A 144,179-nucleotide genomic window follows, 5' to 3' on the forward strand; every position below is an offset into this window, starting at 1 on the left:
ACCTGTGAAAAAGAAAGATACAAACTGTTTTTAAATGACCAATATAAGTGTATTAAACCATAGTTGTCAATGACAATTCTTGTATCCAATGACACTGCACAATATTGAATTACTTTTATACGACTATTACTAGAGAATTGCAAAACTAAATTGATATGACAATGATATATTGAAGTTACGAGAATATAGGAGGCAACCATGATATACTAGTAGCCTAACTGACATCACAACCAGAGTATACTTACTCGCTGCTTGGATTACGAGGGCAAACTGTTGCGCGAAGTTCATGCATAAGCACCATCAAAATCCTCAACACGGACCGTGTGAGGCAGGCTGCCGTGAAGTCTGGCAGCTAGGTAACGCATTGCAGCCGTGCTTGCCTTGCGATATGTAGGACAAGCATCCAGAGTTTTCTCAGCAGCAGCAGTTCTCCTCCTCGGTTGGCATTAGCGCACACCGATTGCAGGTACACCAGATGGAAACACCGTCCATGCGACTAGGCCCAGGCTCTATATCTGTTGAATCGTCCTCCCAACTGTCGTCCAAAGCCCCATTGTTTCCGCATCTTTCTCTTTCCAGTAATTCCTCCTCCGAATACTCAGGCTCGTACTGGTAGGGCATTATTGTTGCCATTGCGTGGTAAACAAACGAAAATAATTTATAGCAATGGTACTGGTATCTGTTCACACGGGCTACAAGCAACAAGGGTAGCTGACCAGAGCACAGAAACGAGTCACAGAATACTCAAAGAAATACAGTGAGAGGAATGGAATAGAAAATCTGCTGTTGTGTGTTGTGAAACGGTCTGTTTATACTTATTGAGGAAAGAGGCGTCCTGCATTTCCATGGCGACACATCATTAGCTGAAGCGCAGAGAATGTTGACACGAGACGTGCTTTGGCGTTGTGAAATGGGCGGTACGCATCTAGTGTTGTCAGGCTCAGGGCCGGGGGATATGATTTAGTGCCGAAAAGGCAGTTCACCCAGGGCGATGTAGCAAGTGATAAGATTATCACAAGATGGCCGCGCCCGCTGCCTGATTTCGCTTGTGTTCAAAAGACGAAAACTCCAGTAAGGTACATAGGAAATGTTTGTACAATCGATCAACGTATGGTTAAAAACACATGGCCGAACCATAGGGACAATAATATTTCTGACCGCACCGTTCCTTTAATGCGTGCTATGCTACTGTTTTTCATTTTGGTAATACTATTTACAGGTGGTGTGGTGCAGGTGTGCCTGAATCGGTTTCAACTAATCGATATTACCACCAACTCTTATTTGGAGAATACATTTTTTCTGTATTATGTGCCATGTTCATTCAGCGTTCATAGTCATAATTGTGCTTTTAAATGACTGCATACAGTATTTCCTATATACCACATGGGGTAAATATTTCACATAGTACATACCTATAATAAGGTGGTGGGGAATAATAGGTTTTATTCGAACTACTGCCAATTGTTACCATTACTTCGATTACTTGTAATGACCAATTAGTGAGAAGATGTTCTTTCTCTGAATTGCCACGCTACTTGTCAATGTGCCAGAGTAGGGGCTCATTGCCTTCCTATCAGCACTGACCCATTCACACGGCTCCCTCTCACTGTATTCGTAGACTCTAAGCACTATAAAGGAATCATTAGGGAAACCTATTGTAGCAAACAACTGTTTTTTCAGGGCAACCCTTACATTTATGGCCCTGGTGCTAGAAGAACAATCTCTATTGGCCAAAAAGAAAAAAAGAGACAGGAAGATTGAAAGGCCCAAAGATAATTAACATTTAAATACAAATCAAAGCATGTCTGGTATAATGAAACATCGGTGTTTGCCAAACCAAACAGTATCCAGACAGGGCAGAAGTAAGTAACCCTGCCTGCAGCGTCGCTTCATTGCCCTCCCTTCTCCAGCGAACACATTTGGGTCACCAAGTCTAAGCCTTGGTGGTGTTTGTTTCCAAAGACTGCACATGGAAGGAAAAGCGTGCCAGCCTTCACCAAGGCTAAAAGAATTCCACAATTAGCGTCCAACAGAGAAGATTGTGTGTGCCAGTAGTCAAGGGCCAGGAAAGCTTTACAGTTCAGGATGCGACTCCACCTAAAATGCCTGTTTTATCACATTAAGAGCAGTAATCCATCAGAAGAGTCCAATGGTTTTTCACAGAACATGCCAGCAGCCATCTTTTCTGGAACCTTCCGCTGCGGTAAAGCCACAATGGTGAACCGACCAGCTTAACATTTGGTTGACATCGTAACTCGGAGTTTGTCACGTCAACTTTTCATATGCTCTTAAATATCCATACCGTTACCTACATACATTTGTATTCTTTTAAAATGAAATGATTCTTTAAAAACATGACTTTTCGTTCTTTGTTGTTTGAATTGTTTGAATTGGCAACCTTATAATACATGCTACACCATGAATTGTGAGTGGAATCCTTGTGCTGTGCCTGCTACTGAAAAATGAAAAGTGAACAAGGGTGAGCGAAAGAAGCCATTTTTACTTCTGGCTATTAGTTTTGGCTATTAGGTGGCGCTAAGCAGAAACTATTGCATTGGAGTACAGCTAGGGAGGAATGGCATATGAGGAGGGATACAAAACTTGTAGGTGTTGTTTGGGTATTTACTCACCCTTTGACTGCCCAGGCCCATGTTAATCCCTATGGCCATTCCCACCCACATCCTGCCCATCCCCTCCCAAAACAAATCCTCCTGAGTTCTCTTTCAGCAAGTCTTACCATCAAATGTTGTGCTCAAAGTGCCCTTCAGTGTTTTTTCAAAGCAGTCCTCTGAGAATCAATTACTTAATTGGAGCTGTAAACGTGCTACTCGTGTAATAAAAAGGCCTTCACCAGGCGTGCCTTCAGCCAATCGATTTATAAGCACTCTGCGTGTCCTTCACTGAAGACTTATTAAAAACAAGCATTGGTAAAGCCTATCGTTTTGGTATGTGCATAATTATTTGGCATTTGCAGGCCCTGCTATTATATGCCCAGTTACTGGCACCATTTTGCAGCTATTGCCATTGATGGCCAGTTAATACCACTACAGCAGTGTGTTAAGATATCAGGAATACCTGGTGGAGCTTGACATCCCTCCGGTACGCCCTGAGGGTGGTTGCATTACTCGGAGTGTGGAACCTGCGGTACCTTGAATGGGGTCCAGAATTGGTGTTTATACTATCCCAGCACTTAGGCCTGTTCACCTCCACGCTCTTCACCCAAGATATTATTAAGACGGACATTCCATCCCATTTGGTCTGCAGTGATTCAGTACAATAGTATTTATCTTTGTAGTTTACTCAACATGGAAGGTTCTATGTTCAAATTCATGAGGGTGTGGAATGCTTTTAAGTATTAGTGGCTATGAAAATCATTCATGCTTGTTTGTCCCCAGAGAACTTCTAGAGCAGTTGTGAACATGGTAATCTTACTTCAGAAATCACTTTCAATCACTACTTTCTCTGACTCCCCCACTTCTGTCCATTCTTTCTCCCCAAACCCTTATTTTCTCCACAATCACCATATATTTATAATGTGTCTTAAATGCTTAGGTTATGTAGGGGAGGAGTGGTCCAAAAGACCCCCCCCTTGCCTACATCTCCACCCCGGGTGAGGGCCATGGCTCATCGGGCATTCCCTCCTACCACCAGTGCCCAGGTGATGGATGGCTCACCTGCTGAAGACATTGCCCGCACGTATTAAATCTAGCTAGGCCTCAGAAACCATTTTCTGTCCGCTAAAGATGGTGTGAGCCCAGCGCGCTGCAGCGCGGCCCCCACCTTCAGAGAGTTCCAGTCCTCCCTGTCTCCGCAGCACCATGGTAGATCCGCTGCAAGCATGTTCCCACGAACAAGACGGGCATGATCTAGCGTAATACATTAACATTGTAACAGTTCACCTTCCGCAGTGTATCGCTGCTCCCACAATGACCCGGTCAGCAAGGCCTGGGCGATGGGAAAATCTGTAGAATGGTCATCTGCTGAAAGCAGACAGGTACCCAAATATGAATGTAAGAAACCACTTTTAACACATGTATCCTCTCCATACAACCACTCTTACTAAAGAAATCTGTGAAATAGTGTAATTATCGTACATGACACCAGCCGTGAAGGACCCACACCCCTGCAGGGGTGTACAAATGTTAAAAGCATTTCCGGGGGATTATTCTTCATAAGTACCACTGAAAGCCCCACGCCCCGCGGTCCCGTACCACAACTGAACTGATGCTGCTAGAGTACACAAGAAAACGAATGTAACCATACCCATGACACATGTGAAGAGTGTGCGAGAATGCACTCGTCACACGTGTATGTCTAGGCCCCTCATGTGCCATCTCCGCCACGCACAGTGGCGGGTTACTTTCTATGTACTCCACGAACCCTAAAACTACCTCACTCACTGCAACTGTATATGCATATAACTAAATACTGTAGTTGTTAAGACATAGTGTATGAATAAGGTGCTCAGACTGGGTATAGTCGAAACACATCCAGGAAAGTTTAAATGCATGTTTCAAAATGATTTGAATAAGTATTATAGAGTGTTCAAATGTTTGTGATGTTTTTACCTAAAATTGGCAACACACGAGGGAGATACCTTTGTGAACTGCATGCAAGGCCGTTCCCCCTCCCACCCTGCGAAGGCTGCCAAGACATGAGAGCAGAGGCCCGCGCTGCGCTACTCCGCCTCCCCCAACCAGACTGGAGCCGCTTCAAAGATTCGTAGCCCCCTCTGCAGCACCCAAGGCCACGGCCCGCCACCTGCACTATTTTACAGCACAGCAGTAAACCTCTGCCTGAACACACACTTCTAACGGCGCCCCCTCGTAAACCCCACAGCCCACCGGATCATCTTAGACTTATGGCCCTGTGCAATCAGGACACCCAACATTTTGACAACACACAGCGGAACATCCATAACAACTTCTAACAAGGCAGAAAGACCTGCACCGCCCGTCCCAGGCCCTGAAGCTTAGCCCCTCGACCTATAGCCCCGGTCAACAGGACACTGGTAACCATGTCCTGACGTATTACCTCCAGACCCCTCACAAGGTACATTCCTCCTGTGTTGCATTAACCTGTAGTATAACCTATTGGAAGATTTACTAAAGAAGATAATATTGCAATGACTGAATGACTGCGGTGTGCATGGCCCAGGGCAAATAAGTCAGGAAAGGACATTCATCTCTGACACTGGCCACGATGGCACAACAACACCGCCCGGATGAACCCAGCCAACCTGACCAGTGACGTCTTCCAGCCAAAGCCAACCACATCGCAGCAGCACCTATAGTTAGTCGTCGCCACCCAATCCCATTGAACTTGTGCCCCCTATAGTGTGTAGGTTCTTATGACGTTTTTTGTAAATATATACGCCTGTCTTTGCTATTGTCAGACAGAGCGCTCTTGGAGTTTTGCAGAGTTCTTTGCATGCCCTATTCTGATTGATAAACTCCCATTTAATCTCACCCGCACTCTGTCTTGGCTTGATTCCCAATTTGGGAGAGTCCTTTATTGTCTCTCATTGCAGGGAGGATCGTGCTGGGTGGGGACGCTTGCCTTCAGTGGTGACCCCGAAAGCGTGATCATTATTATTATTGTTTTTTCCCGACCTAACATTACCGTCCCCTTTTGGCACGAGAATCTCCGGTCGAAAAGGGATACGCAGGGTGAGCCGGCTCCGGGAGGCTGCCCGCCAACGGCGACCGGTACACTAAGAAGTGCGCACTCAATAGAGAGACGGTACGGGATCCCGGTTGAAAAATCCCCTTTGAGTACCGCTCGCCGGAGCCGGGGCTGACTGTTGAGCTGACGGCAACACTGCCTGGACGGACCCAGTTTCGGAGACTATCGGTTCAAGACGGGCACGTGAGTACTGAGTGCGAGCGATTGTAAAGGGAGTGGGGGAAGAGGTGTAGGACAGGGAACGAAGAGGGGGTACGCAGATCTACTAAGGATCATCTTAAATTTTCCTTGCTTTTTCTTTGCATATGGCCATTAGGATTAAGAGGTGAATAACAGATAAAAGTGACGGGAACCTAGCTCCGAAAGGGGGTGGAAGGCGCCGCCGCATAGTGCTATCTTGACTAGTACTGGGAATATATGAAGAAGTGGAATATAAGATAAAAGTGTTCAGCAAAAGGGGGCACTGAGAATATATTAGTGACCGCTATTACTTCTTTCTTTTCTTTTCTTTAGGGGTAGGGGGAGAATAAAAAGGGAGATTAGCACAAACTTAGGGAGAAAGTAAGAGAAAAAGAGTCCTACTAGAAGGGGGGAGAGCAGGCTAATATATATATATATATATATACGCATCCATATATCCAAATACGACGGCCAGGGACAGCCGGCTAGAGAGGAAAGGGAGGGCAGCTTGAATGGTGAATTGAGTGGTACCAAGAGGTGTGTGCACCTCATATGTGTCAGAAGACAATTTGATGTTGTGAATGTGTAAAACGGTTATAAATGTATAATAGTTAAATGGTCATGGTAAGTGTGACCGGATAAAACTTTTTTGAAGACAACGTTGATACAGTGAAGTGAGTGGGTACCTTTTGATTTCCGGGTTGATATTGTCAAAATAAATGATGGGTTGCTCTTGTATGTGCCCCCAAAGAGAACAGAGTAGACACTGTGTACAGCCAGTTTTGTATTGTACAGTCAGGGGGGGAGAACCCAAAGGAGCCCAATATTGAATGTGAAGTAGAATACGAAAAATAATATTGATACTACATTTACATTATAGTTGCAAACACACAGAGACACACAAGCACTAGGAGGGCACAGAGATGGGGGCTGAAACACCCTTATCACATATTTGTAAGAATCTCCCAGGGTACGCAGAGCGGATTAAGAAATATCACGACCAATGGATAACCGAGTTGAAGGGAGAGGGGTTACCCCAGATATGGCCCGAGGGAGGGTCATTTGATAAAAGTGTTCTGGATATGGTGGCCACATGCATTTATTTGAAGTACAAGGGGAAGCAGTTGCAAAATAGGAGGCAAATATTAGATCTTTGGAGGTTATTTGAAGAGATACCACCGCCTAAAACACCAGCATTAAATCCTGATCTCCCGTCCACCACAGACAATCCACTAATGATTCAGAAAGATGTCAAAGAATTGTCAAGTGTAGCGCCACCAGTAGAGGTAATAAGTTTGTACCCGATATTAAACAAGCCTGTACCCGCAGAAGGATACAGTGACCCCACATATGTGCCTCCCCCGACAACTACCACACCCCACCGGCCCACGGCACCCCCACCATATGAAAGTACGAGAGAGCGAGGCCAGGCGAGTACACAAAGGGTGGACATAGAGAAACTCACAGATGATTTACAGTCAAGACTCTCAATAGCAAAAGATGAGCTCTCGAGGATAAAAGACATGTGTGGACAAACAGCAATTAATGCGGCTAGATCAGGGCGCACGTCTAGAGCGCCAAGTGAGAATAGAAAACCTGAAGAGGGGTGGAAAAAAGGTGAGATACTGTTCAGAATTGAAGAAGAACCGACACGAATAATTGAAATAGGGACACGAGAGGGAGATACTGACAATGAAGAAAGGCCTATGAGGGACAGAGAGGAATTACTATGTGACATAAGGGACGAGTTAGAAGAAAGTGACAGGTTGAGCATGGCAATGGGAGGGGGAAGCGAAGGGGGGGATGGTACATGTTCAATGAGAACCCTGGATGATGAGTGGGCGGGGAGATTAAGGAACAGAGTGGGGAAAATGGCATCACTGGGAACATCAGCAGCCAAAACGGGTCCGGATGCAACGACGAAAGGAAGGCTACAGCTCCCGTTGATACACAGGGGAGGAGGGAGGCCTAACTATATCCCATGGGCGCAGATGGATAAAGCCAATTTATTAAAGCTATTGCCCCCGTTATCAGGAGGGGCAAGTAAGTGGATATACGCCTTTGAGAAACACACTGCTGGGGTACCCCTAGCTATAGGAGATGTGAAGAGTTTGCTCGTATCAGCAGTGGGCGATCAGGCTGAAAGAGTATGGGTTAAAGCCGGTTTCCCGGGAGTAACGTTAGACTGTGACCGCCATGATGGGGCCTCCTTTAACACAGTGCGTGCCAGGGTGTGGGATGCCTTACGCGAAACATTCCCAGATACACCAGACTTACAGTCAGTGATGCAGTGTACAATGAATGATGGGGAGGAGGCTATGGATTACATTTTTCGGGTCCAAGAGATGTGGAGAGCTGAAACGGGCACGCCCTGGTATCAATCAACATCTTTATTTTACTTCATTATAAAAAGAGGGCTCCCAAAGGAAGTGCAGAAGGCGCTCGACAAGATAGCAGGTATTGAAGCAAAGGGATGGCCAGAAATTCAGAGCATAATAGTACACCATTGTAAACGAATCAAGGAGAGGGAGAAGGAGGTGGCGCAGAAAAGATTGGCAGACGAGGCGAAGTTAGTACAGACAAAGTTGGTGAAGGTTGCAGCAGCAGTAGCCGCGCTCCCACACAGCAGGGAGGGAGATGATGAGGAGGAGGGGCTGATAGCACTACAAGGAAGGGTGGCAACTAATTGGGCGGGAGCAGGACAGCGGCAGTGGAATGAGCAGGAGCAAGGCGGAGGTCCGCAGTGGCAAGAGTGGACCCCTCGAGGGGGACGAGGTGGGTACAGGGGCCGAAGAGGAGGTGGATCAGGGTACGGGGGAATGGGAGGAAATGGATGGCAAGGTCCTAGAGGTGCGCAAGGAAGTTGCTGGAACTGCGGGAGATGGGGGCATTACTCCAGAGAGTGCAGAAGCAGACCCAACAACGGGTTCCAAGAGGTAGAACAATATGGCCATCCCCACCCGGGAAGCCCATATGGTCTACCAATGGGACAACAGCAACTAAGAAACCCAGGCCAAGGTAATGCTGGCCAGCAACAGGGACCCCAGTATAGAACACAGAACCACCCACAAAACAATGACAGTATGCAATACACGCAAGGTAACCCTTTCGCGACAACAGCAAAAGGGGCCCCCGCACCAGCACCTTACAACGGCATGTCAGTGGTTTCAGGAAGTGTCTTTAATGAGGGGGGGGGGCGATGAGACACCCCGCATAGGACAGCCCACAGAGAACACTTGCGTGTCCAGTTCTATCTACCACCTACAATGCAGCAGAGGAACCATTGGTAGGGGCGCAGATAGGAGACAAGCAGTTCATATTCATGGTTGATTCGGGAGCGGAGAAATCATGTATCAGAGAGGGCCGGTTCCTGTTATCTAACCGGAAGTTAGAGACGCAGGGGTTCTCTGGGGCTGTAATTGAAGTTCCTTACACAGAAGCTTTGGATGTAACAGTGGGGGGTAAAACTGTGAAGGCACCCTTACTGTATTACGAACATTCACCAATAAATTTGTTAGGGAGGGATCTCCTGAGTAAACTTAACATGACCATATCATTTACCGAGAGAGGAATAGTGTGTTCTACACCCGGGATCTGCCCCTTGCGTGCGATGTTGGTAGTGCAAGCCTACACAACCACACAGGAAATACGAGGGCTGCCACAAAATGAGGAAATGTTTATTGAAGGGCTAAAGACTTTGGCCCTCATAATTCCAGAGCTAAGAAGAATGGATTGGAGGGTTCCAGCGGAGTTCCTTTTCCGCCCTATAGTGTGTCCCAACGCAGCACCAGGATCAGTGGTATCATTAGACTTACACGCTGTACAGGTATCAGCGAAAAGGATCGCTGTGATTGGAGTGGACAGGGAAGGGTGTGAGTGGCGTACAGTACTGTGTACAAACACCAACATCGCCCTACGAGAGTTAACAGATGAGGATCTCTTTTCAGACACAGAAGGGGATGGTGAGATAGTAATGGAAATATCAATGCCCTGTGACATTTTGATTCAAGCCAGGGAAACCCCCGTCCAATTGATGGCAGTGGTAGGAGCACCGCCGTCATTTTTTGATGACGACATGAGGCTCGTACCAAACAATTTATGGACAACAGGCCCCCATGATGTGGGGCTGTTACACGGAGTACAACCCGTGGTAATAAAACTAAAGCAAGGAGCAATTTTACCCCGAGTTAAACAGTATCCATTGTCCCGTGAAGCTGAAGAAGGGATAAAAGAAACAATAAATGCACTACTAGCACAAGGGATAATAGTGCCTTCAAACTCCCCATGTAACACATGTATTTATCCAATCAAAAAAGCGAAAGGAGGGTTTTGGAGGATGATACAGGACTTACGCCCCCTCAATGATGTAATTCAGAAGGAGTTCCCTCTAGTCCCGAACCCTGCATCAATACTATGCAGCATCCCGAAAGTGGCATCACATTTCACAGTAGTAGACTTGAAAAACGCATTTTTCTCGATACCTCTGGCTGAAGAGAGTAGATACCTCACAGCATTCACACTGGGGGGTAAGAGATATGAACACTGCAGACTACCACAAGGATACTGTGAGAGCCAGAGTATGTTCAACCGCATATTGCATGAAGACTTGGGAAACCTATCAGTTGAGAGTACGATTATTCAGTACGTAGACGATTTATTAGTGTGTGCACATGACGAAGTAACATGCAGAAAGGATTCAACAACGCTCCTGACCCTGCTGGCAAACAAGGGGTACAAGGTAGACAAGGAGAAGTTACAGTACTGCCTGACAGAGGTCTTATACTTGGGACAGCTCATATCAAAAGATGGAAAAAGAATAATTCCTGACAGGGTAGAAGCAATAAGATCAGTAGGAGAACCCACAACAGTGAAAGACATGCAGACATTTTTGGGGATGTGCAACTACTGCCGAGCATGGATATTAGATTATGCAGCATACACGAGGCCCCTCCTACAAGCACTCAAGGAAGCACAACAGGAGAATAAAAAAATACAATGGTCAGAAGAAATGAGCACATCATTTCAATCATTGAAAGAGCTAATTTCAAGCGCTCCAGTGCTAGCAAACCCTGATTATGGACGCAAATTTTACCTTTTTTCACACTGCAAGGGAACACTCATGACAGCTGTACTGACACAAAAGACGTCCCTAGGACACAAGCCATTGGCTTACTATAGTGGTACTTTGGATGCCGTGATGCAAGGCCATTTCGCGTGCGAGCAATCACTCGCTGCAGCCGCGTTCGCGATTGAGAAAAGTGCCACAATAGTAATGGGTTGCCCTGTGACACTGTTTGTGGAACATTCATTATTTGCAATACTTGAGAGATCAAAAAGTACACTGACCACACAGCGGGCGACAGCCTACGAGATTATATTGTCTAGCGCCAACATCCATATAGTGAGATGCAAGACAGTGAACCCCGCCACATTCATTACAGAAGCGTGCACACTAGAGGACATGCAGAACCACAATTGCGCAACCTACACAGGAGAAAGAGGGGAGGACACAGTGGTGTGTGAGAACGCTCTAAGCGAGGGGGAAGTGTACTTTGTGGATGGGTCTGCATCAATTGACGTGGACACGGGAGAAAAACACGTTGGCATGGCAGTAGTGAGGTTAGAAGACGGTGAGTATGAAACATTAGTACAATACCACCGCCCATCACATTACTCTGCACAGGCAGCAGAACTGATTGCGCTCATAGAAGCACTACATGCAGCAAAGGGTTGTGCAGTGACAATATACACAGACTCAGCTTACATGACGACGACAGTACATGGAGGTCTAGCAAGATGGGGGCGTAGGGGATTTCGACGGGCAGACGGAACACCAGTACAGCATGCAGAATTATTGAAAGAGTTAATTGAGGCCCTACAAAACCCTACTGCAGTAGCAATAGTAAAATGCCAAGCACATACATCCAACACAGACGTTGTGTCTTTGGGGAACACGGCAGTGGACGCTGCAGCCAAGGAGGCTTCCTATTTTCAGAAATATGACGCAGGTGAGTACATGCTTCAGCATAGGAGAAACGAAGAGCCCCCGGAAGGGTACAACATGATGCCCATATCACAAATACTAGAATTGCAGGAAGGAGCTAGTGCAGAGGAATAATTGATGTGGACAAAACGGGGGTGCAGCAAGTCGGGAACCGACCTGCTGTGGCGGCAAAATAACTCAGGGAAAGTGGTAATGCCAATACAGTTACTAGAAATTGCATTTCAACAGCTACACTTCCCTGCACATAATACCAAACAGCACATCGCAGCAGAAATACAGGAAGAATGGTTTGTGCCCTGTCTCCAGGAGCATGTGTCTCGATTAGCAATGGAATGTACAACATGCCAAATATACAATTCAGGAATGACATTATGCACGCTCCGGGGAACAATTCCTAAACCCATTGGTCCATTCAGAGAACTGCATATAGATTACGCAGACATGGGGGAAAGGTGTAATGGCGCACGGTACATGATCGTGGTTGTGTGCCCATTCTCAAGGTGGGTGGAAGCTGGACCATGTGCACGGCCTGATGCCGAAAGCGCCGCCAAGTTCCTAGTGAGGGAAATATTCCCGCGCTCGGGAATTTGTGACGTGATTCGCTCAGACAATGGCACTCATTTTGTAAATGAACTTTTCAAGGAAGTAACTGCATTATTGGGAATAAAACACAAATTGTGCTCGATTTATCATCCTCAAAGTAATGGCGTAGTGGAAAAGATGAACGGACTGCTAAAGAGCAGGCTATCAAAACTCTGCTTTTCATTGAAAAAGAACTGGATCTACTGTCTGCCCCTTGCGCTATTTGAACTGAGAAATCAGCCAAGTAAAGATCACCATTTGTCCCCGCACGAAATAGTGACTGGGAGACGAATGCACACAGCACACTCCCCGCTGCGCGAACACTCAGATGCACACAGAAGCGCCGCGATATTAGGAGAAGAATTCACGGACTATTTGAAAAAACTAACAAGAGCAGCCCGCGTAATATCAAAGCAGCTCTCCCCACCCTTCACTAGAGAGGAGGGAAACATAACAGGGTCTGTCACAGAACCTGAGCAGCAGCTACAGCTAATGCCGGGCGAACTAATTTATGTCAGGAGTTTTGTGCGTCGATGGAATGCACCACGGTTCCACGGCCCATACGAGTTAGTGTTCTGCACGCCCACAGCTGTAAAAGTGAAGGGCTTGCGGTACTGGATACACTTGACAGATGTGCGAAGAGCTTATAATAATGTGCAAGAGGAGGCAGATGAGGAGGCACAGACAACAGCAACCAATTTAACTGAATAAAATATCTGAACAACTACTTGTGTGTGTGTGTGGCAGCAATGAACACGAATGGGAAAGTGGCTGATGAAGTATTGTTGCATTCTCTTGTTTATTTGTTTTTTTTGTTTTGCCCTATTATGTGATTAATGAAATGATCAAATTATGACTTGTTAACACCCTTGTCTGTGAATTCCCCTCCCTACAACCCTACCCGCTTCCATTACCCGTCAACATATAACGGCACTAATGGTGCCAGCAAAACGTTTACATGCATGCACTTAATGCACTTTTGTATCTTAAACAGGAACTACCATGGCATCTAACAGGCAGCCTGCAACGGATAGAATTAGTAGAATGAGAGAAATATTAAATGAGAGATGCAGATATTCGTACGAGTGCGGATTATCTATATGCATTACGATGTTTTTTATGCTAATGTTTGGCTTGGTTACATATTGGTTTATAGCGTTCATCTCTATCGAGATGAACGAGGGGGGAGGGATTAACAGCACTGGGATTAACAGCACTACTGGGACCAATGTAACTACAAGTGTCAATACGAGAGAAGGTGATTTTCTGGTATAGGATGGAACTAAACTTGTATGGGGTTATCACACCACACCATCCAATGCTGTCGTATCAGAAAAGAAAGAGCCACAGGGTGGAGTGCAAAACAACACAGTGTCTCCACCCGGGATACCTAATTACAATGCCCGTAGTTTAAATGACCGAAACCCGTCTGCCATATCATGGTTGTATAACACCCCCACCAGCCAGCCTGCCCCCACCCTAAAAAATGACCTGCAAGATAACGTCAGGGACGAAAGGGAAAAGCTGTTAGCAATACACGAGATATTATATGATGCATGGGCCACGGGGGGCGGGAATGAGAAAGGGGGGTCTATTTTATCCTTCGCCCAGGAAGCTGGGAAGTACATGAGGAACAAGAACAACAGACGAAAGAGGGAAGCAGGGAGGAGGAAGTATGATGAGTACTATGGGTTAGGTCTAGATAAGATGGAAGACCCACGACACCCCACCAAACAAATAAGTGGTATGCAGATATGAGTGCCACAGCTAAACAAACAACAAACGAGAGCTGTTATGTCTGGTCCCTCATCCCTCACGCTTCAGGTACACCCAAAGTATTGTTACCCAAAGAGTTGCCAATTATAGATGCCCAATGTCTCCTTCATCTCACGTTATGCAGAATTAAGAACACCTTCCAGGCACACGAAGTTACTTTTCAAATGCTGCAGAACGAGAAAACGTGCTACCCAAAAACGGCAGGGGTGGTATGTTTGAAAGAACCATTTTTTGTAATACAAGGGACACTTTTTTCTGATAACAAGTGGAAGGATGAAGAAGTAATGTGCAAGGCGGAAGCACTGAGAGGTGTGGCACCAGAGAAATTGCAGTGGATAGAAGAAACATGCACACCAGTATGGAAAGAACACATTTCAAAACTAACTTGGGTAACCGCCATTGAAAAACCTTTCAAACTACAGAGCGAAATAGAGTATGAACTGTGTTTTAAAGGAGAGGGGAAGACCTCCATGGGAACAAACAAGAACTGTAACAAGACCCTCACCATCCCAAATCTGAGAAAAGCGACAGCGGCCCTTATGGACACGTATTGGGTATGCGGTAACCCCGTCGTGGAGTGGCAGCTGCTCAATGGCCACTCTACACTCAGCCCTAATGGTAATACCGGAGAGCCACATCGACAGGAGCAAAAAGACACAGGAACGCCGGCAACAGAGTGCAGCCCAGCCAACTGCGGAGTCGCAAATGTACGTCCTATCTTCCGGAAGCAAGGGAGAAGTGCTCACCCGTAACAGACGTGCATCAAACTACATATCAAAGGAATCATCAGAACTATTGGCCCAGATCCCAGATAAATATCGATTATTCAGCTCAGCAGAAACATTCTTTGCCTCACTGATCTCAAGTGTCCAAGCAAGAGCAAATGCAAAATGGCTCCAGATAACACGCTGGGAACTGATTCAGCCGGCGAACGACACTGAAGAAGGGTTTAACATAATCAAAGTGGAACTAAGAGCTTTACGACTGATGACCATGCAAAACAGGTATGTCCTGGACCTGTTGACGGCGATGGATGGAGGTGTTTGCCAAAAAATCGGAAGTGCCTGCTGCACTTTCGTACCTTCTGAAGACGCAGAAAATGGCTCCCTATCCCATGTGATCGAAGCAGTCCACAACCTAGGAGAAAAAATGAAAATGGAAGGTGGGGCAGAAGACAGTACATGGTTCGATAACATCTTCTCCTGGGTCCACTCATGGCTTGGAAAAACTGTGAAATTTTTGATGCCAGCTGTGGTGTTCCTCCTTTTAATTTTTTGCCTGTGCCAGGTGGGTCTTCGGGTTTGTGCTAACGCAGTACCCAATGGTGCAATGATGATGGTGACAATGGGCAACACCCGTGGGACAATACAAAACATGCAGGAAGTACAGGTCCAAACAGGAACAGATGACACACCAAGATATCAGCTAGTGCCTATCTATCACGACAAAGATATCATAGATAAAGCATGGCACACCACCATTAGAGAGCCCCGTGTATTAGAATGGTACCAGGAGGTGTGGGTAGACTTGGCGGGAGATGACGGATGTATCTACCTGACTTGTACCCCAGATGAATATGCCAGAAGAGGGGAAAGCTTACGGGGGGTGTGCAGAGCATGGATGCCCATAAAAGGCACTCCTGCATGGGACGAGGCAGTGATGGACGAAGCGGAGTGTAGGAGGTTGGAGGAGTTAAAGTATTCGTTACTTAAGTAACGAAAGGGGGGAAATGTAGGGGAGGAGTGGTCCAAAAGACCCCCCCCCTTGCCTACATCTCCACCCCGGGTGAGGGCCATGGCTCATCGGGCGTTCCCTCCTACCACCAGGGCCCAGGTGGTGGATGGCTCACCTGCTGAAGACATTGCCCGCACGTATTAAATCTAGCTAGGCCTCAGAAACCATTTTCTGTCCGCTAAAGATGGTGTGAGCCCAGCGCGCTGCAGCGCGGCCCCCACCTTCAGAGAGTTCCAGTCCTCCCTGTCTCCGCAGCACCATGGTAGATCCGCTGCAAGCATGTTCCCACGAACAAGACGGGCATGATCTAGCGTAATACATTAACATTGTAACAGTTCACCTTCCGCAGTGTATCGCTGCTCCCACAATGACCCGGTCAGAAATGGGGCCTGGGCGATGGGAAAATCTGTAGAATGGTCATCTGCTGAAAGCAGACAGGTACCCAAATATGAATGTAACATGATTAGAAACGGGTGCGAGATTGCGAAAAAGTAAATTCTGCTTAGACTAGAAAAGTAGAAGAGGAAAAGCAAGTACAGATTAGGGAACCGAAAGAGGTAGGTGGACACAGGAAATCAAGTCGGAAAGAAAAAGAACTTTCAGGCAAAATAACTGAAGGCAAGCGTCCCCACCCAGCACGATTTCCCCGCAATGAGAGACAATAAAGGACTCTCCCAAATTGGGAATCAAGCCAAGACAGAGTGCGGGTGAGCGTAAATGGGAGTTTATCAATCAGAATAGGGCATGCAAAGAACTCTGCAACCTCCGAGAGCGCTCTGTCTGACAATAGCAAAGACAGGCGTATATATTTACAAAAAACGTCATAAGAACCTACACACTATAGGGGGCACAAGTTCATGGGGATTGGGTGGCGACGACTAACTATAGGCGCTGCTGTGATGTGGTTGGCTTTGGCTGGAAGACGTCACTGGGCAGCCTCGTGGGTTGGGCTGGGCCTGGCAGGGTGGCGGAGTTCATCCAGGCGGTGTTGTGGGGCCATCGCGGCCAGTGGCAGAGATGAATGTCTTCTCCTGACTTATTAGCCCTAGGCCATGCACACCGCAGTCATTCAGCATTTTCTGGTATTATCTTCTTTAGTAAATCTTACAATAGGTTATACAACAGGTTAATGCAACACAGGAGGAATGCACCTTGTGAGGGGACTGGAGGTAATACGTCAGGGAATGGTTACCAGTGTCCTGTTGACCGGGGCCATAGGTCGAGGGGCTAAGCTTCAGGGCCTGGGACGGGCGGTACATGTCTTTCTGCCTTGTTAGAAGTTGTTATGGATGTTCCGCTGTGTGTTGTCAAAGTGTTGGGTGTCTTGATTGCACAGGGCCATAAGTCTAAGATGGTCCGGTGGGTTGTGAGGTTTACGAGGGGGCGCGTGTGGTCAGGCAGAGGTTTACTGCTGTGCTGTAAATAATGCATGTGGCAGGCGGTGGCCTTGGGTGCTACAGAGGGGGTTACAAATCTTTGAAGCGACTCCAGTCTGGTTGGGGGAGGTAACGCAGCGCGGCGCGGTCTCTGCTCTCATGCCTTGGCAGCCTTCGTAGGGTGGGAGGGGGAATGGCCTTGCACGTATTTCACAAAGGTATCTCCCTCGTGTGTTGCCGTTTTAGGTAAAGACATCACAAACATTTGAACACTCTACAGTACTTATTCAAAACATTTTAAAACATGCATTTCAACTTTGCTGGATGTGTCTCGATTATACCCAGTCTGAACACTGTATTCGTACACTATGTTTTAACAACTACAGTATTTAGTTATGTGCATATACAGTTGCAATAAGTGAGGTAGTAGTCGGGTTGGTGGAGTACATAGGAAATGATTCGCCACTGTACGTGACGGTGGTGGCACATAAGGGGCTTAGACATACACACATGACAAGTGCATTTCTTGCGCATCCTTCACATGAGTTCCACAGTATGGTTACATTTCGTTTTCTCGTGTACTCTAGCAGCATTAGTTCAGTTATGGCGCGAGCCCATGGGGTGTAAGTTTCCCAGTAATACACGTAACAAATAGATTCCTGGTGCGTTCCATTATTATTAGCACCCAACTGCAATGGTGTGGGCTCACCATCGCTTATATCATGGAAGCATGATTTCTTGTAATTCTACATCTTACAGGCTTTTGTACTATAAAGGATTTTGTGGAAGAAAGCATCCTTTGCAAGTAGTCTCAACATTAATATATAAAGATTGTCTGTCATCCAATGACTATTTCACTGTTCTTTTCATTGCTTAGGCCTGCTGGCCGGGTCATGCTGGGAGCGATGATACACTGCGGGAGGTGAACTGTTACAATGTTAGTGTATTACATTAGCTTATGTCCGTCTTATTCGTGGGAACGTGCTCGCAGCGGATCTGCCAGGGTGCTGCGGCAACAAGGACGACTGAAACCCTCCAAGGGTGGGGGCCGCGCTACAGTGCGCTGAGCTCACACCATCTTTATCAGACAAAATGGTTTCTAGGCCTAGCTAAATTTTAATACATGTGGGCAATTAATACGTGCGGGCAATGTCTCCAGTGGGTGAACCCTCCACCACCTGGGCCCGGGTGGCATGAGGGGACGCCCAAGAGAGCCATAGTCCTCACCTGGGGAGAAAGCGTAGGCGAGGGGGGGGGTCTTCTTGGACCAGTCCTCCCCTACATTTCCCCCCTTTCGTTACTTAAAGTAACGAATTCTTCAAATCTTCTATCCTCCTACATTCTGCCTCGTTCATCACCGCCTCATCCCATGCAGGAGTTCCTTTGATGGGCATCCATGCTCTGCACACCCCCCTTAAGCTCTCACCTCTCCGGGCGTATTCATCTGGGGTACACATTAGATATATGCACCCACCATCTCCTTCCAAATCTACCCAAACTTCCTCATACCATTCTAGTATACGGGGCTCTTTGATGGTGGTGTGCCACAACTTATCTACAATCTCTTTATCGTGGTACATAGGCACCAGTTGGTACTTGGGCGAGTTATCTATCCCTGTTTGTACTTGTGCTTCTTGCATCGTTTTTATTGTACCGTGTGAGTTGCCCATTGTCACCATCATCATTGCACCATTTGGTACTGCATTAGCACAAACTCGAAGACCCACCTGGCACAGGCAAAAAAGTAGAAGGAGGAACACAACGGCTGGTATTAAAAATTTCACAGTTGTTCCAAGCCATGAGGGAACCCAGGAGAAGATGTTGTCGAACCATGTACTCGCTTCTGCTCCGCCTTCCATTTTCATTTTTTCTCCTAGGTTGTGGACTGCTTCAATCACATGGGACAGGGAGCCATCCTCTGCGTCTTCAGAAGGTACGAAAGTGCAGCAGGCACTTCCTATTTTTCGGCAAACACCACCGTCCATCGCCGTCAACAGGTCCAGGACATACCTGTTTTGCATGGTCATTAGTCGTAAAGCTCTTAGTTCCACTTTGATAATGTTGAATCCTTCTTCGGTGTCGTTTGCCAGCTGAATCAATTCCCAGCGTGTTATCTGGAGCCATTTTGCGTTTGCCCTTGCTTGGACACTTGAGACGAGTGAGGCAAAAAATGTTTCTGCTGAGCTGAATAATCGATATTTGTCTGGGATCTGAGCCAATAGTTCTGATGATGCCTTTGATATGTAATTTGATGCTCGCCTGTTACGGGTCAGCACTTCTTCCTTGTTTCCAGAAGACAGGACATATATTTGTGTCTCTGCAGTTGGTTGAGCCACACTCTGCATGCGTTCCTGCGTCCCATCGACGTGGCTTTCTGGTATCACCATTAGGGCTGAGTGCAGAGTGGCCATCGAGCAGCTGCCACTCCATGACTGGGGGAGGTGTAGGTATGCCTGCTTGCCGCACACCCAGTACGTGTCCATCAGGGCCGCTGTCCCTTTCCTCAGGTCTGGGATGGTGAGGGTCTTGTTGCAGTTCTTGTTTGTTCCCATGGGGGTTCTCCCTTCTCCTTTAAAGCACAGTTTATAGTCCATTTCGCTCTGCAGTTTGAACGGCTTTTCAATGGCAGTTACCCAAGTTAGTTTTGAAATGTGTTCTCTCCATACTGGTGTACATGTTTCCTCTATCCACTGCAGTTTATCTGGTGCCACACCTCTTAGTGCTTCCGCTTTGCACAGTACTTCTTCATCCTTCCGCTTGTTGTCAGAAAAAAGTGTCCCTTCTATCACAAAAAATGGTTCTTTCAAACATACTACTCCTGCCGTTTTTGGGTAACACGTTTTCTCGTTCTGCAGTATTTGAAAAGTCACTTCGTGTGCCTGGAAGGTGTTCTTAATCCTGCACAGCGTGAGATGAAGGAGACATTGGGCATCCACAATAGGCAACTCTTTGGGTAACAACACTTTGGGTGTACCTGATGCATGGGGGATGAGGGAACAGACATAACAGCTTTCGTTTGTTGTCTGTTTAGCTGTGGCACTCATGTCTGCATACCACTTATTTGTTTGATGGGGGTGTCGTGGGTCTTCCATCTCATCTAGACCTAGCCCATAGTACTCATCGTACTTTCTCCTCCCTGCTTCTCTCTTTCGCCTGTTGTTCTTGTTACTCATGTACTTCCCACCCCCCTGGGCAGTGGACAAACTAGACCCCTCTTTCTCGTTCCCGCCCCCCTTGACCCATTCATCATATAATATTTCGTGCATTTCTAGTAGCTTTTCGTCTTCTTTCCTGACGTTATCTGGCAGGTTGTTTTCTGGGATGGGGGCAAGCTGGCTGGTGGGGGTGTTATACAACCATGATATGGCAGACGGGTTTCGGTCATTGAGACTGTGGGCATTGTAAGTGGATACCCCTGGTGGAGACACTGTGTTGCTCTGTATTCCACCTTGTGGCTTTTCTCTTTGTGGGGTCACAACACTGGATGGTGTGGTATGATACCCCCACACAAGTTTAGTTCCGTCCCATATCAAAAAATCACCTTCCCTGGTATTGACACCTGCAGTTGCATTGGGCCCGGTGGTACTGTTACTTGGTCCAGTAGTGTTGTTACTCCCTCCCCCCTCGTACATCTCGATAGAGATGAACGCTATAAACCAATATGTAACCAGGCCAAACATTATCATAAAAAACAATGTGATGCATACTGATAATCCACACTCATACGAATATCTACATCTCTCATATACTAATTCTCTCATTCTACTAATTCTATCCGTTGCAGGCTGCCCGTTAGATGCCATGGAAGCTCCTGTTTGAGATATAAAAGTGCATTAAGTGCATGCATGTAAACGTTTGCTGGCACCATCTGTGCCAATACATTTGACGGGGAATGGAAGCGGGTGGGGATGCGGGGGAGGGGTATTCACAGACAAGGGTATATACAAGCTATAATATTATTATTTCATTAATTACATACCACTCAACAAGATAAAAAAAGAAATCACACACACTTTTTTTTTTTTTTTTTGGAATATCCTTGTCAGTCATTATTTCATTCAATTCCAGTGCTGATATTATTCCATTCAAGTCCAGTGCTGACACACACACACACAAGTCGATATTTAGACATCCTACTCATTTGCATCGTTTGCTGTTGTCTGTGCCTCCTCATCTATCTCCTCGTGTACATTGCTGTATGCTTTTCGTACGTCGGTCAAGTGCACCCAGTACCGCAAGCCCTTTACCTTCACTGCTGTGGGCGTGCAGAATATTACTTCGTATGGGCCATGGAATCGTGGTGCATTCCACCGACGCACAAAGCTTCTAACATAAATTAAGTCACCTGGCATCAGCTGTAGCTGTTGCTCTGGCTCCGTGACAGATCCTGTTACGTTTCCCTCTTCTCTAGTGAAGGGTGGGGAGAGTTGCTTTGATATTGCGCGCGCTGCCCTTGTTAATTTTCTTAGATAGTCTGTGAACTCATCTCCCAATATTGCGGCGCTTCTGTGAGCATCTGAGTGTTCGCGCAGTGGAGAGTGTGCTGTGTTCATTCGTCTCCCAGTCACGATCTTGTGCGGGGACAAATGGTGGTCTTTGCTTGGCTGATTTCTTAGTTCAAATAGCGCTAGGGGTAGACAGTAAATCCAACTTTTCTTCAATGAGAAGCATAGTTTTGATAACCTGCCCTTCAACAGTCCGTTCATCTTTTCCACTACGCTATTACTTTGGGGATGATAAATCGAACACAATTTATGTTTTATACCCAATAACGTGGTAACTTCCTTGAAAAGTTCATTCACAAAGTGAGAGCCGTTGTCTGAGCGAATCACGTCACAAATTCTCCAGCGCGGGAACACTTCCCTTACTAGGAACTTGGCGGCGCTTTTGGCATCAGCTCGCGCACATGGTCCCGCTTCCACCCACCTTGAAAACGGGCACACAACCACGATCATGTACCGCGCGCCATTACACCTTTCCCCCATGTCTGCATAATCTATATGCAGTTCTCTGAAGGGGCCAATGGGTTTTGGAATTGTTCCCCGGAGTGTGCGTAATGTCATTCCTGAGTTGTATATTTGGCATGTTGTACATTCCATTGCCAATCGAGACACATGCTCCTGGAGACAGGGCACAAACCATTCTTCCTGTATTTCTGCTGCAATGTGCTGTTTAGTGTTATGTGCTGGGAAGTGCAGCTGTTGAAATGCAACTTCTAGTAACTGCAGTGGCATTACCACTTTCCCTGAGTTATTTTGCCGCCATAGTAGGTCTGTTCCTGATTGGCTGCATCCCCGTTTTGTCCACGTCAATTTTTCTTCTGCACTCGCTCCTTGCTGTAATTCTAGTATTTGTGATAAGGACATCATGTTATACCCTTCTGACAGTTCTTCGGTTGTTGTGGTTTTGATCATAAACTCACCTGTGTCGTATTTCTGAAAATAGGAAGCCTCCTTGGCGGCAGCGTCCGCTGCCGCGTTCCCTAAAGACACAACGTCTGAGTTGGATGTATGGGCCTGGCACTTCACTATTGCTACAGCAGTAGGGTTTTGTAGGGCCTCAATTAATTCTTTTAACAATTCTGCATGCTGCACTGGTGTTCCGTCTGCCCGTCTGAATCCCCTACGGCCCCATCTTGCTAGACCTCCATGTACTGTCGTCGTCATGTAAGCTGAGTCTGTGTTTATTGTTACTGCACAGCCCTTTGCTGCGTGTAGTGCTTCTATGAGCGCAATCAGTTCTGCTGCCTGTGCGGAGTAATGCGACGGGAGGCGGTACTGTACTAGTGTTTCAAACTCACCTTCTTCCAATCTCACTACCGCCATGCCAACGTGTTTTTCTCCCGTGTCCATATCAATTGATGCGGATCCATCCACAAAGTACACTTCCCCCTCGCTGAGAGGGTTTTCACACACCACTGTGTCCTCCCCTCCTTCTCCTGTGTGGGTTGCGCAGTCGTGATTTTGCATATCCTCTAATGTGCAGGCTTCTGTAATGAATGTGGCGGGGTTTACTGTTTTACATCTCACTATATGGATGTTGGCGCTGGACAATATAATCTCGTATGCTGTTGCCCGCTGTGTGGTCAGTGTGCTTTTTGATCTTTCAAGTATTGCAAATAATGAGTGTTCCACAAACAATGTCACAGGGCACCCCATTACTATTGTGGCACTTTTCTCAATCGCGAATGCGGCTGCTGCGAGTGATTGTTCGCACGCGAAATGACCCTGCATCACGGCATCCAAAGTACCACTATAGTAAGCCAGGGGCTTGTGTCCTAAGGATGTCTTTTGTGTCAGTACTGCTGTCATAAGTGTTCCTTTGCAATATGAAAATAGGTAAAATTTGCATCCATAATCAGGGTTTGCTAGTACTGGAGCGCTTGAAATTAGCTCTTTCAGTGATTGGAACGATGCGCTCATTTCTTTTGACCATTTTATTTTTACATTCTCCTGTTGTGCTTCTCTGAGTGCTTGTAGGAGGGGCCTGGTGTATGCTGCATAATCTAGTATCCATGCTCGGCAATAATTGCACATCCCCAAAGATTTCTGCATATCTTTCACTGTCGCGGGCTCTCCTACTGACCTTATTGCCTCCACCCTGTCAGGGATTATTCTCTTTCCGTCTTTTGATATGAGCTGTCCCAGGTATAGGACCTCAGTCAGGCAATACTGTAGCTTCTCCCTGTCTACCTTGTACCCTTTGTTGGCTAGTAAAGTCAGGAGCGTTGTTGAATCTTTTCTACATGTTGCTTCGTCTTGTGCACACACCAATAAATCATCCACGTACTGAATAATCGTACTCTCTACTGATAGGTTTCCCAAGTCTTCATGCAATATGCGGTTGAATATGCTCGGGCTCTCACAGTATCCCTGTGGCAGTCTGCAGTGTTCATATCTTTTTCCCCCCAGTGTGAACGCTGTAAGGTATCTACTCTCTTCAGCCAGGGGTATTGAGAAGAATGCGTTTTTCAAGTCCACTACTGTAAAATGTGATGCTGCTTTTGGTATACTGCATAGTATTGATGCCGGGTTCGGGACTAGAGGGAACTCTTTCTGGATTACATCATTGAGGGGGCGTAAGTCCTGTATCATCCTCCAAGATCCCCCTTTCGCTTTTTTGATTGGATAAATACATGTGTTACATGGGGAGTTTGAGGGCACTATTATCCCTTGTATTAGTAGTGCCTTTATCGTTTCTTTTATCCCTTCTTCAGCCTCACGGGACAATGGGTACTGTTTGACTCGGGGTAAGATAGCTCCTTGTTTTAGTTTTATTATCACAGGTTGTACTCCGTGCAACAGCCCTACATCATGGGGGCCTGTTGTCCATAAATTGTTTGGTACTAGCCTCATGTCGTCATCAAAAAATGACGGTGGTGTTCCTACCACTGCCATCAATTGGACGGGGATCTCTCTGGCTTGGATCAAAATGTCACAGGGCATCGCTATTTCCATTACTATCTCACCATCTGCTTCTGTGTCTGAAAAGAGATCCTCATCTGTTACCTCGCGTAGGGCGAGGTTGGCGTTTGTACACAGCACTGTGCGCCACTCACATCCTTCTCTGTCCATTCCAATCACAGCGATCCGTTTCGTTGATACCTGCACAGCGTGCAAATCCAACGACACCACTGATCCTGGTGCTGCGTTTGGACACACTATGGGGCGGAAGAGGAACTCTGCTGGAATCCTCCAATCCATGCTTTTTAGCTCGGGAACTATAAGGGCCAAAGTCTTTAGCCCTTCAACAAACATCTCTTCATTCTGTGGCAGCCCTCGTATTTCCTGTGTGGTTGTGTAGGCTTGCACTACCAACATTGCACGCAAGGGGCATATCCCGGGTGTAGAACACACTATTCCTCCTTCGGTAAATGATATGGTCATGTTAAGTTTACTCATAAGGTCCCTTCCCAGCAAATTTATCGGGGACTGTTCATAATACAGTAAGGGTGCCTTTACAGTCTTGCCCCCTACGGTTACATCTAAAACTTCTGTGTAAGGAACTTCAATTACAGCCCCAGAGAACCCCTGCGTCTCTAACTTCCTGTTAGATAACGGGAACCGGCCCTCCCTGACACATGATTTCTCCGCTCCCGAATCAACCATGAATACAAATTGCCTGTCTCTTATCTGCGCCCCTACCAATGGTTCCTCTGCTGCACTGTGGGTGGTAGATAGAACTGGACACGCAAGTGTTCTCTGTGGGCTGTCCTATGCGGGGTGTCTCATCGCCCCCCCTTCATTGAATACATTACCTGAGACCACTGACATGCCGTTGTAAGGTGCTGGTGTGGGGGCCCCGTTTGCTGCTGTCGCGAAAGGGTTGCCTGGTGTATATTGCATACTGTCGTTGTTTTGCATGTTTTGTGGGTGGTTCTGTGTTCTATATTGGGGTCCCTGTTGCTGGCCGGCATTACCTTGGCTTGGGTTTCTTAGTTGTTGTTGTCCCATTGGGAGGCCATATGGGCTTCCCGGGTGGGGGTGGCCATATTGTTCTACCTCTTGGAACCCGTTATTGGGTCTGCTTCTGCACTCTCTAGAATAGTGCCCCCATTGCCCGCAGTTCCAGCAACTTCCTTGTGCACCTCTAGGGCCCTGCCATCCATTTCCTCCCATTCCCCCATACCCCGTTCCGCCTCCTCTTCGGCCCCTGTACCCACCTCGTCCCCCTCGAGGGGCCACTCTTGCCACTGCGGACCTCCACCTTGCTCTTGCTCATTCCACTGCCGCTGTCCTGCTCCCGCCCAATTAGCTGCCATCCTTCCTTGTATTGCTATCAGCCCCTCCTCCTCATCCTCTCCCTCCCTGCTGTGTGGGAGTGCGGCTACTGCCGCTGCGACCTTCACCAATTTTGTCTGTACTAACTTTGCTTCGTCTGCCAATCTTTTCTGAGCTACCTCCCTCTCCCTTTCCTTTATTCGTTTACAATGGTGTACTATTATGCTCTGAATTTCTGGCCATCCCTTTGCTTCAATACCTGCTATCTTGTCAAGCGCTTTCTGCACTTCCTTTGGGAGCCCTCTTTTTATAATGAAGTAAAATAAAGAAGTCGATTGATACCAAGGCGTGCCCGTTTCCGCTCTCCATATCTCTTTGGACCCGAAAAATGTAATCCATAGCCTCCTCCCCGTCGTTCATTGTACACTGCATCACGGACTGTAAGTCAAGTGTATCTGGAAATGTTTCACGTAAGGCGTCCCACACCCTAGCCCGTACTGTGTTAAAGGAGGCCCCATCATGGCGGTCGCAATCTAACGTTACTCCCGGGAAACCGGCTTTAACCCATACTCTTTCAGCCTGGTCGCCCACCGCTGATACGAGCAGACTTTTCACATCTCCTACAGCTAGGGGTACTCCAGCAGTATGTTTTTCAAAGGCGTATATCCACTTACTTGCCCCTCCTGATAACGGGGGCAATAGCTTTAATAAGTTGGCTTTGTCCATTTGTGCCCATGGGATATAGTTAGGTCTCCCTCCTCCTCTGTGTATCAACGGGAGCTGTAGCTTCCCTTTCTTTATGGCACCCGGACCCGATGTGGGTGCTGATGCTTCTAGTGATGCCATTTTCCCCACTCTGTTCCTTAGTCGTCCCGACCACTCATCGTCCAGTGTTCTCACTGAACATGTGCCATCCCCCCCTTCGCTTCCCTCTCCCATAGCCATGCTCAACCTGTCACTTTCTCCTAACTCGTCCCTTATATCGCATAGTAATTCCTCTCTATCCCCCATAGGCCTTTCATCATTGTCAGGATCTCCCTCACGTGTCTCTATTTCAATTATTCGGGTTGGTTCTTCCTCAATTCTGAACAGTATCTCACCTTTCTTCCACCCCTCTTCGGCTCTTCTTGTCTCGCCTGGCGCTCTAGACGTGCGCCCTGATCTAGTCGCATTAAGTGCTGTTTGTCCGCACATGTCTTTTATTCTTGAGAGCTCATCTTTTGCTATTGAGAGTCTTGACTGTAAATCATCTGTGAGTTTCTCTATGTCCACCCTTTGTGTACTCGCCTGGCCTCGCTCCCTTGTACTTTCATATGGTGGGGGTGCAGTGGGCCGGTGGGGTGTAGTAGTTGTCGGGGGAGGTACATACGTTGGATCACTGTATCCTTCTGCGGGTACAGGTTTTTTTAATATCGGATATAAACTTATTACCTCTACTGGTGGCGCTACACCTGGCACTTCTTTGATATCTTTATGTATCATCAGTGGATTGTCTGTAGTGGATGGGAGATCAGGGTTTGATGCTGGCGCTTTAGGCGGTGGTACCTCTTCAAATAACCGCCAAAGATCTAATATTTCCCTCCTATTCTGCAGCTGCTTCCCTCGGTACTTCAAGAAAATGCACGTCATCACCATATCCAGAACGCTTTTGTCAAATGACCCTCCCTCTGGCCATATCTGGGGTAGCCTCTCTCCCTTCAACTCAGTTACCCATTGGTCGTGATATTTCTTAATCCGCTCCGCGTACCCTGGAAGACTTTTACAAATATGTGATAAGGGTGTTTCAGCCCCCATTTCTGTGTGCCCTCCTAGGGCTTATGTGTCTCTGTGTGTCTGCAACTCCAATGTGAATGTAGTATCAATATTATTTTTCGTATTCTACTTCACATTCAATGTTATGCTCGGTTGGGCTTTCCCTCCCTTGGCTGCACAATACAAAACTGACTGTACACAATTTCTACTTTGTTCTCTTTGGGGGACACACACAAGAGCAACCCATCATTTATTTTGACAATATCAACCCGGAAATGAAAAAGCACCCACTCACGTCACTGTATCAACGTTGCCTTCAAAAAGTTTTATCCGGTCACACTTACCATGACCATTTAACAATTATACATTTATAGCCGTTTTACACATTCGCAACATCAAAGTCGTCCTCTGACACATACGAGGTGCACACACCTCTTGGTAGCATTCAATTCACCATTCGAGCTTCCCTCCCTTTCCTCCCTAGCCGGCTGTCCCTGTCCGTCTCACTTAGATAGATGGATGCGCATATGCATATATTTATATATTTAACCTGCTCTCCCCCCTTCTCGTAGGACCTGTTTCTCTTTTACTTTCTTCCCGGGTTCGTGCTGAACTTGTTTTTTTTTTTGTTTTTTTTATTCTCCCCCTACACTTAAAGAAAAAGAAAAGAAAGAAATAATAGCGAGCACTAATATATTCTCAGTGTCCCCTTTTGCTGAACACTTTTATCTTGTATTTCACTTCGTCATATATTCCCAGTACTAGTCAATATAGCACTATGCGGCGCCGCCTTCCACCCCCTTTCGGAGCTAGGTTCCCGTCACTTCTATCTCTTATTCACCTCGTGATCCTAATGGCCATATGCAAAGAAAAAGAAAAGGAAATTTTATAATAATCTTTAGTATCCCTTCGTACCCCCTTTTCGTTCCATGTCCTACACTTCTCTCCCCGCTCCCTTTACAATCGCTCACACTCAGTACTCACGTGCCCGTCTTGAACCGATAGTCTCCGAAACTGGGTCCGTCCAGGCAGTGTCGCCGTCAGCTCAACAGTCAGCCCCGACTCCGGCGAGCGGTACTCAAAGGGGATTTTTCAACCGGGATCCCGTACCCTTTCTCTATTGAGTGCGCACTTCTTAGTGTACCGGTCGCCGTTGGCGGGCAGCCTCCCGGAGCCGGCTCACCGTGCGTATCCCTTTTCGACCGGAGATTCTCGTGCCAAAAGGGGACGGTTATAATGAGTTTAGGAAGAAATAATATCACGCTATCGGGGTCACCACTGAAGGCAAGCGTCCCCAAACAGCACGATCCTCCCCGCAATGAGAGACAATGAAGGACTCTCCCAAGATGGGAATAAGGCCAAGACAGAGTGCGGGTGAGCGTAAATGGGAGTTTATCAATCAGAATAGGGCATGCAAAGAACTCTGCAACCTCCGAGAGCGCTCTGTCTGACAATAGCAAAGACAGGCGTATATATTTACAAAAAACGTCATAAGAACCTACACACTATAGGGGGCACAAGTTCATGGGGATTGGGTGGCGACGACTAACTATAGGTGCTGCTGTGATGTGGTTGGCTTTGGCTGGAAGACGTCACTGGGCAGCCTCGTGGGTTGGGCTGGGCCTGGCAGGGTGGCGGAGTTCATCCAGGCGGTGTTGTGGGGCCATCGCGGCCAGTGGCAGAGATGAATGTCTTCTCCTGACTTATTAGCCCTAGGCCATGCACACCGCAGTCATTCAGCATTTTTTGGTATTATCTTCTTTAGTAAATCTTACAATAGGTTATACAACAGGTTAATGCAACACAGGAGGAATGCACCTTGTGAGGGGACTGGAGGTAATACGTCAGGGCATGGTTACCAGTGTCCTGTTGACCGGGGCCATAGGTCGAGGGGCTAAGCTTCAGGGCCTGGGACGGGCGGTACATGTCTTTCTGCCTTGTTAGAAGTTGTTATGGATGTTCCGCTGTGTGTTGTCAAAGTGTTGGGTGTCTTGATTGCACAGGGCCATAAGTCTAAGATGGTCCGGTGGGTTGTGAGGTTTACGAGGGGGCGCGTGTGGTCAGGCAGAGGTTTACTGCTGTGCTGTAAATAATGCATGTGGCAGGCGGTGGCCTTGGGTGCTACAGAGGGGGTTACAAATCTTTGAAGCGACTCCAGTCTGGTTGGGGGAGGTAACGCAGCGCAGCGCGGTCTCTGCTCTCATGCCTTGGCAGCCTTCGTAGGGTGGGAGGGGGAATGGCCTTGCACGTATTTCACAAAGGTATCTCCCTCGTGTGTTGCCGTTTTAGGTAAAGACATCACAAACATTTGAACACTCTACAGTACTTATTCAAAACATTTTAAAACATGCATTTCAACTTTGCTGGATGTGTCTCGATTATACCCAGTCTGAACACTGTATTCGTACACTATGTTTTAACAACTACAGTATTTAGTTATGTGCATATACAGTTGCAATAAGTGAGGTAGTAGTCGGGTTGGTGGAGTACATAGGAAATGATTCGCCACTGTACGTGACGGTGGTGGCACATAAGGGGCTTAGACATACACACATGACAAGTGCATTTCTTGCGCATCCTTCACATGAGTTCCACAGTATGGTTACATTTTGTTTTCTCGTGTACTCTAGCAGCATTAGTTCAGTTATGGCGCGAGCCCATGGGGTGTAAGTTTCCCAGTAATACACGTAACAAATAGATTCCTGGTGCGTTCCATTATTATTAGCACCCAACTGCAATGGTGTGGGCTCACCATCGCTTATATCATGGAAGCATGATTTCTTGTAATTCTACATCTTACAGGCTTTTGTACTATAAAGGATTTTGTGGAAGAAAGCATCCTTTGCAAGTAGTCTCAACATTAATATATAAAGATTGTCTGTCATCCAATGACTATTTCACTGTTCTTTTCATTGCTTAGGCCTGCTGGCCGGGTCATGCTGGGAGCGATGATACACTGCGGGAGGTGAACTGTTACAATGTTAGTGTATTACATTAGCTTATGTCCGTCTTATTCGTGGGAACGTGCTCGCAGCGGATCTGCCAGGGTGCTGCGGCAACAAGGACGACTGAAACCCTCCAAGGGTGGGGGCCGCGCTACAGTGCGCTGAGCTCACACCATCTTTATCAGACAAAATGGTTTCTAGGCCTAGCTAAATTTTAATACATGTGGGCAATTAATACGTGCGGGCAATGTCTCCAGTGGGTGAACCCTCCACCACCTGGGCCCGGGTGGCATGAGGGGACGCCCAAGAGAGCCATAGTCCTCACCTGGGGAGAAAGCGTAGGCGAGGGGGGGGGTCTTCTTGGACCAGTCCTCCCCTACAATGTCGGAGCGAGGAAAGGTGTTTTTAGTTTGTTCTATTAGGTGGTGCTTTAGTTCCACCCATAAACTGAAAATACTGCGATAGTGTGCAGATAGGTAGAAATGGCATATGAGGAAGGACACAAAGATTGTAGGTGTAGTTTGGCTATTTGCCCGCCCATTGACAGTCCATGGCCCTGCTAATACCTATGGACATTTCGACCCAGTTCCTGCCCCGCAACGCCCAAAACACCTCCTCATGGGAACTCTTAGAACTAGCTTTAGTCAAGCCTTACCATCAAACTTTACATGCCAGTTTTTTTCCAAAGCAGTCTTCTGAGAGTTAATTACATAAGTGGAGTTGTAAACATGCTACTCTTGTGATCAAAATGTCTTAACGAGGTCGAACTACAGCCACTCTATTTATAAGCACTATGTATGTTCTCCACTGAAGTCCTGTTAAAAACAAGCATTGCCAAAGCTGACAATTTGGGCTTGTGTATACGTATTAGGCATTTGCCAGGCACTGCTATTTGATGCATGCTATTATCAATCTCTAATTAATACCATTACGGCAGTGCCTGGCAAGTGTCTTTCCCCGAGCTTACACAAAGGTTGGCTTTGGCGATGCTTCCTCTGTGTTTTATGGTGTGTTCATTTGTTTTGTTGGAGGAACAAAAAATAGTGGGACTTTTTTAGACTTTCATGGTCACTGACACAATTCGGCACGGATAAGAATTCCAATGCTAGAAAAGCAGATATGAGACTGCAAAATATCAGAGTGAGGAGTGCAGACAGAACATATGCAGAAAACCATTTCTTATCTACCCTTAATGCAGAGTGGCTAAATCTGCGGGGTAGCAGGTCACAAGCACATTTTTGTAAACCACATCAACTGATAAACTGTGGCGAGTTGACAGAGTGCGATTATGAGTCAGGGGGTGACTGGATAGGGGGTGTAAAATCCAGAGTAAGACCTAGGAGGTGTCCTGGCACAACAAGGAAAATACTTTTCAAGATGGGGATGAAAAATCCCTGACTCAGCCAACAAATATTAAAAAGACAAAGGGACAGCTAATAAAACATGAACAATAGCTTTGTATCCATCGTCACTGGCCAGGCCTTGACCACCAGATGAGTAAAGCACACAACCAAACCAAACAATGTCTAGTGTATCAGTAGCAGACCAATGGGCATTTGCAGAGAAAATAATCAAGGCAGTGCAAGAAAGGACCCATAGTCAATGAACTATTCCATCAACTGTTTAAAAGCAGCACAACTGCTGTCCAAGTCAATGGAAAAAAAAGAAACAAAGTTCAACTTCCTTACTCCAACATTTAAAGACACAGACGCGGAGACATGCTGTAGTATAGGGAATGCAAGCCACGGAATGTAGCTGATGAGCCTGGAACCTTACGGTACCTGAAAGTTCCAGGGGTGACGGTTTGGGACACAGGATGGGAGATGTAACTGAGAAGGATGCATTTACATTTGATCCTACCTCCCTTCTATCTGAACCCTGTAACACAATAATTCTTACTTCCATTTATACTTAACTGACTCCAGAGTGCTCTCTGCTTACCTGTGATTACTACAAGAACTCAAATACTATACTACACATGCAACACCAGAATCTGGAAATGCCATTTTCACTTGGGAAGACAAAATCCTCTGCACAAGCAGGGAGTAACTCACATGAAGCTGCAAACCACAGCATCCCTGGTCCATCAAGCTAAACCAAAGTTATGCCTGCCGAAACGATTGTGTTCATTTAGGAAGACTGCCATGCTACCTCCGAAAAACTATTGTTTGGTTAAAATGTGACACCTCAAAGCATAAAACAGTCATGTTTTACACAAATAACCTTAAACATTGGAAACATGCTAAAACCTGTTCGCTTTCAAGCAGACCTAGTCAAACCCCAACCTGTACAGTCCATTGCCCACATACGGTCTAAAGAGCCCATCACCCATGCTGTCGTGCACAAAGGCAGACAGATCACAACATCAATGAGTCTGGTCAAAACACAGCATTGTTAGCCAGTTCGCAAGTGCTAGAGCTTCTTGCCAGAGTCAAATCCAATATTGTAAACAATGTATTGAGAAATGTTTCCACGCTGCATAAAATCCATCCAGTTAAATGCTTCAGGTCATTTAATTTGATACATCATGAAAACAGACTACACAATGATTGAAACGGCTATACACCACGCAGAGGTAAAATGCAAATACATGCGTATTACGGATGTTGATGGGAAAAATAATTACAATTTGACATAATGTACTTTTGAAAAGTGTGTTCGTTTGAAAACCTAGGCCTCAAGTCCGTCAAGAAATAGAAACCATGTTGAATGGTGAACATTCAATTAGAATCAAGCTGAAAAGCTTTGCAAATGGTAATGAATGTACTCGCACGTTTTAAAATGATGAACCAGATCAATTATTTATCGGAATGCTTTCACTGCCATTACAGCATACTGATAAAGGCTGTTTTCAATATTACCTCAGTCAAGAACATGTTCTATATTTACTTGCACTCATTGTTTGCAGCTCCCAAGTTATCTCACATAGACTTAAATTTGACCTTGGGTGTCTGGGATGGCCTGGCTGCAGATAATCTGGTACTGCACTAATTGGATAAGACCTTCATGGGGACCTCATGGTAATATTCCACTTACCTTATAGAAGCTAATAGACTGATAAAGGTTTAAAGAGGGGTCATTTTAATGGGGCAAAGGATCACTTATTGGAATTAAATGGGGATATGCATATCTGAGATCTTCTTGTCTGTGGTTTTTGCAGTGCTGCTATTAAAGATTTGATGAACTTACTACACCTAAAATCGAGTCTAGTGATTGATTTCCACTTACGGTACGATGTTCCTTCATCACCCATTTATTTTTCGCTGCACATTTTGCCAAAAAGGTTTTGCCAAAAAAAAACATCGAAGAAAATGGGGACAGGGAACATAAGGGGTAGGGTGCGGTGGTGTATAGGGAATAAATAACAGGGAGGGGGTTTGCAGGGACCCCGCAATGTTACCCAATCCTATTATGTTCTTCTTGTGTTGTTTTTTCTTTTCTTGTTTTAATTACAAAACAAATAAATGTGTTTTTTTTTTTAATAAAAAAGGCACTCACAAGCACTGGGACAAGTATGATGGGTCCCTTTATATTCTTCACTTTCTTTAAGGTATTCACAATTACGGAGACAAGTATGATTAGTACCCTGAGGCTCTTCCTGCCGTGTTCCCCTCCCAAGTCTCCCACTGCTCCCGTTACCTGTATTCTGATGGATTAGCATCAGCGGTTCTTCCCATTGGGTCGGCTGCCTCTGGTCTCTTCTACGTGCCTAGCGTGCCTTATATCTTCCAGCACCAGTGCTCAGATCCGCAGAGCCTTCACACTTGTGGTCTTAGCATTCTTGGAGCAGCAACTGGTCCACCTCTTCAGGGTCACACTACCGCCTCGATTCTCACTCTTAGGCATACACAATTTGGCTCTCTGTCCTCTCTGTGCTTTCTCTGCCTCGTGGTTACTGGTGTTCTCTTGGCCGAGGATTTGCCATGGCTCACTGGTCTCTCGCTCTTGCCAACTTTGAAACTCCCGGGTTCCACCAACAACATACGTTGGTCCTTCTTTTTTTAAGTGGAAGTACTGGTCCCTCCCCAGCGTAGAATCATAGTCCTTTGTCTCTTTCTCATGATTGCTCTTCTTCACCTGCTCAATCTTCTTAATCCCAGTATGGTTTGCTGCCAACCAATGGCTAATCTTTATTTCTGGCATCCTCTTCATCTTCTCAGTATGTCTGTTTGTCTGATGGTAAATTGGAGTGACATTTCAATAACAAACATTGACTTGTGGAGGATGTTTCTCCTGAAGCCTTGATGGTTTCAATGGTTCTTCCTTCAGTGATTTATGGAGCTCCTTGATGGAACAGGAGTCCTTGTCCCAGAGAGATGAGTCTCTCCCTGTGAGGTCTCATTGACCGGCACCCCTATGCGGAATGTTGCATAGCGGACTAACCTCCCTGGTCTCACAGGGAAGGCTCCCATCTGGGGAGAAGTGACGAGATCCTGTGAATCGCCACACTACACAAAGTGTATTTCTGCAACCAGTGCCTGGCACCACTTTGAATACTATCAGGGTCACTATATTAGTCAATGTCCAGAAACTCTTCAAACTCCTCTGGGGTATATTTCGGCAACATAAATGTATAGGTTCTATCCAGCACCTATATATTTTGTATTAGGGCCTGCATCAAATTTGATCTGTTATTATTGCAAATGGTAATCCAAAAGAGAGGGGCATTAGTGTTGTGCAGTTGCCAATGTAGTTGTTCCCTAATTGCAAGCAAAATAACTTACTTTGAGGTTTAAGAGTATACAGTCAGAATCCTACTCAAAAACAGATTTCTTCCTTTTTCATGAGGTCGAGGTCTGAGAAGCCCTACAGGCACCATTGCATGGGCCTCTACAATGGATTTTGCCTTGTATATTTCAAAAAGAGTGCTTCCGTTTTACCCCACAATTGATGCTTATCTATGCTCCCATTTGACTGGAAAATATGTGTCTGTTATTTAAGAATGGGGTCACACTGCATATGTTTTATGTCAAAGCAGAGGCCCATATATTTAAATGACCTAACTCTTTCAGACCCATGGATTTCCTGAGATGCCATCTTTGACATACCAGTAAGATCTTTTTGAGTTTGCTATTGGTGCCCTTGAATCTATATAATCCATATATTTAGTAATTAAAAGCTATTGGCCCCTGGCAAAACTTGCCATGAACATGCCCATGTCATCATTTACATATACAAGACTAGGTATTTGCCTACTGTGTGCATAAAGGAGAATCCAGGGCAAGGTCTAGGCTATGAAAATAGGCATAAAAGTGAAAGCTGCTAAAGAACAAAGCCCTGTCGCACCCCAATGTTTACACAGAATGGTGATCTTGTCTCCATATTATAGCCATTGCTCACACTTGTGTTGGTTCCTTGGTGAACATTATCAGCCAGTCTATGATTCATGGTTAAATCTATGCCCACCTAGCCCGAGTGCAAAGGAGCCTCCCAGTGCCCTTTTCTCAATTTAAGACGAGTCATCTTCTGCTCTGCCTCTAAACACACCTGGGAGATTCACAACGTCATTACTGTTGTGTACTACGCCTGATTCTCTTACAATTCCTCCAACAACATGTATAGAAAGAGCTACTTACATCAAATCATGCAATCATCCACAAAGACAGGGAGGTCAGCTGGGGATGGGTGGGAGAGGGCAGGGGTAGCAGTGATCTATCTTGTAGGGAATGCCAATGCCGGAAGTTGTAGGAATGCTCTGCACATAATGTGAACAGATCATTGACTGATGACTGGTGAATCTGAAATCATCCTTCATCCATGTTCTCTATTCAGCAGCCAAGAATGCTACACCACCTTTCTGAAAGATATAATTGACCTGAGTTTATTCTTTCAAACCTTGAAAAATACAATGAGTGTATACAACCTTTTACTTAATAGGCAGAGTAGCAAGGAAGCATTAAACGTAATTGCTATCCCTGGAATTCTGGAATCGGCCCAACTGTAACTGCCTCTCTTTAGCCTTTACACAACACATTGAAGCCTCCAACATAAAGATTAAGAGCAAAATCTGGAAAGTCCATTCTGTAATTATACTCACCAACTTGTCAATTTGCCTCGCCACATGCCCTCATGCAAATACATCATCTAGACTAATCCCCTTTAGACTCATGATGAAAGAAATCAATTTCACCTTCTAGGAAAAATATACAATGCACTATGGACCAAATCACTTACAGACCTTAACACAGAGGAGTATAAATGAATAAACATCGACATCTGGCATCATGAATGTTTTAATAGTGGTGTTATCCCATAAATATTGTATAATGTAAATAAGAAGTCTGAGGAAAATCAGCGGTAACCAAGAAGGCTGATGGCAAGCTTGGAATCATCCAAGGGCACATCGATAATGACCAGACCATGGAAAGATGATCCCATCGATACTCTACTGGAAAGATTGAAAGCAAACAAATCCACCATTCCCATGAATGGACTAACAACGGTTGTTTGTAAAACTGTAACATTCATAACTAGTTTACTTCCATCTTGGACATTATTTCTCCATATAAGCCTTGTAATAACTCACAGAAGTAGAAACTGGCTAAATAGTTGACTCAGGAGGATATCTCAGGTGCAACCCACTCACCTTGCAAGCAAAATGATACAGAGAAATACAGGTTCCATCCCGGGTCCGCGCTTAGAAACCTCTGGGTATTAATTGTGTTATAAATAACCAATTATAATTATAACAATTATAATAACCCCAAATTAAAATTCACGAAAAAGTAAAATAGTTCAAACTGTAGAAAATCGGTGGGAAAAACAAACTACAAACAAACAATGTGCCTGTCATCAACTACCAGACCTTTACAAGGAAGAAGTAATAAAAGTCATTAATGCACAGTACTCCCAACACATTGAATGCGCACAACATAGTCAAAAGGAAATGTTAAATATCATCCAAGAATTAAAAATCCTGACAGCATGCAATACATCCCCTACTCCAGCTCAAGAACTCTGAAATTTGCTACACATTTCAACAAAACGATCCTTCATGTCCAAAAACACTCAAATAATAAAGGATGTAATAGGCATACATCACCAACAACACTGCACTGACGCTTTCCTCCACCTCCTCTCTAACCTCATTCAAGCTTTCCTCTGCAGAGGACATACCAGTCAATACCAGAACTGTCCCAATCTCTCAGAAATCTGCATACATCAGACATCTGCTCAAAAGGCCTGCAGCTCACCCAAAAGAAGTAGTTTACTTCCATCCAGTCGCTAGTACTTCTTCCATCTAGAAGGAACTGGAAATCGCTGTACACGGTCAATTCCGGAACATAGTTAAAACAACCATCCTCCTGGATGAAGTACAGCATGGCTTTAGACATGGAATTAATGGGGTACCTGGTTAGAACTGTGAACATTGACCTGCACCAGATCCTGACGGGATTGTGAATGTTGGCCTGAGTCGCTTCTGGATGAGGTGCAGATGTTGGCATGTTCCACACTTGGAGCTGTGAACATTGGCCTGAGTCGCATCTGGATAGAAATGCAAATGTAAATATTAACATGCCCCACACGTGTATCACTGTCTACCCTTCCTCTCTGTTCCCCATGCTGTTGCTATATATCCATATCCCCCCCTGTCGTTGTAACCCAAACCCCCTGTAGCTATGTGTCCGTGTGCTGCTCTGTTCCCTGCCATCCTGTTCACATGCCTTGTCTCGGGCGCTTTAAAGATAACCATCATATCACATCTCTACGCTTATTTTCTAATATACACCATCATTCAACTAGAACACAGCTATACCCCAGATTAATTCGGCCTAGCTGTTCACATACGAATACGACCCCATGAACACCTCACCACCTTAATAAAACACAGCTAGCCGAGCACATTCTGGCCTAGTTGCTAACATATGCGTCCTTCAGGCCTAACGCAGCCAAAGCCCAGTCTGGGTGTCCACCCACCAGACTGCACACATCCAACTGATCTCTCCAGCACCACACCTAACGCTAGGATGCAGCTACCACCCGGCAATTACATCAGCTGCACACATATCTGGTGCTCCCACGCACCCTACAACACTATCTCTCTCTACTGACAAGAACTACGGTTCCCGATGGTGTTCAACCTACCAGCGCTTTGAGGTCATACCAATGATATATAGAGTGCCATATAAATGCCAAGTAACATAACATAACATAACATAACATAAGACAATCCATGGGTAGAGAATCAGCTGGGACAGATTTAAAAACAATGCAAATGAAAATTATGAGAGTGCCCTCAACCTTCTTGATATCACAGCTGCATTTGACACCATCAGGTCACAACATCCTTCTAAAAAGGCAAGATGGCATTGGGATTAATGGAACAGCTCTCTGCTGGTTCACCTCCTTCCTCACAGGCAGCACTGAAACAACAATCATGTCCGCCTACAAATACCAACCTTGCAGACAAACTTGTGTGTACCCAAGGATGAGGACTGTCACCTCTTCTATTCAACTTCTACATGACACCTTTATTGAACCTAATCAGCCGATCAGGCATCACCTGCAATAACTACATGGATGACACACAAGCAATCAGCCAACAAATACTCCAGATATTAAAACAGCCCTTGCAAACCTGGGTGTATGGATGACAGCTAACAGATTAAAATTGAAACTGCTGAAACAGAATTGACTTCTAAGACCACCTCAATCACTTGACCTGGTAAGATAGGCTCATGCCCAGTACTGTACACGAGAGTACGGAATCTCAGAACCCAATGGAAAATACTGTCACACTTAAACCACAGGTCAGGGCCATCATCAGAAGAGCTGCCTTTCCAATCACTGAACTCTCTGCAGTATAAAACCTTACTTACATTTCACCCACAGAACCCTGGCTGTGGTATCGTTAGTACTATCTAGGCTAAACACTAACAGCCACCATCTCGAACTCCCAGGCAACCTGATGAAGAAACTATAAAGAGCGCAAAATGCAGGGGCCAGTCTACTCATCAGGATGAAGAGTTAAGAACATATCACGTTATCAGTTATCATTACATATTCTCCATTGGCTGAAGGAAGGATTCATTTCAAAACCCTGTGCATCACCCATTTGCCATCACCCATTTGCTCTTACCATGGAAGGGGCCTGCTATACTTCAGTAGAAACTCCAGTGCTACACTCTTTCTCGAACACTAAGGTCCAGCAATGCTACACGTGTCCAAGTGCATAACATCAATAAGAAATGACATGGAGGATCCTCATTATCTCTACTGGGCACACAACTCTGGAACTACCCTACCTAAGCATCTCTACCCAGAAGTGAACCACCTGATGTTCAAGAAAAAGCTCACCACAGGGCTCACCAACAAACAACCTGTCCAGCATGGCTCGCACACACCCAATATTGTGACAGAAATCATCTTTTACCCTCTTCTAGTGAAAAACAATCTCATCAAAAGTCTCACTCCTTAACTCAATATGAATAGGTGCTACGTGGGATAAATATTACCTCAATAAACTATTCCCTCTAACCTTTAAATCGAAATCCTACCTGGAATTCTGATTCTTATACATCAAGCGATGAAACCAGTCTAGTCTATCATTCATGGGATACACTGTTGGTCTATTGATTCCATGGTGCATGACATGGGGCGCCGCCTCAATATCACAATATCACAAAGAAATCTACAGGAAGTACCAATCCCTTAACCCTACCCTGTCCTCCCACCTCTTAACGAGCACCTCAATATTAAAGTTTTGCAAACGTACACATCGATCTCTCCTATCAAACGACCCTCCAGATCTCGTTTACTTAGCAGACTCCAACCCATTCCATCTTCTATCTACAACCACTTCCATCCAGGTTCCACAACCATGGGGGCTGCCCTTATGGATAACTTGAACCCATATATATATATATATAGTATAAAAACTTTGTTAAAGGGACGTTTTGGTTAAGTTGCAAGTATAAAGACTATGAAACTCAGTGAAAAAACGTTAACGGTACGTTATGGTTACAAGTATGGTTACAACTAAACACCAAACCCCCCCAGAAATTCACGGTAGTTACGGTAAGCTAAGAGTGGTAATGATGAAGCTCCAGCCACATATAAGTTAAGATATTAGCTTTATTAAATATAAGACCCTATGCGGGTCAGCGTGTCTATCCAGCCAAGAGTTCATTAGAAAATCCAACTGTCAAAAGGACGCATGCGATGACATTCCAAAATAGAATGTTGAAATGCCATTGCATGCACAGCTGAAACTACATATGCTTCCTCTTATATAGAGCAGGTGACGACTAGAGAGGAAGAATGGAAGAACAATAAGCATGAAACATTAGCATGTCAACAACATTAATAGATAGATGCCATGACACGTCTATATGTAGGAGAGAAAATGATATATCAAGTTACATAGTTATCAAATTTCACCAGTCTCCTTCTCAACCGACATGTGATACCCTGGTCCAACCCTACCATAAAGCTACCTTGTCCCCTTCCTGGGAATCCTTAAGAATCTTATCTGAAACATTTACATGTGGCGAATAATTAATCTCATCAGAGGACTTCACATCGTTGCTCTTGGCATCATCACCTCTATACCATTCATCATCAGTCTCACTGTGAACATCCCTGTATCCATCAGCTGCAACACCCTCCTCCACAATATGATGGTGCACAATTGCAACACAGTCTTTACTCCATCTTCTCCGATCACTAGTCACATGTCTTTTTCCAACTCTCACCACTTCAATGGAGTCAAAGAAGCGGGAGCACCCTTTTGACACACTGAAAAGATTTTTTTACTCTCACCATATCTCCCACATACACCCTGTTACCTCCCTTGAGCATTTTCGTGTTTGTCCATTGTTTGTCCATCACCAACCAATGAGGGAAAAGATCTGAACACATTTTCCTGCAGCTCATCTTTTTGAAAGGTGATACCCCTGTCAATACATGTGGTGTGTCTCTGTAATCCCTCATCGTTTCCCGAACACATTTTCTCCAATCAAGAACATTGGCAAATGCCAACTGAATAGTCTCCTTAAGGATACCATTAATTTGTTCAACAGTCCATTGGCCCTAGGATTGTATAAGGCAGTGCAGTGATTCTGGATGCCACTACTTTCCAAGAATTCCTGCATTTGCCGTGATACCAACTGAAGCCCATTGTCGGATATTACAACTTTGGGATATCCTTCCCTAGCGAACAGCCTTTCCATAAAATCAATAACACACCTGGTACAGATGCTTTCAACAAACTCAACCTTTAACCACCTTGACACATAGTCAACCATCACAATGCAAAATCTGTTCTCCTGTCCCAACATGCTCATGGGTCCCATGAAGTCGATATCCACCTTCTCCCATGCATGTTCAGGGACATCCACATTCCCAAACTCCATCTTCTGTGTTTTCAAAGATGTATCGCTTACCCCACAAAGAAGGCAAGCAGCCCCCTCCTCATCAACCATATTGTCCAAACCAGGACACCACAATTTCACCCTCAACCTAATCTTCGTCAAGCTTTTACCCAGATGCCCTTTGTGTGCTCGCTTAACCAATTCTCTCTGGAGCGCTGTAGGGGGAACCAATCTTTACCCTCTAACTAGACCCCATGTAGAGCTGCTTAATTTGTCGCTGAACTTATGGAAAGGTTAGCTGACCTTTCTCCCCTTGATGCTGCCCACACTCAATTAGGGACATGTCCTCCTTTGAGTCCCTTTCACTGACAATACACTCCAACCACGTCTCTTTTGAAAATACACTATCCACCGTGTGTATCACCTGTGCAATCCATTCATCACTTACCTCCTCTACTTCCCCTGAACATGCTTTAGGAGACCAGTAACAGGATTGTAACATCCTGGGATGAATTTAACAACAAAATTAAAACCTTGTAAGAGTAGCTAAACCTGAGTCTCTAGTGGTAAACAAATGTGCCAACAGCTTGTAATCACTTTCAATGACACACGGAATTCTCAAACATATGATTTTAAATAATTTGAAGCCCAGTAGCATGCCAAACTCTCCCACTTTGTCTCTGTGAGGGCACGGGATGCGAATGCTATTGGTACCTCTGTGCCCTTCCTGTACTGACTCAAAACTGCCCCTAGACCGTGGTTACACGCATCCACAGTAATGGCCGTCTCAGCCAAGGAATCAAACCTATGTAATGTAGGCGCATTCACCACCTACTTCATTTTCCTGAATACCCTCTCTTCCTTTTCTCCCCACAAGAATTCTGCCTTGCTTTCAACAAATCTCTCAGAATAGAACACTTTGCAGAAAAGTTCCTCACAAATGTTGCATAAAATTCAAACAACCCTAAGAAGGATTTCAATTCATCTTTATTCACTGGAGTTCTAATCTCCATAATGGTGTCGACCATCTCAGGATGAGTTTCCAAACCTCTTATAGACAGCCTGTGACCCAAAAATGATAATTGTTGTACCTTAAACTGGCATTTTTCTTTTTTCACAGTCATTCCTGACACCTTAAGCCTACGTACGACCTCACCTACCCTTGCTTCATGTTCCAACTCAGTTTTACCTCCCACCAAAATTTTGTCCTGGAAACATCTCATACCAGGGATATCTCTCAATAAATCCCCCATGATTTTCAGAAACATGGTGGATGTCGAAGCCAACATGAAAGGTACTCTTTTAAACTAGTAAACACCCATCAGCATGATTAAAGCCATAAGTGCCCTTGACGTACTATGCAGATCTATCTGGTGATAAGCCGCTGACAAGTCTAGAGTGGTAAAGCACTCAGTCTACTACATAGTTGATAACATTTAATTGACTATAGGTAATTGATCAATATGTTACGAGTAAGATCTCTTAAATCCACACAAAGCCTGATCCTTCTGTCCAGGCGTTGAGTCACCACAATGGTAGCCAACCATTCAATAGCTTCAATAACCCCTTGTTCACACAGGCCATTCAATTCCAACCTGACCTTTTCCCTAATCCCAAAAGGCAAATTGTTCACCTTATGCACACAAGGCTGGGCACCCTTCACCAACTGGATCCTATGACAGAATATCTGCAGCTTACCAATCCCTTTGTGGAACACAGCACTAAACTTCCTACTCAACTCCACCCTGAACTTGTCCGATTTCTCCACAACAACCAGCTTCACCTGCATTTCCTTTCCAGGGTGCAGTTCTAAACCCTGCTTTCACTAGTGCTTCCACCCCAATAAGGTATCCCCTTTTCTTGCACCATACACCTTAGCGTGAATATGTTTACTATCATATGCTATGTTGCACCAGAGGAACCCTCGAATGTCAAATTTCCCACCACCATATGCCTTGGTTCGGATGTCGGTCATATGTATCGTATGACTCTTGCCATCCCATATCTCCTCCTATTTCTCTTCAGATATGATACTTTATGATATGATACTTTATTTATATAGCGCCTATACACAATGTGTTTCAAAGCGCTTTAAGGCAAGGGAGGGAACAAGGGAAAATACAATTAAATTCTTACAGGCCATGAACAGTAAGGATGTGAAATTAACTATCGTGCTCAGCCTGACGACATTTCAGATAGTGCAAGAGCTAAGACATAGATAAGGAAGGGAGGGGGAGAGTGGGAAGGAAATGGAAACAGACAAGTGACTACTGTACTAGGCCTGACAACATTTCAGGTAGAGCTGGAGAAAAACAAGAGGTGAGGAAGAGGGGTGCAGAAAGGGAGGGGAGGAACAAAACAAGCGACTATCATACTAGGCCTGACGACATTTCAGATAGTGCTGGAGAGGGCAGGGAGTAACCAGTAAGTTCAGAGATAATCATGTATGGTGACCCAGAGTCCGCCAACACCTTTACCGGGCAACCAGCCACCACAATTTCCACCTCAGGTGGGGCATACTCCCCCTTCTTCATCATCACCCACTTCCCCCACAATGTGAACGATTTTATTTGACCACTCACTCTTTTCCTCAGCACACACTTCAAACCAATCTCACCCTCTGACGAGCTGTTATTCACTTTGCAAAATCTTGCAAAATGCCCATATCTGCCACATCTTCTGCATTTCCTTTCATTACTGGGCATTCTTTAGGGTTCAGAGCAAGCTTTTCAGACCCACACCTGGGACAATGTGCCTTACGATTGCTTTGCTGGCCATTTTGACCGTTACCTGTCCTGTTAAACTTTTTTACTGCACACACTTTCTCTTCCTCACTGACCGACTCCTTTAAACACCCACTGTCCTCCACGACATCCACATTTTCCATCACTTTTTTTGCGTTTACCTGTTTCAAACATTTGGACGTAAGTTCCATACCCTTCTCTATTGTTAAAGCCTCTTGTATTGGGTAGTGTCAGGCCTGCCATAACCATTCTTGGATTTTAGTATTGGATGTGTGCATCATGAGTTGATCACAGATGTATTCATCCTCCACCCCCGTGAATGCACACATAGCCAACCACCCTCTCAAATCTGCCACAAACGCCTCCACTGGTTCCCCAACACCTTGTTTCCTGGAGAATAATGTGCATCTGTCCAATACAATATTTACCAAATTGAGCCTCCAATTTTCTCATTGCCTTCCCATACAAACCATCACTGTCCCCAACTGCACCTTCGTCCCCCTCCTCCACCTGTACATCCAGCAATATTTTGATTATTCCTACCACCTCTGCCACCACACAGGACATGGGAGTGGAAAATGTCCTCTCATCAGAGAACCTCTCAAACCCAGATGCTACGAAATAAAATCTAAATAAATCTTTCCACTCCTCCCATAGCACTGAGGGTTCCCCCGGTGTAGCCAAATATTTCGGGGTGGCTCTAAATTCTGCATGATGATGCTAAGGCCCAAGAAAACAATGAACGAACAATGCCCCCACCCTGATTAAAATACCATGTATAAAGGAACAATGTCATGCACAACACCAATCTCCCACTCCCCTAAGCTTATAAGTAGTACATAGATGGTGTACAACATGCCCAATAACTGAAAAGCAGAGCCTTTTCAATGCACACAAAAAACAATTAATATACTATGCTATCTATATATATATATATATATATATATATATATATATATATATATATATATAGCACAATTGCATCCAGTATATGAAAAAATATAATCCTCTCAATGTTCATGCTACCAATACATGTTTGAGAGTAGCAAAATCAGGAAATTAATGACTAAGACACATCTCTCCCACGATTTATTTAGCAGAAGAATCCCGGAAATACCTGTGGCAGATTGGAGTTCCGACAAGCAGGAACACCTCCGGTGCAGCAGAAAGCTGATACTGTTACCGGTGTGAAACCTTAACCAGTTTCAACAAGAGATAACAACAAAGACTACCTCTGAATAGCAGGAGCGCAATATTCAGTTGCCCAAGACACAATAGAAGAAATCTAAGGGGACAGTGTATACCCGCTATCAACATTCCTGATCACACCATACAGGAATCCTGCCACACCAGCCGAGGTCAAAACAACAATTGGCTTATCTAAGGTCACCCACCGCAAGAAGACGGACACTTCGCTTCTTGCAAGAGGGTCCACCAGATAGAATCAAGAGGAAACGTTAATCATGAGGCGGGCGCTCCTGAGAACAGCCCAATTACGCTGTGGTAGAACTCATGGAGACAGTAGATGATTTAATGCTGTCTTCCCTAGCCCTGAAGAAAGTGGTTTAACTGCCTAGTCCCATCTGAAACCGGTCGGCTTACTTTTGGACTGTGATCTGGCACAAAATGGAATGAGCTTCCACATCTTTATACTAAACTACAGTTCTATCCTCCTACAAATTAAATAAGAAGAGGATTATGGCATATGATGACCGTACATTAGGAGCCCAGCAAGGTGATAACTGCTCCACGTACCAGTATTGAGGAGTTTTGAATATACCATTGTGGTCCACTCATCTCTCTGATGCTTTTTTAATTGCTCAACAATATATACCTGTGGTCTATGGCAACGAAATACTGATACCAGCCAAGAACCTCAGGAGTTTTTAAATTTTCCTGCCCTCCATAGAAGCCGAATAAAGAATTAATGCTCCACTTGGAAGGCGTGTTTTAAGATATGGTACAAGGGCAACATCAATCCAATCCATTTATTGAATCGAAAATTACTGAATGAACAAAATATATCTGAATCAGAATATTTTACCATTACCAATACATTTTCTCCATAGAAAACACGGTACTTCTGTCTGATTACAGAGGCAAAATGAAGAGAAACTTTCTCCTGCTGTCGCAAAGATATGAAAATGAAAGTTTACTTTCCTCCACTAGTAGTGCTACCTTCCAAAACATCAAAGGTGAAGAGAAAGTTTTCCTCCCTCAGCCCCGCGCCGTAAAACAAAACGCACTTCTGGCCTCCTTCCAGTGAAACACAGAAGTGTCAAGTCCGCTTCCCGAACAATTTCCAGGCTCTGTGCGTACACCGAGAACAATTTGACTGCCGCCACACACAGATGTGCTTCACCCTCCAAATCCAGATCCAGATCCAGACAGGAGGGCCTGCTCGCACTCACATAATGCCCTCCAGCCACATTTACCCACCGGACACCGAGGTGGGCCCTGAGTTCCTCGCTGTTAAGGGAAAAGCCGATGAATATCCCCACAGGTGAAAACCCTCAAGGTTTCCTTGAAACCGATAAAATGATTTTGCCACACTACGAGTGCTCCGGTATCTTGCAGGAAGGCTCCGACCAACCGCTCACCAGTGCTGTCACAAAGCACTGACACCTTCAACAACTGGGCACAGAGTTAGAGTTGGGCAACCACATTCACCCACCGGACCGCGAGGTGGGTCCAGAGTTCCTTGCCGTAATGGGAGAAGCCGCAGATTATCCAAAAAGGCTTGGGGACAACCCCTCTCCAATGCGCTCGCCAGCGATATGAAGTGCCTTCCGCTAAGCAGGATAACAGGTGAAACCCAGCACTCACTCTAAGGGGTGTTGCTAGGTCTGGAAAAGACCCGTGGCTACACTGATGTCGGAACTGTCGGTACTGGGGGCTAGCTAGCCTTTTGGTTGTAGCTCCTGAGATTCCATCTGGGGCTACAACCAAAAGACCAGGGAATATAGCCCCCTTAGCCCCTCCCTAGCAACGCCTCTGCTCACCCTCATGGTCTCCTGGCAGCTGATAACATTATTTTGCTGCACTACGAGTGCTCCAGTATCTTGCAGGAAGGCTCTGATCACCCGCTCAGCAGTACTGACACAAAGCACTGACACCTTCACTAACTGGACACCACACAGGGTCTTTCCTCCACAGAATTCTCGTTGCCACTAATATATGTGGTAATGATGTAGCTCCAGACACATAATAAGGCAAGATATTAGCTTTATTAAATATAAGACCCCATGCGCATCAGCGTGTCTATCCAGCCAAAAGTCAATTAGAAAATCCAACTGTCAAAAGGACGCACGTGATGACATGCCAAAATAGAACTTTGGAATGCCATTACGTGCACTGTCGACACTAGACTAAGTAACTATAACTCACGCCACCACCGTGCACTGATAAGACTAACATGCAGGACATCAAAGAAGACATCACAAATGTCATTGATGGCATCGCTAATGACATCACATATCTAGGGCACTTGTTTTTGTTCATCGACATATCTAGGCCAGGCGTTTTTGTTCACTGACAGACTATGAAAATTCAAAAGGTGCTTTATATTTAGATGGTAACCTTGTTCTATGTTTTAAAGTATTTTCCTTAGGGTATGGTCTCAGCTCATGGTGCACATACACGGGGCAATAAGCAGGCTTATTATATAAGCAGGTACGCTGCCTTTCCTCTCCTTTTCCCAGAAGCTCACTGTCTCCCAAGCTCTGTTTCTCTCTAGGTTGGACTATTTTAACAGCCTCTTTCTAAATCTACCTGCCTCTACTCTCCGCCGACTGCAACTAATCCAGAACAGGACTGCAAGACTTGTCCTTGGCCTCAAGCACTGGGATCGTATCTCTCCAGCTCTGAAATCTCTCCATTGGCTCCCAGTTGATGCAATGATTAAATTCAAAACCCTCTGCATTGTCCATAAGGCTTTCTGGGGCCTGTGTCCAAAATACCTTCAGCTAACCCTCCGGCAAATACCTCCCCTCTCAAGCTCTTCGCGCCTCTACCTCTAACTCCCTCAGGATCAGTCGTTTTTCAAAGAAACGAGCTGGGGGAAGACCTCTGTCTTTGACTGGCGCCTCCCTCTGGAACATCATCCCTGCCACTCTAAAACTTGAGGAGAACTATCTCTGTTTCCGGAAGCACCTGAAGACCTTCCTCTTTGCTTCTGCCTTTACTCCCCCTCTCCCCTGCTGATCTGCTCTCTCTCTTGGCACTGTGCACCTGACCACCCTCTGTCGCCTGGGCCCAGGTACCTGCACACCCTGCCACCCTCCTGTGCTGCCTCCTGGCCACCCCTTGCACTGGGGACTGTATCTGTACCCATACAGTCCCCCCTTCCACCTTTTTCTTCTTTTTCTGCACTTATCAGACCTACTCAGTTATGCTGCCGTAAACACAGCACTTGCCACTTGCTGGCTGCACTACCACGGTTTATTGCCTCCATTTCTATTTATTTGTATTGATTATTATTTATCTATTCTCCTCTGCTCCGCACTTTCCACTGTCCCCCTTCCATGTACTTTCCCCCTTCTCCTTTTCCCATGCACTTCAGTGTTCTCAATGTCACTAGGCCTAGTAAGATCGTTGTTGTGTTCTCCCGTTTCCCCTCCCTTGCCTTGTCGCGTCTCTGAAACACTTGTGTACAAGCGCGATCCAAAAAAACTATCATATCATATCAGGCCTCAAACACACAACTCATTTGTATACATGAAGATGAACTTTAATGTTATTGACACTTTCTGGTGATGTTGTCTCTTTCTTCCTTAGTTTCCCTGTATGTCCCTCTGATTTGTATGCATTGGCGGTGTTCATATGTATTGTTTGTAGTAACAAACGTATGTAGTAAATCTTGAATTATTACCTGTTTATTCCAAGTTTAACATTACTCAAAACTGTGATAAGGTAGCATTCATTATTTTACTAGCCAAAATTACCAGATTAAAAATACTGTACTGTGAACCAGAACACTCCAATATAACATTTTGTTAAAAATCAGTAAATATTTGAATACAGTATGTAGATCAAGTGACCACTCCCGATCATCCCTGATATATTGCTACCAACATTGTAAACACAAGCCCTTGTACAAACTTTTCATTAGAATTCATTTGATATGTGATGTCATATTTGATGTCCTTGGTGGTTGTTTTAGCAGTGCACGGTGGTGGTGCGAGTTATGGTTGTTTAGCTTACCATAACTGGTGAATTTCTGTTATTTTTTTTCGGTTTTACTTGTAACCATAGCGTCCCTTTAAAAAAGATTTTTCACTGAATTTCATAGGTTTTTATTAGTGAAGCTTGAGCATCATGTCCCTGTAACGAAGTTTTTTCACTGAATTTCCTATGTTTGTATTAGTGCAACTTAACCATAACGTCCCTTTAACAAAGTGTTTTCACTGAATATATACATATACATATACCCCACCAAAGAACACAGGACCTGATTCACAGAACGTTTTCCTATGGGATTGTGCCATTATAAAACACTTCCATGAATCAGAGCCTCAGTGTTTTCATATTGGCACATAGGTAACAGGTATTTCCAACCTGCACTCAACTCCACAGGTCTTCTGCATCTGCCTTCCGGCTATCCTAATAACAACCCCCACCTGTTTTTTTTATTTTTGTTTCACAGAGTCCTGAGCCGAAAGGGGAAATTTATTGGCAGAATGCAGCTATATAAGACCACTTACCTGACCTTAAATAAAAAAAAGTTTACTCAACCGCAAACAGTACCCGAGTGTGGGGCACAACTCCAAAAAACCTCACTATGCCACACTCATTGTTTTGGGAGCAAACAACTCATGTGAGCAATTCTAGGTTTAATGTGAGCTCTCTATACCATAGTCTGACAAGAATGATCGGAGTGCATTACCACTACATTGGAAATGTACTTCTATAATCTAGATATATAACACACTAAGGGCCTCATTACACGGAAGGCGGTGAGCCATGGCGCTATTAGCGCCATGGCTCATGCCGGTAAAATACCGGCACCGCCTTGGCGGAAAGGGGATTTACCGCCCCATTCCAAGGTTGGTGGGGCGGTAAATCCCCCTTCCGCCATTGCCCTTCCCCATTCCCATTTCTGCCCCATAGGGCTCTATGGGAATGGGGAAGGCGCTAATTACGGCACCGCAATTTTGCGGTGCCGTAATTAGCTCCGAGGTCCCTTAGCGGGTTGGTTTTTAACGCCTGCAAAAAGCAGGTGTTAAAGCACCAACCCGCTAAGGGACCTCGTAGTAAGGCGGTAATGGTTAACGGTCACCGTTACCATTAACGGTGGCCGTTAACCATTACCGCCTTCCGTGTAATGAGGCCCTAAGTCTCTCCTCCAGTAGAGTGTTCTAAATATATATTCTAATGATGCCCAGTGCATGAAAATGCACTGCTGTAACTTGCAGAGACCGCAACTGCAGCCAGTGGCTATGGCACATATAGCCGTATCCCAGCTGACTTTGCTCCTAACTTTAGCATAATAGGTAGTAGAGCACCACAGGCCTTATGTGGGTGTCATGCCAACAATTACAATTTTACTGGCATGCTGTGGAAGGATCTTCCTGTTAGTATGCACTCCGGGCAGCACTGGCACCATTAATCTCTTGGGTAGATTAAGAGAAAAGCATCCTTCTTGGTGTAGCATTCAACTGGATTGTTGTTTAGTACAGCTTCAAAATAGGGCAGCTCGAATGCTGCTCTGCCTACATTATGGAATCCTATGACGTCAGCCTTGCACCACTGCACTGGCTTCTGGTGAAACAGGCCAAAGTATTCAAGGCACTATTTATATTACACCGAGATTGCGTGGCCTCAGCCCAGCGCTCCATAAAGACCAACCCTGTCACTAAGCACACGCTCAGGAACTTTGATAGAGACGTGCTTCTTTGCATTCTCAAATATTCAAACAAAAGGGCTGGGAGGAAGAAGCTTCACTGTTCAGGTCATTCTCTTATGCCGTTAGTCCACCGGTCCAAGGGCTGGAACAGGGGTTAGCGACCGGGCAACCAAAGTTATCGGCCGGAGTGAAGCGGGGGTGGATAACAAGGGTTCATGCCCGTTAACCCTGTTCCAGCCCTTGGAACTGGGGATTAAGGCTATTAGCACCCCGGTTTCCCAAAGCGGCAACCCGGGGTGCTAAATAAAAAAGGATTTTCCTTTGTTCAACAGGACGTCGCACTCATCCCCGTGAACGAAGGAAAATACTTTACAAAGATGTCCACCATTGAAAGGGAAGGACAGTGTCCCTCTTCCTTTTCCATGGCAGCCGTTAAGAGCAGAGTGGAAGGTGTGGCTGTGACGGGGAGTGCCGCCGCAGGCGAAATAAGGTATGTAGGAGGGGGCAATAAATAAATGGGGACAGAGGGTGAGGGAAGATGGCGGTGTGGGAGCCGGCCATCAGGCATTATGGATCACAGGCTTTCACTGGCGGTTCAAATCTGTGTTTCTAGCCACCTGATTGGCTGGCCCCCCTGCCAGGGTGCTAATATGGAATAGCCTTCCACTTTCAATGAAAGCACTTGCAAATCACAAGACTTTCAGGAAATTCCTGAAAACCTTTGCTAAAGGAAGACGCCTTGCCCTCAACTCGGAATCGTGAAGTAAATTTATAGCTCAGAAACCAAGAACCCATGAAAGAAGTAAATGTTTCTTTACAAGCATATTGGCGCCTGTTTCTGATATGGAGGGTAAGAAGACGAGTGGCCAATCTGAAGCTGCTAATGCGGCCGCCACCTATTAGAGCAACTTCCTCACCAGTCACTGGTCTCAGATGCTTTGACAGAAAAACGAACCATTTGCTACCCTGGAGTGTAAAACCGGAAACAAGTACATGTCAACGTTCCTTTAAACTAATGATCTTCTATTACTGTGTATGAATGCCGTCCCTTTCAATTGTTGAACAGAATCCACCAATATTAAACCAATAATCGAATGATCAGTTTAGAATCAATCGGAAAAGTAGTCTCGTAAGAATGCATGTTTTTTAGAGGTCAAGGTAAGGGCAAAAGGAACTTTATTTGATGTCAGGTGATGAGATAGGAAGCTGTGATCGTATCATAAACATGCCAGCTGCTTAAGAGAACCTTGTTTTCAACTACTTTAACTGTTTACTTGGTGCATTATAATCTGTAATCACATTTTACTCTGCAGCTGCTCGTTGCAACAGCTTGAGTGGGTGGTAAAAGCTGCTGTCTTCCAGGGGTGGACTGGGAAACAAAAGTGGCCCTGGAAATGTGTTTCAAAGTGACCCCATGTTACACCATGCGAGTAAACTCAAACCCTCTGTGTAAGGTTTGGTATTATGTAGGACGTAAAAAGTAGTTACATCAGAGGGATGAGGGAATGAGGAGAGATGGGAGGAAGGGGTAGGGTGCCTGGGAGCGACGGTAAGAGGATCAGGAAACTAGGGTACGCGCACAAAAGCGGGACGTGGTGCAGATGCCGACTGAGATAACACCAGAGCTCCCTACAGGCAAGTCCACCACTGCTGTATTGCGCTCAAAACTGTTCATAAAATTCTTAGGCCAAGTGTTTCAAAAGTATGCTAAGTAAATTCACTCCCACTGTATGGAACAGCAATATTATCTTCTGGAGTCAAGTCCTAAAAAAAAGTGGGGGGATTCAACCCTTTAAGTGCCAGGCTATTATTGAAGTCTATGCAAAAAGTACGAGCATACTCGTCCTTGGCACTTTAATACATAATGGGATGTTACGTCACCAGAAATTAGCATATCAAGGTGTAATATGCACATTTCATTCAATTGGCTTTACATAACCATGGCAATTGCTCAGGCCGAATGGCATTTGCCTTTCATAAAATCAAGACAAACAAAAACCCTAAAGAGGATATTTTCTTCTAATAGAGTTTTGAAAACAATGAAAGGTGTGCATGTTTTGAACCCCAATAATCAATTCTAATGTTTTCCCTGGAACATGCAGCCCTAAATGTGACATCTCACCTTTAGCTGTCAGCTGTTTTCATCAGGTTATGTGGTGCAGTGGAGAAGTGTCCGCACGTGAACCTGGTGACCATGGTTCGAGTCTCGAGGTTGGCATGAATTCAGAAAAGGCAGCCAATGTGTTTCATTTTACACGACCTCTACCATAAACAGGGGACGGACCCGCCCTCTGAAAAAAGTGGGCGGACGCCGCCCACCCACGTGTACCCTCGACTTGAACCCTCATTTTTATCTTCCTTTTTGAATGTGTTAAGAAATTAAGTAGGAAACACGTTGTGGTAGATTTCAATGCTCAGTCACGCCGTCTAAAGCACCTTTCTGAACAATGAACATAACAGAAAGCGTTTGCATGGACCATTGCGGCATTACAGAGGCGATCACAATAGGAGATGCTGCTTCTGGAACCAGTAACCATGAGCGAGGGAAGTATATTGAATCTCAAGTTTGTAACACCTTATCCGTAGTGTGGATCAAGTAGTTGAAAGGAGTCAGGTAAGGAAATCCCTGTTTAAAATATTCATAATCTCTGCTTCACCTGCGCCGGAGGTCGGCATTCAAATCCCTGAAAGACCCAGCCAAGTTTCACACATCTGATGACAACTAAAGAGGTGAAATTGAGCGTGGGAATGATATTTCATGTCTTCAGCATCACAAAATAGTTGCACACATGAAACGGTTGCCTGGAAGCGATGAAACATCAAGGTGGTCATAGAAGGACCGGACAGAGCTAATATCAAGCACCTGGATGCGAGCAGCAGAGCCGTAAGGTCCTTCTGTGACCTTAGCAGCCACTTTCAAGGCCCTAGGATGCACAGTTTCTGAGATATTTGCACTGCAACACGCAAAACTTCAATGTGGTCATGGAAGGACCGGACAGAGCTAATATCAAGCACCTGGATGCCGAGCAGCAGAACCGTAAGGTCCTTCTGTGACCTTAGCAACCACTTTCAAGGCCCTAGGATGCACCGTTTCTGAGATATTTGCACTGCAACACGCAAAACTTCAATGTGGTCATGGAAGGACCGGACAGAGCTCATTTTAACTGTCTCAATGCCAGGAACAAAACTTGAATTGTCCCTAAGGGAAAACACGTTTCAAGGCCCTAGGGTGCACCGGTTCCTGAGATATCTGCACCGCAAAGCACCGCAACATACTGCACTGCGCCAGGGTGAGGCGATAGATGGGGAGAGCGCACAGATGGTCCCTTCATGCTGCTGCATGCCAATTTCCACCTCCCCTCCATGTCTGCTCCATGATTGTCAACAATTAATGAGAGTGTTATCATGTCTGTCTGCATAACCTGTGCGAAGTACAGGCACTCTTTGCTAGTGTATAATATAATGTGTTATATATGCATGACATATAGGTTTGGATCATGATGAATTTCTTAATCGAGTTTTTCTTATTGGATGTATTATTGTCTTTGTGTGAAGGCTATATTGATTAAACAAAACACTGCAACAAAGAAAACAGATTACTGCTGACAAATTCAAAAATTAAATAAAAAAGGCACTACAACTACCTGGGCATTGTTACGTGTGTGTTTTTGTTTTCCACTTACAGAGGCTTATCCGCAACATGCATGCATAGAACAACGCATTGCACAGGGGCACAAACCCAGACACACTCCAGCACAAGGGCATACACACACAGGTTAACACTAATCAAGGCACACACAGGGGTACAGACCCAGGCTTCTGCGTGCTGGTGTTGAGGGCAAGGCAGGTGCAGACACAGGCACTCTGGACAGTCCAAATATTGATGAAGTAACTAAGCGGGCCAGAAGAAGCAGCTTATAACATGAGAACATGTGCAGCTTCTGCTCTGAGGCAGATCAGTGGGACAACACTGTGTCGCCGCTTTTTACCACAGCACCCCCATCCTTTTGTGGGTAAGATTCTATTTGAAAGGTGCTCCCAGCTGCACCTGAAGTTGCCACCTGCCTGCATCCCTGGCCATCCGACCTGCATCCCTGGCCATCCGCTACGATCCGATGTGCCCCAGTCTCAGAGCGGGCCAAGAACACCACGAGGAAGCCATCTAAAATGGCAGTGTTAGTTCGTTTCCTTCTTTGTTTACCTGTTGCTTAGTAACATGCTGCACAGCTGATTGGCTGTCGTGCAGACCCGTCGCTACTTCTGTGACCATTAGGCACCGGAAGGCGAGAGCCGGATCCACTTCAAAGGACCACTTATAGGCGCAAACCCCTGCCCAGCAGAACTCACTTCATATACTTTACCTGCAGTAAGCGACATTACCAACCGGATCCTTCATTCGTCACCACCCCTGTTGTAATTCGGAACTAACATCGCCTTACTCCATAAGATTAGCCCTATTGCGTACCACTATGTCTATTGAGGCAGTGGTCAAAGTGTACAAAAAGAAGTAGTGGAACTATGTTTCCTGCTGGTCTGTCACTGCCCTCCATCACACGCACAAAATAAACTCCCAAACAAACGTGCTTGCTATTTAATGGAACGTTCAGTGCAGTGCACTGAAGTGCAACGTTTAACTTCGTCCTACACTTTTATTTTAGAAGAAAATCATTCCGGAATGGTTTGTTTTTAAAATAAAAGTATGGGAACAGTAAAAGTTCATTTTAAAAAGTAGAGGAACACCGCTCTCAACCGCTCCCGCCCACTTTGACCACTGTATTGAGGCCACTTAGTGCCAATTTATTCGTGCTCTCTCTGTTTCCTAAGTATCCCAACGTTTCAATTACTCCTAAATACTGCTAATGTTAACTTTTGCTGCACTGCTCAACTCGCTATGTTGTGCGTGTGCACTGTGTTACGATCCGATCGACCACCCGCACCAGTTCTATAGTCCTGTACCGGTCACTAGCACGATTCTAGCTGTTGGGGTCCCACTATGACCCATACAGAGGTTCCCGTGAGCCCCCAACCCCACAGACACAGGCACACATGTCTGTTCAGTTCGGGCTCCCCGGTCGCACTGTCTCGGCTGGGGATGCCCCCTTTATTTATAATGCACGCAGCGGCGTGCAACGTCATGCCGCCGCATGTGCTTCCCTTAAGGGGGCAGCACCACTCTCCTCCTTTTCCATGAGGACAAACAAATGTGTATCAACAGTTCCAAACAACGACGACACTTCAAACAGTGCAATTACCAAAACTGTCCCACAGCTCTCCTTCAAAGCCGCCCTGGATCCCCATAACAACTACCCACGGGCCACGGGTCGTTCAGGAAACTTGTCCCAGCACGTAGTCGTTGAAGTAAGCGGCTTTCCCTCGCCCAGCCCTCTGGGGGTACCTCCCACTGGCCTCCGGCACGGGCGATCCACCCGGCAGCAATCCCCGGGCTGGGAATGATGGCAGGGGGCAGCACCCCTACCCTCGTCGGGTACTTCCACACTGTCCGGTTCGTGAGGAGGTTCAGTTCTTGAGTCCCCTAGTCTCTTAAAGAAACTCACGTTCCTGGTAACGGCCGACCTCCCATCCGAGGCCGTCCCCATCGACCCCTTGATGGCCACCACATCTAGTGGTTCGGGTTCGTATGGGAGGAGAGTTTCCCGTGGGGTTGTCTGTTCCTTATGAGCACCTCATCTCCAGGTTCTAGGTGTTGCGGGCGGAGCCCTCTCCTTGCATTCTCCTTCCGCAGCCTGCGATCCAGTTTCACCTATTGGTCGTTGATCACTCCGGGCTCCTTCTCCCCAACCTCAGGAAGAAGCCCTCGGGGGCACCATTTTAAGAGGGCCTCAGCCGGGGCCACACCCGTGGATGCGTGGGGAGTGGTGCGGTAGACTCGCAGTAATTGATAAAGCGCTCTCTACAGGCAGTGTCCCTAGTCTTGCGCTATCTGAAATGTCTCATTCAGAGTTCTCATCAGCCTTTCCACCTCACCGTTGGCCCTGGGCCAAAGTGGGGTGATCTTTCGGTGTGAAACCCCATACCCCTCCATCAGTTCTGAGAAGCGCTCGCTCTGAAACGGCGCCCCATTGTCTGAGCACAGCGTATGAGGAAAACCATGGGCGGCAAAGACTTTCTCGAGGGCGACCACCACGTGTTCAAAGGCCACTGAGTGCAAAAACTCCACCTCTGGGTAGGGGGAGCATTCGTCCACCACCACCAGGAAATGCGTACCTAGTGTGGTGGACCCAAAGTCTGCATGCACCACCTCCCACGGCCACGTCCCCCGGGGCAAGGTTTCAATCGCTGGTGTATCGGGGATGCCGCCTGGCACCAGACGCATGTGGCAACAAAGTCATCGACTCTCCTTTCCAGCTCAGGGAACCACACTTTGAGGCGTAGTCAGGCCTTGATCTTCGCGGCCCCTTGGTGTCCGTAATGTGCCAGACTTATCACCTCCTTGACTTTGGCTTGGGGCACGACTATCCGGTCACCACCTCAACAGGAGACCCGTGGCCGAAAACGATAGTTCCTCCCTCACCTTCCACAATTGTTCAAGCCCCACCTTGGCTTCTTGAGTGCGTCCGGCCAGTGACTCAAGCACGGTTTTCTATGATCTGTGCTGCATTGCGGTCTTCAGGATCTGAAAGCACTCGTCCTGGGCTGCAGCCGCCTCCAGGTCCTCAAGGGGCATGGCATTCGGGGTGGCCGCGTCCACCAACATCCGAACGTGGTCATCCACCTCTTCTGCACATGCATCCACTACCCCTGGCTGCCATGCCCCAGGTGCCTGGACAAGGAATCTGCTGCATTGTTTATGCCAGGCTTGTACACTAGAGAGACCCCATAGTCAAGGAGAGTGAGCATCCACCATTCAATTCTCACTGGTGGCTTGGACGAGGACCCCGTCATGATGGGCAGTAGGGGCTTGTGGTCCATCACAACCGTTACTGGCCAGCCCAGGACGTAGAGTCTAAAATGCCTGTACCCCCACAGTACTGCGTGAGCCTCCCGTTCAATCTGCTCTGTGTCAGACAGCGCCTTGCTGTCACGCTCACCTGATTCCCACGGAGGCGCAGGTCTGGCTTCGAGTGCTGATGCTTCTTCAATGGTGAAGCGCAGGACTCTGAGGATGGACAGGTAGGGCCCCTCTACTCTGGCTTCTCTGGCTCGCAGGAATATTGCCCTTAGGGTCTGGAAGGATGAGTTCTCCATCCTCCTTCTGATGCAGGGGCGCGTTGAAACCCAGTTACTTCACTGGATTGAGGTTTGATGGGAGTTCAAATAAGCTTGACTATTCAGGTAAGGCGCTGTAAGAGTTCTGTAGCAAGTTCAAAAGTTCAAGCTTAATAATAATGTTCATTGTCTTATTGCAGCAAGCGCTAACGCTTATGTCTTTTCCCCTTCGGGGCCGGGGTTCGGAATGCTGGAGATATGGCGCCGACCCAAAGTGAAACGTGCAGTTCCAGTAAATGACAGGTAAGTTCTGGATGAGCGTTCGGGTAATGTCTTTGCATTCGCTCATTCAATGTCTTTGTCTTTTTTCCCCATAGGGGCCGGGGTCCGGAATGCCAGGCAGCGGCAGGACCCGAAATGAAATGGGAATGACCCAACAGGTAAGTCTTAGAAGGAAACTGAGCTTTTCCTATTCCCTTCCTTCTCTCACCTTGTGTTCTTGTCTTTTTCTCTCTAGGCTCTGGGAAGTGGCTGCGGATCCGGATGATCGCTGCTGAAGATGGAGGTGCCCAGGAAAGGTGAGTGAAATGCAGCGCTGCAGCGATCGAAGCGAAATGCTTTTAAAAATGATGTCTTCCCTTTCAGGATCGTCGGTGTGATGTCTCTGTGATGCAGCTTTAGCAGGTAAGGTCTTCTTTCTCTCCAATTCTCTCTTAGCAGGTGACCCAGGATGCTGACAGGCGTGGCTGAAGTCCAGATGCAGGAGCTGACACGGTGAGCGTCCAACTGCGAGGAGCAGAACAACGCGAAGCGTGAGTTGCTGATCGGGCGTGGTTTAAATAGCTTTGGAAGAAGTTCCAGGTATGTATCCTTCCACCGATCAGGTATGTATCCTTCCCCGACCACATCCAGGTGGAAAGTAGTCCCACAGGTAAAGTAGTTCCATTCAGGCCTCAAGAGGGCCTGGATGTAGCAGCATGGTCTGCATCAGGTAAGTGCACATAAAAACACTTGAACACATGTCTAGCTTCATGAGCCTGGCGCCTAAGGCGCCAGGACAGGGGTCCAACATGAGCCTGGCGCCTAAGGCGCCAGGACTGTGTCCAAAGGGCCCCAGCTTGGGCCCGCTGGCACTTCCCTGGGGGGAATGATGCCTGCCTCTGGGGTTGCTGGGTCGGACCTGGCTCCTTGGAGGTAGGCATCATGACACTTGCTGGCATACGCCACGGGGCGGATGCTATCATCCCGACCAATTTGTGTCAATACGTCCCCCAGGCCAAATGGGCTGGCGTCCACAATGATCTCCGACGGGAGTGTAGGGTCGAAGAACGCCATGGTGTCTTCGGCCGTGAGGGCGCTCTTGATATCCTTGAACGCAGCCTGTTCGAGAGGACCCCAGTGCCATGCTGTTTCTTTTTTTGTGAGGGTCCTCAAGGTCTCTGACCTGGACGCTAGGTTCTGGATGAACCGACCACAGTATGTCACCATACCAAGAAAACTCTGCACCTCCGACACAGACTCGGGCGGCCGGGCCTCTTTGATGTCTTTCACTTTTCTTGGATCTGGCGACACACCCCCTTCCTTGAACACGAACCCAAAGAATTGGTCCACATCAGTCTAGGCGAACACCAGGATGCCATCGCTGATGTTTAGGACTCCATCCAGGTCAGCGAGGGCACCTCTGATGATGTTTTGAAACACCTCTGCTGCCGATGACACGCCAAAACTGAGTCTCTTGTACCTATAGAGGCCTCGGTGTGTTGTGAAGGTCGTTATGTACCTTGACACTGGGTGCAGGATGACCTGGTGGTAGCCGGCCCGAAGGTCTAACTTTGAGAAGAAACAAGCCCCTTGTACCTCGGCGATGATGTCGTCGATGGTAGGGGTCAAATGCCTTTCTCTTTTGATGGCCTTGTTGGGTAGTCTCATGTCTACACATATCCATACTGAGTCAGGTTGTTTCGGTTTCCTTGCCACCACTATCAGTGATACCCATGGTGTAGGACCCTTGACCTTCTCAATAATGTCTAGGTTTACTAGATTGTCCAGTTCCTTGTCTACCTGTTCCCGGAGATGGAACGGCACCCTCCGATGTTTCAAGGCTATGGGCTGCACATACTCATCTATGTGCAGCCTCACTGGGTCACCGGCCATCTGACCAATTCCTTGGAATAAGGCAGAGTATTTGTATAAAAGGTCATGTATGTCCTTGATATATACAGAATAGGCAAAGCTCACGATGCCTAAGGCCTCAGCCGCAGCGCAGCTCAGTCAGGTATTCGTGCTCACCGGTGTGACATAGAATCGGGCTGTGATCTTTGATCCGTCATGCTCCACCTTTGCCACGAATGCGCCATCCAATGGGATCAGTTCCAACCCTCCGAATGCAAAGATGCGGGCCTTCGGGGTGACCAGTTTCGGTGGTGTGTCCATCGCGTCGTAGTGTCCACGGGCCATCACATTGACAGATGCCCCCGTGTCTATGAGCACCGGGGCGGGCGACTTGTTCACTGCTACCACACATCTCAGTTGTCGTCTGCTCTTTGATTTTATAGCCCCCACACTGGACACGAAGATGATGTTCTCTTCTTCCTCTTCATCCTCCGCTGGGGCACCCTTTTCTCCTTGTTCAACCGGTGCCACGTTTGATGGGCGAGCTTGACGCAGTAACCCCGATCGAACTGGGCCCCTGGGCACCATCATGGGCAGGGACGCCTTGCACAACCAGGCATAGTGATCAGCAAGTCTGCACCGCTCACATGTTCTTCCGGCCGCTGGGCACTCATCGGGGTGGGGCAGGCCATAGCCACCTTTCTGGCACGATTCACCGGCTCTCCCGCCTCTGTCACGGATACTGGTACCTGGCCTCCTGACACCTCTGCCTCCCCGCCACATGGCACACACCTCTTCTGTCTTCACCGGGTGCGTCCCAGCTTCCATTTTGGACGCCCTGGCCTCCGACACCTCATGGCAGCACCCGAGTTCAAGGATGCGGTCAAGTGTAGTGCCTGGTTCCCTCAACACCTGTCGCCTCAGTTTTCCCGATGAGCAGGCCTGTATCAGCATAGTTCTAATCATGTCCTCCGAGTCACCCCAGGCACACGCCAATGAGAGGTGTCTGGGACGGCCATAAAAAGTGTCCAGCATCTCGTCTTCCTTCTGTCGGGCTGACAGCATGACAAATCTCTCAGCATTGGCGAGTGGTAAGAAATGGTTGTGAACGGCTGTCTTGGCAGCCCCATAAGAGGCATCAGTGGTCTGAAGTGACTCGAAAACCTCCTGCACTGCAGGCCCAGCAGCGTACAGCAGGGTCGACAGCTTACTGTCCTCATTCGTCTCCATGGTGGCCCTGAAGTACATGTCCAAACAGTCGACCCACGGTTTCCACCTGGGCCCCATGCTAGATGGAGGGCCTGAGACGTCAAACTCTGGAATAGGCTGTAGCGCTGCAGGGGCCTGCATCTGCGACATGACTTGGGGAACCGTCTGAATGTCTGGTTGTGCCACAGGCTGGGGCTGGACCTGAGGCTGCTGTTGGCCTGCAGCCAGCCCACCGACCTGGTTTCCAGGCACACTCATGGGTTAGAGCGCACAGGCACCCCAAAATGGACTGGGGGCCGCAACTCACCCAACCAGCACAGGCCCAATAGGGGCCGTGAAGTGCACCAGTCCAGACACAAAAAGAAGTACATTTTCCAGACCTGATGATGAAGATGATGATGACAGGCAGCAGAGATTGCAGGCCACAGAAAGTTGCCAGTCCAAATTGTGCCTTTCCACACAGCAGCTGGACATGAAGATGAAGGTGACAATGAAGACAGAGATCCTCAGCTGCAGGATGTCATGGAAGAACTGCAATCCAGGATGGATGTCCCAAAAATTGAGCCAGGGTGATGCAGGGGTTATGCAGGCTCTAGCATCTTTCCCCCTTTTCCTCGCCCTCACTCTACATAGCTCACCCAAAATTCAGGCATGTGTGGGCAGGTACAGCTGCCCGCTGTCATGATTTCCAAACATTAGGCATGGATGCCCTGCCACGGCCCTACCGGAGCCCGGTGAGTATCACCTGCCAGGAATACAAAATGGCTGCTTACCACGTGGCGTCTACTCGGCCCACGGCATGGAACGAGTAAACAAAGTTATCCGCTCCGCATCAAAAATTGAAATACTCTTCATCGCCGGGCCCGGGCAATGCACCGACCTCATCGCCGCTGTTGGGGGTCCCTCTATAACCCTTACGGCGGTTCCCGTGAGCCCCCAACCCCACAGACACAGACACATACGTCTGTTCAGTTCGGGCTCCCCGGTCGCACTGTCGTGGCCGGGAACGCCCCATTTATTTATAATGGGGGCAGCACCACACTAGCCACCAGCCTTCCAGCGTTCTACTAGAAATGCTTAGCCTGACCTTCAACATGACTTAGTCAACCCAGCTCAGGTCCCTCTCTTTGCATGTCGATCCTTGCACAGCGTAACTACAGCAGTGTCATCACTTGCATCTACACTTATTATCAGTTTGTATTGTATTGCCTACCATCTGCCACCTGCCTATGAGTTTTTTTTTTACGCCAGTGTTTTATTAGTCATTGTATTGCCTACCATCTGCCACCTTTTTATGAGTGTTTGACTCCAGTGTATTATTAACATCTGCCACCTGCCTATGAGTGTTTGACGCCAGTGTATTATTAGTGATTGTATTGCCTTTCATCTGCCACCTGCCTATAAGTGTTTGCCCCAAGTGTACTACTAGTCATTGTACTGCCTAATATCTGTCACCTGTCTATGAGTGCCCATGATACCAGTGCACTGTTAGCCAGTGTATTGTCCAGTACGACCACCCATTCTGTTAGGCGCTTAGTCTTATACATACCGGCACTGTCCACCCCACATATAACGCAACAGTGATCTGCACCTCCACTTATCTAATGGCCACATTACGCACAGCAACGCTCACAATGGCTACCCTTCTTCCACTATTCCATACCTTATCACCTACTAATTTTCTACCTCCCGCACTGGTTAAGATCCCACTCGCGATTCTCGACACTCTGCCCCTCTCCGCCACCACCTCCTGCCCGTTCACCCCGACTGAATGGATCCTCCGTTTTACAACCCCACCCACGCCACTGATCCCATGCTCACTAGGGTTGCGCTTCCTCCCCAAGAAAGTAAAATCTTGTCCAACCCTTGCCCAGGTCATCACTAGGCCTGCACCCACAGTGCCAACAACCCTGCTCCTACACCCCTACCCCTACTGAGCTTAAGACATCATCCACCACCCCCACCAAAAGACTTCACTTACCCTCGCACATTACACAGGACATCAAAGGAGCCCTTATTAACACTCGATCCCTAGTTGCCCACGCCCTAGACATTGCAGTCTTCATATTACGTAATGAGCAAAGACCGGCTCAACTGAATATTGCAATTCATGCACTAACCTGGTTGGGTCGGTAATCCTGAAGCAGCAACGGCAGAAGTAAGAGACCCACTGAGGACCCTGCCCCCACACCGCAATGGAACAGTCCACGGTGAAAAGAGCACGAGCCCCAGGGAAACCCTCTGGGGAAGAAAACCCTGGACGATCTAGACAAATGCCTCTCGGGTGGATGCATGTCTTCTGTTGTGAATTCTCGGTAGTACGGGAAGCCGGGACTCTAAAGGGTAAGAAGAATGATTGGTGAGTGTGTGATTGATAAGAGATGGAGTGTTCGAGATGGAAAGAAAGGAGAAAAGGTTTTACGGGAATTCCAGTACCGGGAAAGGCTTCTACATGGAGCGAAGAAAACCCCTGGAAAGGGAACCCGTCTGGAATAAATCTCTCAATTGCTCCGGGGGATCCTGTAATGGGAGGTGAGTAAGTGCAGGAAATGGAATAAGGTAGGAACAGAGAACGGGGAAGAGACCACTCACTGTGTTAGGCGGGAGGAGGATCAAGAGTTCACCCGATTGGGGACTGAAAGAAGGAGAGGAGGCTGGATTCGCCAGACCCGGAAGTACGGGCGAACTTAGGCGAATCGCGGGGAAATGGCACTGAAAAGATGCTCTATGGTACAAAATAGAATGGTTAGTGTAAGCAAGAAAAAAGGAGAAAGAGGGTGAGAGGAAACTGATTCTCCCTAGATGCGAACTTACGGAGCGTCTCTGAAAACAGTAGCGACGCTACGAAGAGAGTCCCGCTTCTGTTTTAAAGGGATCACATGACTTGCATTCGACGTACGTTGAGGACGTGGAAAGACTAGACCGCTAAAACTCTTACAGGCAGAATTGGTTGAATCCAGTGAGGCGGAGCGTTGTATTGAACCACAGAACCTTTTCTTGTAAAACAATGACCATCGCCTAAATGGTGTAACACTTCATTACTTCTAATCAATTAGACTTTTTAGCTATATCAGAAACATGGCTATATCCAGCTGCAGGACCTTCCCTAGCACTAGCCATCCCTGATAACTTCACTATAATTAGAGCAGACAGAGCCAAGGAAAAAGTGGATGGTGTCGCCTTCACAGCTAAAACCAATCTTGGCCTTAGAGAATTCTCTAGTAAGCCACTACCTTCAGCCGAGCTCCTTTCAGTTAAACTTCTGCTTTCCGCTACTCCCACCCTGCTTATGCACCTCATCTATTGACCCCCTGGCCCTATCTCCTCATTCGAGGAAGACATCTCTGCCCTGATAACCAACACTAAAATCATTATGCTAGGAGATCTGAATTTAGGGCTTCCCGACCCTAAAGACTTGAATGCCATAACCTTAGAAAACACTATCACACAACGAGGATTCAAATCACGCATTAATTAACCTACTCACATTAAAGGTAGAACTCTGGATTGGCTGGCAGACTTAAATTGTTCCACTACCATCCTCAATAATGAACTGTGTGCCTGGTCTGACCACCACTGCATCACCTTTGCCTTACAAGAGAAAGTCAACCTTAATTCGAACTCACCCATCGCTCCCCCCATCATGTCCAGGAACAAACGTAACTTAACCTTTGTTAACCTATGGCCTCTTCTACAACCCCTAGTCCACTTCCCCTACAATTTTGCCTAGACCCCCGCCTCTTTAGTAGATATATACAATAACACCATGGATAAAGCTACTAATAAAATTGCACCACTCAAACTAAGAAAGGCCAAACCCTCATCCCGTCTAAACAAACGGTTCTCAGCTGGCCTAAAACTGCTACGTAAAGCAAAAAAGAAGGCTGAATCCATCTGGAGAACGACCCCCTCCACCCATAATAAAGACAACTTCATCACAGCCGCCTCGATTTACAAAGCTGCAATTCCCAGTACTAAAAGAGAAATCTGTAATGATAGAATCCTGAATCCCAAGTCAAGTTCGAATGAACTCTTCACCATATTAAGAGAATTTGAGTCTCCTGCACCCCCTGCAGAAACCTGCCTGAAAGATGCTGCCTGGTGTGCAAACATCCAGAAAGCCCTTTCAGACAAAATTGCCTTGCTACAAGCAAAAATAGAAACAAAAAACCGCCTAGCCATTAGCTCTAACAACCACAAATCTCCAGACATCCAACATCCATCTTGCACCCCTTTTCACTTATCACCAGTTACCATCAAAGTAGAGAATATAATTTTAGGGATCAAACCTTCTAATTGTCAAGGAGATCTATGCCCAGCACCAATCAATAATGACGGAGCAAGAGAATTAGCACCATTTATAACACCTCTGATCAATTCCTCCTTCAAAAATTGTGTTGTCCCCAACAATTTAAAGGAAGCCTGGGTCGTGCCACTTCTTAAAAAACCCAACCTAGACCCGAACATACCAACCAACTTTAGGCCCATGACAACTGTACCTTGTATCGTAAAAATCTTAGATCGTGCCGCCTATATCCAGATACAAAAACACCTGGAAGACAACAATTTATTAGGCCTTCAACAGTCTGGTTTCAGACCAAGACATGGCACGGAAACCGCTCTTCTAGATTTAAAAATCCAAATGGATAAAACTAAAGACAAGGGCAAACTGGCTATCCGCCTTCTATTAGACCTCTCCGCAGCATGCAACCTTGTCGACCATAAAATCTTGACCAAACATCTAACGACTGCTGCAGCTTTCTCACCGAATGCCGCCTGCTGGATAAAATCATTTCTCTCTAACAGAACCACCAGAGTCTTCTCACTTTCAGCTTTCTCTACCCCAGTACCCATCTACTGTGGAGTACCGCAGAAATCCTGCATGTCCCCTACACTCTATAACATATTTACAAAGCTCCTCTTTGATCGCCTTGACAGCCTGGGTGTCACCTACACAAATTATACAGATGACACCCAGGTCCTCATCGCACTCTCAGGCTGGTATGTCAAAGATTAAATTGATAAATGATATTTATCTTGAGATACAAGCATGGATGGAAGCTCACAGTCTTTGTCTAAACAATGACAAAACTGAACTATTGATCATCGGTTCTCAAGTTAGACAAACGTTACACAGTCTTCAATATTGATGGGAACACTATAAAAGTTACCAGCGTAGTCAAAACGCTTGAGGTTTACCTCGATTCCACACTATCCCTAAAAACTAAAGCAGACCTGACCGAGAGCTAAGGAATACACAGTGGACGCCAGAGGCTCGAGAGGAGCGTTACCTGCCGTAAAGCTACTTTAAGGAAGCCCCACAAATGTGACATCCCAGAAGAATAAAATAGAAGCTTAATCCACTGGCCAACAATTTAAGTTTGCAGTGTGGTCACTGTTAAATTATAACAGGAAGAAACCCCATGAGGGCTGCATCTCCGGTCTAACCACAAAATGTTTTTAGAGAATCTACACTAAACTAGTATGTCTAACGATACACCATTTGAGTATTGAAGCAATCCCCGTAAGAATTTCCCTTTACAAGATTTACATATTTTGGGAATGAAACATGTTGGGACAATGATATTGTGTGATTATTAACACGGGAATAACAGAGCACTTAGATCTTGTAGCTATTGAAAGATACTTAGAAATCCTATTACTAAAAAAGGATTAAATACCAGATAGCTGAATAATACACCTGGACAGCTCTGTAAGTAGTACAAGTTGCTTTTTCTGATTTGTACAGTGGTTGCTTAATGTGTTTTTGCTAAATCAAAGTGTATTGTTTTTTCTTTGTGATTCTGAAAATATGCGTTTTTACAATTTGTATTTAAAACACGTGTAAGAATTTGGTTGGAGGCTTAATTTTGTCTATCTTGATTCATCTATTTTTTCCTTTCCCCCGCTCCCCTTCTTTTTACTGTTCTTTTTCTTTGGTCGATTTAGTGTTGTGACTTTTTAAAAAATTGTAAACCTTCTTAGGTTACATGAATTTTAGGAACAGGATAAAATCTGGTATAACAAAATAAAACAAAATATATATATGTTTTCTAAATTAATAGGTTCACTGTTGTGTTATGGTTATAGATGTGATGTTGCATTCCTCATGGTGGTAATTTGAGAAACTATTTCATCAGAAAGGGGACTCCATAGAGAGGTGACAGGATTTTTTCGTAAAATTTAAGTGTGTGCGAGGTGCATGGTCCTGTCCTCTGTTTGAAAAAAAAAAAGTCCTTATTTAGTTTTAAGGAACACTTTAAAAGTTACCAGCGTAGTCAAAACGCTTGGGGTTTACCTCGATTCCACACTATCCCTAAAAAAAAACAGGTCAATGTGACAGCCTCATCTATGGCATACACAAAGAAACTCATACATGCTTGTAAACCATTCTTATCGACCAACAGTTGTATCATACTAGCCAAAGCCCTAATCCTCTCCAAGCTCGATTATTGCAACATCCTATTCTTAGGTTCCTCCGCAAAGAAATTGAATAAACTCCAAGTCCTGCAGAACAACGCGCTGAGATGCGCCTTGAATATCCCACGATCTTTTCATATATCAGCCTTCAGGCGGGACTTTCACTGGCTTCCTGTGTGTGACAGAATCACACTACGATCCATAGTGATCACTCATAAATGTCTTTCAAATACAGACCCGAAATACCTAACAAACACATTCTCTAGCACTCAGTCGGACAGACCTACTAGATCTGGTTATCTCAACCGACTATCCGTCCCAAAATACAACTTTAAAACCGCAGGAGGGTCGAGCTTCCCAGTGCTAGCAGCCAAATGCTGGAACTCGCTTCCCCCAGCCATCAGAGCAGAGGCCTCTTTCTGGGCCTTTAGAGCTAGGACTAAAGACTGGCTGTTTTCCCAGGCTCAGCCTTAGTGCTACTTTGGTCTGGTGTCTCCTCAAAGTTCATAGCTGTATAGCTTGCCTCATACCTCTGTAATTTCTCTGCTCCACCAAGACAATGCATCATGTAAATTCTGTAAAACTGTACAAACCTATCGTAATTATGAAACTTACCTGTCATGGTAACCTGTAAATTCTGTAAATTCTGTTCTTAAGTGTTCCTTAAACCCACGCTAACTATGGTACCTACCTGTTATTGCAACCTTGTAAAACCTGTAAAGTATTTGTGTAAATGTATCTTCTGTATTGTGTCCTGCAACTTACCATGTATCTAAGCAAAAGCGCCCAGTTACCCTTGGGTTAGGTGCGCTATATAAGTAAATAAACTAAACTAAACTAAACTAAACTAAACAATCCTGGCAGCTCCCGCCTTGACAGGTGATGCACCACAGTAAATAGACGAATCTCTCCTGAGAGACAAATATTTAGAATGCATCTCACCTGACATAAAATACATTTTTAAAAACTGGCCAATCAACTGTCAGTCTGCACTGACTATATTAATCTGGCACGGTGGTAAATGAGGCAAGATGCCCCGCAGCGCATTAACCATTCTGCCCCATTGCCTAACAAGGCCACAACACACAGACCTGCGATGTTGCAGCAATCCCATTTTCACGGGTCTGTTTTTTGCATTCGCAAAACATGCAAAAATGCATTCTTGGGGGGGGGGGCTATCTAAGCACACTCCATGTACTGTTCCTAGATATGCATTCCATCTGGAAGGGGGTTAAAGTTCTCTTTAGTTAGACCGAGTTCGGCAGTAAATGATAAAATTGGTGGTAAATCCATTACTGCCACTTTTACCACTCCCCTGAATTACAGGTCACAGAAAATGGGTGTTAATTCGGGAGTCGGAATTAGCCCTGTCGATTTACCGCCAAAAACACAAATAATAATTCTGCCAAATTACAAGTGCATTTACTGGGGAATTTCCGCCAACAATTGGCGGTAATTCTGCCAACATACAGTGCAGCTAAGCATCCAGGGGGTGGGTGAGTGAGGGTAGAGAGAGTGAGAGTAGGGTGGGTGAGTGGGGGTAGGATGGGTGAGGGTAGACCGAGTGGGGAAAGGGTGGGGGAAGAGAGAGTGGGGGCATGGTGGGTGGGTTGGGGTAGGGTGGGTGGGGGTAGAGACTGTGGGGGAAGAGAGTGGTGGTAGGGTAGGCAGGACTAGGGGAATAGAGAGAGTGGAGGTAGGGTGGGTGGGGGTAGGATGGGTTGTTGGGGGTAGACAGAGGTATGTAGGGCGAGTGAGGGTTGGGAGAGTGGGAGTGGGGTAGGGTGGGTGGAGGTAGAGAGAGGTATGTAGGGCGAGTGAGGGTTGGGAGGGTAGGAGTGGGGTAGGGTGGGTGGAGGTAGAGAGAACAGGGTAAGGGTGGGTAGGCTAGGGTAAAGAGAGTGGGGGTCAGGTGGGTTAGTGTGGCAGTTGACAGTTTGGGGGTAGGATGGTTGGCGTTAGAGAGAGGGGTGTAGGGTGGATAGGGGTAGAGAGGGGTGGGTTGGCGGGGGTAGAGTAGGGGGTAGAGAAAGCTGGTAGGGTGGGTACATGTGGCAGAGCGAGCTGGTAGGGCGCATGGGGGAAGAGAGTGAGGGTAGGGAGGGTGGGATAGAGAGAATGGGGTAGGGATGTTGGGGTTAGAGAGTGGGGGTAGAATGGGCAGGGGTAGAGAGTGTGGGTTAGAGTGGGTGGGTGGGGGTAGAGAGAGTTGGGGTAGGGTGGGTCTTGTAGAGGGAGTGGAGGTAGGGTGAGGAGTGGAGGTAGAGAGATTGGGGGTAGGATGGGTGAGTGGGGGTAGGGAGGGTGAGGGTAGAAAGAGTGGGGGTGGGGTTGGTGACTATGGAGGACAGGCACAACAGACTCCCTTAATGTTGGCACTAAAAGCACCTGGGAGAGGACACAAGAATGGCAGGTTTTCTGCGAAGAAGCTCTCAGGCAGGATGTCGGGATGGGCTGCACGAGTCGGGGGAGGGAGCGGGGTCCTACATCCTACAAGAGAAATTAAGTTTGTTGGAAAGATGTGTGTCAGAGGGTTTTTAAGTGTGTGTTTAGGGTGAGGTGGACTTCTGCTTTGTGTATACAAGATGAGGTTAGGAAGTGACTTGTAATGTGCGGTTGAATTCCTTTTTTAATCAGGTTTTAGGGTATAGGACAGGAGCAGTTTACTGACAGAAAATATAGTAATGCACGTGCCTGTGGTGTTGAATGACCATACGTATTTTTAACTGGCACGCTTGTGCTTTTAAGTCCTGTGACAGCATTTTAATAAGCGTTGGTTTAAACTTACAGACAAAATTAGTTATTTGGGCAAGGATTTTAGTAGCAAGAAGAGCTGGTACCGCTTTCTTCTAAGAAGAAACTTACCACAAACCATCGAGGATGGACAGTACAGCCTATGAGGCGTTTGTGTGCCGTTCGAGCCAGCGCTCCGTGGTAGTGATATGTTCAGAGCAGTTTCTGCACATTCAAACGTCCAGTGCAACACACTCAGATGCTCGTCCAACCATAAACCTTGCCCCGACACAGTAGAAAATCAGTTAAATGGAACACAACGGTTTTATTAGGTTGAAAAGCTTTGGGCGTAAGGGTTAGCGATCCAGCCTCAGTAAGAATTAAAAAGATTTCTGCCGAAACGAGCCCAAAAGTAGCCCCGTTGTCAGTGGAAAAATAGCCCAAAATAGTGGGAAATGAAATTACTATGCGGTTGGATAATGGAATGCTTCTTACAAAGCTGCTGGTGGAAGGAAATCTTGCTAGGGAGCTCCTCATTGGGTTGTACTGCGGAGGAGTTTGGGGAAAAAAGAGATTTTAGTGAGTGGCCCATTTCATTCCATGGCATTGCTTGCTGCTGTACCAACCAGATAGTCTAAGTTGAGAAACCCATTTCCCTCTATCTTTTGTAACGATGGTTTTGGCTTACATCACAAACATTTGCCAAAACCAAAAATATTCCCCACACAACTAAACAAATTAGTTGAAATACCTAGTTTCTCTGGGAAATCAGCATAACGAGGGAAGTCATGAGCAGTGTGTGGTGCTGCAAAGTTGTGTTTGTTGTACGATGGCAGTAGCAGAGTTATGGCTACTGCAGGAACCATAACTGGCAAATGCGTGTTTTTTTTTGTCGTTTTGTGTTGTAACCATAAAATCACTTTAAAAACGTTTTTCACTATATATATATTCCCGTGAAAACTACTAACACAATCTTAATGTGCTTTTCCAAACCTATAATTAGTGCAAATAATAACAACAATAGCAGATTATTTAGTGAGCATAAACATTTTAACATAGAAAGTCAGCAAACGTGTTGGACTTTTCTGTATCCCACACGTACATTATAGAAGCCCCACGATACAGCTATGTTCCAAACATCATGTAATATTCCTTGTCCAGGACTGCACCCTTCCATTATCCGTTTGGATCGAGCTCCCTCCCAGCAGTGAAGGAGACACGTATGTATTTGCAGCTGCTGCACATATCTCCAGGGCAAAGGTCATGAAGTTTAGCACGACAACATGCCATTGCAAATTGCAGGCCATCATCTTTTAAGAGCTTTCAGTGCTTGCCGAGGGATCTTTAAAATGATACGTGCCGTGGTCAAGGATTCGGCATCCTCTGGCCTCCTCTGGCATCCTTGCCATTCAAGATGTCTTTACCCTTAATGTATGCGTGTGTTATAATTAGTCGGGTTTGAGCATCGATGTTTATAGCAGAAGCAGCCTTTGAGGTATCATGGCTATGATTAAAAAAGCAATGTGCATTAGCAGTCCATTTCGAGTCCGGCGATAACCGTGCCGGTATTGCTGGTAGGTTGCCGCCGGACCCGTAATGATTTACCGGCACCTGACTTGGCGGTAACACTGAGCGATTACACCCCCGGGGTTCCGGAAAGTCAGGTGCCAGTAAATAGTAATTCCCCATTCCCAAACTCCTTGTACTTCCTGTGGCTATGTCTGCAGAAAACTGCACCCAGTGTATATCATATTGCCAGTGCTGATTAGGCGTGACTGTGCCCACTGGGAACTGTGTCCATGGCATGGCCTTTGGGCACATGCTTTGCACAACGCACATGGAAGCTATGGTTGCACCATTTCCAGCTCACATTGTGACCATGCAGAGTGTACATACCAAGAGTTCCTGCTGTCCATGACCTATGATATGATATGATATGATATGGCATTTGTAACGCACACAAGTGTTTCAAGGCGCGACGAGGCAGGGGGGGGGAACAAGGGGAGACAGACAACGATCCTACTAGGCCAGGTGTCATTCAGATCGCGCAAGGGGAGAGGGGAAGGGAAAAGTGCATGGGGGAAAGGGAGAAGGGAAAGTGCAGTACAGGGTTATTAGCATAAAGCATACAGGATAAATAACAAGGGCCAGCTGGTGGCAAGTGCGAGGTAAGTGCAGACAAGTGCTGGGAAGGGGGGCTGTATGGATACAGACACAGTCCCGTAGTGCAGGGGTTGCCAGTGAGGCAGTGCAGGGGAGAGTGGCTGGGCCAAGGACCGAGAACGGTGAGTGGCCCAGTTGCAGATTCAGTGCAGTTTCAGTAGTATTAGCAGGGGAGAGGGGGAGAGAAAGCGGAGGCAAAGAGGAAGGTTTTGAGGTGCTTCCGGAACCGGAGATGGTTCTCCTCAAGCACTGTTGGTATGGTCTCTGTGCCTAGGACAGCAACTATGACAACAGTGTCTGCTGAGTGTGGCCTGTCTCTATGCCCAGAGGAAGCTGTGTAAGGCGCAGCCTTCGGCCATGCCACAGGCAGGATGCAAATATGACTGTGCCTGCTGGGCAGGGCCAGTGGTCTAGCCCATGGACCCCTATCTCAGAGAAGTGGCTCCCAGCCATGCCTTAGGTCTGATGGGCATTGTTGATATGGTTTCTGCAATAGAAACAACTGTCACTGTAGATGGCCTTCAGCCATGTCCCAGGTACTGCAACCCTACGTGCAACTTCTAGTTCAAATTTGACATGAATTTGTTCATCCTCCTTTGTCGAAACTTCAATGAACTTTCCAGAAATAATCGGAGTGGACAAAGTATGCTTTTTGCAAAGTTCCATGCAGGCCTGTCCATGATGGTACATGTAAAAAGGTATTAAGCTTGCCTCGGAAGTCCCAAATTACACAGAGGTTCAGGAGCCTGTTCAAACCAGACTCAATAACGGAAATAGACAAAGTGCAAGGCCGACCAAGCTTTATTATCATAAAAATAAAGCTGGGACAGCATACAAGCATAGAACACTTGGCGCTCTCGATATGCTTATCAAAAATAATGGTTTAAATATTCAATCTTTGTCATAACTGACATCATACTGTAATCTAAGTTACCAAAACCTACGGGGAACGGGGATTGGTTAATATTGTTGACCACATATACATTCTATAGGAGTTAGAGTTCTAATTGGGTAACGCTCATCTGATGGCTCCTCCAGCGACCACCTCTAAATAGATAATGGCAAAAAGACATAATTTCTACAATATGTAATTGGCTGGCACGGTAGTTCATGGACAGTGTACCATTAGAGAATTGTATTGGTTGGCTTCTTACAGAACCAACCTTCGACAACTGACAGGTCGTCAAGACATGAGCCAGACAGGAGTACTTATAATTATAATGTGTTATTTATAACGTGCTTAATCCCGAGAGGATTAAGGGCGGACCTGGGGATTGACCCTGTGTTGCTCTGTGTCATCTTGCTTCCAAAATGAGTGCATTGCCCCCTGAGCTATCTTCCCAAGAGATCCACCGACTGCTTTCCTTTCAATTAAAGAAGATACCATCCCTCTTTTCTAGGCCATTTGCATTTGGCCATGTGTGGGGTCCCGTGTCTGGGAGAGGTGTAAGGAGTAAGGCAGGTGTCCTATCTATGTTCATTGCTAATAATACACAGTGTTCTTCAATTATGGTCACTTGTGATGAGATCATGTTTAGAATTATTTCACTCTTCATTTATTAGGAATTTTTCTAATATTAATGGGAGTGTTATGTTTTTTTCTTGCCACTGCGAACCCTCTTGATTTATTCTTAATGGAGTCTTTTACTTATAATTGTTGTTGGGAAGGGATCAAACCTATACCACCACCTAGGCACTTTAGGGTGAGGCAAGCCTCTTTAAGAGATCTTTAATGGCCCAAAGGGGCAGGGGTGTGTCTCAAAGGTCACCACACAATCATAATGTTATGTGTGATTTAGACATAGGGCGCGCATATAAATAGACACCATTTTGTAACCATAGTCAAACTATCAGGCCTGCATGGCCAAGTAGTGTTCAGCGTGCTAGGCATGGGCCGCAAGCTGGAAAGGGGACTCTGAATAGGCCTAAGCGATGATGAGAGAGGCCCACGCTGCTGCTAACTTTCACAAGAAATCTCCCTATGTTCTAAAATTGTTGCCAATACGTTTGTTCTAAGAACGAATGTGCCCCGCAAGGCCATGAGACAGTGCTGAGCACCTTGGTGTACATGTTTTCACAAACAGGCCGAAGCAAGCCTCTGACCCCCACCTGGCAAACCATGAGTTATAGCCCCTGCCCCAGTCCTAAGACCCCTGAACTCTAAGATACCAGTTGACCAAACACCACCGACCATAAACCAATCCACCATAAAAGATCTAAGAGTATGGTTGTTCCACCTTTATTTCACAAAGCCTGATTTATAATGTGAGGCACAGGGAGGGATACATTATAGCTCAAAAGCGAGGGTGGAAGCCTTGGAAGTCAGGAGACGCAATTGGGATGAGTGAAATGTGTGTGTGTGGGTTAGTGTGACCTCGAGACTCCTCCTGTGCCAGTATTCTGAGCATGCCAGGAACATTGTCTAATGATAGAGTAGCAATGTTTGAAAATACAACTGATTGATTCTTTGGCCTTGGTACCATGGAGATGATGAGCCCAGCAGACCCCACTTGATGGAAAATGGACAGACTGGGCTGGGAGCAATAGCAGCCTGGCATCCCCTATGGAGCAGACCGCCCATGTATAGGGTTACGCCAACCAGCCACATGGGCTTTTACTGTATACATATGATGCTGTATCCCCTTTTAAACTGCTGCTTTCACCCCCCCTCACCAGAATGTTCTCTGCAGCAGAGTTCTTTGCTGGCACACCTACTTTTTGCAGAAATAAAAACTTGTTATCTGTGCAAGAGTTTCTTGGGCCTTTTTTCCTACCGAGTGTATTTTTTCTAGTGTGGGCGTTTAGGGCTGTGCCTTCATTGCACTGCACCTTGCTTACAAAGGTTGGTTGTACTCTTATAAACTTTTCATTAATCTGGGAGTATCGCTCTTGTGTCCTGGGACTTGCTATCTCGTGCTTTCACTGCAACGTACTGACGCTCCCTTAATTCGTGGTAACCTTGGCTGTGGTTGTCAGCTCCTGCCTGGACTCTTGTGCTCTCTCGAAGGCTTGAGGCAGGGGTGTTGCTAAATCTGGAAAAGATCTGGGGCTACGCTAATTTGGGACTGTCGGGATAGGGGGCTAGCTAGCCTTTTGGTTGTACCCCTGAGCTTCTATCCGGGGCTACAACCAAAAGACCCAGGGCTATAGCCCCCTCAGCCCCCCCTAGCAACGCCTTCGCTTGAGGCCTTTGTGTATCAGAAAGTATGCTGTAGCTTCCATTTTAGAAAAGTTGGCTGTCCATTACTATTGCATTTCTATGTAAGTGATCTATATTCGCGCGTCGTTCATGTTGCATTCAGCTTATACATTGCTTATATTAGAATTCTTCATGTCTTATCAATGCTTTGTTAACATTCTTCATGTATAAGTGCATATGTTACCTAGTGTTCAAGTTCTACATATTAAGTGCATATTTGCTTTGTGTCTAATGCATGCACATATATTGTCACGTTAGATTGGTTACTCGTACCACCTTCTGCTTAGATCGTGTCCATCTCCTCTTGTACCTGCATAGGATGAGGGTGCTATGGTTGTCTTAGCGAGTAACGTTTTTCATCTGTGTGGTATTGAGCTGGGGGAGGGGCAGAAGCTATGAATAACATATTCATCTGCCTCTCAACAAAGCTTTTTTTTAGGAAACCCACCAAAACATTGCCCATATCTGCCCCATATGCCCCCATACAGAACATCATGACCCTTCCCACTAACTTTGCATATTCCAACCTCATGGTCCATTAATGAAGCAACCACATTTGGACTTTTTCATTTTGTTTTTTTGAAAAGGGAATATTCCATTTTACTGTGATATGCCCATGCTCCCCCAGGGTGAGGGCATGTCCCAGGGGGCTGCTAAATACTCAGTTCCATTTTTTTTTACCACAGCATCTCAATCCAAGATGGTGACCAGGCACACATTTTTTAGCCTAGCTTTAGTCAATCACATTACTGGAATTTTCCTGCTAGGCCACTGTGCAGTCCACTGAACCTTAATATCTCTACATGCCTCATTTTTAACCACATTTTATGTTGTTGGATTGTCACAAAAACAAGCAAAGCATGCAAATGGGGCCTAATGCCAGTTTCAAACACAAGTTGGGTGCAAATCACTAGGTTGTTGCCCTAGGTGAGCGAAAAATTCCAACTAGGCGTTTTAATTGGAAGTACAACTTTTGGGAGCCTGCTATAAGTTTGCTTGCCTGGAACTCCTTAAAAGTGATCACATAAACTCAGAGTTGGATGAATGTGTTTTATTAAGAGTTGTGTGGCTCAAGGATATTAGTGTTCTTCCTAATGGGAGTCCAACTTAACATAACTGCACAGTCTCTGTCACTTACTCTGTATTAGTACCCAGCGGGGAGGGTGGGCAGCCTCCCAGCCAATGAGGAGACCCAGAATGGGGGCTTTACCACATGGTAGGGGCCCATCTTCCCTGCCGCTACTTAGGGCCACCGCTTTCCCTTCCCCTCCTTTGCCCACCCCCAACCCCAATTTCCAACCCACCCCCTCCTCACTTACCTTGCACTCCTTCATCCCTCGCCAGTGCTGGGAACATGCTGTAATCCCAGCACAGCTCCATCGCGGCAATGGGCACAATGGAAAGTGAGAAGGGACTATGGGCCTCATTACAAGTCCGGTGGTAACCCGCCGGTGCTACCGGTGTGTTGCCGCTGAACTCATAACACCGTTTCTGCCGTCTAAGATCCCGGTGCCACCGGGACATTACAAGTCCCAGAGGCCCGGGACATCAGGCGTCAGAAAGTGCAAGACTCCATGGGAATGGGCACACGGAAGCACCGGTACTGTTGCTAACAGTGCCGGGGCTTCCGTGACAATTCTGCCTACCGGGACCATTGCACCCGGCAGGTCTGACCTGCCGGGCGCAACTGCTGAGGAAAGCAGAGTAGGAGGTGTGGCAGTCCAGAAAGGGTGCCGGTGCGGTGTGACCGGCACCCTTATTTCTGAACCGCCACACTTGTAATGAGACCCTATGTGTAGTTCCCTGCTCCCTGATCCATAGCAGCCATCTTGCTTTGTACTTTTTTTAAGTTTGGAAATGGCAAACACATAATTTCTCAACTTGAAAAAAATATGAGTATCCCAGTACAACGTGCAGGATACTAATACCAATATTCCCTTTGCTCGGGGGGCATAACTGGTAATGCCCCCCCCCAGCTCTGAAGATATTACTTTAATATATCTATGTGCAATCATATCCCCTTCTTCACACACCCTTCCAACCATACTCTCGTTTCCCCACATAGAGGCCACCCAGATACTATGCACCTGCACATGCTCACTCATCCACCCCATGCTCGCCCAGCTATCTAAACACACACTTCAACCACTCTTGCTCCTAAACATACAATTACTAGTTATCTGCCATGCACACATACTCATTATCCATCATCCAAGCCATTTCATTAAGGTTGCTTGGAGCAAGAAATTGAATGTTTGTACTTGGAGCACCATTACAAGTTTGGCGGTATTCCAGCGGTAAAACACAAATTACCATTACGCCACATGGTCCGTCGGAATTACTGCCAGATTACAAATGGCGGCATGGCATGTCAGTACCCATTTCTGGAGTCCATAGGTCACCATTGGGATTTCATTGGAATTACTGCTGGCAGTAATTCTGCCGGCATTAATTAAGCTGATTTGGCTGTTTTTTGCCATGGGCAGTGGAATTACCTCCAGCATTTTGTAGTTATACGGTGGTAATGCAGTGGTAATAGAGTTACCACTGCATTTGTGCAATTTTTTCCCACACCGCCATACTCGTAATGAGGCCCCTAATTTCCGCCTGCACTGTAATTCTGGAGTGGACCCATGAATCAATAAGGACTGTAGGACAGCTCTGCGGTGTGCAGCTGTAAATGTATACCACAAATTACAGTGGCTACTTAATTCCTTACTTACTGTCATCGAGGCTGATTGATATAGTGCTCTTTACAAAATATTGACATTCCTTCCCACCAAGTTTGCAGTTTGCCTGCATCAGATCATATTTAATAAGTCATTACCTTTGCATGTGCAATAAAAAATAAAACGGTAGGTACACACTGCGAAATGGCGTGCACCTGGATAGGCAGTCACAGTCTCACTGTAAACTTCACTGGGGCTCATTTTAATGAGCCGCTTAATGCAATGGAGGGAGCGCATTACGTGTAACATACACGTAAGCGGGTCCCTGCCACTGAATTTTGGTCATTTGCCCTTATGCACTCCGACTTGCAAATGAAGTAACCGCTGCCTGCCATGTACGCATGGAGGCATTTACAATGGATCCCAATGGGGTCTGCTTGCTTTTTGCTGGCGCATAAATCCGGCACACCCATACGAATCGCCAGGGTTTGCACCGGCATGAAAATCCATGCTGACGCATTTGTTTGGTTGAGAGGAAGGGAGGCCTCTTCTCTGCCATACAACTGAACTCAGTGAAAATGGGGCATGACGTAAAAGACATGAGTAAACGCCTTACAAAAGGCTTCTACGAATGTTTCTTTTTCTTAGATTACGCCCCTAACGAAAATGAACCCCACTGTGTTAGAAATCGTCCAGGGCCCAGTAAAGAAGCAGAAAACATGAACAGGGGCACCCTAGAAAGTTCTGTCAGACTAGGGCAGGGGGTCCAATCGGGTCCGCTGACTTTTGAAATCAAAGGAAAACGTACATGAATCGCTGCTGCTGGGCACTGGGAATGCTCTGGTTTGAGTTACATAGGCAGATATTTTGGGCCAGGAGAAAATATAGCCTTCCGGGTGATTAACAGGACAGTTTTAACAACACTCAGAAGGGCAGAGGTCAGCAAAGGAACTCACTGATTGACCAACCTTCGAGATAAGAACATTCACCCATAATGCAAAGAAAACATCTCAAGCGTTTGATGGCATTGGGCAACCAGTCACGCATTTATTCTATTTCCAAAATACGTTTTGCATAGGTACATACATCTTATGACACGCAGACAAAGATGCCTACGGTAAAGTGTGGCAGCACCGCGTTCTACCCATTCCCTGGTCCCTAAACACTACAATCCATTCTGCACTTAAAAAATGCAGAAAACGTAGATATCACGTTGCCGCAATGGTTGAGTGTAAATCTCTTCGGGAACACCATGATCTGTGACTTCAACGTCACAGGGTTATTTTGGATGATGTGTATTAATAATATATTTGTGTTACTGATGCTGTCACTCAAAGCGTAATCCTTCAGAAGTGGGATGAAGTGGATCGTGTTGTCTCCCCGTTCCTTGCTGCGGTCTCTGCTCGCGCTGCTCATTTGTTGAGGCAGAGCTTTTTGGCTTACTGCACAAAAACCCAGACTCGTTTAAAAGTGGAAAAGGTCGCTTTAATGTGACAGGCCAAAGCTTACAATTAAACGCTTACCTGGCTCCATGGCCTTACAGACTAAAGAACTATTTTAAACACCCAATTAAATAATTAAACATTTTCCCCCAACAATTAAATAATTAAATAAAACCACTTCCTCCCTAACTATCCCTTGGATCCTACCGTCTCCTTACCCCTTCTCCAGGCGTCCCTCTTTCTCCCCAGGGCCATGCCCCTCAAGGCTCAATACCTGTTCCCCCGGGGTGGCCCGCTTGTGCAAACAGCACCACCCCATCCTTTCCCGCGCCATTCCCCCATTGTGCTTCCCTCCCCCCACATCTAAAGGGGCCATGCCCCCGGCAACCAGAACCACTTCAAGACCCCTCACACTCCCCTCTACACCAATCTCCCCCTTTCCTATGACCTGCAGCCAGTCTGACCTGCCACATCAGCAACAGAAATTGTACATTACAACTTCACTAGTGCCCCGACCTGTCACACAAAGCTACCAAATAATAGCTCCTTAAACAGACCAAAAAACCCCTAAAAAACTTGACATGGAAAGTAAAAAAAACCCTGAAGAACCTAAGTACCTGCCCCCCCCCTTTAGAAATAAAACCAGATACCAGACCTAACCCAAAGTAAAGGGGTGGGAGGGTGGGTCAATCTCAAAGTCTAACCGTCGCCTGTCTTCCGAACCTTCCCTGACAGCTTAAGTACCCCTGGAGGCACTCTACCCCCCACGGCCACTCGCTGGCCGTGTGCAGCGCCAAAATACACCCCAGGGGGAAACGCTTCGCGTTCCCCCCGGGGCCCCCCTTTTGGCTTACTGCACAAAAATCCAGACTCGTTTAAAAGTGGAAAAGGTCGCTTTAATGTGACAGGCCAAAGCTTACAATTAAACGCTTACCTGGCTCCATGGCCTTACAGACTAAAGAACTATTTTAAACACCCAATTAAATAATTAACATTTTCATTTTCCCCCAACAATTAAATAATTAAATAAAACCACTTCCTCCCTAACTATCCCTTGGACTCTACCGTCTCCTTACCCCTTCTCCAGGCGTCCCGCTTTCTCCCCGGGGCCATGCCCCTCCAGGCTCAATACCTGTTCCCCTGGGGTGGCCCGCTTGTGCAAACAGCACCACCCCATCCTTTCCCATGCCATTCCCCCATTGTGCTTCCCTCCCCCCACATCTAAAGGGGCCATGCCCCCGGCACCAGAAAAACCCTCCACCGAGGTGTTCTTTCTGCCCCACCCCCCACCAGTTCTCCTTACCTCCAACTCCTTAACCAATCTCCCAGCCAAGAGCTCAAGTCCGCCAGATAATGATTATTCCCAAATACCGACAAGTGTACACCATCCTCTCTAAATCTCATGAATCCTTCCTAAACTATCTCCTTATGGTCCAAAACCTGTACCGCACCGATGCACAAAATTCTACCATCTCTCTGTTTATCCCCTTCCTTGCCTGCTCTATCGCTCCCACATTCCTCGCTCCCCACCAAACTCTCCGTGGCAACCACTTAGTCCCCACTACAGATTCTTGAGGTCACACTTCTCGGACCCCTAACAAAATCCCTTTTTATTTTCCTAAGAAGAGCCACACCCGTATCCCTTACCAGATCATTTTCCCCCACCATGAATAATCACCCAATCTGGAGGCCCCTAGCTTTCCCTCAACCCATTCAACATAGGAAGCAACCGATTCCAGCGCAGCCCCCCGGACCATCTTACCACAACATCTTTATAGCTGCAACCCAGTTGCCTGCCAACAACCCTTTTCTCAGCTTCCTTCCCCACCCACTTAACCATAGCATGTCCCGCAGACCAGATTTGTAACATGTGGCCCGTCCTCCTAGCAGCATCTGAAAAAGAAATTACAAAATCACTTACAAATCAACAACATCCTAATAAATGCAACACTCCTGCTACCTACTGAAAAATTCTTCAAAGACATACCGTTTGCCCCGGTCCCCGACATACCCTTTGTATCTCCCTTATTTACAGCGTCCCAAACTTTTCACCTACTCCTCTGAATAGCCCAGGCTGCTACCTTCAGATGCTGCATCCCTCCTAAATGAATGAGTTCCAACCTCCTAACCTTTCCCACACCACTAGTAACACCTTCCTCAGTAACCTATCCTTCCTGGCCATCTCCTTATCCCTCTCAGGAAACACCCCCGGTCCTCTCCTACCTGTCCCCCTATATTTCGCACCTTTCACCTACCTTTAAACAACACAGCTTATCCCACTTAGACGCCCTTTTTCCTCTAACCTATTACCCACCTGCTCACCCTTGCCCCCCACCTTCCCTCACCTTACTAGTATGGCCCTGCGTTGCCCACCCGGCACCGGGGGCCCACGTGCACCCGTCCATGCAGGCCCTTTTCTTCATTACTCCTCTTCGCCACTGCACCAGGGGCCAAACCTGCACCCCCGTCCATGCAGTCCATTCCATATAACTAATCTTCAAGCTCCTTGCGTCCATTATCACCTGTTTCCCCACCTGCACCAGGGGCCCTAGTGCACCCCGTCCCTGCAGGCCCCTTTTCTGCCTTACTCCTCTCCACCGCTGCACCAGGGGCCAAACCTGCGCCCCGTCCGTGCAGTCCATTCCATATCAATTCCTCTTCCAGCACCTTGCTTCGTTTCTCCATTTTTCCCCCCAGCTGCACCAGGGGCCCTAGTGCACCCCCGTCCATGCAGACCCATCTCATCACTTCCCCCTGCTGCACCAGAGGCGCTCCCGCACCTCCGTCCATGCAGCCTAAAGCTTACTCACCTTGTCGTGCGGCAAGCGTGAGGGCTTCGCCACCGTTGTCCAGGCCCTCCAAACGCCGGCCACCACCCCTTAACAATTTCCACAGTTACATTCCCCCTGCTGCCCTCCCCTGCCCTACCTCAGCGTCTTCCTCCTCAACCCTCTCCTACTTCCCTTTGAATAGCCCCCAAAACCTCTCATCAAACCTTGTGCCCCCCCTCCTTTTCCGATAAACTGAGCCCGACCTACCAGAACACCCCAATTTACCTGGCATGTGGTCCTTCCACCGCACTTCCTTGCCCCGCTCCTCGCCCTGACCCACTGTTCCCTGACTGAAAACAATCTGTAACCGGATGCCGACCCGCACACCTGTTGCACTCGTGTTTACATTTGCACATCCCCCTCGTGCAACCTTCTTTATTGAACGCCCAACATGCTGCTGAGGGCTATCCTCTGCCTCTTCCCCCCACCCCCTCATGGGCAGGGCGACCAAGAAAGGGTCGGTAAGGCACAGGCAGACCACTTGCTGTGTGCAATGTCGGGGCAGACCTCGTTGGAGCCATTCATTGCAGCCAAAGATCCATGTCTATTTCCCCCCACACAGCCTGACTGTCCTCCGCCATTCTTGCTCTGAATTCCTCATCATAGCGTGCCCAGGGAAAACCCCCAAAACTCGTGAAATCCTTCCTAATTACATCCATATATTTGAGCAGAGCTACGCATCGCTCCGAGGAATTTCTCACAATATACGCTGGCATAAATGATAAATGCCGACGTCCAATTCTCAATATCACTGGGACCCTTGGGCACGACACCAGTTCCCTCTCTTCTTCCTTAGACCCCTCCTTTGCTCTCACTTCCCTATGGAGCAGCTTAAAAACATTTACAAATTCCCCCTCCTCAATCTTCTCCCTGGTCGCTGCCATGAAGTGCGCCCCCCAAAGGTTTTGTGATACCCATGTACGGCAGTTTTTTCCCCTTCCCTTTCACTTAAACCTCCTTTTCTTTTGCAACTTGTACCTCGAGCCCCACTGGCTCCACCACCTTGTCCTTTTGAACCTCCACTGAGCAAATGCCCTTCTCATCCCCCAAGGCTCCAATGGCCTGTACACCAACTTCTTTCCTTACCCCTTGCAGGCCAGACCCTTCATTACCCCTCCCCATTCTCGTGTCCCCTCTCTGCCATGCAGATGACCATCCCCTTTCCCGCTCACCTCTTTCCATACAGCCCGTCTGTGGTCTGGCGTCCACACCGATGCTCCTCATCTCTTTTCTTCGAGGGCTCCTACTGCAGAGACAAAACATGTCAGCAGACTCACTCAGCCAATTGTTCCCCCGATCTCTTGCCACCTGTCTGCCCTGCACCTGTCTTTCCCACTCCCCCCTCAAACTTCTTCTCTCCTCCCCCCCTTTCCCTTACAGCCCTATAACCTTCTTCCTCCCACTGCCCACATAATCCTCCAAACCAACTTCATCACCCCTTAAATACCATTGTGGCTGCGAGCTCATGCCCAAGTTGAGTCAATCTTCTTCCTGCGAGCCCGGGGCGTCGGCCCCGCCACTCCTTTGACGTCTTCTCGGCGGGGCCGCAGAAACCCCTGCCTGGTCCTCTTCTCTCGGGTGAGGCGTGCAGTCCTCCACCCTGTAATCCTCCTCGCTAGGGGCCGTGCTGCACCCTCTAGGCTCTCCTTGCGCTGACCGAGGAGGGGCCGTTCTTAAACCCTCTCCTTCCACCTGAACAGCGGGGGCTGAGCAGTGCCCTTCGCCCACACTCCTCCTAACCGGGGGGGCCGTTCCGCGCCCCTCCCTAACCTCATCAATTGATGGGGACCTCTCTCTCCTTCTCCCACCTGCACTCTTCCGCAGGTATATACCCCCTTTTCCCCTCTGCCCTGTTGCCCCCTTCTGCGCTCCATCACACCCCCCTCCGTGGCTCCCTTGACCCCCCCTTTTTGAACACTCCTCACATCCCCTAATTCCCCCTGGTCATTATTAACTCCATCCCTATCTGGCTCCCCACTCGAAATCATTTCTCCCCTGCACGCTCTCCTGTCAATCTCCCTCCTCATCTTCCTGCCCCTGGATTCCCAAACCTACCCTCTCCCCACCGCGGGGGTGCAAGCCACCACTGCCCCGAGAGCCCCATCTGCCGCAGCTCTACGCTGCGGCCTACCACCACCTGCTCCCGTTAGTTCCCCTACCGCCCCTTCCAATTGGGCTTCAGAATGCCCTGCTAATAATTTCGAGGGCCTCCCTCAGAGCCCTAGCATCCACCAGACCCTTCTTACTTGCTCCCTGTCCCACCATAGTGCACTAATACTCTCAATGTGCACCAAGATTATGCCCCTGCAACTAACTAGCTAAGCCCCCGAGCCAGCACCTACCCGTGGACAATACCCTTGAAAAATGGGACATCCAGTAAATAAAATTGCACTACCAAGCTAATCTCCTTGAGAAGTGAAATACTTTATAATTCCAAGATATAAAGTATAGTAAATAATTATTAATCTAACAGAGAAATTATAATTCTTTTTTTTTTCAAATTTTTATTTTTTATTTTTTTAAACCCCCCTTTAATAATAACAATTGCCCTAAAAAGCCCCCCCCCCACCTAGTTCCTGAACTGCCCCAGAGAAGAAATGCACCCAACACCCCGCAGCTCCGACAGAAATGAGGCCCCAAAAACGAAATTAGACACTGCCCCCTAGCGGCCTGCAGGCCGCACCGCACTAACACAGTAAAATAAGTGCAGTCCCTTTAAGGGAACTGCAGTGCCCTCTTACGACTGAGACTGCTACAGCGCGCGCACGGGACACAGCAGCACACAGGGAGGGATCCCAGGTAGCCGTCCACACTGGATCACCCACGCCCAAACACAGCGGCCCCCACAAACTCCACTCCACCCACCGTGATCAAAGGCAAACCGCTCCGCCCCCACTGCAGAAGCCGGCAAACGAACGCCCACGGGCGACAATAACAGGCACTGGGTGCCCAACTGATAACGGACTACACGGACAGGCGTTCACCGGCCCTACTCCTCACCGTGCAAAAATAACTCCCCTACAGAGCTAGGCGCCCCACGTAATGCCGGCGCCTGCAACCACTACCCTTACTTGCACAAAATAACTTCTACACAGCGCGAACCCTACGGCCCCTCACTTTCCCACCCAAACTCAAGGCAGCGGACAGAAACCAGGCAGAGTTAAAACTAAGGTAAGTGGAGGTACCTTATTTACGGTACCTCCGGCTAACAATAATGTAAATATGTATTATTATTATATATATATATATATTTTTTATTAAGCTAACTACCTACCCGACACTAGAACTACACTACACCACACCTCACCTCACCTAAAACGCCCCAACCAGGCCCGAAATCAGGGAAGGCTCGGGAGCAGGCGACAGGACTGGTCAATCTCAAAGTCTAACCGTCGCCTGTCTCCCGAACCTTCCCTGACAGCTTTTAGTACCCCTGGAGGCGCTCTACCCCCCACGGCCACACGCTGGCCGTGTGCAGCACCAAAATAGACCCCGGGGGGAAACGCTTCGCGTTCCCCCCGGGACCCCCCTTTGCAAATGGCGCCACGTGGATTACCTCTTGTGGCATTCGGTTGTATGAATCACTTTTGTTTATCTGTTTATATGCTTGTGGGGTGCCGAAAAGCCTCTAAATCCCAAATAAAATTCCAGTTTACCAGTTGTAAATGGTTTGTACTGTGTGACAGTCACATTAAAAGCGTCTTTCCTTTTAGTTTTTGCTGTTGTCTTTAGCGCCGCTTATAAGCCAAAGCTATTACATTGAAGTACAGCTACGTGGTGGATGGGATATGCAGTGGGACACAAAGTGGGACACAAAGCCTGCAGGAGGTGTTTGGTTATTAACCCACGTGTTGATTATCCATGAACCTGGGTAGGACTGGGTCATAAAATTGGCTTGTGAACCAGTGAAAAAGATGGCCACAGTCGCAAATGGCATGTATTTCCTTTTGTGCCAGACTGAGTAATATTGAAGCAGGTTTTGTTTTGTTGGTAAAAAGTATTGCAAATTGTGCATTTTAAAGAATATGTTTTCAGTAACACAGTCTAAAATTACTAGCTTCACAGTAAAGTGACTCAAACTGGCCCACTTTGGCCAAAACATCTGGCCCACACTAGCTTCTGGACTGCCGTATACGCCATATTGCGCTAACCTGTAGATCAGTCCAAGCCTGCCATTCCTACCCTCTAACTGCCCCTCCCTGCTCAAAACACATCCTGTGGGGATCTATTTTATCTAGATTTATCAAGCAGTAACATCAAAATTTCGCTTGATGTACTTACCAGCGTTATTTTCAAAGCAGTATAGAGAGAGTAATGAATGTAAAATCAGACAAATTGACTCAGGTGTCATATTGGAAATGGACAAAGCAAGACTACATTTATTGCCTGGTTGCAACCATCATAAACAGACAGCATCCAAGCCACCTATCGCCCAAACTAATAACCCATCCCTCCTCTAGTTCACCATCCCTTATATTCCCTCATGGTCTTGGCTCCTTACAATAAACATCACTTCCATTTGGATAATCCCGCCCACCTAGGTGAGACAATTTGACACATTGGGCCTCATTATGACCCTGCCGGTCCGGAAACAACGGTGGCGGTAAAACCGCTGCCACCGTTGTTTCCGGGCCGGCTGATTAAGAGTCCTGCAGGCGGGAGGTGTCGATCCCGCCAGGTCTGACCTGGCGGGATTAACATCACTCGCCTGCAGGCGGACATGGAAACACTGGCTCTGTCATAGACACAAACAGTGTTTTCATGGTCCCCATCCACATGGAGTCCCATGGGAATGGGGATTTACAGAATTCCGCCTCCGGAATTCCCGGGTCACTGGGTTTGTAATGCCCCGGTGATTCCGGCAATCACGTAAGCGGAATGGCATTGCGGGTCCGGCGGCAGCCTGCTGGTTTTTCCAGCATGGCCACCGCCGGACTCGTAATGAAGCCCATTGTGTACGGTTGTAGTCCTTCTTCAGTTCCCATTCGTTCTCCCATTGCCTCATGCTTCTCAGCTTCCAGTTCAGTCGCTCCCTTCTGACGATGTCCAGTGCAACAGCATTATTGCAGGTTCAGTGTGAGCATACGGCTGAACACAATATGCTTTGTTCATCCTATGCTTATGCTTTTATTTTCTCGCCCTCTTGTGAGAATTAATTTGCGTTTGAGTTGAAGCTATTGGCAATAAAGGACTTTTGTTCTGAATGGAGGCATTGCTTTTTGGGGACCCAATTTTCATGTTAAAGTCAAACAAATCATAGCACCATTAAGGCAAATTATTAGGCCTTTTCTTTTTCTTTAATTTATAGCTAGTATGTTTCTGTGGTAACTAATATTCTGGGCACTGTCACATCAGTAATGGGGAACAAAGTACTGCAGAGAGTCAAACGGAAGATTAAGGTTAAATGTTTAGGAATTTTGACAGTGAGATGCAAACTAACAAATGGGGTAGGTTGCAGTGCAACAGAGGTGTCAGGACTACTGCAGGGACTGTGAATAACTATTGGTTCAGGGAAACTGAAAGTGCAATGTGGTTTTACTACAGCTTCGTGAGTTTCCGGGTTCCTTCGCTGGACAGGCGCTGAGTGCCAAAGAATGGCCTTAGCCAAGGCTCTTTATGGCAAAAGGTCTCTTAATAAGTGCTTCTCACTTTCCTTGGGTTTGGGATTTACTTATCAGGATAGGCATCAGTCAGCAGTCTGGGATCCTCCTGCGCCTATTATATAAAGTTGCTTGCCCATTTTAGACGGTTTATCGCACGAAAGAAAGCAGAAACAATTGCCAGAGCAATTGCCAGAGGGGCAAAAGTTGATTACTGCTCTAGCATTTTAACAGGCATTGACAAAGCGGTGTGCAACAAACTACAAGTATCCCAAAATGGAGCAGTAAGGGTGGTGAAGAGGATTGGCCGTAGAGACCATGTCACGACTGCAAGATGCGCATTGCATTGGCTACCAGTTGAATCAAGAAATCTGTTTTGCATCTTGACCATCACTCAGAAATTTCTGCAGGGAAAAATGCCTGCTTACCTACGAGAACTTCTGATTAATAAAACCTACGCCAGATCACTAAGATCTAGTCATCGGAATTGTCTCACCATCCCAAGATGTAGGACGGTGAAGGTCGCTAAAGCTGCCTTCTTTGCTATTGCCCCGAAGGCCTGAAATGACCTCCCGTTGGAACTACGCTGTATTAAATCATTGGATATATTCACAAAAAAGTTAAAGACTCATTTGTTTGCCTAATTTAAGAAATCCGCAAACCTAGGGCCTTGCGCCCAGCATGGCCTCTGTGCTCTTTTTTGTTACTTGTTGTCCTTGTTCTTGTTGCGCCCTTAAGCCCAAGGGTCAATGGCTGCGCAATATAAATCTATTAAAGTAAAGTCGTCTCACAGGGATGTGCCCCTTTCCTCTGTCTTCTCTTCAGCAACGTGGGGTCTTGGAAATGTATTGCCCATTTTTCTTCTGAATCTCCACCACCTGTTCTTCCAGGTGGTCAACCACAGTGGCAGTAGAGAGGTCCTGGGTGAAGAAAGGGCCGAGACTGGGTTGAGGTTGGTGCAGCTCCCAAAACCCTGGGTGTGGGAGAGGGAGGTTGGGTTTGCAATGCCAACCTTTATCCCCAATGCCCTGCCCTCCCTTTTGCTTGTCTGAAACTCCAACAGCCATTCCAAACTTCACTCTTCCTCAGTCTCGCTTCTTTACTTTCTCTCCATAGTTTCTTACTCCTCTGGTAACCACCCCTGGGTTGGGCACACCCTTTCCCAGTATTAAATGGTACACTATTAGTACCCCCACAAGCATCCTATCTCTTCATTTCAGTGTTCCCTCCATTTGAAACAATCTTTGATCGGTATACTCCCAGCCCCTGTTCCCTTTCTCACTTTCCTCACCTCTTTGGGCACTGCTGTCACTATCACCACTTTTTCCACCCCTATAGTGCTGGTGTGATAGTTCTCACCTTCGGCTGCTCCCTCTATTCCTACCGTCTTTACTCCTTTTGAGTATTACTGTCAATAGAACCACCTTCAATCCTTCGGTATTGTTGTTCCTCTCTGTCTAGCCTCTCCCTCTTTGGTCACCACTCACCTTTCATCAACAGGGTTTCTCTTCAGACCCCAGACTCCAGCATGGTCCTGCCTACACGACCCTCCTTGCAATCTCGGTGGCCTACCTCCTGCTCTTTATCTCTTTCATACTTCTCTAAAATTGTATCTTACTGTACTTTCTCGTGTCAAGCTCATTCTCAAAGAAGCCCAAACTTGAGCCATGCTTCAAAAAGCCACACTGACTTACAGGGGTGCCTATGTTTTGTACAGGTAAGAATCCCCCTGAGTGAGGCTCCTTTTGGGAGTGCGCAGGTGTGCTACAAAAGTAGGGAGGGTACGTGATTGGCTTGAGCTAATAGCGTCAGGTGTTTGTTTCTCCTCCTTGCCCAATCCCATATAGCTCAGGCACAAAGCTTCCCAAGGATTTCAGGAATAGCGTAATTCCTAATAAAGGGTCAAAGATGCTGCAAATTCGATATTGCTTTATTACTGAACTTCCATACTATCCCATGTATGTCCCAACCCCCTCTCCTTCACTGTCAGCATGCATCTATTTACCTTCCTGCACCTGCAGCACCCCTTCAGACCAAGGGCTGGTGATTGTGGGACACTTTGAGGAATGAATTGTGCTCCACCATTAAACCTTCTGCTCATCTTTTCACCACAAGAACCCCCTGCAGGGTTTCAGCTACATTAGGAAACCAAAGTTATGGAACAGGCACAACATCAGATGAGGAAATAAAGGGTGGGGGCAGGGGCAAATGAATTTTGGCCTGTGACTGTTTTCACTATGTGAGAGAGGTTTAAGGCTTGTGGAAGACAATGGGTTAGACCACTGTGCAGGGTGCCTAATAAACACCCGTTAAACGCTATTGAATGACTCAACTGGTGTTTCCCTGACAGCCAAAGATCCCTTCCATCCACCAAGCACAGCACCTGAGCAAGTAAGTGAGGTTTGAGACAGTGCTCAGCCTGCCAACCTACCTACTAAGGAAGATGGAATGGGAGCCGGTAGTCATCATACCACAAGTAGCCGTTTCTCTTAACCAAACGTCTTGCCCCCCATAACCCTTTGCACTTAATAATGGTACAAAGTGGAGTCTCCAGACTGCCCCCATCACTGATCTACTAATTGACAAATATTTGTGTCATATAGGTTAGAATGTATGAAAGAACGAGAGGACGACATGAGATAAGAAAATACCCTTTTGCATGGGGCCAGTGGTAGAAGCATGAGGAGGACATCAGGATAGAAGGATTGTTTCATGTGTTTCTGTGACCCCTACTACTTTGTGATGACGTTTCAGGCTTGCTATGCCATGTAATGATCTTTTCTATGTGGTTTTGGGTTTGTCTGCCCGTGGAGGTTTGTGACTAACACGCTCAAATTCTACATTCCAAAACACAATGTGCATTCCAACTAAGCCTCCCACACATGGCAAATGAACACCCCTCCCAACAGCCAATTAATATCACAACACTATACTTCTACAACCAACTTATAAATGACACCCTGGGGCAATCCATCCTAGCACCATGAGCAAACGAGGATCCCATTAGGATACAACTGCATCTATGCTTTAGACTAGCAGGTCTGCAACCTTTGGCTCTACAGATGTTTCGGACTACAATTCCCATGGCACCTGGCTATTAACGAGGCTTGTTAGGGATGATGGGAATTGGAATCAAAAACATCTGGAGAGCCAAAGGTTGCAGACCCCTGCTAGACAAATAAAACCTAGGAAATGACCTGCAGAGTGTACTTGCAGTCTGAAAACATCAACACAACGGCAATGCAATCTTGCATTTTTCCCTCTCTCCACACTAACTTCCAACAATCCACTCTCAGAAATGCCAGGCCTTTTAAGACTATGGAAATGGAATGTCTCAATGGCATAACATTTTGAGACCTTTCCCTGTGCAACTCGTGTGATGGCCCGGTAAGTCTCGACTCTCTTTGTTATTTTCCTTCATTGTGTCAAAGCAGGGTCCTGCGATGTGTAACTGCTGACGAACAGGTATTTGTTCCCTGTTCAAATTGCTCGGGTGCTAGGGAGGGTCAATGTCATTTCAGATGGGAGGGTCAACTTTGCTCTGTTTAACCTGGGTGAAAGTGCTGTGGAGATTGGGGGGGGGGCGCCATATTAATATCACTCTGCCATGCTGAATTACTTGGAATAACTGTGGGGCTGGGAAGAGTCAATGTTGCCACATGCAATGGGAAGGGTGGATCAGTATTTGTGCAGATGGGAGGTTCAAGGTTGCAGGGTCATCCTCTGAGCCAGTGTTGCTGGCATACTGTGGAGGCAAGCTCAACCCTGCTTTCCCTGAACCCCTTAACAGGCAAGATGTTTTGGCAACCACTACTCTGCCACATGCTGACCAGATGGTCCAGTAAGGGTAACTAGGGGGATTTGCACATTAGAACCCAGGGCGGATCATCCTCGAGCTGGAGGAGTGCCCTGCCCCATTGATTACCCATTAGGAACCCTTAGAACCAGGCAGAGGACTTCACCATATCACAAATAAAAGTAAGGCTGATGCTCTGTCAAGATGTTATCTACACAGTCATGGACTATACGAGCGTTTAGTCACAGACAGTAATTTCTCCGAATAAATGTTTTGGTTTTGCACGTTGCTCTGATGATAACAAAGAAAGCTGCTGCTTCTTATATGAAAGACTTTTCTTTTGCTCCCCTACAATTCACAAACAACGATGGCTATTATTTTGAACCTCTGCTATTTGTGCCCAAACGAGAGCTGCAAGTTTAGGTAACGTACATAGCACACTTTCTACTGGGCTGAGAGGAGCAGGGACCACTTTAGACTTGTTTGGCCACTGAGCAGGTTTTTTCTGGCATATGCTTGCTCGTCCAGTGTGTGCTCATTATGCGTCTTGCAACCAAGGATCAGCAGGGATATTCACATCATGAAGATTGCCCCTGAACCTTGGAACACTGTTGCTATAGAGTTTATTTTGTAGTTACCTATTTGAGGGATATGATATGATATGATAGGTTTTTTTTAATGCGCTTACTACCAAGAGGTTTCAAAGCGCAGACCCGGGGATCGAACCTTTGGTGCTCCAAGTTGTCTTGCTTCCAAGGTGAGCACGTTGCCCCTGAGCTATCTTGCCGGATGTTCTCTGATTATTGTTATCACGGATTGTTTTTATGAAATGGGACCTTTTGCATTTTTGGAAGGGTTAACATTTGTTTCTGAGTTTACAGGGCTGTGGAAATATTGCTACCAGACTAATTAGAAAATGGCTGGTGCCCTTCGGCACTGGTGCATACTGGCTAAAAACAGTGGCGTGGAAGGTTGCCCTGTCCACTGCCAGTAGTTAAGATTAATTCAATCGTTTCACCCATCACATTTTTGACTTGAGTTGGTCTCCCTATGTGAAAGAGCCTATGCCCATATATGAATCACGTACTCCCTGACGCATAGGGAGCCAGGCTACACCTCACAGTTGAGGCCCAACATGGCTGACATATCTGCAGTGGTTTGTGTTTCCTTGCAGAGGACACATGACCTGCAGTTGGAGCCAGACTGCCCACTGGTAGCAGTCCCAGACTCATTTGTATATGTCTGGTCCCCTTCTGCAATGGGGCAGATGGGATAAAGAACGGTGGTGTGTAAGGTCAACTCTTTTGGCAAAAATAAATGTAGCTATGCCACCAACGTGACCTATTCAAACGGGTGGTAGGAAGGAGTGTCTATGATGCCACTGGCGATTGCATTGGAGTTGTGATGCAACCTTTTGCCTTTCTAACACAGATCATTATTGATGCAGTATATTTTTCCAATCTATTTAGTTTTGTTTTATATGTCACCACATACAGGAAAAACAGCTTCATTGTTTTGTTCGAGCTGTACACTTAGTAGAGATGTACCACGATTAGGAGTGTACCGAACTTCGGCTTTGAGTCACTATTCAGCCGAAGGTCGGCTGAAATACAGCTATTCAGCTTTGGCAGAATAGTTTCTGCCATAGTGACTCGAAGCCCAATCCACTTTCTATGATTAGCGGCCTTCTCCCTTTTTGGAAGATGACAGACAATCATAGGAAGTGTGGTACTGTCTAGGCTGCAGAAGCCAAATAAGCCGCTTGCTTATTGGCTACTGCAGCCTGACTGGAAAGGAAGCAGCCTTGTCTGTTGAAATAGAAAGTGAGGGAAGGGAAGTACTCTTTCCTTCCCTCCATTCTTATGCCAATGGAATCAGACCAGTTGACGCAGGACCAGCCAACCCAGACCACCAGTTAAGTGCCCCCCACGCCCTCCAACACACAGTGAGGCCGCAGGGGTATTCAGCACACCCGCAGCCTTACCATATATTGCCCCTGCAGCTTGAGTCGGGCCACCGGTGCAAAGCCGGTGGCTGACATGTATTTTATAATGAAGGGGGTCACTCCAATGTCCGGGAGCGGCCTCAGACTCCAGAGGCCACCTCAGAAAGCGGAAGTGCCCCATTCAAACACACAGAGAGGCCACTGGGGTGTTACTCACCCTGCGGCTTCACCAGATTGCACGCCGCATATGTGAGTCAGGCCACTGGTGCAAAGCCGGTGGGCCGACATTAATTTTATGGTTAAGGGGGCCGCTCCACTGTCTGGGATTGGCCCCCAGACTAACGAGGCCGCTAGGGGACTTTTCTCCCCTGCAGCCTCAAAATGGTGAAGTGGCCCCGTTTCTCAAACACATGGTGAGATTGCTGGTGTGTTGAGCACCCCCTGCGGCCTCACCAAATATTGCCCCTGCTGCTTGATATGATATGATATGGTCGTTAATGTATATAGCACCTATACACAATGTGTTTCAAAGTGCTTCAAGGCAAGGGAGGGAACAAGGGAAAATACAATGACATTATTACAGGCCATGAACAGTAAGGATGTGAAATTAACTATCGTACTCCACCTGACGACATTTCAGATAGTGCAAGCGCTAAGACATAGATAAGGAAGGGAGGGGGAGAGTGGGAAGGAAATTGAAACAGACAGGCAACTACCATACTAGGACTGACGACATTTCTGGTAGAGTCGGAGAAAAACAAAAGATAAGGGAGAGGGGGGCAGAAAGGGAGGGGAGGAACAAAACAAGCAACTCTCATACCAGGCCTGATGACATTTCAGATAGTGCTCGGGGGGACAATTAAGGGGAGGAGGGAGGAGACAGACGAGGTTGCTATCATACTAGGTCCAGGGACAATTCTAATAGAGTAAGTGCATAGAAGAAAGTAAGGGGAGGGGGGGAGGAGAAAGGAAAATGGAGAAGGGAGAGGAGGAGAGAACAGAGAGTAAGTAGTCAACAAGAGTGGAGAAGCAAGAAGGGAGAGAGAATACAATTGCAGAAGTCAGTAGTAACACATAATGTTGCAAGTGGCTTGAGTTGGGCCACTGGTGCAAAGCTATTGGCCCAACATGTATTTTATAATGAAGGGGGCTACTCCACTGTCTGAAAGCGGCCCCAGACTCCAGAGGTCAACAGTGGCCTTTGTTCCCCTAGCAGCCTCATAACTGTGAAGTGCCCCTCCTCCAACACACAGTGAGGCCGCTGGGGTGTTCCTCATCCCTGCGGCCTCACCATATTGCCCCCTGCATCTGTGAGTCAGGTCACTGGTGCAAAGCCGGTGGCCCGACATTCATTTTATGGTTAAGGGGGCTGCATCTGTCCGGGAGTGGCCCCAAGACTCACAAGGCCGCCGGGAGACTTTGCTCCCCAGGCGGCTGTGAAATTGGTTAAGTGCCCACCCACACCCCTACCAACACACAGTGAGGCTGCTGAGGTCTCCGGCACCTCCGCCGCCTCACCATATATTGATTTATTGCCCCCTGCCGTGACTGTTTCAGTTGGGCCGCTGGTGCAAAGTTAGTGAGCCAACATTTATTTTAATATGAAAGGGGCTGCTGCACTGTCCAGGAGCGCACCCCTCCCTTCCCCAGCCACATGACGCAGCTGGGGGGCTTTGTGCCCCAGTGGCCTCAAAATATGAAAAGGTGCCACCCACCCCCCTCAAACACACAGTGAGGTCCAGGGTCGGACTAGGCCTACAGTTGCAAATAGCATTTCATTCCTTGTGCGACAAACTATTTGAATAGTACCCAAGGAGGAGTTTTTTGATAAAAAAGTAATGCAAATTGCGCAATGTAAAGTATATTTATTCAGCAACAGTGGTCAAAACTACTAGCTGCATACTGAAGTAACTCAACAAACTTGCCCACACTAGCATTTTGTGTTTTTGGTTCGGGCATTGCACTGTAGGCCAGTATGAGCCTGTTAAGGCCGCTGGGGTGTTCAAAATCCCTGCAGGCTCACCATATATTGAGTGCACTCCACCCCTCCGTCCCCCACCCACTCCCACAGTTTAAGTCGGGCCACCGGTGCAAAGCTGTTGGCCTGATATGCATTTTATAATGAAGGGGGCCGCTCCACTATCAAGGAAGAAGTCTGAAGGGGGTCGCACCACTGTACGGGAGAGACTCAGGCCCCCGCCACACCATATATTATATTTGTCCTCCCTCCACCTGCTCCCCTTTTTGCTTCTGGCCTGGAGCTAAAATGTGTCTTTGCACCAATGAAAAAGAGGCCCAAAGGTTGCAATGGCAATGCATCCCTTTTGTGTTGTGTGACACTGTTTAAAAAATGAAGTACTGCACAAGAGGGAGGTATTTGTAGAAATGGATGGCTTGGGAGTATAACGGTGGGTGCTGTGGGACCCTCAGAAGTATTTCTTGGGCTGGTGTGATGGGGGACATGAAGCAGAGTGCTGTGATGCTAAGAGCAATGGACAGAAAGTCGATGTGTGTTTGTCTGTTTGTGCCAATCATTGGTGTACCCTGCTCTCACTTTATCGCACACGAGCCTTTATTTTTAGTCTCGCAACTACCCTGAAAAGACTCAGCACCAACCAAGAAATCTCATCTTTGAGACCATTTTGCCATTTCAACTTGATGCAAATCACTGTCTAGTGCCTATGAATCTGTTGAGTACTATGGGGGTTGCTAGGTAGAGGGGCACGAATGTTCTATTCTGGGAAACCAGCCATACACACCAAGGTGCGAGGTCGCTCCTTGGTGTGTATAGATTATCATAAGGCATGTGATATTAAATTTTAAAGTTGCATCATGTACACTTTCCTCAGAATATCCAATTTTCTGCCATTTCTGTCTCCAATATGCTAGTGAAGGCTACCACGTCTTAAATTAAAGCCACCAAAATTGCATCTAGATTGTGAAACTTTCATATTACTACCATGTCCAATTTCAGAGATAAAAAGTCTTGAAATATATTAATAAAATAGCCTTTTTAGCCAAATGGCCAGCATTGTCTTCCAAATGAGGGCATAACTTACAAGGCTGCTCTGGAGTTGGTTTTGAAGCTCCCCAGTAGAAATTGAGGGCAGGTGATTTTCTAAAAGTCACACGTAAGTGTCACAGAATCTTTTGTCTCAATCTGGAGCACAGACAAAAGTCTGACGAGCGTGTGATATGCTTCCTCCTGGTCCATTCAAAGTTTCAAATGGCATAATTAACACGTAGGCATCCCAGAAAGCCCTGTGGCTTCTCTTGGGGGGAGGGCATTCCTGTTGTCAGCACCTACATGTCCCTTTAGTCATGGTAGAAACCATGTTTGGACTGATTTCCCAATACAGCCAAAACATTTATTTCTTTATTTTATTTTATTGTGTTCTGAATCAGAAGCAAGCCTGTTGAAATAAAACCTCTCATATATGTCTCCCAGCAAAACCCCCTTTACATGTATTCCACATTACACTTTTAAAACAGGTATTTTTCCTTATTTGCAAAAGCACATTTTAACACGTGGTGAAGTCTGCTGGGGTGTCCCTTTCAAAAGGTTTTCTCTTACATCTGAATTCCTAACATTGTTTTGCATCCCTAGTCAGATTCTCTCATACAGCAATCTGTTCAGGAAGCAGGTCCACTGAAATTGACATATGCCCTTAGAGCTAGGGTTTCTTTTTAAGCATTGATTTTTGACATTTTGTAGCCAAAAGTCAAGTGTTTTTCCATGGGGCTGAAAGTAAAGCTTCTGTTGATTTCCCAGATCTGGTCTGACAAAGCCTGTCATTCAGGGATAATGCTCTCTTCTCTTGGGCACAATCTGAATATGGATGGGCATGGCAGGGTCTCATTGATAAATGCAGTGTAATGTAGAACAGATGAAAAGAGCATCAGAGCGGCATCATTTAAAATGTAAAATATTTCCCTTTTTCACAGAGCAGCATTGACCCAGCTAAGTGGGAGATATCCCAAACAACGTGTTATTTGAGACATTTTGGTTCTCAGTAGAGGCATCCCACAAAATTGAAAATGAACTAAAACAACTGGGCTTAACTAGGGTTCTGTGGACCAGTGTGGAAATGATAGAAGGCTGTTAAATTTAGTTAACACCTGAGCTTGTCATACTGCACAGGGGACTTGTGTAATGCGTAGCTGGCCTGGCCTCCTCTTGAGACATTCTAGCTTTGAGAGCATGGCATCTTTTTTATTTTTGTAAGACATGATGATGCTGGTGACTCTGACTCAGAAAGTGAGCTTCGCTAATCAAGCCTTACTTCTTAATGCTGCATTCTAAAAAAAACTATATTGGTGTTTCTCTTCTATTCTGGAGACTGGGACCTGTCCACTGACATTACAGCAACTGTCATGTAATTTGGTACCATGGCAACCACAGAATAACATGTACATTCCTGACAAAGAGCCAGCTGAAATCTATAGTAATTCCAGCTATGGACGTCCCTTAACAGTAGGTACCCATGATCCAAACTATGCTTAATTGTTCATTCTCAAGACCTGTCCACGATCCATATGAATCTATATCTGGATGGATGTTGGGGCCATTGGGAAGCTACATTTATAAACAGACAAAACCTATTTGATTTTGTATTCAACTGGCTTTCCAGTGACCCCTGCAACTGTCAGTTTTATGTATCACTGTCTGGGGCTGGGTTCACCTAGGAGGATGTTAGATCCAGCCCTAGAGGCCGCCTTTTTTGTTCCTTCTTGCTTGGAAGTGCTGGCAACTTCCCAAGGGAACAGCCTCTGCTCCCAGGGGGATCGGTGGGAACCTCTGCTTCAAAGAATGTTCTGCTAGCACAATGGCAACCTGACACCAGCGAATAATGAATGGAGTCTCTTAGATGTAGAATAGCCACGGGAGGGGGAAGCGGTATCACGTTGGTTTTCCGTCATGGTTTTTTTCAAAGTAATTTTTGCTAACAAAATTACTATATAAAATCATCAAAATATATAGGAGGAGAATAAGGAGTTTAAAGAGGTGGGTAGAGGTTGGCGGATGGGCAATAGCATGGGGAAAGGGAGGTTTCAGGAGAGACCCCCAAATTAAAAAGAAAAAAAACCAATGAGTTCGAAAAATCATATCAGCAAAGGGACAAAAGAACTAGGGGAAGCTTGGGTAGCTGAGGAGAGGATTTTCACCATCCTGGAATTTCTTAGGTTACCCTCACTTCCAAACATCCTGCCAACAGAGCACTCTGGGATTGACATCATCAGGCAAATATTATCATCACAGCAGCCCGATTGGACCATTACAGAAGACTTGAAATGGACCAATTGTCTGTTTTAAAATGACCAAATAAGTGGGTGAGACCCACCCATTCATTGAATAATCTTTGGATCACAAGTAGAAGGTTTCATCTGGAACTATATTGGGGTACAAATGTGCCAACGGTCCTCTGCCACAGAGGTGAACATACAGACTCTAATTTCACCCACTTCAGAGAATCATTTGAAGTGGCTTACTGCTGCTAAAACACTTGTACCCAGGATCCTGCCCATTATAAGTGTCAGTCCCTGAAAGTGTTCTGTGGCAACCTTACTGGCTGGGAAGGGCAGAAGAAGGACTTACCTTATTCTCTGACACACTAGACAGTGTCCCACAGAAAAATGAACAGGATTGGGCTTTGTTTCCTGTCTTGAACGTCTTTTGAACTATCATTAATACTTTAGTCATCTTCAAGCCTGTCTTTGACATTCTAAGTCTTTCAAAGGGCTTTGAGCCATCGCACCACTCACTCCATGAATCGCCTACCCATTTCTCCAGGTATCTCGAGATGATCATTGCTAGATAGCTGTGATGCTGGAAATGCAGCATTGGAGGGCCTTGTCTGGTAGTCCTTTTTCATATGTGTTCTGTATTGTTTTCTGCCCAGGAGTCCATGTGGGACCCCTGGCAGTACAGCTCTTCCTGTTCTTGGTTTGGTGTAGGGACCCATGGGATACCCTTATGGCACCAGTGGGTGGGGGTACAACCCTGTGCCCCTAGTGTATGTTTTTGGGCACCTGTGAGGCCTTGATTGCTCGACCATAGCTACCGCATAGAGAGTGCCTCTCCTCTGCCATATAGAGAGCAGAAGTACAGACACCCCCTCCAGTCTTTAAAATAGCGTCAAACCGTCTAGACTGTTTGGAGCTGCTTACTTGACCATGGCCTGCCCATCTACAGCTGATTCGAGCATTGCATTGCTGTATTGCGACAAACTGACTCTGTCTTGATACCGACTTGATCCATTAGAAGCACTTGGCACAACCATCTCAACTCTGACTCGACCCATTGGAAAGCAACATGAAGCCCTGCTCTATGCTGTTGAGCCCCCAATAACAAGATAAAAGGTAGTCACAGTGGTTCAGTCTCAACGGCATGTTGAGAAATCTGCAGCTGAAGCTCTGCCTTCTGTGTCCTTTCCCATCACTCTCTGAAAACTCTCATCTCTAGCCAGGGTCCCAGCATACAGTACTACTGCTCTAGGAAACTCATGGGTCCCCGTGTAGCCTTGCTGAATCCATTTCCTTCTAAGTGCCTACTTGGGCTGTCTGCTCTCCCTCTAGTCTGACTACAACAACTTCTCTATCCTGTGCGCCCCTCTGCTGCCTCCTGCTTCCTTTTCTTTACCCCACTTGCCCCTCAGCACTAGAATGCTCTGCCACCCAGTTTCAATGCATATATTGTGGTCAGGAGAGGTATTCAAGACTAGGCTAGAATGCAACCTTTTCTAAGCAAAGAAGCTGTGTCTCCCTCCCCTCCTCCTTCCTACCCTTCCCCTAAATTCTACCCCATCCAAACCTGTATCTTTAACCTGTCAAAGCTACCATAATGGCTATCGTTTTGTACATTCATGTACATACATTTGTTGTCATTCGCCCCCTTTTGATGTCTCCATATCCTATTCCTCACACCTGGCCTATAAATACCCACAGAGTTACAAAGACTCAGTTAAGGCCCATGTGTCCCCCCCTGCTGCCTACCTTACCCTGTATGTCACTTCTTGTTTAAGCACCAATCCTATCGCCCAAATAAACACCAAAATACAGAGAGCTTGCAATGGCTTGTTATAGATCCTAACTTCATCTTAGACGTTGACTGGTCCTGCACGAGGCCTAAAATAATGCTTCAAAACATTTGCCTTTGACATCACTCTGTTGGTGAATGCAGACCTTTTTAAATGGATTTGTCCCTAAACCAGTAGAAAATATACTTTAACAAAACCCTACAGACAATAACCTTTAAAGGTCCCACCCAATCTCAAATTTACCATGTTTAGTCAGATTTCTGAGAAAGAGGTCATGAAGCTTCGGACCACTAGAAGATCAAAACACTTTGGCAGACATTATGAAGCACCTTTTCATCGCCTCAAATTGAGGGCCACCCCTTAATATTTATACTCCTTCATCTGGCTACAGCCTACAGTGATATATGGGCTTTCTTCTCTTTTTAGAGTGTATGAGAGTGTTAGGATTTGTCCTAGGTTTGGATCCAGTCTTTACTCTTTAACCAGAGACAATTGGTTAGGCGTGAACCTTAGTATCACGGGATCCTGTTTAGCAGTTTTACTGCCTAATACATTCATATGACCCATGGAACATTTGATTCAACAGCACTACTTACAATTTCACGTATGCATTAAGGACACCAAGATCTGGCGACCTGCAAGCTGGGCCATCATTGCAGAACACTTGTAGCTCATCCATTCATAGAAAGGGGAAGAAACTTCTGCCTGATGGGAACTATATCGGAGGTGCTGGCGTGAGGTGCAGACAAAACATCTCTACGAGTCACATGTCCAGGAGTTTGCTAGAAGCCCCAACCCCAGGGCAAAAACACCTCAGCCTTCCCTTGAACTAAACATTCTCCTTCAAGGAAAGTGGTTAGCCAAGGGGGTGGGCCCATTCTCTGCAATGACTCGCACTCCCACCGTAAAAGCATGGTTGTCTTAGTCCCCCACGCTGAATACACAATTCGACTACCTGAAACACCAAGTTCAGACAAAGCTTTGATATCTCAAAGTGACACACAAGGATCACACTTCCATTTCCACATTTTACCGCCCCTGCTTAAGAGGTTTCTCTGGCAGTCAGTTTGTTGCCAGATATCACATTTGCGGTACTACATCTGTGCACACTGCATCTGTTAATTTCCAGGCACCATGGATGTTGCAATGCAAAACCAGTACATTATCAGAATGGGGCTAGGGCGTGTATCTGTTTTAATTGCCCTCAGTCTTTCTTCCAACCCAATTTCTGTACCATTGGGGCGTACTCTGTAGGCATGTGCACTGCTACCTTGATCAAATGTCACAGAACACGCATCCATTGTCTTACTTCCTGGAGGTTATTGTCCTGCTTGGACATAGAACGACTTGACAGGGTGGCTAATTGAAGGGTTGAAGTGAGTCCTTTTAACCACCTTTTGGGCTTCGCAGGTGTGCTCGTGTATGAGCACACTCTGTTGCCCTGCCTATCCTCATTCATTGTGAGTGATAGCGGTTACGGAGTCAATAGTCAAAGTCCACCTCACCTCCTCTCTACAAAGAATTTATAAAAATGGGCCTTGTTCTGGGTGAGCATTTGCTGGCCCTCTTGGCAGTATTCAGAGTTGGGTCAATCCCTGCCCTCTTTCTCATTTCCCTCAAGTAGCAGGGCCAGTGCAAGCCTCCGGAAATGTGTCGAGAATTGGGGAGCAAGACATTTTAGGAAGCTCGTTTTTATCACTAGAAATAATCCCCACTTTACTGTATTCGCCAACAGGTGATATAAATTAAGCTATTTGAGGTAATCTCTACAGAACTGTGCCCACGCACTAAACAGCTCGCTTGCACGTGCCTATTATTTTCGTCACAAACCTACTTTTTTATTATAATATATACAAATAGGTGTACACATGGAATTCAAATCAACATAGACTTAAAAATAAAAATGGACCCCAAGAATGCTACTGGGCTTCCCACATAATATTCCCTCGAAACAACCCTCCTGGATTCCCGAAAATTTTTAAAAAAACTATTTTGTGCTACTATACGTAAACAGTGCATTCAAAATAGTTTGTACATTCATAATTGGCACGTATGCAAGCTTAGGTGGAAAGTATTGCAATTTCAAAGATGGTATTTTTATCTGTTCCTCGGATTACTGAGAGGAAGTGTTCACAAATATAGTTTGGCAAGCGCGCTGCTCAACTTGTCAGCGGTGTGTGCAAGGCTGCATGTGCTAACATCGGGTTTAAAAGCGCGCCCATCATTTATCTAGGCCCGAAAGGAAGAAACATTTCCACGGGCGGAGAGAACTGGCCACAGCGGATAACAGCACTTCCAGGATAAAAACATGTGGTCAGGCTGTGGCTCAACCACGGCTGACCAGTAGCAGCACTCCACATCCTTTTGTTTACATGACCAGGTTTGAGGGAAAGCACGGGTTACCCACTCTGCAATTTTCATTTTTTTTTTTTAAATGTCTACCAGTTTGCATTAAGCGGAGATGTACTGCATAGAAAGAGAACTGGTCCCTGCTTTCGTGGGATTTCCGCTGCATGAATAGGGGAACAAGCCTTGTGGAAAAGAATCGCTCATTCCTTATGGACGATTTCTCTAGATTAGGGTTAGGGTGTAAACCTCCAGGATTAAGACTCCTCTGGGGGAGAGTTGGTCATACGATAAATGTTCCATTGCGAAAAGTAAAGGGTATATGAAAAGTACATTACATGTGAGTAATAAATAAGCAAAGTCAAGGTGGACATTATGCATTTGTAGATCTTAATGTTTGCCGTCTATAAGGATATATCACCTATCTGGAGACTTTTTAGATTTATTTTTTATTTTTCGTAGATAGCCAACTTTCTCTTCCAGCCTTGTAAACATGAGACTGACCACCCCACTTTCCCCGATGAAAGGCGCCAAAGTCCTGTGAGAATAACCTATACCCTGTAAGCCTCTCCTCATGGCCGCTCCTCCTTTTTAATCACTGCATAAGAGCTGTAAAATGTTGTATGCTTTAAAATATCACGGAGAAGCGGGTCAAGTGGCTGTTGGACAAGGTGTTCAATTGCCTGAGTTCAGCTGCCATGGTGTCATGAGCATAAGTGGAAGCCCGGGCAGTTTTAAAGCTACTGTTGGAAAGTAGATTTGCCTCATATGTCTATTCTACTAATACACTTTTAGGGAAGAAATTGTTTAGGCCTTGGCGTTAGTAAGCTATGAAACCATCCTTTGACAATGGTTTTTGTAATGTGTGTTAGTCTTGTTCTGTATCACTGGCCAGGAATGCATGCTGAAAGAATGTTGGAGTATGTATGATAGACTATGTATGATAGCTCAGGAGCATGTTGAGTGAGTGTTGTGTGTGAGTGTTCCATGAATCTCAGTTGGGGACCTGAGCTGGATGAGAGAGGATGGCTAGTGCATCTGTCCATTGATGTCTCCCTGGCTACTTGCCTTCTACATACCTACAAGTAACTGGAGTTGTACATATGTACCTATGTATAATAAAGCATCCTGGTTCAACCTTCATGGCTCCATGGCTCATCTGTGTATTATCCAAGAGAGCTCTATACACAACCTTAACAATGGTGTTGTCAAGACGTGTCCAGGACGCTTCATGGCAAGTTTCCATGTAAATAGGTTTAATATACATCGTCTTAGGTTACAGCTTATAAATTACAATGGACCTGGACCCACTGTTGCCCACTACCCAGGCATCATCCTTCCAACCAACAATGCTGGAATCCGTGGGTGAAACAGCAGGGTCCCTACATTCAACAAATTCCACACAACAATCATTACATCACTCATCCACTCCATCAAGATATAACACACCTCTCTTATTTTCACACATAGCAATAAGATACAACATACCTCCTCTCCTTCCACGCAAACATTCAACACATCATACAAATCCTACACTTTGGCAATACATGCATTAAACTGGCTTACAAACGTGGGCAGCGCAATAAACAATAGCATTCATTAATAACCTCTGGGTCACACCTGTGCTGCCCAATATTTATATCCATACCATAGGTTATCCAAATTGGTACCTGTGATGAATCCTGAGGAGTCATCAATGAATCCCTGGTGGTGAGCTCCTCCCACAAGGCCAGGGTAATGGCAACCGCTACCTGGTGCTGACTCTGAGGGTGGTATTATGAGGGCGGTTCATGTGAGAGGTGATGACTGCGGGGAGGAGATGGTGGCTCCTTTGGGAGGGACGCAGCATTTCCCCACCCCCTTTTGAAGACAGCACTATACCACCTAAACTGCTTATGGCATACTGCCCTTCTGAGCAAATAGCCCTTCACACCTCATATGCACATAACACAAAACACATCTCCTATCTCTGATGATGTTGTTCTAGGTAAAAACTCCAAACAAAATCTCATTAGGAGTCCTGTTAATCCTATGGACTCCAACTCTCATAGTGCCTCAGCTACTGAGACAACAAAGCGGGGGAAGGAGTTAATGTAGATTGAAAGAAACCCTAAGCAAAACATGGGGACTAGTTGTTGCAAGGTGAATCAGCTTCGCAGGATATTTACGGATGGTTTTCACTGGCAATTGGAAGTTGGAGAGAGGAGACGCAGCTTGGTCAAAGCAAGCGGCAGAAATGCTGGTGAAGGCAGACGCTTAGGAGCAGATCAGGCTGAAGCAGACAGCTGCTCCAAAGCTGCCACTTATCAGCAATACGCACTGGAGTGGCGAGAGACCCAGAGGAGCATGGCAGGCTCCACGCAGAAGCCGCAAGGGGACCAGAAGGAGAGGAGAAGCTGTGCATTATGCGGTCGAACAGAAAAGGAGCCACTTTACCAGCATGTGAAAATGGGACCGAGGGAAGAGCAGAAAGCGGGTCTGTCAAGTGGGGAATGCCATTCCCACATTGTGACTTTGCTGCAGCGGCGTGCAGGAGGTCTGGAACGCCATGAGACACCAGTGAGTTGGCCCAAAGAGAGTGCGAAACCCGGGGCATACCGACAGTTACACAGCAATTGAAAGATTATTTTGAATACCGACCAAGTAAATTCAAAAGCCTGAAGAGGCACAATTCCACATGCCTGAAATGTCAATGTGGGGAAAGCTGGAACAAAAATGGATTATAAGCAGATGGATGTTAATGAAGAAGCTGAAAGACAGCATTTGCGCAAATATCCATATATGAGAAGTTCAAGCCTGTTGTTGTAAATGCTGCCCCTGCTGTCGAAACACCTGCTGTGTTGTCTCCTAAAGACAGCCATTCCCACCCGTCTTCTCCATTTAATATGCTGACCTTTAAGTATTTCCATCCATTACTCTTGGATCTTTTCAGGAAAAACCTGAGCAATGTTGCCAAAGCAAACTGAAAGAATAACACTCTGGGTAGGAACTGGACTTTATTTTCTTTGCAACACTGCATTTGAATAAGTTCCCAATGTGCCAATTGCATACTTGCACCCCAGATTATTGGCTCTTGGTGAGATTGCTTGAGCAAGTTGTTCAGTCTTTGTTGTGTGTTCACGGATAATGCTATGTAAATCAGCAATACAGTCTTTCTTCATATGCTGTATTTTTTTGGGAGACTTGATTAGACTCTTACTCTGCATCGAGCCAAACTGAAAAAAACATGGGCATCCTCTGATGAGTCTTCTTCCCTGCCTAGTGCTTGGATGGGTATTGTAATCAAATCGCCACTCAAGTGGTGATGCTTGCCCAATCCGAAACCTGAAGGAACAAACCATGAAACTGATAAAAGTGCAAATGAAGTATTAGGGGAAGATGTCTGATTTACCTCTATGCTGTGCAATACCAAAGTTTTTGTTATTTTAACCTTTTAAATAAAGTCATTCATACCTGTACCTTTAAAAAGAATATATATCTCTGCCCCAACTTTCAGTGTTATACTGATGACACTCAGCTAATTTTCAGGCTCCCCTCTGCCACCTCTTCTCCTTCTCTCATCTCAGACTGTCTGTCCGCTATCCAGGAGTAGTCTGCCGCCAATGATCTCCGCCTTAATTCCAGTAACACTGAGATTCTGGGGGGCGTGGCTTGGACAGCCATGGAATAGGCTGTGAGCCCTGTGTGCACCGTGATCCGACATCCTGATCCGTTCAACAAACGCATGCATTCCACTTGAGTATGGAAGCAAAACACACACAAGCGTGTGGGAAGGTGCCGGGAAGAACGTGAGCGTGTGAGCGGCTCGCGGGAGACTGGAGAACTGCCGAACGGACACATAGTATCCTGGGGAGTGGCCGCGGACGAAAACACCAAAATGGCAGCGCTCCCAGAGAACAAAGGGATCTAGCAGGACGCGGCAGTGAAACGAAACTGCCGGCCCTCTGATGCAGTCACTGTATCGGGCAAATGCCACGGATTGAAGTAAAGACATTTGCAGCCGCGCTCGGCAGCTGACATGGTTGAGACATGCGAGTGTGTAACAAACTATTACCAGGACATACGCCGGTCTGGCAAAACCTACATGTGACTAGGCCATTGCAAAGGAGGTGAGCAGCTGTTGAGTTCTGTGCGGCACCTCGAAGTACGTTGATGGTGCATGGATGATTGTGTGCAGCAGGAATACATAGGAGAAGACAGCCCATTTGAATAGATTGCCGCGCTCCACAGCACAACGGAACCCGCCGCAACTAGCGCCCTAGCGTTTGAGGGACCAGAGCACGACACATCAGCATCGCTGTGTAGGGACTAGATACGATTGGGAATCGCGAGATGTCTGTGAAAGGACTGAGAGCCAAATCCAAACAATCCACAATGGAGGTCTTTGCGAAAACACAGTGGACCCCCACGACAGCGGTGCAAAGCACGGGCGCTGCCTCCGCTGATGGTGCTGCAGAAGGAGATAACCGTCAGGTCCTGGCGGCCATAACGGATTTCAGCACCAAATGGGGCACACCGTGGCGGACTTGCGGACAGCCCTTGAAAATAAAATTGACGCTGTGGGAATCGAAGTTACCCTGCTGCGTCAAAATGTCCGTGTGTTGGCGGAGAGAACAAGTGGCCTGGAAAGCGCAGTGAAAGTCAACAAGAAGGTCAGCACGGGCAATGCAAAGAAGGTCCATGTGCTCAAACAGCAGGTCGCCAACCATGAAAATCGAGTTGAGGAGGCGGAAGGAAGAGCGAGTAGGAACAACAAACGTGTGGTCGGCCTGCCTGAGGTGAAGGAAGGCCATGACCCCACGAACTATGCAGAGAACATGATCCTCCAGGGGATAGGCGCAGAAAAACTCTCACAGGGGTTTACTGTTGAGCGGGCCCATCGGGCCTTGGTGAGGAGGCCACGACCTGGAGCTCCGCCGAGGCCAATAATCGCAAGGATCCTGAATTACAAAGACAGGCAGAAGATCCTGGAATATTTCCGTAAGGGCGGGACAATTGAGAGAGCATCCACCAATATCACGGCATACCCGGATTACACGATGCTGGTGCAGAGGCAAAGGTATAGTTACGTAGCCGTCAAGAGGAGGCTACGTGCTGCGGGCATTAAATATATGCTTCTGTACCCGGCGAGGCTATAGGTGCTGCATAAGAGCAAGGCACTTTTTTTCGACACTCCGGAGGAGGCTTGTCGTGGCTGGACCTGCAGGGCTGCCCGGAACAGGAGGCTGACTGAGATCGCCTCGAGCGTGACAAGTGAGGAGTCGGTGCCATAGACATTAAGGGGATAAGTGGGAAGGTGGACTTGTTTCAGGCACACAGGAGATTTGAGTGAATTTGTAGCCCTTGGACCTTGTGCTCTGGCTGGAATGGAATATAGAGTATCAACTGCATGCTGGAACTGAATAGCATTAACATCATGTGTGATAGTATGGATAGTAGGAGCAATGGGATGGTAGCAACCTACCCCCAAGAATTGGTAGTTAAGTAGCCACTAAGGCGACTTTACCCTGCTGAGCCCTGAGTATAGATTTGCTAGGCAGGGCTAGATCTGGGGGTGCCTGAGATCCAAGGATGGAGCTGGTGTGGGATGTTTTTACCCATGCATACAAGCCCTACCATAAAACTGTGCAGTACTGGCATGGAAAACATCATGATGGCCAGAACTCCCCAGAGAGTGCACAGGGAAAACATGAAGAATAGGCTGCCACCCATTTTTGCCTATGTTGTGAGCACAGGAGGGCACTGCCTAAAACCACCATTGGGCTACACACACCGTAGCCTGAAACCATTGGGAATGGCAATGCTTATTGCCAAAAAAGCAACTTAGAACTGTGGGGAATTCATTTTCTTAATCCCAAAAATGGTTGCATTACAAGTACTCACCACTATCAGAAAGCCGGCGTTTTAAAACCACCAGACTTTTGTGTAAAACTGCACAAATGAAACAAAACCAGACCAAGGAAAGACTTGCTAAGAGGTGGAAGAATGTAAAACCATATTCTGAAATGGCTTGAAGGAAGTAATTATTTAATGTATAGGTACAAATTGTCAGTTTGATTTGAATGTAGAAAACTGGGAACAAAAAGTGACATTTAGCTGAAACCTGGCTTAGTGAAACTGGGTTCTGCCTGACAACTACCCCCGACAGGAGAAACCTGTTCAGCCACTCTTCCCAGGCCTAGCTGCATCCTGCTGCCTCTTGCCAAAAGGAGTTGTCACCTCTCTGATTAGATTAGGTGTGGAGCACCTGGGAACTGGAAGGAACAGAACAATGCAACTCCCTTGACTCAGGCAAATGTTATATTGGGGGCGTCATAAAGTGGCTTCCTCTTAGGGGAAACTGGGAGGGGCAGTGCCTCTGCTAGCAGCTGAGCTTGGGGGAAGTGGATAAACCAGTTATTCCACCCTGTGATGTGGGAAGCCACACCCCTTTTTGACCCCTTTTTGACCAGGGCATAATTTTAAAAAGATAGATAACTCATAGTGCAGACTTGTCAGAATTATATAAGTAATATCATTATTTTTGTGATTTTTCTGTGAACATTTTGAGAGGCGTTAGGACCCTGTGGTGTATACTGGGGGGTTGCTAGCGGAAAATAGGGTCTCACTCCAAATGTCTGCATGTTAAAAATCTGACACTTCATCAATTAATGTCCATACTCCTTGCGCACATGTGTGTAATTTTGGGTAAATGTCCGATATTGCAAAACCAGTTAAAAAGCGCGAAATGTTGTCATTTTTGAATGCAAGCCCCCAGGAAGATCAGAAGCGGACAAGCATGGACCATAAGGAATATATAATGTGCACATGTAATTTCAACAAATTGTATATCTGGGAAAGATGTATTTGAATCAAATATAGATTTGTGGGCAAACTGAGCAGGGGAGGATCCTCTGACCCATAAACAGACCTCATCATGATGACAATCCATTTCCTTCCCCCAATCATGGGAGAGGGGAGAATTGGGCCAATGACAAGTAGAGAGGGGCAGGCTTAGCTAGGCCCAGGCACACACCCATTTTCAAAACACATAAAAAGAGAGTGCTGGGACAGGTAGAGACATTCAATTCCATTTGCTGCGAAGCATGCTGACCGACTTCAAATCCATCAATCTCCAAAGACCAGAACTTTACTTCAGAACTTAAAGCAAGGGCCTAAACCCACAAACTGAGAACTCTTCTCAGCAGGCCTCAGCATCCTTAAAATCATTTGCAAACTATTCCACAGCCGGGCGAGCTGTTTGAATTCTTTTGCCAAGAACAATTGCCAGAGACCAGACCAGAGATCCAGAGTGACCCAGACCGCTGTGAGCAGAACCAGAGAGCTGACCCAGATCACTGTGAAGTGCAGAGACCAGAACCGGAGTCCAGTCCAAAACCTGACCAGATCTGTGGCGAGGCCTATTTCAAATTTATATTGTGAGTACCTAGCAGAACTGTGCAGAACCAATCTCTTAGTTAAAATAATCTAATCCAAACTATTTTAACCTAAGTAGAACTGCCTCCTAGAAATCGTGTCATCTGTCATTTTTAAAGCTGCACAACTGTCACCTGTCAATTCTGCAGCTGCAAGCTGTCACCTGTCATTTTGAGTTTTACTTTAAATCCGAAAATCTACCTTTATTAAATGGTCTGTACCTCGGGAACCGTTTGTGCTAGGAACGTGGTTTAACTTTCCCCTGAACGCGGTTTAACTTTCCCCTGAACGCTTAAAATCTAAGCTTTCCAACAAGCATAGAACCGACTTCCTTATACTTTTTCCGCAATCACGATTCACGCACTCGCGAATTTTGCCGCGATTTGCGATTTGGCCTGATTTCTTTACCTGTAAAAAGATAGCAGCTTTTTGCTTTCCTTTGCTAAAAATTTGTTTGCCTCTTAATAACCATCCCTGAATCATTGCTAAAGTGAGCCTGAGCTCATCCCAAGTATCTCTCACTCACCCTGAACCTCCTAAAGGGAATTAAAAGCATTTTCAGCATATTTCTCACTTCACTGCCACCACATTCAAAGCACTTGGGCCTGTGTTTTAAAACTCATACCTGTTTTCTCTAAGCTTGCTGGGGTGGGAATTGAATTTCGTATTGTATTTGATTGCATTCCTGAGAACTGTGTATGTTACTTCCATCTCCTTGCATTGCATATAAGAGGGGGGGGGTGAATTGCCACCAGGGGAAAAGTGAACATATGATATCTTGTGAAACCATATCAGTTAGTTTCTGTACTGCATTTTCATTCAACATTGCATCCATTTGAAACCATAAAAGTATTTTTGCTACTTTATCCATCCTATACTAACTCCTCATTGATTGTAAAGAAGTGTGCTAGTGCCAGATTACCCATTGTTGATCAACATCATATGTCTACGTGTACTATCAGATATTAATTTATTATAAAAGTGTGACATATATATATATATATATTGTTTAATTTTTCAAATAAACCGTTTAATTTGCAAAACAACCCTACTTCTTGGCTCAGTGGGGTCAGGGGGATTCTAAGAGGGGGGTGTTATACAAGGGTTGTCATCCAGAGTATTGAACTGATTATAAAAATACATCTATAAGGGTTTTCCTCAGCATCCCAGAGTAGGCATTGACTTAGCTGTAGTGTTGATTGAATATCACTTACAAAAGTGGGGGCTCTAGCCGGGATATTCTGGGTTAGATTTACCATTTGTGCAGATTAATACAGTGTGCCAACTGACCAGATACATATATCCGGTTAGATCACCACGCTGTTTTACATTGTGAAAGCACCCCTCAAAGGAACGCTCTAAGGAAACGGTCTGTTTTGCAAAATAAAATACAAACTTCTGTAAGTCAGGAAGGAACTCAAATTCCAGAATGACGACCTTGGTAGATATTAAAATAGCCAGAGAGCACTTCTTACATAAGCTATTTGTGAGAGATGAGTGGACTCATCAGGACCAAACGGTCTGGCTGCAGGCAATCGCGCAACAGGTCACTGAAACCGGGTCAGATACATGGAGAGATCAGGGTCCATTACATGTGGCCCTGAGTGAATTATACATGGCTCCTGAAGTTAAAGATGAACACGACAAGATGGTTAGGATAGCGGCATATTTGTATCTATATATGGGAGCCATGCAGGACAAATGTGCCGAAGGCCAATATCTGGCAAGTAGGCAACAGCTGGCGTTAGAAAAGGCCCAATCTGACCTGGTCTCTTTTGAGCAGAGGCTGCAGAGGAGCCAGGAGTCAGAAAATGATAGTAGGCAGTACATCATTAAAATCAAAGAGGACTTGGATAGACTGCAACAGGAGAAGGCTGACCAGGATACCAGATTTCTGGCCTTGCAGAAGGAGTACCAAGAAGGTTTGGACTCCCTTCTGCAGAGCCAGAAAAAGCTGGAGCAACAACTGGACTTCAACAGGGCATGCACAGAGCAGGTAGCCACCCTGCAAATTCGATTAGACAGAGAGAAAGAGGAAAGCAATACATTGATTCTGAAAGACCTGGATACCCAGGCAGAGTTTGATCAGGAGCGCCAGAAAGCTGGTGCCTTCCAAAGGCAAAGGGACGACCTGGCGGCACAGATGCAGGCTCTTAGTCAGGAAAGGGATACCTTAGGCCAGGAAGTCTGCCACTTAAAAAGGAAAATGGAAGAAAATCACCTGGCCCTCCAGGGACTGGGTGACCTCCAAAAAGAACACCAGAACTTGTTAGAGCCACCAGGAGGGTGGAGGATGCTCTGGCAAGAAAGGAGCAGGCCAATAGGGACACAGCTCAGGAGGTAACCCTCCTCCAGCAGAGACTGGCCCAGTACTCCAGGACCAATCAGGAGGCACAGAGAGAAAATGAGGCTCTCTGTCAGCACAATGATAGGCTCCAGCAACAGGTAGCGATGCAGGAGAGACTGATAGAGTCTAGCAAGGCCTTAACTGAGGAACTGAAAGCGCAGGCTCTTGCATTGTAACAGGAAGCAGGGCGGATAGAGATGAGGTTCACTGGGAAAGAGAAACTCCTGAGCATAACCTCAGGAGCCCTAGTACCAGAGGCCTTCATCTCTCCCAGTCCCTGGACTCTGCCACCCCCATGTCCCCTCGCGCACATGAGCCCAGGGACACGGGAATGGCAGATTACTATCCAGCTAGAAGTATGGGGCACATAGGCCAGTACCTCCCAGGAATGGATGGGCGGGTATCCGGGTATGGGCACCCAAGCACAGGGCAATTTAGTGGGGAACCCCAGGACAGTAGGCCCATTAAGGGCAGCCTGAAAACCTCTGCCCAGTTAGGTTAGTTGGGGGGATACCCAGCAAATCCTGGTAGCAAGGAGGGATCTGAAGACTCCTCTGAGTGTCACAGGACACAGGAGACCAGGTCCCCACATTCTGCCAGCCATTCCCAGGCCCGCAGAATCCGGGAAAACCTGGAAGATCAGACAGGCACCTCTGGGAGCAGCGCTTCTGAGTCGGAGGATGAATGGACCAGGGTTACACGAACCAAAAAGGCCAATAAGGCAAAAAGGGCCTTGCTTAAGGACCCATTGAAACAAATAAAGGCAATAAGGAGTGTCATCACGCCTTATCATAAGAACGCCAAGTATTCTGTTTGGGAACACTTGGAGCTCTATGAGCAAATGATGGAGACTTTCCATTTGAAGGACAGCCAAAGCTGTATTCAATATGTAAAGTGGACCTTCTCACGAGAATACTCCAGTTTCTTTGCGGGGCTGGAGGATCAAAACCATTCAAGGTGGTCCACATACAGGGCGGCCATCTTGAAACATTTTTCTGTGCATAGAAATCCTCAAGGGGCTCGCAAGGCAGCCTACAATTTGCAATGTGGGGAGGATCAGGCCCCACAAGAGTTTGTGCAAGAATTAAAGTGTGCTTTTGCGCAGACCACCAGAAGGGTGCGCACAGATAGCAGAGAATTTATCAATACGTTTTTCCATGCCTTACCCAAATACATAATGACCCATCTAGTGAGAGATTTTCATGAGAAAAGATCTTTAGACTGGGTCATTGAACAGGCTACCCGGATCTATGAGGTGCAGAAGCCCATCGAAAATAAAAATAATGCGCCGAAAAACCCCAAAACCAACAGCACCCCTGCTGCTGCCAAGGTGGCAGAGGTAAAGGTTGCCCCCGTTTTAGATTTGGAGATGGGGGGCCTAAAAACCTGCCTGCACCAAATAATTCACAGCCCAGAAGGCCCTCGGGCCAGTCACAGACAGGGAGTCGAGGAGGTAGTCCCACAAATGGGGTCCCCCGCTCCCCTGACTATGTAAGTCCCGCTACAAGGGAAACCAACCAATCATGGGTTATGTGTGGACTCCTCCAGCCCAAGGGGGGGGGATCCAGCCAAGCACCTGACCCGGGGAACTTCCCTCCTAACTTCCCCCAGGAGGGCAGAAATTCTCCAAATCCTGGGCAGAACTTTTTCCCCAGGTATCCGCCCAATTTCCATCCCCGAAATCATCCATCCTTCTTTCCCCAATTCCCTGAGCCCAGACAACCTAATCCGGGAGAGGGGAGGCCAAGGGTGGAGGGGTACCAAAATCTTCCCAACCAGGGGTACTACCAGAGAAGGGATAGCTACCCTTCCCGGGATCAGCCCAGGGGAGAAAATAGAGCCCCGTATCAGCCTGAGCGGGTTTCACAACTTGAGCGCCAGGTCTAAAATATGGCACAGGATCTGGGTCACATACTGAGGGCTCAACAGAACCCTCAGATGAGCATGCCACCGCAGAATGCCCCAAACTCTGGACCTGGTGCTCCAGAACAATGACGGGGGCAGCACCCCGATAACCCACCGGTTCCCAGGGAGGAGGCACAAGGGGAGGGGGGTGTAAAGCCTTGGAGGAAGCTTCCTTCCCAACTTGTAAACAGCCCCTGGAAAACCAGGAACCGGAAAAAAATCTCCTACCCCTGAAAGTCTGCCACCCAAGGAGCAGAGAAGAGGTAGGAGAAACAAAGGACCCAAACAGACCCACTTTGTGGAGGAGGTACAGGTCTTCCAATTTGAGGGAGGGGGATCCTCAGAAGATCCTGGGAAAAGGATCTTCTCCTTCCGAGATGGGGGAACTCCCCTCAAGGAAAAATGGGTCCCAAGGGATTCCAATCCAGACTGGGGAGATGTGGAGACTGAGCTACCGCCGCCCATCATCTCATCCCAGAACTGACAATACCAAAATCCCCTGGTTCAAACCCATCCTGGGGACTGCCTCCAAACAGGGGGGGGGGGTGGGGGCGGCCCAGAACCGGAACCAGGGGAACCCACAATGGCTCTGATCTCCATTTGCCAACTTTTTCTTTCAGATTCCCAAGGCTCTCCACAGAATTCTGCCCAAATCTCTTTGCTAGCAATGTCCAAAACCAGAAAGTTAGCCCACCAGTTGTCCAAAAATGTGCATTATCTGTGCCCCCTTGAAGAGAAGGAGGAAAGATACTATGCCCCGATACAAGTACAGGGGCAGGGTACAATTTTGGCACTGGTGGACACTGGATCCCAAGCTACCCTTCTGTCCAAAAGGCCTTTGAGGAACTAAATGCAGGAAGGGGGGAGAATTACCGTATTCCTCTCACCTCTCTTCCTGGACAACTGCAGAACTTTGACGGGAAGGAAATTCCTGTCGAGGGGACTGCAGATTTGGACATCAAAATTGGGCGACACAAGGTGAAACACCCAGTCATAGTAGTGACTCCAGAGGGCACCCCTTGTTTACTAGGGAATGACCTCCTGAGAAGGTTGTCACCCCTAATAGATTGCGTAAACAAGGTCCTCTGGACCCAGACTAGCCGACCAATAAAATTAAAACAGAGTGTCAACCATGTTAGTTTAAACGGCACCTGCCACATGGTTGAACAAAAATCTGACCAAGTAGAATTTCACTTCCAGAACAACCAAACTCCAGAGGTGACAGTAATAGCAGTAGGACAACAGACTGGTGATGGGGGGTCCTCTCTATTTCTGAAAATCAACATTCCTTCCAGTTTAAGGTGGTATTCCACACTGGAAGGAAACACTCTGAAATTCTTTACCAATCCACAATCAGACACTCCCACCCCTATAGTCCAGAAAGAGGTGAAATCAGCTCAGAGCCTGGCTGATATTCAGCACATTGGAGAGCAGTTGTTCATCCCTGTTCAGTTAAATGATGGGAAGGACTCTGTTCTCGTCCGAGTGTGTGTGAACAACGGTAAGAGCTTCATCAGCGAAGCCATGTTCCGCCAACTCCCAAAAGATCCAGCCATTCCCACATTCAAACTGATAGACAAATGGGAAATGGACCTGGAAGCACCTAATTCCAAACATCTCCTGCCAAGCAGGTGTATGCTCAAAATCTCCATTGGCAACAAGAGCATAGTTCATAATTGTTGGGTCATGCGAGACGTCACTGCCGCCTTTTACTTAGGCGGTGACATTCTCAATCGCTTTGCCATAAGTTTGGACCTAATAAACTTCAAGGCTTGGTCCCGATTAGCGGATAATCCCATGGGCTTTGATGATTCAGAAAAAGCATTTAGGTCAGCTCAATTGCTACCATATGCAGTTGAAATTCAGATTAAATAGGAAGTCACCATCCCAGAAAGGACCCGACAATTCTCCCTGGGAGTGAAAGTTAAAAGAGGACAAAAATTGAAAAACACTGATGCTTATATCCATCTACATGCTTCTCTCCAACAGCAAGGGTTAGGGGTAAACCCAACACCATTAGTCAACATAGAACATGACACCATTCCAATAGAGGTGGATAACAGCGACTTAAATAGTATTACTCTAGCCGCAGGCACCATTATTGGAATGGCGATTGATGACTGACATTTCTCCATTGATTTAGGAAATGAACTGTTAGGACCAATCCCCAAGGACTGTTTTGACAGTAACAGTGAGGACAATACAACACCAGACAGGATTTTCACCCGGCATGGGGGGAACTTCCTGGTGTACACTTCTTACCCTTATGGTAAGGAAGATGTGACTTGTGACTTCAGGACGGATGGGGTGATTTTCCAGGTCCATGAGGGCTGCCTTTCCCACCTGAAGCCTCCAGTCCAAATCAGCACTCTGACCAGGGACTTCTCCACCCAGCTGGAGGAGGCCGCTGAGATAGCCAAACCAGAAGTCTTTGCAGGCTTCAGGCAGATGGTGGAAGAGAGAGTCAACCTAGCTGATGCCTGTGTGACTCTGGAACAGAAGCAAAAGTTGAAACAAGTTTTCTTGGATTTCCAAGATCTCTTTGCGGTAGACTCATATGACTGATGTTGCACCGACATCCACACCACAACAATTCCCACGGACCCTGGAATGACTCCAGTGTTTGTGAAGCAATATCGCTTGCCTCTCGCATCCATGGAGTCCCTTACTGAAATAATTAAGAACCTTGAGTCCCGGGGAATAATCCGTCCAGTCCACAGCACTTTCAATAATCTGGTGCTGGGAATATTGAAGCCAAACGGCCAGTGGAGACTCTGCGCTGACCTTAGGGAGCTCAACAAACGGGTCCATACTTCCCGATGGCCTCTGCCCTACATTGACCAAGGGCTGGTCCAGATTCAGGGGTCACAGGTATTCACAGCAATAGACCTGACCAATGGATACTGGACCGTGCCTGTCAGTAGGGAGGACCAATACAAACTGGCTTTTACCTTTGGGGGCCAGCAGTACACATGGACCCGGACTCCCTTCGGATACCTCAACTCCGGCAATGAATTCAACATTTTCCTACATAAGGCCATGCCCGACCTGGGTGTGAGGGGTAACCTGGCTTATGTAGATGATGTCCTCATCAAAAGTTCATCTGTGGAGGAACACATAGCAGAGATCCGTTATGTTCTGACACAGTTGAGGGCCGCCGGAGCAAAACTTTCCTTTCAGAAAGCACAGTGGTGTAGAACCCGTGTTAATTTCTTGGGGCATGAGATTACTCCTCAGGGTCTCTGTCCCCAAGAAAAGAAAGTGGAAGCACTCCAGAAACTGAAAGACCCCACAACTCTGCGGGAACTAAGGAGCCTCCTTGGACTGACTAATTACAGCAGAAAGTTAATTGAAGGCTACGCAGAGATCACTAGACCTCTGATTCATCTCTTGAAGGGGGGGGTCAAGTGGGAATGGGGTTCAGAACAATCCGAGGCGGTAAGACAACTTAAAAGAAGCCTTTCACAAGCGCCTTGCCTAGCTTACCCTGTCAGAAACAAGGAGTTCTTCCTGGAGACGGGTTCTCTAATACGTGCTTGACAGCAGTATTATACCAAAAGCATGACAAGGTCAATAAAGTAATCTCCTATGCGAGCAAAACTTTATCCTCTGTGGAGGAAAAATTCAACGATTGTGAGAAGGCACTCCTGGCAACGGTGTGGGCATTGAAGAATTACCACCCGTTTATCCAGGGGGAACACATCATAGTGGAGACTCCACATCAGCCTCTGCAATATCTCCAAAGTGACAGAATCCGGGCCGGAAATGTGAGTAATTCCCGAATTACTTCCTGGATTCTGTCAATGCAAGGCTTTCCTGTGGAGGTCAGATATGGCCAAAACAAGAAGAGTCCCCTCGTGCAAGGTCTGGCTGACTTGCATGATTGTGCCAGAGAAAACTGTCTCGAGGACGAAAGTCTAAAAATCAAGGACAACATGGAGGCATACCTTAATTCCCCACACAAAGTCTTTGAAGAAGACAAGTGTGAGGGAATGCCCACTGTCTATGTGGATGGATGCTCTTACCATGTTGACAACGACGGGGAGAAAGAACTGGTGGCTGGCGTAGGGAATGCATGGGTGAAGGAGTTCCCAGAACCCTCCGCTGGATACAAAATTGGTCCCCGAAGTAGTCAGGTGGCAGAATTGATGGCTGTGCATCAGGCCATCCTCACTGCTGTCCAGCATCAACTGCACAAACTGGTCATAATCACAGATTCGGATTATGTATGGAACGGATTTGTGGAGCACCTGGTCAACTGGAAAACCAGAGGCATGTTATGCGCTAATAACAAACCCCTGAAACATGGGAAGCTAATCCAAAATATTGATGATATGGTCACATCGAATGGGATGACCATCTACTGGAAAAAGATCAAGGGTCATTCCAAAGTAGAGGGACCAGACAAAACTGGAAATGACTTAGCTGATCAGCTGGCCAAAACCGGGGCCATCCAAGGGGATCTAATAGAAATAGAGTCCCTGTTGGGGGAAATCCAGGTCTCTGCTATCACTAGGTCCCAGACAAATGCTCACAATGATCTTTCAGCGGCACAATGGTTTAAGGAGACCCCTGATGCTGATTTAATTACAGCTCAGAAGGGGATCCAATTATTGGTAAGTTTTACCAACACCTTGAGGACCCTGAGAACTTTCCCCTGACGGATACCGATTACATTGGGAAAGAGGACCTAAGAGTGTTGATGAGATGTCCAAAAATTTTCCGAATCCAAGACGGTTTGCTAGTAAGAAAATCCAAAGCTAGCCACGATCAGTGGGTGGTTCCTACCTCATTCCGAAGCCTGATGTTAAGTCACGCCCATGATGTGGCCACCGCTGGTCATAGGGGGTTTCACACAACACTGGAAATGTTAAGAGAGGTTGCATACTGGCCACACATGGGGCAGGACCTCGACCAATACTTGAAGGGGTGTCTTGTGTGTGCACAATTTCAGCCATCATCCCTCACACACCGTGCACCTCTCCAAAAGAGGGGGATGACACTGCCATGGTCAGATTTGCAAATCGACTTTGTAGGCCCTGTGATTCGCTCGTCTAGAGGAAACAAGTACATGTTGACCGTTACATGCTTGTTTACCAAGTGGGTGGAATGTCTCCCAGCCCCAAACTGCAAGGCAGAAACAGCAGCGGCCCTGATGATTAACCACATCTTTTCCCGTTTTGGTCTACCTCAAAGGATCGAGTCAGACAGAGGTAGCCACTTCACCAGTGAAGTAATGACAAAGATGTGGGAGATACTGGAGGTTAAAAGGAAGCTACACATTGCTTACAGGCCAGCTTCTTCTGGAGCAGTGGAGAGATATAACGAACCATTGTGAGCATCTTAATAAAGTTTTTGGCAGATTCCGGGCCAAGTTGGGATATCCGATTACCTCTGGTCCTAATGGCCATCAGATCTACCCCTTCATCTGCACCCAAAATGTCACCATTTGAGTTGATGACGGGACGCAAGATGGTGCTTCCCCAGCATTTGCTCTACAGGACCCAAGAGCAGACACTGATAAATGCCTCCACAACTCATGAGTATGTGGAGAATTTAAGGAAACACCTTCAACATGCTTTTGCCTATGCTCAGCGGTATCTAGAACGATCAGCCGAGAGCATGAAGACCCACTATGACCTGAAGACCACCCGCAAGGAATATAAGGTGGGTGATCGGGTCTATCTATACAATTTCCAAAGAAACCAGGCCAAACAGAGAAAATGTTTGCCTACATGGAAGGGACCGTTTGAAATTATAGACAAGATCTCCCCTGTAGCTTATAAAATCTGCATTCCCAAAGGCGGTTTGGCAGAGGGGGAAGACAAGTGGGTCCATATTAACCAGCTAAAGTGTTGCCATCCCAGGCACACTGCAACAACTGGAGGAATCCACTGGAATCCCAGAGGGGGCCGCTCCAGAGTAATTCAGTTCCAACCCTAAAATATTCCACATATAGCATATAAAATTCTGTGATCCGTGTATACATATATGTTCTTGTCTCCTAATTTAAAAAAGAAAATGCATATGTTCATATCTTCTGATTCATAAAATGTATATGTTCACCACACCATTAATCGTGGTGAAGAAATGTCTACGAATAGGTATTGCCCCTTTGCTTTATCATCCTAGGAGAGATGAAACCATGGAGACTGACCAAGGAGGACGACCGGGGACCGGGAGCAGAGACCCAAGGGGCCCAGGGTACCGCCCAATCCTCCGATCAGGACCAGCAAGGAGAACTGATTAATCGACTGGAGGGAGGAAAAGATGCTGAGCTGTGCCATCCATGGAATTGGAAGAAGAGGAGGCGAACATCCCAGATCTTGCGAGTTCCATCAGCGAAAGCACAGAATGGCCATCGCAAGAGGGGGACTTGTGGGATGTTTTTACCCATGCATACAAGCCCTACCATAAAACTGTGCAGTACTGGCAGGGAAAACATCATGATGGCCAGAACTCTACAGAGAGTGCACAGGGGAAACATGAAGAATAGGCTGCCACCCATTTTTGCCTATGTTGTGAGCACAGGAGGGCACTGCCTAAAACCACCATTGGGCTACACACACCGTAGCCTGAAACCATTGGGAATGGCAATGCTGATTGCCAAAAAAGCAACTTAGAACTGTGGGGAATTCATTTTCTTAATCCCAAAAATGGTTGCATTACCAGTACTCACCACTACCAGAAAGCCGGCGTTTTAAAACCACCAGACTTTTGTGTAAAACTGCACAACTGAAACAAAACCAGACCAAGGAAAGACTTGCTAAGAGGTGAAAGAATGTAAAACCATATTCTGAAATGACTTGAAGGAAGTAATTATTTAATGTATAGGTACAAATTGCCAGTTTGATTTGAATGTAGAAAACTGGGAACAAAAAGTGACATTTAGCTGAAACCTGGCTTAGTGAAACTGGATTCTGCCTGACAACTACCCCCGACAGGAGAAACCTGTTCAGCCACTCTTCCCAGACCTAGCTGCATCCTGCTGCCCCTTGCCAAAAGGAGTTGTCACCTCTCTGATTAGATTAGGGGTGGAGCACCTGGGAACTAGAAGGAACAGAACAATGCAACTCCCTTGACTCAGGCAAATGTTATATTGGGGCGTCGTAAAGTGGCTTCCTCTTAGGGGAAACTGGGAGGGGCAGTGCCTCTGCTAGCAGCTGAGCTTGGGGGAAGTGGATAAACCAGTTATTCCACCCTGTGATGTGGGAAGCCACACCCCTTTTTGACCAGGGCATAATTTTAAAAAGATAGATAACTCATAGTGCGGACTTGTCAGAATTATATAAGTAATATCATTATTTTTGTGATTTTTCTGTGAACATTTTGAGAGGCGTTAGGACCCTGTGGTGTATTCTGGGGGGTTGCTAGCGGAAAATAGGGTCTCACTCCAAATGTCTGCATGTTAAAAATCTGAAACTTCATCAATTAATGTCCATACTCCTTGCGCACATGTGTGTAATTTTGGGTAAATGTCTGATATTGCAAAACCAGTTAAAAAGCCAAAATGTTGTCATTTTTGAATGCAAGCCCCCAGGAAGATCAGAGGCGGACAAGCATGGACCATAAGGAATATATGGAGAGAGGGGAGAATTGGGCCAACGACAAGTAGAGAGGGGCAGGCTTAGCTAGGCCCAGGCACACACCTATTTTCAAAACACATAAAAAGAGACTGCTGGGAGAGGTAGAGACATTCAATTCCATTTGCTGCGGAGCATGCTGACCGACGACTTCACATCCAGAGATCCAGACTTCAAATCCATCAATCTCCAAAGACCAGAACTTTACTTCAGAACTTAAAGCAAGGGCCTAAAACCACAAACTGAGAACTCTTCTCAGCAGGCCTCAGCATCCTTAAAATCATTTGCAAACTATTCCACAGCCGGGCGAGCTGTTTGAATTCTTTTGCCAAGAACAACTGCCAGAGACCAGACCAGAGATCCAGAGTGACCCAGACCGCTGTGAGCAGAACCAGAGAGCTGAGCCAGATCACTGTGAAGTGCCGAGACCAGAACCTGAGTCCAGTCCAAAACCTGACCAGATCCGTGGCAAGGCCTATTTCACATTTATATTGTGAGTACCTAGCAGAACTGTGCAGAACCAATCTCTTAGTTAAAATAATCTAATCCAAACTATTTTAACCTAAGTAGAACTGCCTCCTAGAAATCGTGTCATCTGTCATTTTTAAAGCTGCACAACTGTCACCTGTCAATTCTGCAGCTGCAAGCTGTCACCTGTCATTTTGAGTTTTACTTTAAATCCGAAAATCTACCTTTATTAAATGGTCTGTATCTCTGGAACCGTTTGTGCTAGGAACATGGTTTAACTTTCCTCTGAACGCTTAGAATCTAGAACGCTTTCCATACTCCTTATACTTTTTCCGCAATCACGATTCACTCACTCGCGAATTTTGCCGCGATTTGGCCTGATTTCTTTACCTGTAAAAAGATAGCAGCTTTTTGCTTTCCTTTGCTAAAAATTTGTTTGCCTCTTAATAACATGCCTGAATCATTGCTAAAGTGAGCCAGAGCTCATCCCAAGTATCTCTCACTCACCCTGAACCTCCTAAAGGGAATTAAAAGCATTTGCAGCATATTTCTCACTTCACTGCCACCACATTCAAAGCACTTGGGCCTGTGTTTTAAAACTCATACCTGTTTTCTCTAAGCTTGCTGGGGTGGGAATTGAATTTCGTATTGTATTTGATTGCATTCCTGAGAACTGTGTGTGTGTTACTTCCATCTCCTTGCATTGCATATAAGGGGGGGGAGGGGGTGAATTGCCACCAGGGGAAAAGTGAACATATGATATCTTGTGAAACCATATCAGTTAGTTTCTGTACTGCATTTTCATTCAACATTGCATCCATTTGAAACCATAAAAGTATTTTTGCTACTTTATCCATCCTATACTAACTCCTCATTGATTGTAAAGAAGTGTGCTAGTGCCAGATTACCCATTGTTGATCAACATCATATGTCTATGTGTACTATCAGATATTAATTTATTATAAAAGTGTGACATATATATATATATATATATTGTTTAATTTTTCAAATAAACCGTTTAATTTGCAAAACAACCCTACTTCTTGGCTCAGTGGGGTCAGGGGGATTCTAAGAGGGGGGTGTTATACAAGGGTTGTCATCCAGAGTACTGAACTGATTATAAAAATACATCAATAAGGGTTTTCCTCAGCATCCCAGACTAGGCATTGACTTAGCTATAGTGTTGATTGAATATCGCTTACACTGGGCAGGGGTTGGGGAGGGTGTTGTTGGGTGTGAGTGGGGAGGTGGGCGGGGGGAGGAGGGGAAGTTTGTGGTGTATATAGTTTTGGGGAGTTTTAGTTTTAGTTTGTGTGTGAGCCTACAGGGAAATGACTTACAAATCAATGGCATCGGGTAATCTCAGAATTGTGACCTGGAATGTGCGGGGCCTTAATAGCTATCTAAAACGTAACAAGGTGATGATGTACCTAAAGAGGATGCAGATTGACATAGCTCTGCTACAAGAAACCCACCTCACCAAGGAGAAGTTGGAGGTGATCAGGAGGAAATGGAGGGGTACGGTCATGGGGGCCACATATTCGGCATATGCAAGAGGGGTGATTACATGGGTAGCACCGCATGTACCATTTCAGCTGCTTAGTTCGACAATAGACCCGGAAGGCAGCATGGTGGTGGTGGTGGCGGGACTTCTGAAGAACAGAGAAGTGAATATCATAAATTTGTATGCCCCTAACCATGATACAGCGGTACATATTAGGTCTTCATATAGTAAACTTAGCCCCCTGGCGGGTGGCGCGATGGTGTGGGGAGGGGACTTTAATTGCACTCTGAACCCCAGGATAGATAGGTCAGATGACAAATTAGAAAAGCCAGCGCCAGAAGCTAAAGCGCTGAGGACACTGTTGATGGACCTCGGCCTAGAGGATGTGTGGACAAGGCCACACCCAACGGATAGGCAATAATCGCACTATGCAGCGACACACGACCTGCACACAAGGCTAGATTACGTGTTCGCATCTGCCGAGATAGTGGGAGAAATGGTGGGGGCGGAATACAAAGCCCGAGAACTCTCCGACCATTCGCCTTTGGTCATAGAGTGGCGACATCAACCCCCCCAGGGCATGGATCCCGAAGTGGAGGCTCTGGACTGAGGCTCTACAGGATGCGGGCTTCCGAGAGGATCTGAGGGAGCCCATCGAGGAATACTTTGAAATTAATACAGGCAGTGTAAATTCGGTGGGAACAGTATGGGAGGCATTCAAGGTGGTGTTGCGGGGAGTAGCAATATCTAAATCCAAAGGGCTCCAAGGGGGTATTTAGCGGGAACTGCAAGAGACAGAAAGAGAGCTAGAGGACCTGATACAAAATGAGGGGACCACCCGTGCGAACAGGGCTAAAATAAAGGACTTACAGCTAGCTTGTAGTGAACTTTGGGACAGATTGTGCAAACTGAACTATAAGAAATACACGGAGACGTGCATGCTGGGGGGGATAAGCTGGGTAGGTTATTGGCCTGGTTATACAAGAATGAGACCCCCCACTCGGTGATCAGAGAGATCAGAGACACGGAGGGTCAACTCCATAATACCCAGGAAGGGGTAAATGAGGTGTTCCTCAAGTATTACAGACGATTATACGAGGACACAGGAGAGGACATGAGTCAAGAAATACTAGATACGATAGAGGACGTAGGGCTGCCCACGTTGGATGACCTAGAGCGAGCGGATCTGGACACCCCCATCACCGTGGACAAACTGGAGGCGGTGATCCAACACCTGCCCACATGTAAAGCGCCTGGGGTGGATGGGTTACCCAGCGAGTTTTATAAAACGTACAAGCAGGAGGTACTCCAGTCGCTGCTGGCCTTGTTTAATGAAGCATATGAGCGGGGGGAACTGCCGGCGTCCCTTCGCGAGGCGGTGATCATTCCGCTCCTGAAACCAGGCAAACCAGACGCGGAATGCGGATCCTACAGGCCCTTGTCTATGCTCAATCAGGAAAGTAAGATACTCACGGCAGTTCTAGCCAATAGGTTGAAGAGGGTAATTGGCAAATTGATACACCCAGACCAAACGGGCTATGTGTCCGGTAGAAATATTACAGATAACCACAGGAGGCTACACCATATTATTGACCAAACTGAGGGAGACTCGAGCGAGCTGGCTATCGGGTCGTTGGACGCGGTGAAAGCTTTTGATTCAGTGCGGTGGCCGTGGTCGAAAGCGACTCTGAAAGGATACGGGATGGGACCAGCATATATTAGATGGGTCCAGATGTTATATAGTACCCCAACGGCGAGAGTCAAAACCGGAACCACAATCTCAGATAAATGGCAACTTAGCAGGGGGATCAGACAGGGATGCCCCTGGTCACGAATGTTATACATCCTGGCAATAGAGCCGCTGGCAATATGCCTGCGGCAACAATACGGGGAGGTGGGGATCCGCACGACAGGGGGCACACACCTGATATCATTATATGCAGATGATGTGCTTCTCTACTTGCGCTACCCGGAGGAGAATCTGCAATATGTGTTGGCGGTGATGGCCCGTTACGTCACCCTCTCGGGCATATCGGTGAACCCCGGGAAGTCCAGTTTGTTCCCCCTGGGAAGGTAGAAGAGCACCCCATTGGAGAGACTGCCCGTTTTGCAGATACCCTGGCAGACCGTGACATTCAGGTACCTGGGCGTAAATGTTTACCACAATATAGAGACAGAACACAAACATAACACAGAGAAGGCGATGGAGGGCGTTAAGAATAGCATGGGGTTCTGATCTAAATTACCCCTAGCCATGATGGGGAGAGCAGCTCTACTCAAAATGGTGGTCTTGCCCAGACTCTTGCACTTTTTTGTGAATGTCCCGTACTTAATCCCCAAACGCTTTTTTGTGAAACTTCATGGCATGTGCAGGGGCTTCATATGGGGCAACTCCAGAAATAGGGTGGCCCTGTGGAAACTACAGAACACATGTGATAAGGGGGGCATAAACCTACCGAATTTCGAGCTGTATTACATGGCAGGACAGTTGTTGTATGTTGCTAGGTGGTTGTCTGCAGAAGACTCGGCAGAAGCTAGGCTTTTGCAGGGTGAATCGTCTCCTTACTTTTTGAGGGAGACAGTATGGCTGCGCAAAACTAAAATGGCGAAGATGGGGAGATTATTGAAGCTGGGCTGGGAAGTGTGGCGCAGGACATGGAGAACGGTGGGTGACCCAGATCCTCTTTCCCAGCAGGCCCTGCTGGCGGTGCTATGCGGGGACGACTCCCAATTGTTTGAAGCGGCCCGTAGGTACTGGGAACCAGTGGGATTGGCCACCCTTGGAGACATATGGCAGGAAGGGGAGGCGTTGGGATTCCAGAAGCTGCAGGATGAGACAGGGGTGCATAGAGGCCAATTTATTACTTATACCAGGCTCATGAAAAAGGTGAGAGAGAGGTGGCCAGAGACTGTGCTAGAGGAAGATCCCGATGCCTCCCTAGAAACGATGTATGATGTCTCGGAGGGTGGGCACGAAATATCTAGGATATATGAGCTCCTGAGGGCAAAGACGGAGAAGGAGCTGCTCCAACTGAGGCATGACTGGGAGGAGGAGGTGGGGGAACCCATGACAGAGCGTCAGTGGGATAGAGCCCAAAGGCACCATAAAAAGGTGTCCCGGAATGCGAGACTCCAGCAGATCCAGCTGTATGTCACTCACAGAGCTTACCTGACTCCCAGTAGAATAGCTAGGTTTGGAGGCCCGGCTGTACAAAAATGCCCCAGGTGCGGGGAGGAGGAGGCGGGACTACTACACATGTTCTGTGCCTGCCCTGAGGTGCACAGATTCCTGGAATAAATAAAGATGAAAATGGCTGGTGGGGGAGTGGTACTGGACGTAGGATCTGCTTGGGCTTGCATGCTCGGGAATTTCCCCAGGCCACGTCATTCGAAGAATATCAGTAAAATGAAGGACCTGGCCTATATTTTGGCTAAACGCAGAATCGTAATGTGATAGAAAGCGGCCCACAGACCCAGAGTGGAGATATGGTGGGCGGACCTCTTGAGATGGGCGGAAGCAGAAACTGTGGTATGGTTTGAAGCTGTCACCAAGGGGGGGAGGAGGAAGCGGGCCCCCTGATAGCCTGGAGGCAGCTGGTGACCTCAATGGCAAGCCCCCACCAGGTCAATCATGATACAGAAGACTCAGATGTGTCAACGAACACAGAGATTCCCGAAAATGCTCATGTAGATGATGAGGCTGTGATGGCTCGAGCTTGTGGGGAGGGAGGGGGGCGGACGGGAAGCGACAATGCATAATGTGATGTTTTGATATTGAGATATTGATTATGTATGTCCTAAAAGTTACCATGGTTGACGTGTTTGTTATAAAATAATAAAAATTGTTTTAAAAAAAACAAATTAAAAAAACACTGTGATTCTCCTCATCGGCACACCTGTTCCCTCCTTTCCTGTCACCCTCTGGCCGGCGTCTCTTGGCCCTCTTTCTTCTCCCACCTGTGAGGCTAAAAACCTCGGGGTCATCTTCAACTCCACACTCTTCTTCTCTCCTCACATCTCTGACGTTTCTAAGAAGTCACACTACCAGCTGCACCTCCTCAGAAGTATTCTTCCTTTCCTCTCCTTCCCCCAGAAACTCAGACTCCAGAGCTCTAGTTCGCTCTTTGCTGGACTACTGCAACAGCCTCTTTCTAAATCTGCCTGCTTCTACTCTCCGCCCTCACCAGCTCATCCAGAACAGGATTGCAAGACTTGTCCTTGGCCTCAAACCCAGGGATTGTATCCCTCCATGACTGAAATCTCTGCACTGGCTCCCAGTAGCTGCAAGGATAAGGTTCAAAACCTACTGCATTGTCCACAAGTACTTCTGGGGCCTGGGGCCTCAATACCTCCATCTCTCTCTACCTAAATATCTTCCTTCTCAAACTTTTCACTCATCCGCCTCCAACTCCCTCAGGGTCAGTCACTTTTCCAAGCAACAATTTGGTGGTAGATCTTTTCCTTCAGCTGGGGCTTCCCTCTGGACCAGCCTCCCTGCCTCCCTGAAATTTGAGGAGAACCATCTCCGGTTCCGGAAGCACCTCAAGACCCTTCTTTTTGTTTCTGCTTTCTCTCCTCCTCTCCCCTGCTGAACTCCTGACTGAAACTGCACTGGTCAGCTGGTTACCCTCTGATCTTGGGCCCAGATCCCCTCCCCTGCCAGCTGCACACTGGAACTTCCCCCCGGGCAACCCCTGCACTTGGTGGCTGTTGCTGTATCCCTACAGCCCCCCAGCCCTTGACACTTGATGTCTGCACTGACCTCTGCACTTGCCACAAGCTGCCCGAACTTTTGCCTATAGTTTTATTTATTTTATTTATTCTTACTGTTGTTCCTATTTATTGCACTGCCCCTCTCCCCTCCCCCTGCACTTTTCCCCTCCTCCCTCCCCTGCACTTGTTCGATCTCAATGTCATCTGGCCTAGTAAGATCGGTGTCTTTGTCTTCCCTCTGTTCCCCCTCCTTTGCCTTGTTGCGCCTTGAAATACTTGTGTATAGGTACGTTAAAAATGCCATATCATATCATATCATATGGGGAAAATTGGAGCAAGCATTGCCATAAGAGAATAAGTACTAGTGAAGAAGTTAAGAAACAGAACTTGAACAAGTCTTCAAATGCGAGAGGTCCATATGGGGGAGCTTAGGACATGTTACATCCAGAGTCAATGAAGTATAGACAATGCAGGAGTACACTGTGCTATATTAGGAAATAAAGAGAACATTGAAAGACGACCGGATAAATGGGATATATCAGACAGTGAGACTTTTGGGGGAACGATGCCTGTCAGAGAGTACATGAGGGGATCTGTGGAACCCAGAGGGGGATACGCAGCAGGAAAGTATACCAGGGATTCCACTCAAATTGTATGAATGTATGAAAGAAATAGACCTTGTATGAAGATACCTGGCAGGAGAGTATACCAGGGAATCAGAGGAAACTAAAGACACTTGTGCCATCCTTGAAACAGCAGTTGTGTAAAAGAGACACTTTTGATAGCCTTGAGAAGCTGTTACTTGGAAGAGACAGTCTTGCCTTCCCTTCTATATTCACCATCTTTGTCTGCCTTATTAAGATGGCCTTTGCCCTATGGCAATCTCCATCGTACCCCACATTCTTCCCAATGGACTGGCTTTGATGGTTTAGAGAAGAACTCTCCCAGTGTGCCCATTAGATCAATATGGATATTGATGATAACCTCGCCTCTCACATTCGGGATAGAGAAGGAGCCTGTAAGTGCTGATAAGATGGAATTGTATATCACTGGTAGACTCACGTCCAGATCCATCCTTACCCATATTATCGGCCACCTATACTCAGGGCAATGGCAGGGATATCCACCTGAACCCTTGGGTCTCCCAACAATGTTGTTAGCAAAATAAATGTGTTGTGGTCACTCTCACATCTTACAGTTACTTTAAAATCAATAATGGTATACCAAGCGTCCAGATTCACTAATATACAGTCTATCAGACTAGAGCAGTTTACTGATTGGTAGGTTTTCTTTGCTGGCGAGTTCCCGAAAAATCCACCAATGCATGCCCTCATGTGGCTTGGCAACATTAAGGCAGCAATATTTTCAGAATGTTTGTACTTTCGTTTGGGTGGTGTGGCAACTAACTCACTAATGCCCCAAAGTCTATCCTCATCTTCTGCTAAGCGGGCCATAATCTCCATCGGCGCTTATTGTAAATTGAAGGTACCCATGACAAAACCTTTTGAGGATTCACCATGTATAGAATGTCCCCTGATAATAGAGATTAATTAATAATATATAATATATTTGTCCCGTCAGTCCCACTATATGAAGCTCCAGCAAGTCCCTTCGGGCAGTTTTATATCCATACATAAACCAATTACATACATCCAGACATGTTGCACACAAAATGCCCCCACCATAACACGTTAGCGATACATCCAAACATCTGGTGCCCACTTTGCACTGCACTAACACTTCAGCTATGCATCCATAACATCCGGCACCTAAATTGGCACCTCTTAATACACCATCAATACGTCCATAACTTATGGCACCTCAATTGGCTCCCTTACTTAAATACTCCTGCACACCCACGTCTGAGGAAGTCCTTAATATTCGCAATAAATCCGCATTTCACAAGCACCCTCACCAGTGGCGCTCTAATATGCTTACGCAACATAGCCATACTTTCTTCATGTGCATACATTGACAAGCTTACATAACATTGCATCCTCAACCAAAGGTTAACACATTTAATACAGTTAACAATTTCACCCGACAGGAGTTTTAAATGAACCCCCTTCCAAAAAACATCCAAGCCTAAAAGTCCACAGTTGCTGTACAACTATAAATCTACAAAACCTGCAAAATCCTAAAACATGTTAGCAACACTCCTAACCAACTACTAATGAACACATTGCATACATACTTATGCAAAAGGGAATAGGAATGCATCCATTTCCACTAACATCCTTAACTGCCAGCGCAACATTGACGCCGCCATTATACATCCAGTCATCCAGTCCTTAACTTTTGAGACACATCAGCGATGTGCATTACAACAAACATTCATACGCACATATACACCCACATGTATGGGTAAGAACATATACAAATAATGGATCTCAAATAACAATAACATTAGCCTAACCTTTTGCAAACTGTAACTACCATCCCTTTAGACATCCCCTAAAGTCCTTGCTGCGGTTAGCAACTCACAGCCTGCAAATTCTAGAAACGTCTTAGTTAACGCCCATCTCACCCTCCCTTTTTCATATAGATTTGTGTCCACATGTCATCAGATTGCCACCAACATCCTGCACCCTTCTGCTCAGGTGCAGCTGTGTTGTCCGTAGTCAGTTACTCGTTAGCCTCTTCTGAATGCGACATGATATTATATGATATGTTATTTATACCCTTTCTAAGCGTGGACCCGGGGATTGAAACTGTGTTGCTCCACGTTGTCTTGCATCCAAGGTGAGCACGTCGCCCCTGAGCTATCCTCCGGATACATGAATGCCTCCATCCAATGTGATGGGTCCTTTACTCTCACCCTTCACAACGTCACTGCACTCAGGGTCTTTAAGCGATACAGAGCTCTGAGCCCCTTATCAGCTTCGAGTGGTGCTGTCTGCCTATGGGTGGCCTGTACTCACCTTGGTCTCCACAGGTATTTCTGACCCACAATGCCCCATGTATTCTCCTAATTTGAATAATATTGGCCTGCACAGAGCACCACGCTTCCACTTCTGCTGGAAGGACTTTCTATCAAGTTTTTCGATAGGGTTCCTCAGCCTCTTTGTCCATGTCATCCATTCTACATCTACGCTAGAACAACACATTTCCAATCTTCCTGGTTGTTGGGACCATCTTGGGGGGCAGTGGGTCCTAGGCTGGCCACTCCCCCATCTCAGCTCACTCACCTACTGCTCCTTTTACCTTAGGCCCTCCATAGTCCAATTCTGGGTTCTTCAAGAAAACAAACAACTAGTCACCAGTGTTATAAAGTATTATCCAGGGATGCTGCATAGTGCCCACCACCCAGGCTTTATCCTTCCAACTGATAATCCTGGAATCATTGGGTCGAACACCTTGGTCACTTCATTCCACACATTCAACATACCACTCATTACATCACTGATCCACTCTGTGAAGATATAACACACCTCCCATCTGTCCACACATACAGAAAAGATACACACAGCAAGATAGATTTCGAATTCAAGATGAAATCGCTACTCTTCAACATATCTTACTTTGTATATTCCTCAGTCCTGATGACCCACCAAAAAAGGGCAGGCGCAGGTTTTGTGGTGCATGTCCTTCTTAGAGGTTTCATCCACCAGACCCTTCCCTTCAAAAGAAGCAGCCATCCTGACATAGCAAAGTCCTAACTCTCTTCAGTCCGCCTGGATAGTAGTCGGCAAACAAATTCAGCATCATCTCGTCATGTCAGCCAGAAACATACCAGGCTATTTGGTTTGGGTGAGAGATGGTAGTTACTCCATGGAATTTAGTGAATCTGGAGTATTAATCACACCCACACCAAAACATCTGGTCATGGCAAGTGGTCTTTGGAAAGGTATTCAGAAATGATCAGATAAGGGAACAGTTTCTTCTTAGGTAAGCAGATAGTATGTATATTCACACTTTTTATCTCCTCTGCAGACCATGGTTTATTCTAAACCTTGCAAAAGTGAAAATAAATGCTGTGTCAATACATTTTATTTCAAGTAGGGCATTTTGCAGACCCTTATTGCCCAGGTTCCTTTTGGGGCTTTATGACTTCCATAAATGTGAAGGATGACTATCACCACAACAGGAAAGGGACTTTTCCGGCTTGTAACTCAGACCCAGTTTAGAGGCCCAAGCAAAGTCAAGGCATTAATACGGACCATAGGATGTTACTAGCCCTTAATGCCCCTCTCTGAGCTCTATACAGCTTTTACCACCCCAGTCATGTGAGTTGGGAAGCTAACCACTTTTTTTTAAAGGGAATACGTCTTTGTTCATATGCCCTAAAATCTCTTAAAAAAACTATAAAGATGGCCACAAAGGACATAGAAATGTACTGCCTTGTCTATGTCCATGGAGGCTGCGATGGTGAAGGCTGGGACAATGAGGAAAGAGAATGATGGATACATTTTTACCAAGAGGTGGAGTAGTTCCAGGGAGGTTAGCAGCAGGGATTGAGGACAGCCTGTCCAACTGAGCAGAAGTGAGTTCAAGGAAGATGGAGAGATTCCAAACAATTTCTATTCTCCAAATGGAGGAAACTGTCAACAGTGTACCACATGATTGAGGCTTTTGTACAGCAGCTTTGATAGAAGATAACTCTATGTGTTCTGTCAGGTAGGCACTTTTGGCAACTTCTTGATCATGGACAATCTTGCCCATAACCTAAAACCCTTGTTGACTGTTGCTTACATCACAAGCTCAGAGAATGTCTTCACAGACATATAGAGTGAGATGGTTCTACTGTCTGATTGCATCTAACATGGCTTTTTTGACAAACAACTGTTAAGGTTCATGTGGGCAGGGGAGGTCTATTGTTTGCCTTTCATCCGTTTCCCTTCATTTTAAGGTTGCTTGCAAAGATTAAAAGGGGCAGATACCAGTGAGATCAGCGGTTCTACTCTTGATTCCTGTTATTACCCATGAAGGCGAGGGACGTTGAGTGTCTACCTTTAATCATTCCCTGGCCATCCAGTCCCTATTTCTTCGAAGTCAAAAGATTTTTTAATGGACTCAAGGGTGTGTGGTTTTGTTTTCAGAGGAGAGGGTAATGCAGACAACAACCACAGGAGTGAAATGGGACACATGCCTTTCCACCTCACCTCTGAAATGCATCATTGTGGGTAAATACATGTGTGTTGTTCCCCAAAGGACTCTCTCCCATTAGTTTGGGGTATCTTGTACATTCTTATTTTTAACAAAATGTTTGCTGTTTTTTGGTACACTGCTATCTTCTTTATTACTGTTCATAGCCTTTATCTCTTCAAGAGCTTTAAGAACTTAAATCCTCCGCCAAATGGTTTGTATATATGCTGGTAAGTACCCTTAATTTGAAAGTTATTCTGAGCCGTCTGGTGAATTCTTGGGGAAGGGTCTTTTTAGCATGCCTTCTGCTAAAGCATTGCTTCATCAGTAGTCATGTCAATTTCAGTGAGATATACACATAAGTGCTGATTTGCTTCAGAACTGTTAGCTAGAGTTTCTTCAATTGGACCAAGCAATTGTTTTTGTTTCTATGGTCTTTCTGTAGTTTACTTAGAGGAGATGGCTTTCTTTCCCGCCTTATGTCTTCTCATCCGTGAGTTTTCTTTGCACTTGTTGAATGGAGGAGAGGTAGGGTGGGTTTGCATGGACAGGTTTTCTTGGATTACGTTCTTACCACCATTTATTTGTGGCTTTTTGATTAGGAATAAATGAAAGGAAACATTCCTCAGGTAGCTTGAGTTAATTATTTGGACCGCATTGCAGACAGTTAGGAAGATCTGAGCTATAGCATTTGCTGAACCATTAAGTTGGCAAAGTCCAAGTGCAAAGGGTAGAATATTACATCTTGATTAGCAGTCCACAGCGCAGTGTCTTGGTGGCCTAGTGTAATTCATAATGAGAAAATATGTGTCTGTGGTAACCATATAGGTCTCTTTGTCCATCATTAAAGATTTTAGGACAGGTTCAATATATCCAGATATATATCTGGCTAATGTATTTATTGGAGAGAGAGAGAGAGAGGGAGCTGAATTTCCGAGTTTGTGACTATTAGGGAGTATATACAAAATCACAGGAGTTTGATTGTTTTGTACCAGATGTTGGAAGTGTTCCTCAATGTTGCTAGGAATGGAATTTATGATTTGTTTGAGTTTTGGTGTACTGCACGGTGGAGCTAACACTACATTCCCAGTTATAATTTGTGTGAAGGAGTTGTCTGTAAGCTTCCCTTTTGTGTTTCGGTGAATTCATGACCGCACCACTGCCACCTTCGTCAGCAGGCTAGGTTAAGAAGGGTGATCGACACATGGACCTCTCGCTCTCTGTGCCAGGAGAGAGACAGCTTCAATTGGGATGTCAAAAAAGGCAGAAACATTTCTCTGCAATTGATGTTGGTAGCGTTAGTCAGAAGAGAATTGCTAAGCATTTTGTGTGGAACCATCCTTGGGCAGGTCCAGAGTGATATGCAAATGTACATTTTTCATCCGGTCAGGCACAGTGATCTAAAAAGTAATCTTAAACCCTCTAGAGTGGGAAACTGTTAACAGAGGAGAACATTTAATATGTGCTCATTCTGAGTAGAAGGACTCGTATATTTGTATCTAATGTTGGAAGACTTGGGGTTTCGCCCTAATTTAAGAAGGGTATTCCAGATGTGGACACCTTGGTGTCCGAGCCTAGAGAGATACAGCTTCACCTCACTGATAACACCAAAGAAGACAAAACACATGTCTGGGGCTGTTGCTGGTAATGCTGTTCAGAGAAGAATTCCCTAGTATTCCTGTGCTGGACCATCCTTATGGCTCTCTCCAGATTAGTAACAAATAGATATTACTGTCTGGTAAGGCACAGGGGGCGAAACCTGAGTGTAGACCCTCCTGGATGGGCAACTTTACAAGGAACAGTCCATTTGTATTTATTTGAGATTATGAAGCACTTTCGACAAAGCGCTGCACAATTGATAATAACGGTGCAAACATTTTGAAAAATACAGTTAATGAGAAGGGATGCATGAAGAAAAGAAGTACAAATAAATTCGAGAGAGTAGAGAGGAGATTGGCTTTAAGGAGGGTGAGGAATAGATGCAGTGAGGGAAAACAGCAAATGGAGAGAGGGAGAGAGTTTCAAAATATATGTGCGAGAAGTGAGAAACAGCGGTAATAAGAATGGACACTCGGAGCAGCAGCAACAACAAGGAATAATTGAGACTGTGACCGCAGGGTACAAGAAGGAGTGTATTGAGGAATAACAAAACAAGGTTAGGGATGAGCAAGACCATAAAGCACTTAAAGAGACAAATAATAGAAAGTGGAACATTGGATCAGAGTCAAAAGGAAGAAAAGAAATGGACAAAAGATAGGAAGTGATGGCGGTGCAAGGGTGAAGAAAGAAGAGAAGCTGAATAGCAGCATTATAAATAATACAAAGTGGTTTAAGATGAGAGGTAGAAAGGCCGACTAACAGGGCAGCACAATAGTCAATACTGGAGAAAATAAGTGAGACAATAAGGAGTTTGGTAGCAGAGAAGGATAGAAAAGGGCGAGCGCAACTAAGATTATAGAGATGGCGACGGAAGATCTGAGCCACATTAGAAATGTGAGCAGAAAAGTATAGAGAAGATTCAGAGATAACACCTAGATTTTTAGCAGCGGATGAGAAGGAAAAATTAGTAAGAGGGAAGAAGAGAGAGGGTGAAGGAAGAGGGTTATTTCGAGTACTAACTGGAAAAAAGAGGACCTCAGTTTTGGTAGATTTAAGATTGCGAAAGTGAGAGGGGGTCCAGGTTTGGATTGCGTAAAGACAGCTGGAAACAGTGGAGTGACGAGAGTTAGAAAAGGACGAGAACTAGAAGAAGATTGGGTGTCATCAGCATAGAAGTGACAAGATAAAGTGAAAGAGGACATGAGATCAGATAGAGGAATAGTATATAGTGAAAAAAGAAGGGTACCATGGACTGAGCCTTGGGGGATTCCGTGGTGCAGGCGACACGGGGGAGAGGTGGAACTGGACCAGGAGGCAAAGTAGGAGCAGTTTGAAAAGTAAGAAGCAAACCATTTTAGAGCTAAGCCTGAAAACCCAAGGGAGGAAAGATAGAACAGAAGAAAATAATGATGAACAGTGTCAAAAGCCGCAGAGTGACGTAAAAGAATAAGTATTGAAGATTATTTGGGATGCCATGCAGAGAGAAGAGAATTGGTAACATAAAGAAGAGCAATCTTGATAGAGCGAGCAGGATCAAACCAAGATTGAAAAGAGGGTGACCGTGCGTGTGAAGTTACATGAGAGGCTACCCGTTATTAGAGAGCACACTTTAGTAGTTTGGAGAGGAAAGGAAGTAGAGATATCAGTCAGACGTTCACAGGAGTGGGAGGGTTCAGATAAAAAAATTAGAATGGGGATGCTGATCAAGTGTTTGAACACGGAAGGGAAAGAGGCAGTAGAAAGAGAGATGTTCATAAAACAAAAGGTAAGTTAGGAGATTAGAAGGGGTAAATAGGGGGAATAAGAGAGGAAGGGAGGAGGGTCGTGAGGGGAGGCAGTTGGGGGGGACCCGTAAGAAGGATTGGAGTTAAGGTAGTGAAGGAGGAAAAGAAGGAAGATCAGAGGAGGAGTGAGAAAGAGAAAGGATAGAAAAGAAAGTAAGAAAGGATGAGTGAATTGCCAGAACCTTAGAAGTGAATAAGTCAGCAAAGTCTGAAGGGGATAATGCAGAATATTAGAAGAGGTCTGGGGTTGAGGCAAAAAAATGGTATTGAGAAGCGGAAAGAGAAGATGAGAATGGTGTGAGAAAGAGATAATAAGGTCAAAGATATAGCATTTTCTAGCTGCCAATAGAGAAGTATCATAGGATGAGTGAAGAGAATAAAGAGTGGAAAGATCATCTGGAGAGTGGGATTTTTTCTAACGGTGCTCAGCCTGACGCAGAGTGGTGCGGAGGTGCATATGCAAATGTAAGGCACAAGAGGTGGCATCTGCATATGGTAAGATGGAAGACACGTGAAGTAGTGGCTAAATACAGTAAGATGTAAGACATGTGGGGTAGTGTCTACATACAGTAAGATGTAAGACATGTGAAGTAGTGGCTAAATAGAGTAAGATGTAAGACATGTGGGGTAGTGTCTACATACAGTAAGATGTAAGACATGTGAAGTAGTGGCTAAATACAGTAAGATGTAAGACATGTGGGGTAGTGTCTACATACAGTAAGATGTAAGACATGTGGGGTAATGTCTACATACAGTAAGATGTAAGACATGTGGGGTAGTGTCTACATACAGTAAGATGTAAGACATGTGGGTAGTGTCTACATACAGTAAGATGTAAGACATGTGGGGTAGTGTCTACATACAGTAAGATGTAAGACATGTGGGGTAGTGTCTACATACAGTAAGATGTAAGACATGGGGGTAGTGTCTACATATAGTTAGATGGACTGCTTGGGATCACTGAGGTGCATCCCAGGAGTGTGTGCCACAAGTACGGTAAGAAAAGGTGGCACACGATGCACACATGTGCATATGAATGCACTAGATTGAGAGCACAGAGATGCATCACAGGATTAAGTGCCATGAGAACAGTATGGAACGGTGGCACACGATGCACACCTATACAAACACATGCAGTAGATTGGGAGCACAGAGATGCATCACAGGAGTAAGTGCCATGAGAACAGTATGGAACGGTGGCACACGATGCACACCTATACAAACACATGCAATAGATTGGGAGCACAGAAATGCATCACAGGATTAAGTGCCATGAGAACAGTATGGAACGGTGGCACACGATGCACACCTATACAAACACATGCAATAGATTGGGAGCACAGAGATGCATCACAGGATTAAGTGCCATGAGAACAGTATGGAACGGTGGCACACGATGCACACCTATACAAACACATGCAATAGATTGGGAGCACAGAGATGCATCACAGGATTAAGTGCCATGAGAACAGTATGGAACGGTGGCACACGATGCACACCTATACAAACACATGCAATAGATTGGGAGCACAGAGATGCATCACAGGATTAAGTGCCATGAGAACAGTATGGAACAGTGGCACACGATGCACACCTATACAAACACATGCAATAGATTGGGAGCACAGAGATGCATCACAGGATTAAGTGCCATGAGAACAGTATGGAACAGTGGCACACAATGCACACCTATACAAACACATGCAATAGATTGGGAGCACAGAGATGCATCACAGGATTAAGTGCCATGAGTATGGTAAGGAAGCGTAGAACATGGTGCACACCTGTGCATAATAATGTGCTGTGACTATGAAAGTGTACACAGTTAGCAAATAGGAAGTTAAAATAGTGATTGGCAGGCTGTACAATGCACTCAGTATAACAGAAGAAATAAAGGATATTTACCAATGTATGTCTATATTTCTGGGAGAATAATCACAGGGAGCGGCAGGTTCCGGGAAGCAAAGATTTCCTTTGTGGGGGTAACTGCTGAACTCACATGGAGGCTGTCTGTCCAGTTCCCTGCACAAGCATTCCCCTGCTCTATCTGGGGAACGCAAGAAGGATTGGTGTCTTAATATCTACAATTACAATTCCACTAAGTCACAAGAGTCCTAGTCAGGTCACATTGTTATGAAGGTGAAAGATGTATAATATTGAGTCATGCGGTTTCTCTAAATGGTATGAAAGGGAAGGATGTGTTGTATCCAACACTTTCCTCTCGAGTAAGCAAGCTGATGACATCATGGTACTTCCATGTACTAACTGGATGAGCGTTTCATGGGAGCAGTTGGGAGAGAGAGCAGATAAGGGAAGAGATGGATGACTGGTGGCTGTGACTACTCGTACATATTATACCTGCCCAGATGACTACTGATGTTTGCAGTAACCAATAAACAGCCCTACCTTTAAGATACTGTCTGAGAGTCATCACTGTGTGCATCATTCACTACAACATTTGATCAGTGAAGTTGGATTTTTCTTTTCATACTGAAGGGGGACCACCTTTAGAATGAGTGATAATACGAAGTTACCTGGCAGAGTTCCCATCTTGTTCCCCTTGTCAGAAATACATCCAATAGGATAAGTTGGTGTTTTCCTTCAGCTCTTTCCAGTGTCAGAATCCTCTCCCCTTTTTTTTTAAAAAACATTTTTATTAATCAACTCCACCAAACAATACAAACCAAACAGACAGTACATATATCAACAGTTTCATTATACATAATTCACTTCTAGCCACTGCTTCCCTTATCCACCCCCCTTATGAGTCTATCACTTTAAACATTCTGTTTCTGCATCCTGTGGTACGGTCTCTCCTTCTGTGGGTTCTGCCGGGTCTCGTATTGACCCAAACAGCTCAGCTATCAATGATTTCCAGGCCATCAGGGACTCAGTCTCCTCCTCCCCCCTGCATTACTCGTTTCTTGCCATACCATGGTTTCGGCCTCCGCCCATTTCTGCAGATCTCTCCACCACACTTCCACTCTTGGTTTGTGGCAAGTCTTCCAACCCATGGCAATTCTCCTTTTTGCTAGCACGTAAGCCAGATCGTTCAGTTTACCCACATGCTTGAGCTTTTGTGATCTATGGAACCCCCCCAACAGACAGGCCCACACTGTGTCCACTACAATCCTGACCCTCTTTTTTTCCAGTTTCCCATTTACTTCACTCCAGAAGCGTTCAATGACCTGGCATGATCAGAACATATGCACCATGTCTGCGTTCTCCTCATCACACTTGGGGCATGCTTGCCGTCCTGCATTCTCAAACCTCAAAATCCTCTGGGGTGTCATATATGCCCTGTGCGTAATATACAGTTGTATCTGTTTCAATCTCGCATTTCTAGATACCTTCTTATGATATCCCTGCGCCCATTCCCACATCCCGTCCTCCATCTGGGCTCCTACTTCCATTTCCCAATCTAATCTCAACTGTGTGACCTCCTTCCCCACTTTGAACATCAACATCTCATATATTCTAGATATCTCATGGCCCCCTTCCGCTATGTCGTATATCATATCTATGGTGACATCTGGTTCTTCCTCCAGCACAATTTCGGACCATATTCTCTTAATTCTCTGCACCATTCTGTGATATGTAATATACTGGCACGCATGCAACCCAGTCTCTTCCTGCAGCCCCTCATAGGTAATGATAGAACCCTCCCGCCAAATATCACCCATTGTTGCTAACCCAACCGGTTCCCAGTGGTTTCTGATTATCATTCTTAGCTGTTCATCTCCCCCTGTTAATGCAACCAGTGGTACCTGCGGAGAGCATGGGGACGGGTTCTCCATCATCTGGCATGCCCTACGCTACATCTTTCACCCTAGTAGTATCATTTTAGGGCGCCCTATCATTTCTGCCTTGGGTACCCACATCATCTCTTTCAAATAAAATGGTGCACAGTCGCGCCCAAACAGCCTGGATTCAGATGTCTCTTCATCAGAGAGCCATTTGGCAACATATTGCAACTGGCTTGCTACATAATACACCTCATAATTGGGCAATTTTATCCCTCCTTAGTCGTAGAAATTCTGTAGCTTCCATAACGCAACTCTGTTTCGCGTACCATGTCATAGGAAATCCCTGCACATGCTATTCAGTTTGGTGAAGAACTTCTTAGGTATCAGGTATCAGGTATGGTGTATTCCCAAAGTAGTGTAGGAGCCTAGACAGGACCACCTTCTTGAGCATTGCTCCCCGCCCCATCATAGCTTTGCCCAGAACCGCATGCATTTTTCAATTTTTTTGATGGCCACCTCTGTGTTGCACCTATGCTCCTCTTCCACTGTGTGGTATATGTCTATACCTAAATACCAAAATGTGCGGACCGCCCATGGTACTTGCAATTACGGGCAATCGCTCCAACGGAATCCCTTTATACCCACCTAATGGGAACATGCTGGACTTCTGGGGGTTCACCGCTATACCAGACAACTCAGCATATCTCTCCATTACTTCTAGAATGTATTGAAGATTTTCTTCCGGGTGCCGCAAGTACAGCAGCATGTACCATTTTTGAAGTTTCCACAATTCCAACCTTATGCCATAGTTATGTAAAACTATCTGATTGGACACATTCTTCTATTGGCCTACATCAGTTAGACACTCCAATTGAATACATAGCCCCAAGGGTCATTGCATGTTCATATTTCTTTTTTTGTGATCAGAAAACGTGGGGTACAAAAACTACTCCAAATACTTTTGACAGCAATTTAATTTGTCTTCTATAATTTGACAGCAACATCCCAATTGAATGAAATCAAGATTATTGGAGTTTGTGTTTAAATCTGCACGGTTTAGAATGCAACAGGCTATTTTGCCTATTGCTTCAATTTAGGAATTGTTCTCCTTTTTTCATAAAAAAACACAGGCAATGCAAATGTTGTGTCAAAAGGAAGAGGATGCAGTTAGCTTCACAGCACACCCTTTTGGTGTGCTTTTCTGCAAGTTATAGGTCTACAGAATTAGGATCATAATTAGCTTCTCTGTGGATAAGATAATTTTGAATCATGCTCTGAATTTGCACTGTGGGCTAGGGTCCCATGCTTCTGAGAATGACTAATTGGTTCAGGGAGTGATTGATTCTAAACAGGATGGCAAGTCCTTTTGTTCTCACTGCATTAGGTCAATGCACATGTTGAATTTTATGGTGGAAGGGTTAAAAGGTGCAAGCTCAGTGCAATTAATTCTCCTTTGAGTCTGGCTTGTAAATCCGACCATCTGGTGTGAACCTTGTGAGAAGCCTACAGATTTCATTGTCCTGGTATGTAGGAGTATTTTTCTAACATTCTCGCCTGGAGGACGCCTAAAGGTGGGAGGGCTATTCTGCTCAGAGTCGAAACCCAGGTCAACATGATATCAGCTTTATATAGGACTGAGTGAAATGAATATGAGTATTATCCAAACCAGTAGAACAAATGCCTTAACACATCTGACTATAATACAT

The sequence above is a fragment of the Ambystoma mexicanum genome, chromosome 12 (genome assembly GCF_040938575.1).
Source record: "Ambystoma mexicanum isolate Mex_15411 chromosome 12, UKY_AmexF1_1, whole genome shotgun sequence".
NCBI lineage: Eukaryota > Metazoa > Chordata > Amphibia > Caudata > Ambystomatidae > Ambystoma > Ambystoma mexicanum.